The sequence below is a fragment of the Homarus americanus genome, unplaced genomic scaffold (genome assembly GCF_018991925.1).
Source record: "Homarus americanus isolate GMGI-L3 unplaced genomic scaffold, GMGI_Hamer_2.0 scaffold16430, whole genome shotgun sequence".
Classification (NCBI taxonomy): Eukaryota; Metazoa; Arthropoda; class Malacostraca; order Decapoda; family Nephropidae; genus Homarus; species Homarus americanus.
Genome location: NW_024729259.1, coordinates 4,825,586 through 4,969,764, shown reverse-complemented (window position 1 = coordinate 4,969,764; position 144,179 = coordinate 4,825,586). Strand labels below are relative to the sequence as shown.

General features: G+C 40.5%; 3 protein-coding genes across 8 annotated transcripts; 1 reads left to right on the top strand and 2 right to left on the bottom strand.

Moving 5' to 3' along the window:
• Positions 1-24,374: 24,374 nt before the first annotated feature.
• LOC121866450 (monocarboxylate transporter 12-B-like) lies at positions 24,375-33,015 on the bottom strand. 2 transcript variants are annotated; one of them, XM_042366124.1, is made up of 7 exons: positions 32,727-33,009; positions 30,848-30,911; positions 30,185-30,511; positions 29,654-29,924; positions 26,642-27,250; positions 25,483-25,674; positions 24,375-24,942 (listed from the first exon to the last, which is right to left on the bottom strand). In XM_042366124.1, the coding sequence occupies exons 3-7, from the start codon at positions 30,461-30,463 to the stop codon at positions 24,788-24,790; spliced, it is 1,506 nt and encodes a 501-aa protein (XP_042222058.1). In that variant the 5' UTR covers positions 30,464-30,511; positions 30,848-30,911; positions 32,727-33,009; the 3' UTR covers positions 24,375-24,787. The 2 variants fall into 2 exon arrangements, with proteins under 2 accessions (XP_042222058.1, XP_042222059.1); XM_042366125.1 differs by lacking the exon at positions 24,375-24,942 and having other exon boundaries at positions 25,587-26,465; positions 32,727-33,015.
• A 2,127-nt stretch (positions 33,016-35,142) lies between these two features.
• On the bottom strand, positions 35,143-67,452 carry LOC121866449 (protein O-mannosyltransferase 1-like). Of its 2 annotated transcripts, XM_042366122.1 has the most exons (15): positions 67,184-67,452; positions 56,949-56,990; positions 46,679-46,950; positions 45,746-45,870; positions 44,579-44,755; positions 43,832-44,006; positions 43,439-43,688; positions 41,982-42,202; positions 40,857-40,989; positions 40,465-40,575; positions 39,841-39,994; positions 39,152-39,369; positions 37,758-37,916; positions 36,942-37,037; positions 35,143-36,353 (listed from the first exon to the last, which is right to left on the bottom strand). In XM_042366122.1, exons 1-15 carry the CDS (start codon positions 67,349-67,351, stop codon positions 36,120-36,122), a joined length of 2,535 nt encoding a protein of 844 aa, XP_042222056.1. In that variant the 5' UTR covers positions 67,352-67,452; the 3' UTR covers positions 35,143-36,119. The 2 variants fall into 2 exon arrangements, with proteins under 2 accessions (XP_042222056.1, XP_042222057.1); XM_042366123.1 differs by lacking the exon at positions 56,949-56,990.
• Positions 67,453-69,948: 2,496 nt separating this feature from the next.
• LOC121866448 (serine/threonine-protein kinase Nek7-like) lies at positions 69,949-106,989 on the top strand. Of its 4 annotated transcripts, XM_042366119.1 has the most exons (7): positions 69,949-70,109; positions 88,140-88,174; positions 98,334-98,592; positions 98,847-99,066; positions 100,920-101,122; positions 102,042-102,155; positions 102,833-106,989. In XM_042366119.1, exons 3-7 carry the CDS (start codon positions 98,365-98,367, stop codon positions 103,043-103,045), a joined length of 978 nt encoding a protein of 325 aa, XP_042222053.1. In that variant the 5' UTR covers positions 69,949-70,109; positions 88,140-88,174; positions 98,334-98,364; the 3' UTR covers positions 103,046-106,989. The 4 variants fall into 4 exon arrangements, with proteins under 4 accessions (XP_042222053.1, XP_042222054.1, XP_042222055.1 ...); XM_042366120.1 differs by lacking the exon at positions 88,140-88,174; XM_042366121.1 differs by lacking the exons at positions 69,949-70,109; positions 88,140-88,174 and adding an exon at positions 93,998-94,077.
• The last annotated feature ends 37,190 nt before the right edge of the window (positions 106,990-144,179 follow it).

Genomic DNA, 144,179 nt, shown 5'->3' with positions numbered 1-144,179 from the left:
GCTGTGTTGATACCGAGTCCAGGCTCAGTGGTAAAGTGTACTTGGTTATGCTAAAGTTTACAGTGTGTGTGTGAGTGTGTGTGTGTGTGTGTGTGTGTGTGTGTGAATAGGCTAAAAAGAATTCGCTTCCTTGACCTCACTTTTTTTTTACAGCATTACATGAATTACAGCTATCAATTAACAATACTTTCAGGGAATAAATAATCAAGTCATAATAGAGTTGGTGTAGCGTTTCACTGTTTGTAAAGGAATTTCTCTGGAAGGATAGAAAGATAGACAGAAATGGACGGAATGATGGAGCCACGAGTCGGGGTCAACCAACTGAAATAAATGCATTTTGATAATTAAGTTGACCGCCTTCACCCCCCTGGCATCACCCCCTCCTGGCAACCCCCTCCTGGCAACACCCCCTGGCCACCCCCCCCTGGCATCCCCCGGCACCCTCTCCTTACAGCACCTGATACCTGAGGAGCTAGAGGTCGATGTAACTTGCTCCTGAAGAGATTTATAGCCCCGTCACCGTCCCCGGAAACTGCTCAAGCCTTCCTCTCCTCCCATCATCTGGAGTGTGTGTGTGTGGGGGAGAGGAGAGTAAGGAGGAGATGGAGGAGAATAAGGGAATAATCCAAGGAAATGATGAGAGAGACGGGAGAAGGGATAGAGGTTAAAGAAGAGGGAGTGACGGGACGCAGGAAAAGATGAACAATATGAGAGTAATGTTAGGAATGATGGTAATAGATGTGGTGGGTGAACTGGGTTTGTTTTGATGCAGGTGAGGTGTCTGTACCACTCACCTGGGCATTGATTTAATAACTATTATTAAACCATTATACAACAAGTTTTAACTGGCATCAATATAATGTACCTTTACCCCCCTTTGACAGGTGAAACAGCAAATAAAAAGGATATTTCTTCTTAAAATTTCGTCAAATACCTTTATCCTATAGTGAAGTTCTGGGTAGACGGAAAAGTTTGGGCTCGGAAATAGAGGAGTGTTGTGATTACCATACTTACATTTACTTGTGTACTTATATAAGATTGTCACTATTATCATTTCATATGTGGTTTTGGTGCTAATTCTCAAAAAACAAACTCATTAACTATTATAAGTGATTAATTAATGTCTAACTTTATTTGTTTTTATTAAATTATGACCTGTATCTAGGTATTAACACCATTATTATTATTATTATTATTATTATTATTATTGTAGTGTATGTAAGTAAGTATTTTAAGCATAATAAAAAATTTCGCTGGTTTACCTACCATCTACCATAATTTAATGGCTCACTATAATCAACTACCATTAACCTGGTCACACGATACCCTGTTGTGAATCTTCTAGTTAACATCTTACTTAATTATCAATTAAACATAAACATAGTGTTATAGAGACTAACCATATTGTTAACTAGAGGTTTTAATTACCCATAGCAAGAACATGAGAATCTTCCTAACGTAAAACTAAAAAAAATGACGATAGTGTCGACCCTCGCTGGCTACCACACTCCGTTGCTCCCTCCGCCAGGGGAATGATCACCAGAAGGAGATCATCAGTCTTACCCAGGGAACATTAGTGGGATTAACTTATCACTGATACTCCAACTTAGTTATTTATTTATTTTTAATAATTTCTGACATTTATTAAACCTCGAATACGTGATTATAAAACTTTTGTTCTCGAAGCTTATTAATACATTATAACATCAGTTTTTTCTCCTTCTTCTGTCTCCTCTCTCATCTCTACCCTCCACTGCCTCTTCTCTCATGCCTTCCCTCTCCTACAACATTCATCTTCATCCTCTTCCCTGTGTACTTCCTCTCCTCCTAGCAATATGACTAACTTCCTTGCTGCTATTCAGTTTTTAAATGATAGACAAAGGGAAAGATGAAAATGGATGAATACTTACCACTTTGTTTAATTATGTATAATAAAAGTACCATTGAGATGTTCTCACTAAATCCAAATTCGTCTATATGAAAAAGGAATATAATTACAATTTTCCTTGGAGAGCAAGACAGCCCTTGGGAGGGACAAGCCAGATCTTAGGGGGGCGAGTGCCATCCCTCCCCCCCAAATGACGCCCCTGCCACACAGCCAAGGAGCGGTGAGTCGCTGCCTATTTCCAGAATCACGTTTCTTACTTTAAGACGCCTGGTGGTGTCTGCAGCGCGGAGATATCACACACATATTACCATAAAATATTTGCCTGTTAACGGTCTTTATGGCTGGTCAATGAACTGTAGTGTAAGTTTAATAATGTCAAGCAATTATAAACAAGAAAAGCCATTGTGCCTCAAAAGGTCTTGTCCATTAAGGGTTGTTGTATCCACGATCTGATGATATAAGAGTCAAAAATCTTCCAATTAGTTTCATCTCCTGAAATCTAGGTTGAAGTGAAGGAACGTCACCTATGAGACGTCTTCGTGTACAGATTCCTAACTCTAAAGCTGGGAATATATTTGACAGCATAACAACTACTCAACCGAGGCAGGTGTTGTTGCTGACGGGACTATAGAAACAAGCCAACGGGATCACGGTTAGTTATATAGCGTCATTTCTGGGAAATTCCAACAAATTGGGTGTATCTAGGCCAGTGGTTCTGAGGTAGGAGGTGACAGGACTGGAACAATAAGCTTCCCTAACGATTGGACCAAGCATTGTCATCTTAATCTGACAGTCATGCGGTATTACACAAGTTATGTTTGGGTGAATTATTATTATCATTATTATCATTATTATTATTATTATTATTATTATTATTATCATTATTATTACGGCGCTTCATAGCTTGACGTAGTTCTGGAAGTTTCAGTTTAAAGCCTCTCCATCTCCCCCTTCCTTCTAAAGCCAGACGTCCATATCTAGCTTCACGTGTCCCAGGAGAGACCTGACCTGCCCCGCACTCATCTCTTTCCTAAACGAATTTCTTAGTGGATTTATTCGTGAAAATATATAGATTAGTTTTTTTTTATTATTATGGACTTATGGTAGTGAGTTGATTAGTCAGGTGTATGTGGCTCCTAATTTCATCTTATCACCTGCATCCAGAGTTCCTGTTTCACACCTAAATGTCATGACGTCTCGACTCAATAATTTCGCATCGTCACTTTGTTTCAGGTTAATACGGTTCCTTCTCAATATATTTTTTTTTATAATGCGGATATTATTTTCATTTCCCTCTATTACTCTGTGGTTCACTTCATCACTCATCTTTGGTGACACATCCACACCCAGCTATCTGTAAACACTCCTCCACCTCATTCAATTCTTTTCACTATTCTAATATGTCTTTCTTCCTAGCTCTTGTATATTATTATTTAGTTTTGTTTATATTCACACTCAACTTTTTTCCAAACTCGTTCTCTAACAATCCCAACTTTGATTCTGATTCGCCCAACACCTTCTGACTCGCCCCATAATACTTGAAGACGGAGACGTACAGTGATGTCTGTCTGAAGGTGAGGCCACACGAACGTATACATACATTCTGTCGCCAACATGTGATCAACAAGAAGAAACGACTGTCTAGTGTTACGCGGTCTAACCCGACCAGTATCTGAACCCTGTGTCTCATTTCGTCCTGGTGATCACACGTTGGCGACAAAAAATGTATATACGCTCGTGTGGCCCTCACCTTTAATGGAACCCTTCTGGAAATCACTACGCTGGGTCCCTGGTAGAAGCCTCGACTCCCAAGTAGTGGTATACGACCCGAGTATCACAGAGGCAGGCATCAGTTACAACGAGATAAGAATTACTGATAATTTGCTTTCTGGATCCAGGAGGCTAGACTTTATGTGCGTTCTTCAATTTTTTCTTTCCCCAGCACCCGTCTCAGGTCATATGAATAAATTTACATTCATATCGCTGCCGCACATATTCTAGTCCACACAGCTGCACATATAACCTACACACCCACCCACCCACACCACCCACCCACATCACCCACACCACCCACCCACACCCACCACCACACCACCACCCACCACACACACACCCACCCACCCACACCACCCACCCACACATCGAACTACTCATTCCTACAAATCCATTTTTTTTCGGCTAATCCAAAGGAGTCACCAATACCATTGTACACCCACGCTATCATCTCAGATCCTTTCATTTTTGTGGTTCAATCAATCAGCTCTCGTGCGTCCCCTGCCTTTGATTCCGTCCATCCCCCTCCCTTCTGCAGCCCGAAGGCTGAAAATATACATTGGGCATAAATGACTTATTACATACATTGGTGGTTTAACAAAAGCCTTCATTAGAGAAAGGTAAAGGAACATACAGTGAACATACAGATTAATGTAGGTGTTGAACAGCAAAAACGTAGTGTAGTAACTCCCTCCCAGATGGTGTTGGGAGGGACCTCACGTGGTGTAGTGGTTCCCTCACAGATGGTGTTATGGGGGCCTCACGTGGTGTAGTAATTCCCTCACAGATGGTGTTATGAGGGGCCTCACGTGGTGTAGTAATTCCCTCACAGATGGTGTTATGGGGGGGCCTCACGTGTGTAGTTCCCTCACAGATGGTGTTATGAGGGGCCTCACGTGGTGTAGTAATTCCCTCACAGATGGTGTTATGAGGGGCCTCACGTGGTGTAGTAATTCCCTCACAGATGGTGTTATGAGGGGCCTCACGTGGTGTAGTAATTCCCTCACAGATGGTGTTATGAGGGGCCTCACGTGGTGTAGTAATTCCCTCACAGATGGTGTTATGAGGGGCCTCACGTGGTGTAGTAACTCCTTCACATATGGTGTTATGAGGGGCCTCACGTGGTGTAGTAATTCCCTCACAGATGGTGTTATATGAGTGAGGTGTGGTTCCAGGCCTTCCTATCGTAGACGGATTAACACATCGCTGGTAGTTGGGTCTCACGGGCCGTTATCACTGGGTACCTGGGACCTCACTGTGTGAAAGGTCAACTTGGGTACCACTGTTACTGTTGAGTTGTTCTCACTGACTTAAGCACTGTGTGTGTGTGTGTGTGCGTGCGTGCGTGCGTGTGTGTGTGTGTGTGTGTGTGTGTGTGTGTGTGTGTGTGCGTGCGTGATGAGAAATTTGTACCGAGTGACGTAAATGATTGTTCAAGATCCTCACTACACGTTAAAGGGTGATGTGTCCTGAGAAGTGTTTCCTGAGTGTCCTGAGAAGTGTTTCCTGAGTGTCCTGAGAAGTGTTTCCTGAGTGTCCTGAGAAGTGTTTCCTGGGTGTCCTGAGAAGTGTTTCCTGGGTGTCCTGAGAAGTGTTTCCTGGGTGTCCTGAGAAGTGTTTCCTGAGTGTCCTGAGAAGTGTTTCCTGGGTGTCCTGAGGTGTGTTGATGTAAACAAGAGAGGCCGTTATTCACATTCACGAGTCCTTTAATTTCTCATGAAAAAGGAGAAGTTTCTTGATTTTTAAAGGATGTTGTGTAGCGTAAAAATTGATGCCTCTACGTAAATTTATTAAAACCTGGTCGCTATTGCACGTAAATAACTAAAACCTGGTCGCTATAGCACGTAATTACACTAAAACAACAGCTTCCACTTTCTTATGTAAACAGTGCAAATAATCCTGGTTTTTGAAAGCTTCTAGATTTACCAGTAGACTTACCCTCACAAACAACGTAAACAACCATGGGAACCAAACAAACAAACAAACACGTAATCGTAAGCAACATGATCCTAGGCTCTCTATTAGTTTAAAGATCAAATCGTAACAAAAAATTTAAATGGCGAGGAATTTATATACAGCCTGGCGAGGGGTTGATAACGAGTGTGTGGCAAGGCATCGATAACAAGTGAGTGGGGGCGAGGCGTCGATAACGAGTGTGTGGCTAGGAGTTGATAACGAGTGTGTGGCAAGGCATCGATAACAAGTGAGTGAGGCGAGGCGTCGATAACGAGTGTGTGGCTAGGAGTTGATAACGAGTGTGTGGCAAGGCATCGATAACAAGTGAGTGAGGCGAGGCGTCGATAACGAGTGTGTGGCTAGGAGTTGATAACGAGTGTGTGGCAAGGCATCGATAACAAGTGAGTGAGGCGAGGCGTCGATAACGAGTGTGTGGCTAGGGTTGATAACGAGTGTGTGGCAAGGCGTCGATAACAAGTGAGTGAGGCGAGGCGTCGATAACGAGTGTGTGGCTAGAGTTGATAACGGAGTGTGTGGCAAGGCATCGATAACAAGTGAGTGAGGCGAGGCGTCGATAACGAGTGTGGCTAGGAGTTGATAACGAGTGTGTGTGGCGTCGATAACAAGTGAGTGGGGGCGAGGCGTCGATAACGAGTGTGTGGCTAGGGTTGATAACGAGTGTGTGGCAAGGCGTCGATAACAAGTGAGTGGGGCGAGTCGATAACGGTGTGCGGCAAGGCGTCGATAACAAGTGAGTGGGGCGAGTCGATGAGTGTGTGGCAAGGCGTCGATAACGAGTGTGTGGCAAGGCGTCGATAACAAGTGAGTGGGGCGAGTCGATAACGAGTGTGTGGCAAGGCGTCGATAACAAGTGAGTGGGGTGAGAGTCGATGTCGAGTGTGGGCAAAGGCGTCGATAACGAGTGTGTGGCAAAGGCGTCGATAACAAGTGAGTGGGGCGAGGAGTCGATAACGAGTGTGTGGCAAGGCGTCGATAACGTCGATAACGTGTGTGGCTAGGAGTTGATAACGAGTGTGTGGCGGCGTCGATAACAAGTGAGTGGGGCGAGCGATAACGTGTGTGGCAAGGCGTCGATAACGGTGTGTGGCAAGGCGTCGATAACGAGTGTGTGGCAAGGCGTCGATAACAAGTGAGTGGGGCGAGGAGTCGATAACGAGTGTGTGGCAAGGCGTCGATAACAAGTGAGTGGGGCGAGGAGTCGATATCGAGTGTGTGGCAAGGCGTCGATAACGAGTGTGTGGCAAGGCGTCGATAACGAGTGTGTGGCAAGGCGTCGATAACAAGTGAGTGGGGCGAGGAGTCGATAACGAGTGTGTGGCTAGGAGTTGACAAAGAGTGTGTGTGGGAAGGACACCAGGCAGGTAAAAATCCTGACAGAATCGTCTTCGCACAGGTCCTAGAGGTCGTGTCTTGAGGCCGTCCTCTGGTGTCAAGGCTGAGGTGAGGTTTCCTGGATTTCAAGGAACAACCCTTCAGTAATCTTAAGACATCCTCCTCACTGTTGGTGGATGAAGGTCACATGTCAGCCTCAGGTATTCCATGACCAACACAATGCTCACAATACCGTCAATAGATTCTTTAACGTTACTGTCTCGGACTGGTCAGTTTAAATCCTTCCTCAGTTAACCAATTCAACTCACTTCCCCCCCATCGTGGAGGTAACAAGGTGAAGTAAGTATAGTTTTCGCTGTTGGATCAGTTTCTTACCTCCAATGTATAACGAAGGATGAATGATACTTTGTAGCTGTATAATGTATAGTTGACTTCTATGTTTCTGTATATACAAATGACAAGGTTAACAAAATCAACCCGGAAAATTTTGGAGTCCTGTGGAATATGAGTAAACGCTTTCAAGCTTCCGACATTTCGTGTTCAAAGAGCCAGCCTTCAAAGGTTGGTACATATTGCCTCTCCTGCCTTTTCATATTGCTCTGGAAGGATTTCATTGAGTTTAACTGTAGCTCCTATGGCATTTTTTTAGACGCCTAGCATATATGTTGAAATAAATAAAAAAATTACAAAAAATAAAAAAAAAATGATTTTTTCAGTTTCAAACACACACTCATCGATGTGTGTGTGTGTGTACATCGATAGCACAGTCTATCAGCAGAAACAGTGGAAGAAAGATCAGTGTTGAACATTGAAATAGCGCTGCACAAGATTATCCAGAACACAGTATACGAGGATCCTACACAGACCATCGACTTCCTCCCTAACGTAGTCTCATTAGTGGTGCTGGAGGTCGTGACATGATTAGGCAGATCCTTGACTCTTCTCTTTTCTTCCTCAACTTTATCTTCATCATCTTCATCTAGAGTTTTGTATAACCTTACAAAATATGATCGTCTTTTCTAAGTACACTTCAATAATTTCGTTTATTAAAATACCGTAGTTTTCCTCCTCCGGGTTCTGAGTAAGTTTTCGGCACTTGAGACGTTTGAAGAGCTTACTCAAGTTAGTTTCCTGTAACTGAGGAGGTGATGCCCCTGATGTATAATATATTAACACAGATATAATCACTACGTCAGAAACTACTATCAACAACCTCTTGGGAAGCGATACAAATCAGTGTTCACAAACTATGTAAGTGAACATGTTATGAACACTTATCCGATGCAAAATTTATTATGAAGAAATACTGGACTAAACTTATCTTCATCACTCCACCGAGAACACATTGCACAAGCTATACCCACACACCTACCAGCCACCACTGTGTGTTAATGGGAAAATAAATATAAATGGCGTTTCATCTGGTTTCAGGAATTTCAAGCCGGATATTAAATTCCAACGTGACTGGCCTTACTTATACGAGTGTCTTCCATCACCACCAGCTGTGTAATGGAACCAAACACTAGTGACAGACAGGTACAACTCAAACTGTTTCTGATGACAGGAGGACAATAATTCTCATCTGGGTGGGACGGTCATCATCATCATCATCATCATCATCATCATCATCATCATCATCATCGGGTGAAATAATTAATGGAAGGTTGACTTAAATTCTCTTACATAATGACTCGCCAGCTGTCGTAAGAGTCACTAGCGTTCTCCCGAGTCACCTACCGACCACCTACCTGTGAATAGGAACATCATCCCAGCCTTACTCTCGAACACGTGACCCTTGTGTTCAGCGAATAAGATATTGCGTTTCAGGAAGTTGAACAACGAATAAAACGTCAAAGTTGTATCCGGAATACACGGAAATAGTGATGATATCCAAGTGACGGGGAAAAAATTGACAAATAATGATATTTTATTATACGCGTGATGATCCTTCTTAGAACTTGGTGTGAGTGAGTTGTTGGCTTCGTGGAATATCATTAATGTTTAGTTTGAGAGATACTGCCACAGTGCAGGACGTGTGTGTGTGTGTGTGTGTGTGTGTGTGTGTCTGTGTGTGTGTGTGTGTGTGTGTGTGTGTCTGTGTGTGTGTGTGTGTGTGTGTGTGTGTGTGTGTGTGTGTGTGTGTGTCTGTGTCTGTGTGTGTGTGTGTGTGTGTGTGTGTGTGTCTGTGTGTGTGTGTGTGTGTGTGTGTGTGTCTGTGTGTGTGTGTTACGCTAAATAAGAGATAATTGCGAAATAACATAACTTCCGTGTATATTTTTTCTGATGCCATAGACGGTCATGTATATAGCCAGAATACTGTACGTATAAACGAATAGTGTCATCATAACCTAACAACCTAACGTAGCCTTAAACAACTTAGTTACGGTATAACCTGGCTATCGTATGATGGTAAACGAGGTATTAAGTGAAGCAGAACAAAGTCTTCAATATACGAATTAATTTTCATTAAGTTGTAGCAATAAAAAAAACCAGTTATCCCTATTTGGCAAAAACATCAGCTACTTTTTAAAACTCAATTGGCAATTATCCACATTTAACGTTCATCGACCTGCAGAACTACAAGTGTGGTTATCATTGTAGTAATAACACTAACATAAATACTTTTTAACTTCTCGAGACAAACAGGTCAATGAGCACACCACCATTTAGCGTCATCCACCACAGTGACCTTGACGCAACCACCACCCCATAAAGCAGGACTCGTGACCTCCCGCCCCAGCAACACGGAGCTTCACATAGCAGAGTCTCTGTGTGGTGTAGACTCAAGCCTCACCTCTGTCTTAACGAGGAGTCTGCACGTACTACTTATGTGTTTCTAATATAAACAAATGTATGTCTGTTTGTTTAAGTCTACTATTTTACGCCTATATTTCTATTATGTCTATTGACCAACACAGTGCATTTTCCACCTACTCTTTCTGAAATACGTCACCAGGTAACATTCCCCAAAAACTGTCACAAAGAAACCATCACGTATTGGTAGTCCTTTCATTACATACCTCCGCTTCCATTTAAGATATAGTCATCCATATTCAACTACTACAGTACACCGTTTAGCTATTTACTGAGGCAAAGGGCTGGTACTGATCTGACGGGGGATTGTAACAAGTCCACTAAGTTAAATTCCCACGTTGATGGTAAATACAAAAGACGGTGATGATAAAGCCTCGTCTGATGGCTTTTGTATGATCGGGTTATTGTAGCATAAAGTCGGGTTACTGTATCAAAAAGTCGGGTTACTGTATCAAAAAGTCGGGTTACTGTATCAAAAAGTCAGGTTACTGTATCAAAAAGTCGGGTTACTGTATCAAAAAGTCGGGTTACTGTTTCAAAAAGTCGGGTTACTGTATCAAAAAGTCAGGTTACTGTATCAAAAAGTCGGGTTACTGTATCAAAAAGTCAGGTTACTGTATCAAAAAGTCGGGTTACTGTTTCAAAAAGTCGAGTTACTGTATCAAAAAGTCAGGTTACTGTATCAAAAAGTCGGGTTACTGTTTCAAAAAGTCGGGTTACTGTATCAAAAAGTCGGGTTACTGTTTCAAAAAGTCGAGTTACTGTATCAAAAAGTCGGGTTACTGGTCTGTATCAAAAGTCAGGTTACTGTATCAAAAGTCAGTTTACTGTATCAAAAAGTCGGGTGACTGTATCAAAAATCGGGTTACTGTATCAAAAAGTCAGGTTACTGTTTCAAAAAGTCGGGTTACTGTATCAAAAAAGTCGGGTTACTGTTTCAAAAAGTCAGGTTACTGTATCAAAAAGTCAGGTTACTGTATCAAAAGTCAGGTTACTGTATCAAAAAAGTCGGGTTACTGTATCAAAATCGGGTTACTGTTTCAAAAGTCGGGTTACTGTATCAAAAAGTCGGGTTACTGTTTCAAAAGTCGAGTTACTGTATCAAAAAGTCGGGTTACTGTATCAAAAAGTCAGGTTACTGTATCAAAAAGTCAGGTTACTGTATCAAAAAGTCGGGTTACTGTATCAAAAAGTCGGGTGACTGTATCAAAAAGTCGGGTTACTGTATCATAAAATCAAGATACAAGAACATTATAGGGAGGGATTCTGACTCTCGAGCGGCGTGCCTCAGGGCTCTTGTCTCTCACCAACCCTTTACACGCTGTACACGGCTGACCTACCACCCCCAATCGTCGGCAGTGAGTACGTCATGTATGCCGACGATGTAACACAGATCGTCACCTGCCCAGGAAGGTCCACGGCAAGGATGGCGCGACTCACTGCTCGGGCAATAGAGGAGATCTCGGAGTATGAAAAGAAATGCAAACAAAACGAAATTCGAGGTCATACCCAAAGCCAAATTCAAGCTGGCGCCATTGATGATCGACGACGAAGAGAGTGACCTGTACAAGGCGCTGGTGAGGCCCGTGTTGGAGTACCCACAACGTACCACTCATCACACTCGGGAAGACCAGACTACAACAACTACAGAGCTTCCAAAACAAGTGTCTGAGGTCACCACCCTACCAGGAGACAGTGGAGACCATCCACCTGAGAAATATAACAGAGGCCCTCAACGTCAGGTTCCATCGCTTAGGGAAGAAGGTTTGGGACAAGCTCCTGGACGACCCTCACAGCCCAGACCACCTACGCGGGGAAGACATCAACGGAGGGAGACCCCACGCCTGGTGGCCCCGGAGTCTGCCCGCACTACAACCCAACCCACGACCCATCTACGTCCGCCACAACGATCCACCTTAGATTAAAACTCAGATGATATAAGATCACATTTAACTAGTCACAATCTAGTGCAGTGTTTTTCAAACGTTTTTTACTGCGACCCACAGCCAGAACAACAATTTGGATTGCGACCCATTAAACCTAAGTGTAATGATATGAAATGAGTAAATCAAAGACAAACACTGTTCACAATTTTCCTTTATTTAGGAAATGCTCCCTTTGCAGTCGCTTCCTAGACTGTGGAGTGTACATTACAATAACCAAGCCTAAATTATGGTGCATTTATTTTTTTTTCTTATTTTTTTTCGCAACCCATTTTATTTTGCGACCCAATTTATTCATTTCGCGACCCACTGAAGGGTCGGGACCCATAGTTTGAAAACCCCTGATCTAGTGAGTCCATAACGTAATACAGTATAAGATTTTAATAAACATGTAATAGTAAAATCAAACTAGTCATTGCCAACCAAAGTAACCATTGTGCAACCTCATCCTAGGTTAACTTAGTTAGCCAACAAACTCTGTAATATGTAAAACAAGGGGTGTCGTCCCCCTCTGTTTAACTCATTAAACTTCTTTTCCAACCTTTCCCCCACGACTACATGTTGTGACTTCTCCATCCCTCATGTCTGGCTGTGCCTTAAGCCCCAGCACGCCTTCCATCCTTCCCCCACCTTAACCTAAAAAAAATCACGAAGTCGGGTTACATAATGGGATAAATAAGAATAGCTGATATGAAACCTATCTCACACAGGGACCTCAAGTAAAACTCGTAAAACAAAGCACTGACTAAAGACGCTGCCTTCCACTGTTAGATTTATGAACCAGGAGGCAACAAATTACACTGCCTTTATCATCTAAGCTTCTCTTACACCTATAATGATGATTTAAGATGATAGATAAAGTTGAGACAAAATCTGTATAACCATTATGTAAGGGTATGGTAATGACAACCTTATATCCGCTATGAGTTACTGATTTCTATGAGATCCCTTACGACGTAATTCGGGAACCAGACGGCCGTTCACTTTCTCTTTGACTGAAAATTGGGATTAAATTACCACTGCTGAGGGCCTCTGATCACCCACCGGCTCAAACTTACCCCTGGATATATATTCTCTCCATCACTCTGAAACGAAGCTGACAGTCTCTGGAATTAGTTTTCGTGTGTGTGTGTGTGTGTATCAGCCTCCCACCTCATATCGGTCTAGGACGTTTATTTCTCAGTTTCTGTTGAGACACATCTACCCGCTGTGCTCTTTATGACACCGGAAATTTCCTTTGATATTTTCTTCTTTCATTTAACATTGATTTTGTTCCTTCATCTCTTCAGCCTCTTCTATCAGTCATTGAAGTGCCAAAGGAATGTGTTAACCAGTCTGTATGATGCCAGTCAGAGAGATTCAGTCAATCAATCTGTCAGTCAAAGTCAGTTAATCTTTCAGCCAGTGTCAGTTAGTCAATAGTTTGGTCAGAGTCAGTCAGTATGGAAAAACAATATACACGACTTTACTCCCTGTGTTACAATACCTGAGACAGAGGAGCCTTCACCAGTGTTCGGAGACTATACATACACACACACACACACACACACACACACACACACACACACACACACGAGAGGCGAGACACTACACTATCTACCGATGTTTCTCTTGCCTCACTGATTCTTACAATTATATTAATGTCTCAGTCAACAAACCAAATCTTCCCACTTGAAGCAAACTGTCATCGGAACAGAGTGCACTAAGGCGAGACCCCGTGTCCCCCTGGCGGCCCTCGGTGAACCATTACTGTAATTATGTTGACCTCCAGGTAACGTATAGCCGGGGACGAATCGTGATATTAACCAAAGAAACGTCCTTATTGATCCTAATTAAACTGAATCGTGGCATTAATTCATCCTCGTGTTGCTTTAATAATACACCTTGTTTTGTACCTTATGTCTGTGAAATATATATGACTGATCGGGTTTCGTAAATCTCTGTGAATATAATCTCGAAATATATGGCATAATAAACACGTATTCTTATTAGTGAAATATTATGTTAGGTTATTCTCTCCCTCACCCCTCCTTCTCTCCCATCACCTCCCTCACCCACCATCCCCTCCCATCACCTCCCTCACCCACCATCCCCTCCCATCACCTCCCTCACCCACCATCCCATCCCTCCCTCACCATCACCTCCCCATCCACCATCCCCTCCCAACGTCTTTCATACTCCCTCATCCCCTATCACTCCCTCACCCACCATCCCATCCCATCACCTCCCCATCCACCATCTCAGAACGTCTTTCATACATCCCTAAGCTTTCATAAATAGCTTTGAACGTGGACAAATCTGCTTTAGTTCCTCGAGATGAAAAATATATTCACTGGTAAATTTTAATGATGTGTCTAATGTTAAAACAGCTTTCATCTTAAGACCTTCACTGTAGCCCGGTTCCCATCATCATCAACCTTGTTAAACTCTTAAAAAATTCAGTTGTTGATACTCAGTAATGACTTCACACTAATTCTGTGATTTTTTTCTTCATAAATAATCGGATTTCTCAGAAGCTATTTTTTCTTCACCTATCAACGCAAACTGTCACCCACTACTGAATGTACTCGTCCACCCCCTGTTGGCATTCAGCATTCTAATCCCTTCCAATTTTCACTACGTAATACAACTTGGACGGTGTATACAATGTCTCGGAGCATCACCACACGAGATCTTAGTCACACTTCCACGGCTGTAAAGTTAGGTACTCAATCACATCTGGGTGAACTAGGGGCACTCCGAGGGTGAGCCAGAGAGCTATCCAAAAACTTCCAGAGACTTTGTCTACCAAGAAATTTCTTTAATGCAAACATCCCTGGAGCGATAACTATAATTTTCCACCAACAAGTTTACATATTTTTCTGCTCATAGACAGAAAATAGAATCAACAGATTCAAGAGGATACAGCCATGTGCTTCCAAATTCCAGTAAAAAAAATCAACTTTTGTTTTCGTCTTTGGTTGTGACCCTGAAACAGAGGAGCCCTTTTGGTGAACAAGACAACGTTGGGGAACAACTCGTGCTTGCCAGGGAGCACCATATTTTACCATGATATATTTTATTTGAAAAACAAAACACAACATTCAAGTAAGAAATTGTGTTTCCTTCAAATAACTACCAGCGAGCGGATGAGAGAGGAAGACCATAACAAACTGAAGGGATGTCTTAAAGGAAGAACCAGATAACTAAGAGACGTCCTCCTCGTTCCGGGAAGAACCACCAAGACCTGACTGAATCCAGATGAAAAATTACTTTTGCATATAGTGATACACTCTGGACCTGATATCTGGCAATCGCAAGAAAAACTGGATCATGTAATAATACAAAGTACCGGAAATTGATAGAGTTAATGATATACGCAAGTCACTATCTAGAAAATCACTGGAATAAAAAAAAATCAGAGTGACTTTATACACCAAACGTGATCCCGATCTTCAACACGGGAGGTAACGGCGACTGACTCAGTTAGCGGAGACACAAGACTCCCGAGCAGGTACAAAAACAATGGTAATTGATATATAAGACTAACTTGGACATACCTGTAGTGTGATGTGTTGTGGTGTGTTGCGGTCCCTCGAAGAGCTGTTAACTTTCACCTACCTGGCAAAAAAAATAAGATTAACTTTCCATCCCACGAACTTTTGACCCGGACTGTACAGGTGAGACACTAAGATGGCTCAGGTTCTCACTTGACTCGGAATATTGTTCTTATTGTCCATAATGTATCTGTATTTTCAGGGCTAAGTAGACCGTTTCAATATCAATATCAATACTTTACCCTTGTTGACCACCACTTACCTCTTGATATTATATTCCTCACCAACGAAGCCACTTTACAACACTTCAATGTAACACGTCTTAACACAACAACAGCAAAAACTAAACTGACCGTCGCGGTTCATGACAATGATTCATAAAACATCTCAAAGCAGGTGTTGGAGCTTCGTGGAACTGAATGAACCCGTCTCATTACTGTGAGAACGCTTTGCTTGTATCCCTCTCTGAATTTATGAAATATCTGATTCGTTGATCTAGAATCCATGTGGTTGACTGAGATGAGGGAAGGTCAGGTCACTTATGTGACCCACTGAGATGTAGCACGGTTACTTATGGGGCCCACAAACTAACTAGGCTGCCTACCATTGCTTTACATAATCTGGAAACTTGCGTGATAACGTTTCTATACTCTGTTATTCGGAACTTTGAAGGTTCTTTCCTTACAGCTCTAAGTATCTCGGAAAGGGTGATAAAGTTTGCCATTAAACTCTTCAATATAAATTTCTTGCAGATGTTTTCCACACTGCTACCATCTCTTGTGTACAGCTATACTGACCGTGAAGTTACAGACTGCTTCCTAACCTGAGGACGCTTGAATTTTTCAGGGAGGAAGGGGTAAAGGATTGAACATACTTACCTTCATATAGTGCCAGAGATGTTATCCTATTCAGGGTCCTCACTGAGGATAATATGACAAATGTCGGCGATAAAGAAGTTGCTAAAAAGAAACCAAATGAAAAATGGAAGAGATGCAAAATAATACCAGTGTTTGAACGTGTATCAGAGCTGCAGCTCTATACTAGACTGAGTTGGGACAGCGTTACCGTAGCCTAGGAGGTTCCTTATTTATTTTAAGAACTTGAATAACTAAAGATATATTATAAATGGTGATTGATAAGTCCAACCCACGTTTGTTTATTTGGATCTAGACAACAAGGCGCGGTAAAACTGGAACTTGGAAAAATATGGATTCTTATCGGCTCTTTGGGAATGAAGTTTGATCATTAGAGGACAACGCGCCTCCACGAACGTTAACGGCCATATTATTAAACAACATCTACTCCTTCCAACGAAGAATCTTTTCGAAGGTATTGTTCCATCAAGCGGTATTTTTAAATGCTCGAACCTCTTCCACTTCGTACGGGATGATTTTTTTAGGTCTGGTAATACTGTCTCCTTCGCTGATGCATTATGGGTCCTGTGTGTGTTTGTTTACCTTCGTTGGCGCCAAATTTAGTATTGTAGCAGCTCTCGTCATGGATATGTTTTCCTCCAAAGTCTCCCGGCAAGTCCCATATATCACAGAGAGGCGGGATTTCTTAGTTTATTTGATTGGAGAGGAAGAGTATTGCAAAATAAAAGTATTTGGGAAGCTTGTTACACTAAAAGAAACAAGCATGGTTACGCATTGCAAAATTTTCAATGCTGAGGTTATGGACCTCGCGATCAGAAGAACAACTGAAGAAGATTTGGGAACACATGAAAATAAAGTAAAAAAAAAAATATATATATATATATATATATATATATATATATATATATATATATATATATATATATATATATATATATATATATATATATATATATATATATATATATATATATATATATTGTAGCTAGTAGGTTAGATTAAAGAGGTGCAGATGACTATAATCTTGAGACATAACTTAATTCAGTTATATTTTCAAGATAGAAACTCATTATAAAACTGCTAAACAGTTGCATTAAGTAACTTAAATGGACTTACTTTATTAATATATGCAACAAAGTTTTGAGATGATTTTCTCCCAGTGAAATTTGCCTCTATCCATTGGAATATTTCTAGGCAAGAACGTCACTAGTTTATATTTTCCTGACAGAAACTCACTTATAAACCTGCTAAAAGTTTAATAAATTACCGTAAATGCTTACCAGATTAATACTAGCGTTAGTAAGAGTGGGATGACTCACCAGCTTGCCTTTGGCAATAACAAATTGACAGGCAGCACAGCTACGAAAGTCGTAATATGACAGGAACAGCTTTACACTGTCATAACATGGGCAAACCAATAATGAAAACATTTGTAAAATTACCAATACGTGTTTCTTTGTACGTTAATCGTATTGACAATAAATATTTAATAAAACTAACAAAATAATTATGAAGAGGGTGAGAAAAGCAGCTCATAGCCACCTCTTCAAAGTTTGGTGCAATTAGTTCGTTTTCATGCCACCACACTCTCGTGCGCTGCACTTAAAGGTTCTTCGTATTAAAAATATGGCTTTCGATATGAAGATATTCTTCAAGGGAAGATGTTGTTTAATATGGCCGTAAGAACCACTGTTGTAGACGGATAAACCGTACACTTTACCGTTAATGGTAGAGTGTTCGAGGTTTTGTTTTATTAATTTAATGCTGTTGTTTTTTCGTTTTCTCTTTCGTCGTTGAATAAATTATAACATTCAGTGTCATTAAAATATTTCAAGTTTTCCTCCGTCATACGAACAGTGGTAATAACATCGATCTCTACATAAGTCTCGTGTGTCAGGAGATGAAAGGCCACGCGACCCGTAGTTCATTAATAACAGCTGCTGACGAGATGTTATACCTGGCAACACTGATGGCCGTCTGTGTCAATGGAGATGGGAACGTTAGAGAGACAATAATATTCACTACCAGGAGCTCAGAGAACTTAATCAGTTTTTATATTCATGGACGAGGACACCACAACAATAAGATACTTTTGATAATTATTTAGTGTCTGTCAACATCCCACCAGCTGCAATAACCTGATAGATTTTATTATATTTTGCAGCAGTTTAGTATCGTTTATTTAATCTTTACACTCGAAATCTTCCTCAACATTTCTCTCTTTTTCTGTCTATAAACTCTCTATCACCCTTTATCCTTATATCTCTCTTCTCACTTTACCTTATTCCTCGCATTTCCACTTCCTCGTTCTCTTTACGTAAGCCGTGTGTTGTCTATTGTGTTGGTAAAGGGAAGAAAATACACCTCAGAAAAACAAATCATTGGGGATTTCTTGGCTTTTACTGTTGTTTATCCCGTTGTGCGTCGCGCCGTATTTTCTTCTCTCGACTCAGACAGTTGTGGGTGACACAAGCCTTTGTTTACAAGTTGGTGCTGACAGTCTCACTACAAAACTTTTTTTTTAAGTGTCAAGTTGTTTGTAAACATGAAAGAGGTAGGTGAGGTAAGTTCTATTTCTATAATGACTACTATGGTGAATGAATCTTAAAATGATCTGCTAGGAGGGAAATTTTTGCCATTTTGGAACATACGAGCACAAAAGAGCCAATTAATTTACGTTTCTATAATGGCGAAGAATATGACCACAATTTACACTGGCAGAGTTTACAGTACCTATTTCTTCAGAAATAAAGATTGATCTCAGTTTGTGTCACTTCCTGCCTGGAAGAGTGTAGTTATAACACCAAAATCCCGCTGTAGTAGAAACCAAAACACAGATAAATATGAGCACTGTATAATTAGACTACAGCCTACAGTCAAAATACATGATGTAGTGCTCTTGTTTCTATGTTTTATTGCCTCCTACATTGAGATTTCAACGTTAAGATACAGTATATGTGGTATTACATATTATATTCTTCTTTTATATATATATATATATATATATATATATATATATATATATATATATATATATATATCTATGGATAACTGTCGATTAACGAGAATTATATATATATATATATATATATATATATATATATATATATATATATATATATATATATATATATATATATATGTGTGTGTGTGTGTGTGTGTGTGTAAGTGGTGATAATCTATACCGGTGTACACGAATAGTAATCCGAACATCCGTACATTTCCAAGACCGAAGCCTCATCTGAACTCGTCAGTAGGGGACTCACGACTGCGGCTCGCCCTTGGTTCTTTGATCTGCAGAACGTGTGCTGGTGCTGCGCTGCTTTGATGAATTAATTGGCTGCAGGGACCCTCTCAGCCCCCGAGATTCAGAACAGGAAATGAGATGGGAAGACTCGTGTCGAAAAACTGATCAAGTCCGTCAGCACAACACGCCAGCCACACTATGTAAGTACTGCACCGAGTCTACTGCGAGGTAAACATCATCTAAGCTTCATTCTTGTGCCATATATTACTGCCGTCGAGATGGAAATTATTAAAATATTTTACACACACCCACACACCCACACATACACACCTGTATAGCTTCGAGTCATTTCTTTATAATTTAATAAACTAATCCCATCCACGAACGAACTTTTAATCACGAGTACAATATAGTTAGTTCTCTTCACTGAACGAAGAGAACTCACAATTCTTCATTTTTATCCTTCCGTGTTGTAAATATCATTCTCTGGTCTATAAAAGTGACAGTAAATATATATATATATATATATATATATATATATATATATATATATATATATATATATATATATATATATATATATATATATATGCTTTAACATTATTCCAAAGTGCTGTGTGAATATAGTGTAATAAATAGTGAACTAATCTTTTGTTCCAATACTCCCAAACATCATCCTGACGACTCTGGCGCCAAACGTGCCCCTAAGCTCATGAATATTGATATAACCAATACTCCCATTCTCACAGTGTTGCCAGGTAGAACATAATCCTTATATCTCACTTTTATTTTTCACATTTTCCCTGTATAGTTTCTTCTTTGTGTCTTTTTCTTGTTTGTAAGAATCATCAAAAAGTTCCACGGTCTGGTCAACATTAATAATGTTGTAGTATCATTTTGAAATCTTTATTACAGAAAAGACGTCTAGACTTTATAAATGAAAAAAAAATAGCATATAAATATTGCCTCATAAGCCGTGTCTACCCATCATACCTTTTCTTTTTTACGGGGATTAGCTCACCCTGGCACAGGTCACTGACCTAACTCGGGGCATGGGGGCAAAAATTAATAATAATAATAATAATAATAATAATAATAATAATAATAATAATAATAATAAATTAGTTCAAAGTATATAAAATTTATAAAAAAAATGCAAAATTAAAAATAAAATAAGAATAAAATTAATAACAACACTGATAATAATAATAATAATAATAATAATAATAATAATAATAATAATAATAATAATAATAATAATAATAAGGAACCATAAATAAGTAAAACAAAGAAAACAAGGAGCAATAGTGAGAAACAATATATGTATATTGTGTTGTCAAAGAAAGAGAAACAATTGAGACCCTGCAATTGTGTGTAAATGAGGCAGAAAGTCAGATGAGCAACCTGGGATTTGGTCACAATTTTCGTGATGCCATATGGCAGCAGGGTCTACTATTAGACAATGCATTATCTTCCAGTATCTTCCCAGGCGGTAGTACCTCTGTTTGGTAGCTGCCTATTACCTACGCTTAAAGGGAATAAATTGCTTATAATCGTTTGTACTCGAGAATTAAATTGAATTATAGAAAGGGTTCAAATTATACAAGAAACATAACAAAATAACAGACGACAATAACTATACTACCCTCCCTTCAGTAAGCTTCTCTATGAGCACATCCCTCCCAGGCAACGCTACACACACACACACGGATAATCTGACTCCCTGACACTAAACAGTTCCTCGAGCCAAGTTATTTTTTTCCTGCCAAGAGATTATTGTCTGATGCTTTATTAAATACCTTCAGGTTAGGAGGGGTTGACTCCTATTAAGCTCTCCCCCCCAGAGCGTGACCTCCTTGTATTCCTTCCTCCTTTGTCTTCCTCACAACCCGCGTCTCACACAGTACGTTTGCCCGTCAACTCCACGTCTCCTGGAGTATTACTCTTGAGTCTGCATTTGTTTTCATTTATCTATTCCAATTCTCCAGTGAAGACACAAACAGGTACCAAGTATCGAGCATGAAGGTCAGGGTCACAATTTCAGATCAAGGTTAGACTTATCATCACGGGAAGACCCACTGGTTTTATTGACCTTATTTGTGTCTTTCATCTTATCGTGAACGTGACCCATACTGCACACGGGAATCTCTCATAAACGTCCTCAACATGTAAATGCATCTTTGTAAGTCATATTGTGTTCACTGCTGTTAGTAGGTGTGCTAGTCATGGTTGTGAATCAATAGCAACTAGACTATCCATCAATCGTGTTGGACAGTTGTATTTAATAATTAAACTTAACCAACGATATTTGTTTACAAAGAGTTATATATTAAATTAATTTTCATATACTGTTTTCAATCCCAGAAATAATGATATAATAAAGTTTTTTGAGTCATGGTAATAAAAATATATATCAAATTACTCTTGTTACCATTCGACACCGGAACAGTATATTTTGAATCCCACGCCATTGTTTCCGCTATTAATGATTGTTCACACACACACGCACACACATTTGTATTTGTATTTATTATATCAAACCCATTATGTCTCTTTCATCCATAGAAAACAATAATTACTGCTTCTATGATGTAAGTTAACGACATAGTTACCATCCAATGTTATTACTTAGTAAGAATAAAACGTTAAATGTTCGTCTCTTACAATAGGAGCTGTAATCTCAACATATAGTCACGGAGCACTGCAGTACTTCTCGGTGGGTCATATAAAATGCTTAAAATGTCGAGGTGTTCGCTGGCTCCACTCTTGGTGGTGGCTTCCTCCGTGAGTGTTCATGACCACAAGACGGATGACGCAGTCGAGGATTCCGACATATTTTCTGTCCTATTAAAACTTAATTATGAACGATGAAGACATAAACAGAGAGTGTGGAATAAAAGTAGATATGAAACAAATTTCTAAATGAACTCAAGATAAATGAACTGACAAGGAATGGAATAAATTAAACTCACCTAAAAGAAATAGCAGAAAAGTTTTCGCTGCAGAATACGTTATTATATACTGTACATAGGAATAATCAAAGACAGAGCTTCGCATGTAGGGTATCATACAAATAAATTTTAAGATGGAAAAAAGTTCGTTGAAAAGGGTTCTCCTTGAATTCTTGTTAGATACGGCCAAGACATAAATTCAACCGAGCTGTCTGGAGCAGAACTGCGGTAAATATTTCTTAACCTTGACTGCAGCCTCGGGCCGTCCCTGGTAGGAACAGTAAAAATGTAGCTTTATTTCGTATGAATATGCGATAATTTATGTTTGTATATATTGTGTATCTTTTATGCGTGGCATTTTATGAGAAATTAACATATTCATATTGCCTACAGAACAACAATAGAGGTGCAGGCTGGCAGACTACCGGCTATTCCTGAAAACCTTGAGTAAGGATGGCTGTAGATGGTAAAATGTACGATAATGTTACCATAAAGATGAGTCCGATGCCAGGGTAGAGTGTTAATGAGCCTGAACACATTAACAGACCTGTACAAGTGACTGATACATACGTGATTCCTCAACCCTTAATAATACCGCAACACGTTCATGTATATCCGCTAGTAAGTTGTGACGATGTATTGCGGCCATGACCAAAACGTAATCACTGCACTATGAATATTTACCATTTTAGATTATAATGACAGATACTGTGGGGTACGAGTTATTTGGCAAGGTCAGGGTCATGACCAGGAGCATTATCCATGAGGAGAAGAACCTTTAAAGGGAGTTTATTGGTGGTTAGGTAGCTCTTGACAGATGGGCAAAACACATCAACAGCCCATTCATTAAAGAGCTGTCTTGTCACCAATGCCTTACGGTTGGACTTCCAATAAACTCCAAGCTTTGTTCTTACCACTTTCTGTTGCTTGAACACCCTGGGGTTTTCAGAGTGGTAGACAAGCATAGGCTTCAGTCGGAAATCCCCTGAAGCATTGGCACCAAGCAATAGAGTGAGACGGTCTTTCATGGGTTTATGCCCAGGTAAAGAGGCTTCATCTCTGGTGATGAATGTTCTTTTGAGCATCTTTTTCCAGAACAGCCCAGTTTCGTCCACATTGAACACTTGCTGTGGAAGATAATTTTCTTCTTCCATAAGTTTTTTAAATTCATCTAAAAACTTTGCTGCCCCTTCCTTATCAGCACTAGCAGCTTCACCATGCCTAACAACACTGAAAATGTCACTTCTTTTCTTAAATTTTTCGAACCAGCCTTTGCTGGCCCGAAAATCTTCAAATTCTGTGCCTGAAGAACCAGGTTGATCTGTCTTTAAATGTTCGTAAATCTCCCTGGCTCTTTCACAAATGAATTCAGTAGAAACTGATTCACCTTTCATCTGTTTTTCCCTAATCCAGATGATAAGTAACCTCTCAGTTTCGGCAATTAGGGATCTACTTTTAAACACTCTTGTAGATTTGTCTCTCACTTTCACTTCTTTAAATTTGTCTTTCTGTGCAAGAATTGTCGACACAGTTGATGTCGACATGCCATATTCTTTGCATAGCGCATTTGTTCTAATGCCTTGTTCATGTTTTTTATGATTTCCTGCTTGGTTTGGATTGAAATCGCTTTTCTTGATCTCTTAGGCCCCATGCTGGATTCAAACAATGTCAACACGTGCTTTTCAAAGTTAAACTTGTTGTAAATAAAGAATATTTTCTTTAAAATAACACTGCACTGAGCTATATATTGTCAATATATAAAATAAATTTCAAAATGGCCAATAATTTGCTTGGAAACACAGAAAAAAAGCGTTTAGTTGAAGAGAGACTAACGCCTGTTTGCTGTGTTAAGAGGCTGGATGCCGCCCATTAAACTAATCACTTTACCTTCAATTATGTTCAATAATTGTTAAAATTACTAAAAAATCTAATATTAAACTTTAAACATTTTTTAATAGTATAAACTTCTTGATATATACTAAAATAGTAAGGAATTTAAGCCCTAGAACCGATTAATGTATTGGCAGACTAATACTACAGCTGGTTGACCGCCCAGTGTAAGCCAAAACTTGTTGAGGTCGGCTCGTAAGAAACTTGTTAACCGAGGGGTTGCTCGTTAACCGAATTTAAGAATCTTATGGGAGGTAACTCATTAACCGAAATCTTGTTAACCGAGACGCTCGTTAGCCGAGGGACCACTGTATAATCTGTGAGCTAAACAAGTACCAGACAACTTTTGTTATATAAATGAATTATTTTTATCCTGTAGAGTACTAAATCAATAAATCAAGAAAAGGAAATTAACTCTTAAAATTTCCCTCTCTGAGCTCATCCTGCACATGTAATGAGTATCACTCTTACTTGTAACAGTTTGCGTGCAGCCATGACACTCAAATTTAAACTTAAATTTAGAATACTTTAAGTTATGATAGGTAGTTTGGTGGTGAGACATCAAGGCTGCCTGGAGAGAGAAGTGTTGTGGGATTTGTTAAGGTCGTGACGGACGGCGACCGGCATGAATACCCAGAGCACGAAGCCGCCAGCGGCCAGCCCAGCCAACACCCACATGGTGACGACGTAACTCCCACTGACGTCCCGGATCAAACCTAGGGAGATACACCTCAAAGTACACAAACTTGGCGAAGGGTGACGGTACCGTGGACCCTTTTGTCTTATCATCTATATATTGTACTACTGTGTGGTGGGAATGTAATATAGAAAGATTAATCGATTTTAACATGTTCTTGAAACTACCAAGAGTTAGATATACATTTCTTATTTGGAGAATGTAAATGCTGCAAGATTATATATTAATTATATGAACACTACTGGAATATGAACAATTGGCTCATTTTCTTAGGAAATAAGCCTATAATTTACAGTGACTACATACCAAACCAATATAGTGAAGAAGTCAGCAAGGCACGAGAAGCTAACATATGAGAGTCGCCTCAAAATGTTGACGAGAAAAATATTATAAAGTATCTGGCCAACATTAGCGTTAACTCGTCAAGCCCTCAGAGAGAGAGAGAGAGAACCAAACTTACCTGTAGCTGGGGTCTTGTTCCTGGGTATAATGCACCTAACAGTGGCAGCAGGAAAGCTCTACACCAACTTGTCCTCCTCATAATATATCCCAAACTTACCGATGGTTGGTCCGATGATGATGGCGCCGAAGCCAATCAGCAGTTGTGTGGTGCCCATGGTGGAAGCCATGTTGTCAAGTCCCATATAATGGGCGAAAGTTAGGTTGAAGATTCCCATGACACCGCCCACGCCACACCCCCACAAGCCCATAAATACCGTCTGCCACCAGACGTCTTCCACCAAACTGAAAGCTACGAGTAATAATGTAAAAAATGAAGGTACATGATCGTTGCCATTATATTTCTTTTTAAAAGTAATTAATATTTATGAGACTCAAATGTAGTTTTGTCTTTAACTTAACATTAGCTTTATAATTAAGACCGTTGTGAGGCCAGTGGACTGCAACAGGACTTTAGGTTATTTCACTTATCCTTGGACAACTCGTCTGGACTTATGGACGAACATGTGGATAATCACAATTCTTTACAAACAATAAATTAAATTCATCATCTCTGACCTAATTTAACCTTACGTTATAATTTGGTTATGACAGTAAACAACACCTTAAATAAACAAACGTTCATCCAATATGATCTAGTATCTACCATTCATTAAGTTACAGCGACAGAGCCAAAATTTACCCCATAATTTATCCATAATTAACCAATAACCTTTCAAACTAATGATAACAAGTACCAGAAGGCATATATAGTATAAAATATTCTGAATTACAATCATAACAACAACAAAAATTATATTTCGTCATGCATATATTGTTATAAAAAATACTCTCCTACTGTGTTAATTTACAAACTACTGTAGATCTGGTACTGTGGTGATCAACTATATATTAGGGGTAGGCTTCCAAGGCAGCGTAATGAGGAGAGCAATAACAGGTCAAAGTACTCGAGGATTAAAGGTTTAACATTATGAATCTTTCACTTACTGAAAATTTACCTCTTGATGTGCATTTAATTGTTGCCAGAAGATCCTTTTTACCCGTTTAAGAAAAGAGACGTACGCTTTAATATAACCCAAGTACCTGTAAATGTTAACAAATGTCTAAAGTTTGGATTTGTATTAGATGTCATAAGGTTAAGGCTCACTTCTTGAGAACAATATGTACGTACATCTGGTTTTCTAAAAGAATTTAAATAAACGTTTCAAGTAAATGTCCCAAACGTTGTGTCTTAAAAACTAATTGTTTAATATACTAACCTACAGTGGAGATAACGATGGTGGTGGTGCTGGCCATCTGACAGACCCGTATGCTGAACCAGGGCCAGTCTGTTAGCGTGGACACTGCACACCGAGTTACCATGCTGGCTACGGCCGACACCGTCACACACAGGCTCGCTGCCCTGAGGGAGTGACCAGCTGCCTGTATTGCAAAGGGAATCAAGGATATGAAGCTCAGGTGACTGTTAACCGTAAACATCCCTCCCACAGCGAGGATGGCAGCTCGGGAGGACTTCAGGATAGTCAAGTTGGCCACACTGCTGCGAAAGACTCGAAGGAATGCATTGCCAGAGATATGACACCTCTTTTTGTTTACTTTGTCAGCACCTGCTTCTGGACCGTTTTCATGACGCTGGACTGGGCTCAATAAAAAGGTACCAACAAAGCAGTGAAGAGTGGCAGCACCCAGGATGACTGTGGCGCCAAAGAACGCAAACTCCTCCTGCAGGAACCCTATAATAATCGACCCTGCTATTTGTCCCGTGCCAACACCAGACATCGCACATGCATTAGCCACACCCTTCCGTCGCGTGAAGTAGTGAGGGATGATGAGAAAGCAGAGGGCGTTCAGGAGGCCTCCGCTTATTCCTTCGGGTTAAAGAAAATGTAAAACCTTTTTGTTCATCATATTCCTATATTCACTTATTCATTATTAGAAATTCGTAAGTAATTTATTATTATATAACATTCAAAGTAGCAACAATTGCTCAAGGTATTGGATATTTGGACCCATATTCTGGAACGGGGTGGTAATATCGACAATATTTACCTAGATTTTGTCAAGGCTTTCGACAGTGTACCCCACGAAAGGCTGAAAATCAAACTGGAAGGGTATGGAATTCGGGGAAATGTCCTAGCGTGGATAGAAGACTTTCTACATGACCGCAAGCAGTGTGTGGTGATTAATGGCACAAAATCGTCATCTGTACCTGTAACAAGTGGGGTACCACAGGGCAGTGTATTGGGCCCGCTGTTGTTTGTTTGTTTCATAAATGACATGCCTGACGTTGTACACTCCTCCATACAAATGTTTGCCGATGATGGCAAGTTATTTTGGGAAATTAAGAACCAAGCGGACTGTGAAGAGCTGCAGAAGGACCTCTGTGGGCTCCAGGAATGGTCGAAGAAATGGCTGCTGAGATTCAATGTCACGAAGTGTAAGAGGATGCACCTGGGGCGTACCAACGGTAAGGAGGCGTATCATATGTCCCAACGGGATGAAAAAAATGCACTAGTTGAGACTGTGTGTGAGAAGGACCTAGGTGTGTATGTTGACAATGAGCTGAAGTTCTCGGGCCATTGTGAGAAGAAGGTAAATCAGGCAAATAAATCATTGGGTCTTATAAGAAGGTCGTTCAGATATCTAGACGGTCCGTCCCTCGTGACGATCTTCAGGAGTGAAGTGCTTCCCCATCTGGAGTACTGTCACCCCATCTGGTCCCTAAGATATACTAGGGACTGTCAGTTGGTTGAAAATGTTCAAAGGAGGGCCACCAGACTGGTGCCTGCACTTCAGCACCTCAGCTACCCAGAGAGATTGGAGCGCCTGAACTTGCCTAGCTTATACTACAGACGGGCAAGGGGGGACCTAGTTGAGGTGTATAACCATCTCAGGGGGCACTACTCAGTTGAGTGTCCTTACTTGGAGCTGGCGGACGCTCGCCCCACAAGGGGTCACAGCTCAAGATTGAAGAAGCCGCAAGTCCAGAAAACCATGAGGGCAAACTTTTTCGGAGTGAGGGTTGTAAACTCTTGGAACAATCTACCGGAGAGTGTTGTGACGGCACCGAGTGTGAGCTCTTTCAAGAGAAGACTTGACCAACACTGGAGCGGGTTCAGGTACATTCAGGAGCCGGTGCATGCCCAGTATTTGCCAACAGTGCGTGACAGAGACGTGACCGATCGCCCGGGTGGCTAGCGAGCCGATCTTTTGGTGAAGAATATAAATGAAAAGAGACGTGACCGATCACCCAAGCGGCTAGCGAGCCGATCGGTGGCGAAGGGGATAAAAGTAAAAGTAACACTAATTCTGAGTAATGAATCCTAGCCAAGTTCACTGTTGTAAAAGTTTTAACAATTTAAGAAGTAAGTTTCCCCCACATCCACATGTTATCATAGTCATCATGTATGAATGATCAGTACAGTATAATAAACTTAAACCTTAATGTCACATCAGCTTCACTTATGTTTTCACCTGTCATGTCTCACCATCATTTTGCACTGGAGGATTGTTTTAGACAAAAGGATGATTCGTTAATGCGTCCACACATACAAGGGGTTACGTTCCTGAAAAATCTGGAAATCCTCTGTGCCACTGATCGACCTGCTAGCCACTTTGTCGGTCGGTTACTTCTCTGTTACTCACTGTTGACAAGTACTGGCCCCAGGGTGTATCTGTTGGTCAAGTTTGGTCCTGAATGACCTCAAGCTCAGTGCCGTCACAACACTTTCTGGCATATTATTCCAAGAGTTCACAACTCTCACCCCGGATAGTTTGCCCTGACAATTTTCTAAACTTGTGGGTTTTTTATCCGAGGCTGTGACCTCTAGTGGGGCAGCCATCCTATAGCTCCAGGTACGAGCATTCGACTTGGTAATGTCATCTGGGATGCTTATATACTTCTATTAAGTATGTCACCCCTCGCCTATCTTACAGTCTGTCTCACTTCAAAAAGATGGTTTTCCGACATCTTCGTGGTGTAGATTAACATATTATTTTTATTCTCTATTTTTTTTCTTTCTACTCTTATTTTTTAGCCCCCTAGATCCCGTTGTGAGTCGATGACCTGTGCTCAGGTGGACTATTCCCCATAAAAAAACACAGTCATTTTAACCTCTTTGGGTAACTGAGGTGTCGGAGCTTTAGACTACGGCCAACCCCTCAACAGATCAACTAGATGCATACTAATAGGATGGGTTTCATTAGACATTATCTATTCCTGAATATTATGTGTTCTATACATCATGATATCACCATGTAGTACGTCTTACCTCCCATGATGGAGAACGAGAATATAAGGAACCAGGCTGAGGTGGCAAAGGCAGAGAGGACGATGGAACAGGAGTACACGAAGGAAAACACCAGGGCTATCTTCATCCACCCGAACTCCTCCACCAGGGGACCAAGAAATAAACCACTGGTAAACCACAACAGTAACAGGGAGTTGAAGATCCAGGCGACCGTAGTGGAGGATGTTCCCAGACTTAGGAGGAAGGGAGAAAAGATGATACCGAAGCAGAGACCCACCATGTTGGTCATCGTCTGGCGGGAAGAAAAAGTAAAGGTATCAATCACCATGTGTGTGTCATCACTTTTTCAATCATCTTACACACAGAAATACTTGTAGCCGTCAAGAAGAATGGCTGGAATAATGAGATTAAAACATTCAAGACGGAAATACAGTACAGACTAAGGAATGTTATTTTGCAATTAATATTTTCAGTTGAGAATCCTGTGCATGTCTATTTCCAACCTAATATTAAACACATCTTCCATTAACTTGGCCGCCACCCGTCACTCACCAAGATGATGAATACCCCCAGCGCGACTGTCCACTTCTCACCATCGGCTACTGCTACACCACTGCCTCTGAGACATGACCTCCCAGTGTCTCTTTGGCCGTCTTCATCTGTACTTACATTTTTCCTGTCATTCAGTAATTCAGTATCTTCTAAACCATCTCCTTTTGTGGTGTGTTCATTGAGGGAAGCGTGACCAGGGATGCTGTGACCTCCTTCATCTTTTAGTGACACTGTTGTCTCTTGGTGATTGGCCATAGTTTCTCCCAGGGCTGAGGTCATATGACACTGCACTTCTGATATTCTTATCTCTGCTCACACTGCATCAACCTGAAAACCAAAATATGGATATCAATATTACACGTAAATTTGGACAGTGGTGTAATGTTAATTTTATTCTGTGGAGGAAAATGAAGCAAAATTCTGAAACACACACAAAATTGTTCTTATAATTGATAATAAAAAATGACATATCTTAGAAAAATCACATGTCATGAATCTAGAAGTACTAGACTAGTCATAACTTGACAGTATGACCAAAAACACTATAGTTCAGAAGGACAAAAACCTAAGGTGTATTGTGGATTGTCTCGAATAACAAAAAACATCACAGTAACACCTTCACCCCAATCCTATTTCCTGTTCCAAGCAATACGTCATACTCACCGCCTTAAATATCTGCAGGGATCTATTTTTCGGCCACCTTGTGACTGAGGGTAATAGGCAGATGCTGGAAGAGAGAGAGAAGTGAATTTTGTTCCCTGGTCAGATCATATAATACTGTTCCTGGCATTTGACCAAAGTTTTAAGCAACTTCACTGACGTAGTACAGCACACGGGTGCAGCCTCTGGATACCTAATGGAACAGTAGCACATAGTATGATCCTAAAAATTTATTTCCATGCCTACCTTTTGAGAGGTCCTACACATTGTTATTACCTTACTGAATAGCTCATCAACAACTGTAGTGGGATAAACTTTATTACTTGATTTGGCTTTCCAGTCACTCAGCATTCATGGTACATCTTACAGTAGTACTTAGTCACGTCCCTTGTCATCCCTGGCCAGTAGACATGTGGCAATAATCTTCTGGTGCTTTCTCCACTCTTAAGTGTCTTCCTAGTTCCACCTCCATTACCGGTGTGAGATGGAACCTCTCCTCCACCATACTCATCAAACAGTGTAAACACCTCCCAAGTATTGTAGATTGCATGGTCATTGTCATATTGAATACGCAGGGAGTGTGTCACACGACTATTGCTCTTGACTATACATTATGCCTAACCTTATCAGGAAGGACAGATAAAGGCCGGAATTTCATTATCACACAGGCAAGCTTGTACCTTCATCCTTATCTACAGTTTTACAAATTATTTCTACTAACTGAAGTTCTATGTCCTGGTCCCATATCAACTTCTCCCACGTGATAGATATTTGTTTAATAACAATGTCATCACTCAATGACCCAGAGTCATGACCTGTAGAAGATGATTCAACTTTGACATTACTTCCCTCATCCTTACCCGATATTCTCTCATCAGTGTGCTGCTATAAGAAGCGCTTGTAAGGACGGGCCAGCCAGTATCTCGTGTAAAGTCTTCCGCCATTGTGAGCTGGTCTTCCTCAACAAGCCAAACGACCCAAGCACTTGTCACACCTTGAGCTCGCCCCCCTCCCATGCCTGTGTTTAGCCCCAATCAGGTAAACTGGCTGGTAAAACAGCATGCAAGAAATATCTAATATTCCTTGGACCAAACACAATATTCACTCATTGGTACCTCCCAAAAGATAAGTATTTAATTTCAGTTTTTAATAATAATCAGTAGCAATCGCCCAAGTGATAAACAAGCTATACATTTCGAACAAATGTGAAAACATTAGGGCACGTTTCATTAGTACAGGTAGTACCAACCACTTGCCTATGTCCAGGTCGGCAGCCCTGTTATGATTGAAGCCCGAAGCAATCCCGAACTATACATTTATCAGAAGGTAAAATAACACTGTCGAACTTAAACTTATCTTTGGGATCTTTCCAAACAAATTATTACTGCCGTTTTATGCGAAAGCAAGTGGCAATGCAGAATTTGGGCGTAAAACACTACACTGCAACGCCTGACGGGTCCCAACTACTGTATGAAGCTATTTGATGAGCTCTCACACAGTACTGGCGATTATCTAAGTACTGCTGTTCCATGGATATGACATTTAACTTTGTGTAAGATTTCACTATCTGTTCTTTTAGTGTAGTAGTGTTCATGCCAAAATGAACTATTTCATTTCTGTAAAAATAAATATTGTATTATAACATTGGTAAACCCCAGAAGGGGATGGCAAAGGTGAGGGTGGGAGTCGTATACTACCCTGTCCTTTTGATGTAATAGTTTTATGGTCAATAAAGTATTTCAATTTTTAAGTACAGCTGTGGTTTTAAAATACAACTGGCTCATTAAGAACAGTTGCGTCTTACCAACAGTTGTCTTAAGAACAGTTGCAGCTTGGGAACATCTGGGTCTGTAGTTGAAGAGAAGCCGTTTAACTTATTTACCTAATGGCCACCCACTAGATGTGGCCATGCAGAGGGAAGGAGGCCAGTGGCCTGAGTAGGATCCCTCCGTTGTTCTTGGTTATTGGGTCAAGGGCTATTCTGAAGCCCAGGACTGTTCTCGACTCTGCAGCTTGGGCTGGTAGACTGTTCCATAGCTCTACCAGCCTCTGTGAAACAGTATTTCCTTATATTCATTCTGCCTGATAACTCGGTGATAAACGGCAGCATTTAAAGAACAGCATTGTCTTAAGACCAGCTGTACTGTATCTGAAATGCAGACATTCTTAAAAAAACACTTCAAAACAGCTTTCTTAATAACTGGTACTCATAAAACACTCACTTCTTTACAACAGCGGTCTTAAAAACACCAGCACCTGACGACTGCTAAAAGAATAAAACTCCAAAGTTCATAGTACACTGTACTTATACTCTACCTGTGAGACCCAAGGAGAAACTTAGCAGTACAAGAGTGATCAATGTCAAGCCTCCTCTTGAGACCATACGCTTAAATTTTGCTATAAATGTAGCCTGTGCTCTACTACGCTGCACTACAGGACTGTTTTAACTCACACAATGTTATCTGTGTTGATAAAACAAGAGATCATCATCAGCTGCCACAGCAGCTGTGACGTGGCCACACTTTCACACGTTGTCAAGGACTCGTGTCCTTGGTATTGTTTATCAGTGCATTCTCGATGTCCTTTTGTCCGTCATCTGTAGATTAAGTCAAGTTCAGTGAACTCTTTTGGGGACTTGTATATCATGCAGAGAAAGAAATTCACGCACCAATCTCTTACATATCCAACAGCGGATTTATTTAACAAACTTGGGAAACTACAGTATAGTAATGGAGGTAACCAGTTTCTTCTTCTAGTCGGCCATTTAATACGGTCACATCCGACCCAAGTGAGAATTGAACCTCAGTCGTTAGGAGTGAGAGAGGGGGGCTGTACTCCTGCACCATCTGCTCATAATCTAAGTAAACTTCTCCCTCATAGACCCAACCTAAGCTAACCTAACTATTAAGAACTATCAGACCTAGAGCGTGATTTGTAAAATAAGAAGTGGTGGAACTTTAGCGAGTCCGAGACAGATGCTGTGAAGGAGCCGACAGAGCCTGTGGAACTGGGAAAGCACTTATTGCCAGAGCTTGTGAGGTCACATTGTGAAGAAATTATATACATTGCATTGAAAAGTTAAGGATACAAGATTATATTTACAATCTACTCAAGTAAATCTTAAAGTGCTAGAACGCCATTTTAGTATTTTCTGGCACAAATTAAGCGCTGGTCACACCTGGCATTAACAGCGACACCCACTAAGGGCTTCGGTCCACAATGACCTATGGTAAATAAACAGATAAAAACATAACTTACTGTAACTGAAGACCATGTAAATAATACTTAATTTAGCAATTAATGAAGATATTTTATGGTGAATGTTGTAGATCAATAAATTTGGGTTGACGAGTATAAGATCGTGTACACATTAAATAATTAATTTAGTAATAAAAGTCACCACTGTGGTATGTTAATGGCCATTACAAACAACCACACTGATCATAACTCCACACCTTGTTTCTGAGCTCCTCCCACTCATGACATCATATACAAGGCCTCCTCAAGAAACCGCTACGATTCATTTAATTTTATAAACAATATCCCCGAATCAGAAGTCATGGAGCTGCGAATCCAGTTTTTTTCAGAATCTTTAATTACATAATCAAACAAGAATATATTGTATTAATCTGTGTAAACACAATTAAGAGGGTTATTATCTTGCTAATGATCTACACGTTGTGAAAAAATAAATAAAAATCCTTGACCCAAATATGTTTCAAATGGAAGTGCTTCAGTTTATTTTGTGTGAGCGAGTAAGCGAGGTGTCTCGGAGCTTCAGTAAACTTCAGAATTAGGGAGGCGTGGTCCCGCTCACTACACATCTGATCACTTTCCTGGCTGAACGTCCTCGCTCCTACTGACTGTTTGTTGCAGCTAAGTGCTGGGGAAGTGATTGTGGTGGTGGGACTAGGAAAGTGATTGTGGTAGCAGCATTGGGGAAGTGATTGTGGTGGCAGCACTGGGGAAGTGATTGTGGTGGCGGCGCTGGGGAAGTGATTGTGGAAGTGGTGGCGATGCTGCTGCTGAAGTGATTGTGTCGTGATGCTGAGGATGGGTGGTGGTGAGAAAGTGACGGTGGTAGTGCTTGGAAGAGGACTATTATCGTGGTGACTCAAGGCAGCGGCACACTGCAAGGTCACTCGCCTCCTAAACATGTTATGCATCACACTGGGATGTTTCGTCGACGTGTCTGCCCAACTCAACGAAAACAACAACAATGTGTCTGGACGAAGTTCATGCATTTCATTACAGCAATAAATCCTTATCTATGATAAAAGTAGTATTAAAACTCGTCATCACTGTATTTTCTTTTATATATCAAAGTAACAAATATACAAAAATAGCAATAAGTATTTTGAGTAACATTTATATCACCATCACCAAGATTATATGGTAATAAAACTATTTAGTATCTGTACCAACTTCGAGTATCATGCCATCATAAATAACTTAATTACACCGATGATTTATTATTTATCCATTGTCAAATATTACATTCACATCTTTCAGTTTTATAACTAACAAGAATTCACTTAACTAAAATTAATATCTTTATACATAGACGTACAAGTATATTGGTATGTACTATACAGGAAGAACTACTTGGAAGTACTGTTTATAAAATGGCTACCACAAACTCAGATCACCTGTAGGAATTTTTACATCACATGCAAATACTGTACACAAATACTTTACAAGTAGCTAGTATTTAGTGTATATTACAGAATATAAAACTGATTCACACAAGATAATAAATGGGACTGGACAAAGTTGCTGAAGGTAACACAAGGTGGTATATTTTTATTTATGACTAAACACATTCATTGATTATAAATGAACACTTGGTAGGAAAGATTTTGAATTTTTAGACCAGGAAAATCAGTTCAATCACTGTACAGTAAATGTGAAAAAGATTAAACAAATTTTAAGTTCAAACCTTACTACTCAAAAAAGAGAAAATGTAATTATAGGCTGTTACTTTGTATTAAGTTCAATGCAAATAACTTAAATAAATTAAATAAATTTTTGTAAGATTTGCTTTCAATAACAATCATATTACTGTATTTGTAAAGTATGCACATAAATAATTTCAACCTGTATGCAACAGTACCTGGCCGACTGTTACAACACTGAACTGTGACATGTCCCTCAATCCTCATAAAAAATAAAAATAAAAAATTATTCGACTGGCTCTCCATGAACCCTGTTATAACATTACAAAAATATTCATGTTTTATTTCTTAAAAAAAAAAATCTTAGGATACTCTACTGGTTACTGCTTATGAATAATGAGATCCCAGGTTTCCCTCCAAGCCATTTTCATTACTTGATCAGCTGTGAGGTCGGTTGCACCATATGTAACGGGTGCAAAGAACCAAAATACATAGAGGATTGCCACCATCCAAACTCCCACGGCTCCCACATATACTTTGGCTACACGAGGGGACTTGAAATATTGACAGACGAGGTAATGCCCATGTTCTATCATGGCTGCCAACATACATAACTGGAAACAAGATATTATTTTATCTTTTAACAAATGAACAATAATAATAATAAAAGCATAATAATAAAAGCATTAATAAAACCAACATCCACAGTTACTAATTAAAATACATAAAATAGCCTATACAGTCATTAGTTATTTAGATATAAGAATATACTTAAATCGGTGCTTTCTCATTACTGGTGTCTAGTACTAAATAGACTACGGTGCCAAAACCCCAAAGAAGCAATAAAGACATAATTAAAAGTGGTGAACCAAAAAAAATTGCAGCCAAAAGATTTCAAGTAATTGTAAAAATAATCTTATTTAAATGGAGATGAAGTAAGGTAAATTCTGCACCATACCTCTGTAGTTATTTGTAACTTGCTTAATTGTTGTGACAATACTGTACCCACTTATTAACACATGGCTAAGTCTTTTGACTTAGTTAAAAAGCCTTGACCACCCAAAAGTTCTTGACATGCTTTGTCTGTAAGGGTATGTCCTTAACCTTTTCCTGACAACTACCCAACATGTACTATCGCTGTCATACAGTACATGGCACAAATTACAAGGATCAACACCTTATTAAAAAAATAGTAATCTTACTTTGAATATGTAGGCTGGCATATAGTGGTGAAGGAACAATGTCCGGTCAACAAGGAAGTAAGGGAAGTAGTGCACTGCATATCCAATTCCAAGAACCTGTAAAAATATTTTGTCAAGTAACCATCTAATACATACTACTACTAATAATAATAATAAACTGACAAGTGAGAAAATACTTCATGAATTTATACAATATTCATATTCAATATATTAACTGTTCAAAACTTCTGCACACTATTCCCAGTCTATATTAAACTCCTTATTTCATCACAAAGAATGAGCCCCACGTGTAACTGGAACGTTGAATACTGTACTCGACTTTATACAGTATAATAATAAAACATTAAGAATATTGAAGTTCGCAATATTAAAATAAATTATAAGTCTTCTAAATTCAGATTACTGTACAAGAAAAACAAATATACATTAAAACATCAACATAAGAAAATTTTTTACAACCGCATATTTATTTCAGAAATACAAATACGTACTGGCACCAACCACTCTTGGTCAGTACAGTATTTTGAGATTATAAAGACAATTTTTTTTTTTGGAGGGGGTGAGGGGGAAGTACCATAACCTTATGTCAAAATTCACTTCACTACAAACAGGAGAGCTAATAACTAAAATATGGCTTTTTTTCTCCATTTCTTCACCAGTACTGATAAATGTAAAAAACAGTGGTGATTAAAGTCTATACTGGCAGGACCACAGCCACAGGTGTAAGATAAGGCCCTCCAACTTCACTTCCTTTCACTTGAACGTCATAATTACAACAATGAATTCTCACGGAAAGTTTAGTACCAGTCCACTCACCTCCCCTATGCTGCAAAATTTGTTCCAGGCATCCTCAGGAAGATCATAACAAGCCCTCTGTCGCCTTAGTAAGTACACCAGGAAGAGACTGGCATACACTACCAAACTCAATGTGCCAGACAACCAAGTAACAATGTTTCCTATGAAGTGAACCTGAGCCTGAAAAACAAAACAATAAAACATAGTACAGGTACTGTACTGTAATGGTTAAAGACTAAACTGGGTAACTGCCACACTTCATCTGAAATATTAGTGTACATGATACAAATTAAATTGGATACATTATATATCTGGCAAGGAAATTTTGGGAATTAAAGACGGTCATGTTTAGCTTATGGTGATGTTAATCTTTGCCCTTTTGGTCTTAAGATCAATAGGCACAATATGATTGTTGTACTAATAGGTTTTGTGATATTAAATATAATAAAGCTATATATTACAAAGACAACAATACAGTGATCCCTCGGTTAACGAGCGCCTCGGTTAACGAGATTTCGGTTAACGATTTACCTTCCATAAGATTCTTAACTTCGGTTAACGAGCAATCCCTCGATTAACGAGTTTTTTACGAGCCAACTTCAACATGTTTACGCTTGCATTTGGCGGTCCACCAGCTGTAGTATTAGTCCACCAATACAGTAATCAGTTTTAGGGTTTAAATTCCTTACTATTTTAGTAAATATCAAGAAGTTTAAACTATTCAATAATTTTTAAAGTTTAATATAAAATTTTTTAGTCATTTTAACAATTATTGAACATAATTGAAGGTAAAGAAACTAGTTTTTGGCATGCCATCCAGCCTGTTAACACACCAGACAGGCGTTAGTCTCTCTCTGTTTACAGTGGAGGGAGCATCTTGCTTGAGACTCTTCAACTAAACGCTTTTTTTGTGTGTTTCCAAGCAAATTATTGGTCATTTTGAAATTTATTTTACAAATTGACAATATATAATGCAGTGCAGTGTGTTGATTTAAAGAAAATAATCTTGAATTACACCAAGAGAACTAAAATTTTATGGGTGAAATGGCGCCATGGGGTGACTTCTCTTACACCCCATTGCCTTCTCTTCTCCCTCCTCCTCCACCCCCATTCTAATTCCCATCATCATCATCATCATCATCATCCAGGAGCCTTCTACATACACACCTCAAAGTAAGTGTACTTTTCTACCTTTTTTGTTGAATTTAGGCAATTTTCGGTGAGCTGAAACCAATTACCCAAAAACCCATTGAAACAATGGTTTCGGTTAATGAGTTTTTCGGTTAACGAGCAACCTGCTGGAAAGGATTGTGCTCGTTAACCGAGGGACCACTGTATGATGGAATAACAAAGGTACGGTAAAATTATAATGCCCATTGGCTTTTGTTAGTGGGACATAAGAGAAGTGCACTTACATTGCTGTTTGCAGAGATCCAGTAAGCAACACCTCGCTTAAGAGAGAGCCAGTCTAAGGGTTCTGAAGCATACATATGACCAGCAACATTTTCTTGGTTGTTAAACAACATCTTGTACTGGAGTTCAAACAGTTTATTCCAGAAAGTTAAATTCTTGCGTTCCATGGGAATCATTTCTGATCGAAGCAAGTCTTTCTCTCGTTCTTTCTTGTCCTCGGCTATAAAGAGAAATAAGAAATTTTATTTTCATGTGACTGTCACTATAGTAATCTCTAGTAGCACATCTACAAAATCCCAACTAAAAGATTCACCAATGACAAAGTAAATTCATGTCTTCACTCGAAGATAATAACACCCTGGTGTGGTTCTTTCCTTTTTACCGCCTAAATACAAACAGATACAGTCTTTCAATCTTTTTCCATTTACCATCAATATAACATACTGTACTTATATTTGGCCAAGTATAATTAAGCCAAAGCCCTATCAACATATTTTTTTATATGAATAAATTCTAAATACAGCAGCAAAAATTTGCAGAAAAAACATTTTTCTTCACAAGACAAGTCGAAAATTTGCACGAGTCGAAACACATGCTATGTGCATACCATACTTACAGGACAAGGTTTAAAACCCCATTATATCATAGCCAAACTCCTTACATACATTCATACAAAAAGGTCACAACATACTTCGTGTATAGCGATGTTCTTCAACATTCCAGATCGTATCCTCCTGATCAAGCACTTTATCAGTGACAACTTCATGTTGTCTGAAACCCCAGTCTGGGAGCTGACGTCCAGAAAACTTGAGTGCTTGACTCGAATTCAAGTGAATTAAACGAATCTGAAAGAGGAGAGATAATTGGGTCACATTCTAAGTGAATAATTAGCACATTATATTTGGCAGATCATTCATAGTTTCCTAACAGTACAGAAATCCCTCAATCAATGCAATAGTTAGGTTCCTGGATTACACTGTACAAAGTAAATCCATGTTTGAAAAGAAAAGAAAAACTTGGGCCTATGGGAAATAGAGGCCAAGGCTCCAGGCTCTCATTAGTCCCCTATATCCACCTACAGGAAAGTAGATTTTATCATCAGCTGGCCAGTAGAGATGTGTCCCACTGTATAACAATGTATCAATCATTCCAGTTATCCTATAAAAACACTTCCAGAAATCACTTCACCCAACAAATAAATCAGGAGATGCCTACTGTACATTCAAAAATTCTATTAAATTACTTCGAAGTATAAATCCATCAGATAGACATTAACAAGACCGTACTGTACATCATTACAACTGAAGACTCTTACCTGACTCTCCACAGCATGCCAGTATCCATCACTCACTTCACCGTTAAGAATCTCTACGCGCCACAATGACTGAGCTGGCATAGACACATTGTAGTCTATGTATGCAGCAACCTAAGAAAAGAAGAAAAGTAAAAAGTTAATATGGGCACAGTATTACAAGCAACACATGGGTAATATGCTCACAGATGACCCTCACACTTGACTTTTAAATTCCCAATTCAATCCACTTTGTGTGTATCTCAAATTGCAACCCTTCACACACACTTTACGAACCATTACACACACTGTATGAGGCTATAAACTATAATACACACTGTATGAGCCATCACACAAACACACACACTCTACATAAATTCTAAAAAATAACATGCAAGATACATTTAGAAGCTCACCTCTTGGTTGTGTGGCGACATGGCGGCTGCAACATCATGGGAGTTGAGGGCTCGAGAAGTTAAGCCGTGAACTATTTGGATGATGTCACCATTTTTAATAGGCTCTTGAGGCTCTGTCACAACCAACTCCTCTCTGGAAAAAGAAAATGATATCGATGCTGAATTTAAAACTTTTGAACCATATTTATGATTACCAGTATGCAGTACATGTATACAGTACAATGAAAAATCTAATTAACAGACTATATGGAGAGGAAAGTCCATTATATCTAGGGTTCATTAGATGTAAACCCTCCATTTGAAGAATAACGTAAATATGAACGTCCACTACATTGAGGATCCACTAGATGTGAAACCCCCCATCTAATGTATTAATTGCAGAGAGGATTCCGTTACATGGAAGTTTCACTGTACTGTATCAAGAAAACTCATCTTACAAGTCTTCCATATCCCAGGTTACAGGTAACACTAAAATTCGACAATCCTTTTTAACAATAAGCATTTCTTTAATACCAGGTTAATGCAAGTGTTCAAAATACCTTACACAATTTTGAATAATGCTATAAAAAAAATAAATAAATCCTCGGATTATTAAATGCAATGTTACAGCCCACAACTTCACAGAATAAGAGGTACTAGTTATATTGTTATTATAAACCTGGTAGGAATTTCAGTATTTGTTATTTTTAAAATTAAGGGCAGTTCATAAACACGGTGACAGCAATATCTAACAAGACTATTCTGTAGTGCACTGTAGTGGTTTCCTAAGGGCAAAAATATTGCTTTTAAGGCTTGGCAAAATATGCATACAAGGAAATGCTGATCAATGGCAGCAAAAGCTATTTTTCCACCCAAGTGCTAGACTGTAGTCGTCCACCTGTTCACTTTTTATCTTTTTAAATCTTTATGTCTTAAGTTACAACATTTGGATCACTTATCACTTGCTATGGAAGGAACAAGGAACAAATGACTCGCATTGACAGATCAAAAGCAAATAATCCATAAATAATGGAATCTATGTGCAGTATTGTACTTAAATAGTGTATGGTACAATTTTTCAATTTAGCGATTTTGTAGAAAAAAGTTAAAAGCAAAATTTAAACTGATGCACTATTACCAACTTACATCTCTGGTTTCTTTACAATCCACCAGTTGTTAACATCCTTGTAGCTGTAACACGTGACCTGCTGCTGGTGCGAAGACCCACGCCCGTCTGGGTACTTGACGGGATAAACTGTATCGTGAGAGTGAAGCCAACACGTACGACCATGAGTGTGGCGAAGCGTTATTTGAGATCCATGAAGTACCTTTACTGGCTGATTGGCAACGATTGCTGCTAAGCCACCCTGTAAAATATCAAGTGTGTCAACATCAGGCACATCAGTTGGAATAGCCCCCCCCCCCCCTTGTATACAGTAGTGGTTGATAATAGATTGAGAGAGGAGATGGCAAGAAATGAATGTTACCGTGAATGAAAATAGTTAAGATAGCTGGGAGTGTCCTTATACAGTATAACTATGAAGGTTGTACAAACTAAAATTGCATAAAATGAACAACTCTTTAGGAATAAAATAATAAAGTACTGTACAGGTATTCCACAATCCATATTTTACTGCCCCAGACCCACTACTACCATTGTTTCATGGTATCCAAACAATGATCACCTTTAGTAAAATAAAATAAATTACAGTACTTAAAAAAAAAAAGCTTAATTACTGTACACATTCACAAAAGGAGACCTGCTGGCTAATGAGCATATTTCATGTTCTCTTGCTATCATTCCCTCCTGCAAGTTTATTAAAAGAAAATATATTGTATGATCATTATTATTCAAACCAAACTCCAAAATATGAAGATGAAATCAAATAAAATTATATACACTATCAATAATCCGAGTGTTTTGTCTGTCTTAAACATGTAGTATATAGCCACTAATATTTCCTCCAGCTCATTTTATATAAAATATATTACTGTAATATACTTTACCAATTACAATATGCTTCATTAAATATAATTTTCAATATAACCCACCAGATACAATTACAGTAGTAAGAAAATTAAAATTTTGTTAAGTCTATGGAATAGAGTAAAGGCAGTCCCTTATCTCTTGATTTTGGTCCAGTTTCAATTTAGTACATAGGAAAATGTTTGTTATTTTTTTTTTTCAAGCATCAGAAGATGCTGAGGTGCTTACTCAGACAGCTCTGGGCTTCCCATACTGAACCTGGTCAGTTTATAAAGACAAACTAAGAACAACATACAGTATTGTACTGCATCGACAGTAGTTAACTTAAATAACAATAAAACTCGTGTTATGCTTGATGAAACAGCGGCAAGATGTTGACAAGGTATTTTGATACAAATACTGACGTGTTTAGTATCTTTAAGTTTGATCTGATGTCAGGAGAAAGAGTACCTTAATCTTGTGCAACAAGTTCAAACCATGAGATACTGTACTTTGAACTGAACGAGCAGAAACAAAACTTTGATCTGAAAATTCTTTAAACCACCAATAATATATTAATACACAGTACAGTACTGTACAGTATAAAATAATAAAAATACTGTAATATAAAACTCACCTCAAGACTGGCTTGGAATGCTGAAGTCATTATATTATCATTGGGTCCAGCCTTATACAGCAGTGAGAGATGTAAATAAAAACTGCCAATATAAAGTGAAACTGGAATGGTTATAAAAATAACTGCTCGTGTGAGGAAGTGTCCCAATAACTGGCGTTCAGATATCAAGCGATCGCCAACCATCATCCAAAAGTCACGAGCCAAGATGCCAAATCCCAGAAGGAACGTGAATATACCAAAGTATCGAACACTGCGAACATATAAATCAAAATCAGTTTTCAGGAAATCCTACAACAGAACTGTATATCAGTATTCATTTGTTAAATCTTGACTATAACATACCAGTATATTTATATTATGTTTAAACCATGATCAAAAAGGGGTTTTTCTTACCATACACAAGCACCCAAGGACGCAGCCCCAACAGTTAGACAGGTAAACCAGGGAATACTGTATGGCTGATGGTAAAAACGACGAAATTTCAAAATGCAGAGAAGACCAAATATACCGAAGAACATAAGAATTCCCTCCATGAGAATGAAGCGGGACTGGGCTAATAGGGCATTATCTGCAAAGGCCAAAACAACAACATTTAAATTCATGATACCCAATTTTACTTCACTACAATGCCAAAAAAAAAATGGCCAAGCTTAGAATTTGCAGTTACCATCCAAAAATCACTATAATGGATATGTGCATTTACATAAAGAAATAAACTGCTCAGCAAGCTCAATGGCAACTTTGTGATTAATACTATTATAGGGACCAAGGAGCAGTGATATACAAAACATTTTTTTAATTCCATATTATTGAAACCAAACAGTAAGGGCAATCACATCACCACTCTATGGCAATTTTCCATGCCCGTATAGGTTAGCTGTGATTATCTAATGGCAGCTCTTCATCCATGCTGAACAGGCTTTTGCAGCTTCTCTTTCCTTCACACTTGGACTCTTGCACCCTTTGGGGTCCTCCATTCTGTCCAAAGGCTCAACCCATCTCAGCCCAGCTACCTCTAAACAAAACCTCACAAATGCTCTCAAATACTGTACTAAGCAAAGTTTCCTTTATCAAATTTTTCAGTTGTTAGTCTTTACCAGCGAGTTATTTTAATACAACCATTACAAGAAGGATACTTACCAAATATCATGAGAAATGCAGCAAGGGCTCCTGCATAGTGCGAGAGTCCCAACTCCACCAATACATTATAGACAGTGGGCATTAATAAGGATCCAAAAAATGCTGGAACCACACGCATGGCTGACACAGGCACAATGGGATCATAAGGGGTACCAATGCGATCAAATTTGAATGCACCTGCAAGAAAAATGAAGGGTTGATCTTGAAATCCCACAATATGACAGCTTACACTACCTTCATCATAATCATGCGCTTGTGCTATGTAACTCACATCATAGCACAACAGTATTAATACAGTACCAGCACACTAATACCAAGGGCTCTGATCCCATGGACTTGGAACTACATATAAGGCGCTGCAGATGTTAATGATGACCGCGACTTAAGACGCACCCAATATAAAACCCTTCAAATGCATTTAATCTTCCCAATACAGTATGTACTGGCATCTTGGGATGCTGTTCACTATCTTCTACAGACTCTGGAGATAAATATTACCCCAGTAAACGAATTTTCATATACGGTATACATGTCGAGGTCATCACTAACATCCACAACACCTCATATTATAGAAGTGACCTACAAAGGACATCAAATCACATTATCTTAATTCATAGAAAAAGATATAAAAATTATATCTTGACACCAGTAACAAAGTTGATAGTTGCACAAGATCTTAATATTTTAACACTTAATTCATCATTCCACTACAATACTGTGTCTGAACTTTAACTATGTTTCTTATCCCCAACACAAGGATAGTTATACTGTTTATAAGAAAAGAGTTACGATATGTACTGGTCATTACTGAGAATAAGAATGCTAATATTTCTGTAAACTACAAGCCAATAATGTGCAGTGCACTGAATAGTACTTAAAATTGTAATATGTGTTTTTGTTAACAGGTGGGCATGCAGTATATTGTTATAAAAATATAACAAGTACAGTGTAAAGAAAATATTTATACATTATTGTACTGTATAGGGTATTGAGAAAACTGCCTTAAATGTGATATCACAATCAGTAACAGACATATAATCAACACTATACAGTACAGTACAGTACAGTACTCAAAATACTAATATGAAAAATGACATAATTTTGTTTTTAATATACAAGTGAAGAAATCAGACCTCTTGTAAAGTACAATAAACTTCATGAACTAACCATCAAAACCTGCCAGGTAGGCGGCAAGAGCTATCAACTGTTTGCCAAGGGGCGGCTGAGAATCAAAGAAGAAGGTGTTCTGCATGTACAATCCTGCGTACTTCCCATAGTGCAGTTCATCAAACCTGTGAAAAGTGGATACTGTACAGTATTGCTTACCACAAGTTAAGAAGTCAAATGCAATACATTTACAGTACAGTACAGTATACAGGGGGTCCCCAACAATCTGCAAAAATGGAATGCAAGAAACATTGAACTTTACAAATGATGGCTGCCACCCCTACAGCTAACTTACAAAGACGATAGCTACCGTCCCGACTGCTAAGTTACAAAGACGATGGCTACCGTCCCTACAGCTAACTTACATAAACGATGGCTGCCGTCCCTACAGCTAACTTACATAGACGATGGCGGCAGTCCCTTCAGATATGGTTGCCGTCCCCTTTGCAATGTTGCCATCCCTATAACTAGTTTACAAAGACGACGGCTGCTATCCACACAGCTAACTTACAGATGACTGCCATCCCTACAACTAATTTAAAAGGACAATGGCTACCGTCCCTATAACTAATTTACAAAGATGATGGCTGCTTTCCCTACAGCTAACTTTCATCTATAATAGCTGCCATGTAAGAGCTGAAAGTGATAAAAAATAAAATTATCCATTAAAGAATTTCAGCCATATTCATAGTTGTTCAGGAGCTAGCAACCCCCCCCCCCCACACGAATGGGTTTCGTAAACATGTTTCCGAGGCTTCTCACACCGGAAGTACGCATGAATGATGCGTACGACTGGTTTGAGAGGCCTTGGAAAGGCATTCAAGGAACCCATTCACGTGTAGGGAGCTAGCTCCCGAAGGTGTTCGCCTAGCTCCGGAACGACTAAGAAAACGGCTGCTGGCGTTTCCATTAGAAAAACATTGCTGCACTTACACAATTCCTCTGGGAGTCTCCAATTTCCAAATGCGTGTAACAAAGGACAATATAAAGAGGGTGACAGACATGCCGTCCAAGTTGAAACTAAGTTCCAGGGGAGGAGGAGCAGCAGCCGAGGCAATTTTCTTTGATTTATTACGGCTGGAAGACTTTTGAGTCGGGGAAGGTTTAGTAATGGTCTCCGATTCAGTGGTGACGGCAGGCGTGCCGCCATCATCATCTGGAGCCGTCTCTGGCGGTGGCGTGTCAGGGGCAGACTCTCCATCACCCTGGGGAAAAATATAAAGTATGACTACTGTACAGTACTTGATGCAGAAATCCATCAGTATTTTTAAGAGGGAAACAAGTAAGATTTTCCAACACAATTCAATTTTAACACGGATGCCACTTTTAAAATAAAACAGCAGCCTAAAAATGTTAGAAGTGTTCTGTCTTAAACTATTAACATCACCTGAATCCATTGCTGTGATGAATGTAAATTAATTTCACAAAATTAGTAAATTTCTAAATGACCATCAACTGTTAAGATGAAGACAACTTATACTCTAATAAATGTATAACCATTGACAGTTACAACAGACGCCATATCATACTGTCAACCTGTTATAACAAGTCAAGTATTAAGACAACTGAAATAATCACCAACCATACCATTAAATTAGAATGATCATCAATCTTCTTATATTATACAAGAATCATCACTATAAACGCCATATTATATCAAAATGATCTTCAATCTTACTATCATATTAGAATGATCAACCTTATATTTTATTATAATATAAATTTAAAGGCAGTATTAAATAAGAATAATAATCAATTTAAAGACCATATAATATCAGATTGACGACCATTTTTAAGGCAATTATTATATGGCTCGTGTATATTATAAGAACGTTTAAATGGAAGTTGGCGACCCATACAGGTATCAATGATTCACCTAAATTGAGAGGTACAAGCAAACAAACAAACAAACTTGCAGCAGGTTAATACTAACGAAACAACATATCGATTCATTATTATTGGGCCATATGTACATCACCTATGTGGCTCAATATTATTGCGCAAAAATCTGTCAGTACGGCACCCACTTTCTTATAGTCAACATGGCAGACACAGGTACGGCATGTACTGTATAACCATTGCATTAGCTTTTGGTGTTGAAAAAAAAAGCGTTGGTGAATGAAGCGATGGTACAGTGTACATGAAAATAAATCATTATAGCCATGAAAGTCTGTTAAAGGATACAAGTCAGCGAGCCAAAAGATTACAGAAACTTCTTGTGTATGGATGGTGCAGCGTTTGACGAGTCCGTAAAGATGGTAACCCCCATTGATTAAAAACAGTCATAGGAGATAGATCACAGCAAGTCAGAGGTTATCAGTAACATAGCTCTACTTGGCCACCGGCAACACATTTGAAGATACAGCATTAAATTTAGTTAGTAGCACAATATCTCCCCAGGCAAGTATTTGTATCGTTATGGAGACATATGCTGGTATAGACTACCTTAAAGTTTGTATACAGGTAAGAAAATTTTGCTTTCAAGTTTGAAACATTCTAATTTAAAATAAAGAGATTTACACAAATAATGTATTGATATGTAAAGGAGACAATGGTTGTACATGTGTCCCGTACTAATGTTACAGTCGAGAAGATCATTAAAAGGTTATCACCTTGAAGTGTGATACTTTTTAATATGAAATGAAGCACTGCGCAAAAAAAAATCAAACCGACTTTTATTAAAACTATTGCGATATTCATCAATATTTACCCTAATCTAAACGATCACTAATATTGACAGTGTAGGGGCCTCTTAAAACACACACACACACACACACACACACACACACACACACTTTAAGAAGAAACAACAGAATCAAATCATAGGTTTACTAATTAGGTAGAATTTACTTACAACAAAATGTACAAGGACACGACACACGGGTGAGGTAGAACCTGTTCTGTTAAGGTGAAGAAAGTCCCGCTCATCGCCACTCGCTAGATTAAGGTTACCACCGATATCGCTTGACAAATTTATGGTGCCCACTTTTAAACATTATAAATACACTGATACGTGGGCAGTAAGGCCAGCGGCTTTTATCATAAAAAATCCTACTTTCTGATACTACTTTTAGTAAACTTGATGTGAACATTTAACTACTTCAAGCCTCTCAAAAATTGAAAATCCTAAGTCACTGACGTTAAACTAGGAACTACTGATGTCAGCATTTTCACAAAGAAAAAACTAAATATCATAATTAACCTAAAATAAGAAACCCGAGTCCTAATAAACAATATTCGAGTTTTGGAAAGTAGATTTTAAAATAGTAAAAATACAGTATATAAGACCCAGCATTTCCCTGCCCTGGGTTATTCTTCAAGAAACACTCAACCATACAGACATTCTTGCCTTTGGTGTAACATGTTAACGTGAGAACAACGCAATAGTGAAGATGACTAATGAACCCCCCCCCTCTACCTTCCACCATAACCCCATCATCATCTCACCTGAGGCTACACTGTCGGTAGGTAAACATGCTTCACCTGTACACTGACGAGGGGTTCTACCTTTACACACATGGAAACAGACACACAGACGGACATACTAAAACTACAGTCACAAATATACATAAACATACAGGTACACTACAAACAGTCACAAGTATACACACACACGAACAATAATTGAGCACGTACACACACACACACGTACGTACATTACTTTCACTTTGTGTTGTTGTTGATGTCGTCTTCTCAACCTCTTCCACTTGCCCCCATCCACCCCCTACCACTCTTACCTAACTCTACACGAGACCCCAAGCACCGAGACTCCCCCCTACACGAGACCCCGAACAGAGACTCACCCTACACGAGACCCCAAGCACCGAGACTCCCCCTACACGAGACCCCAAGCACCGAGACCCCCTACACGAGACCCTGAGCCACACGCTACACAAGTTTGTATAAATCCGACGTACTACTTTGGTTACCACGTTTCCAAGAGTAACTGTGAAAGGAGAGGAGTACACACACCTCGTCCCTGATCAATTCACATTTTACTATCAATCAAGTGTCTTGGGTTGAGCTCCGGCATCAATCACCGGAACTAATGGAAAATAAAGATCCATTTTTGGCAATAATTCCAGTCATAGTTGCTGCTCATGCTTACTAATCTGCATAAGAAAACTGGATTCTTCATGAGTGCCAACTCGTGGAGATTTGTGGCTACATGTACCACTTCTACAGGCTGGTGCTGGGGAAGGGGTGCTGGGGAAGGGGTGCTGGGAGGGATGCTAGGGGGCGTGCTGGCTGTTTGTTTTTGTTTTTTTGTTTTTTTAACGGGGATTAGCCCACCCGGACACAGGTCACTGACCCACATCGGGGCCTGGGGGGCGAAAATGTAATAATAATAATAATAATAATAATAATAATAATAATAATAATAATAATAATAATAATAATAATAATAATAATAATAAATAATAGTCATAATAATTCATAATAAATAAAATTTATGATAAAACAAACAAAATAAAATAATAAAATAATGATAATACAGTAACTGTAATAATAATAATAATATTAATAATAAAGAACTATAAATACAAAAATGAAAAAAAAGATCAAAAGTGAGTAACGATATATGTATGTTGTGTTGTCAATGGTAAGAGAAACAATTGAGACCCTGCAACTGCGTGTAAATGAAGCAGAAAGTCATATCAGCAACCTGGGACTTGGTCACAATTTTCGTGATGCCATATGGCAGCAGGGTCTACCATTAGACAACACCCTCCCCAACACAGTAACTCCTAGTGTTACATAAACCAAACGTGTTAAAAATTGGTTTATATACATGCCGTTCTAAAACATTAAAAAAATATCTACCTGGCGTGGGGTTAAGGGAACTTACGCTTAATAAGAGAGTAGTACATCAAAAAACCCTAAAACCTCTCAAGAAATCAGAAAGTCGTTATCATTAGTTATGTGCGAGTCACTATGCACACTCGCCCCACAACTTTCACCAGCAACACCTACCAGAACCCTCCTCCCTCCCGCTAGAAAACCTCATAAGAAATCCTAACTCCGGGGGTAGAAATTCGCACACAGGGCACCGACCGTATAAACAACATGTATGAAACAAAAGCCAAAATATATAACGTCTCATCATGCTTTCCTTTGAGAAAATAAATAGGAAAACGAAGAATGTTTTTGTTCTTCACCACCGGATGCTCCGTCAACCAAGACTGTATCACTGTGAAAGTTTCCAACACAAACACATCAAGTCATCGTCAGCTGGTAGCATTACTCCACCCACCCCCACGTTCCCTATATATTTTGTTAACCGTTTTATTGTCTTCCTGCTTCTTAACTGTAATCATCTAGACAGGGGGGAGGAGGCGCAAAGACTAGGCAGGGGGGGGACGCACACACGAGGCAGGGGGGACGCATCTACGAGACAGGAGGACGCACAGACGAGGCAGGGGAAGACGCACAGACGAGACAGGAGGGAGGGACACGGACACACACACACGCTAGGCAGAGAGGGGACACACAAACACAACGAGGCAGGGGGGACGCAGACAGGCAGGGGACGAGACGAGGCAGGGGGGACGCACAGACGAGGCAGGGGACACGCGCGCACGCACACGCGCACACAAGAGGGGGACACACAGAGGCAGGGGGGACACACACACGGACGAGGCAGGGGGACGCACGACGAGGCAGGGGGGACGCACAGACGAGGCAGGGGGACGCACAGACGAGGCAGGGGCACAGACGAGAGGGGGACGCGCAGGCGAGGCAGGGGGGGACGCAGCTACCTACACCTCACACATCGCGTCCACTTGCACTCTGTTCCTTCCCGGACATAACAGAGGGAGGCTAGAGGGGGATTTCCTGAATCCCAATTCCCAGAGATTTAAATATTGTTTTCTTATTGTTTAGTAAATAATAATAACAGTTACCGGTAGTTAGTTATAGCCTAAACCACTCCCGTTTATTTCAACATTACGAAACGTTTCAATTATTTTTTTTTTCAATTTTATTATTCAGCTTCGTTTCATTTATCGGTTATTGTTTTTTTTATGGTTTCTGGAATATTTTATGTATTCATGTTGCTCCCGGCTAAACAAAAACAAGATGCTTGTGTACGTAATTCCTTATATGATGCACCCACTGCCCTCACTCCTTCCCCTCACCTGACCTCGCACTGTCCAGCAAGGAAACAACGAAACATACACTGTTACACATGTCATTCCAAGGATACCGATTCTAGGAAACTAATTCAAGGTTATATGATGGACAATGAGGCGAGGGAGGGAGACACTAGGTAACGCAGCTCTCTCTCTCTATATATACTGTAGTGTATATATACCCTCGGTATATATTTTCTTTTACTTTCGCCTCTTCCTCAGTGTTGTTTTAGTTTTTTTTAAGTTTGACAATAATAATAACTTGTGTTAAGTGACGGGTCCTGCACAAACTTGAAACTCTTTACAATTCAATAATAATCTTGCGAAAACATCCTGTAGTTTCAACCTAACCCGACATTCAATTTTCCCTATGTTAATGCATGTTACCTTAACGGCATAAAATGACGAATTCCGTTCGTAAGATGATGTTAAAACTACACTTAAGAGGATCACTTGAACGCAAAGCTACTGTCCAGAATAATATAAAAATTACCTGAATTAGAAACGTTCACTTTGAGGATGTTGAGATGCAGACAGACCAGATATAAACAGAATAAATAACACGTGTAGGCAACCAACAAATACCAGGAAATAAATATGTACAGGCAAATCAAACCAGAATGCACAAACAAATCATTCAGGCATACAACAGAAGCTTACAAACAAAAAGAAGCACATACAGAAACAATAGCCATGATTAAAAAAGATCCAAACAAGTAAACACAAGCACATGTAGCCAAACAATATTCATAACCGATTGAAAAAATATATACAAGCAAATCTCAGGAAACCAACAAGCGCTCAAGGCAACGAACGATTACCGTGTCCGAGAGATCGACTTCTCTAGTAACAATGAGTGTGTGAAAAAACAGCAAAAACGTAATTTGAGCCAAGACCATGTGAAAGTAACCAATGATTTGACAGTACGTTCGTTGGAAGAGTTTTCTTTTTCCCTTCCATATAACACTTCTTTTTCTGTAGTGTTACGATGTATAAGACGGATTCGGACGACGCCTCGCTTGTTTTTGTTCTTTTTTAACTTTTGCTCTTTACCGAACGATATATTTTGTACAGTTAATATATTTGTACGTTAGGGAATATATTTTTTTTTCCTCCGTTGTTTTTGTAAATATAATGAGATGTGGTGTCCCTGGTGGGTTGCCAGTATCATGATAATTTTCATAATGTTACACCGCGTCGAGGTCTTTTTTTCACAGTTGCCTGCTGGAGTTTTTAAAGAGACCAAACTCACCACCGCGTGAAGGTTACGCTATGAAGTTGTCTCATACAGTTTCATCACAATATACACTCCAGTACACATACACAATATACCACACCACACCACTCCTACTCACACACCTCACCATACCACAGTTCGCACCACACACCTTCCAACATGCAGTCACGCAGCACCACACCCTAAAACGGTACAAATACAATACGAATAAAAAACGGCCTGTCTGTCTGTCTGTCTGTGTGTGTTGTGTTTAAGTTTGGGGGATATAGTCAGGTTAGGTTTGGGTGTTTAATCTTCAGGTGAAATTCCAGAGGTGGAACTGATATTTAAGGGAAAGGAAGAAGAGAAATTAAAGAATATCACTATCAGAAAAGAGGATGTTCTTAAGATAAATAAAGAAAGAAAACAAAATTCCCAGGGCCGGATGAAATTTTCCCTCGAGTCTTGAAAGAGTGTAGGGAACAGATTAGCGGACCCCTCGTCAACTTATTTACAAAATCATTAGACACTGGAGTTGTGCCAGACTTGTGGAAACAGGCAAATGTAGTACCCATATTCAAAAAGGGAGACAGAGCATCAGCGTCAAATTACCGGCCGATCAGCTTGACGTCAGTAGTGAGGAAATTTCTTGAATCAATTATAGCAGATAGCATCCGATCGCATCTAGAGAAAGCAAATTAATCTACGACTCTCAACATGGGTTTACAAAGGGAAAATCTTGTCTAACAAATCTGCTAACGTTTTGTAGGAGTCTTCGAGGTAGTGGATAATGACGAAAATTACGATGTTATTTACTTAGACTTTAGCAAAGCATTTGACAGAGTAACGCATCAGAGGCTTCTGAGAAAAATTAAGGCTAATGGTATCGAGGGGAAAGTTTTAAATTGGATAAAATCATGGCTCACCGATAGAACGCAGAGGGTCAGCGTAGATGGTGTTAAATCTGAGTGGGGCCGTGTAACCAGTGGGGTTCCCCAGGGGTCAGTACTAGGCCCACTCTTGTTCATAATCTACATAAACAATCTAGATACTGGGATCAGCAGTGACATAAGCAAGTTTGCGGATGACACCAAAATAGGGCGGCAGATTAATTCAGGGCAGGATGCAAATGCATTACAGGAGGATCTAAATAAACTGCAGGGGTGGTCTGAAAAATGGCAAATGAAATTCAACACCAGCAAGTGCAGCGTACTTAATATTGGAAGAACAAATACTGTAATGTATGCAGCCTTAACAACATCAACCTAGAGAAGTCGACTTGTGAAAGAGACCTAGGGGTACTTGTAAGCCCGGACCTACGGCCTAGAAAACAGTGCGTTAATGTTCGAAATAAGGCAAACAGAGTATTGGGTTTTATATCTAGAAGTGTAAGTAACAAGAGTGCAGAGGTCTTATTGCAACTGTATCTTGCGCTAGTCAGGCCGCACCTCGATTATGCGGTCCAGTTCTGGTGCCCCTGTTATAGAATGGATATAAATTCACTAGAGTCGGTGCAGCGAAGAATGACAAAAATGATTCCGGGACTTAGAAACCTTCCATATCAGGATAGGTTAAAGAAACTTAACTTGCATTCCCTAGAAAGACGAAGAGTGCGGGGAGATATGATAGAAGTATTTAAGTGCGTGAAAGGAATCAATAAAGGGGATATAGATAAAGTTCTTATAATATCCGAGCAGGATAGGACTTAGAGCAACGGATTCAAGTTGGATAAGTTTAGGTTTAGGAGGGAGATAGGAAGGAACTGGTTCACAAATAGGGTGGTGGACGAGTGGAACAAGCTTAGCAACTTTGTAGTAAGTGCGGGAACTCTAGAAAGTTTCAAAGGGAGGCTAGATAGATTCATGGATGATAGAGAGTGGTAGTAACTCTCGACAGGAGCTGCCATGCACAGGCCAACCGGCCTATTGCAGACTCCTTATTTTCTTATGTTCTTAATTCAATGTAACGAACGACCTGGTGAACCGGCGCCAGAGTGGAGCCTAGTGTCAACAACTGCGGGATCACGACCACAGTGTGACTCCTGGCGACCGCTGGAGCCACCTTGAGACGACCCCCACCACACAGGTCAACAAGATCATGCTAACACCACCTAACACTCCTTCAACCCGTTATAGGGATCTCTGAACTGAATAATATTTAGTAAAATTATCCTCATTACCTCCCCTACCATCAATTAATAAGAATCAATATCTATACATTTGCCCATTAATTAATTATCAATGCTCACTGTCAGGATCGTCGACTACAAATTTACCAACGATAGACAACTCGACTGGAGGTAAGGGAGAATTTATAGTGTGTTGATCACGGTTCAGAACACGATGAGGTGAAACTCCAACACGGACGTCCATCACCGTCAAGGAGAGAGAGAGAAGGTTTCATGTGATGGTAGAGGAGAATAAAGTGTTATCGCCCGTGTAGTTTGTGTTAAAAAAAAGTTCCAATGATGTTTGACCATACAGTATAGGTGAAACTCTTTTAAAAAGGAAATTGCTTTTTTTTGTACTCTCGTCTTGTCTGTATATATATTTCATCGAACGCTGCTCTTTCTTATGATGTAGCTCTACTATAACCATCGCGTGTTGAAATCCCAGAGTACTGTTTGCAACTTCCGCTACAATGTCCTCATATGGCTGGGGAGGTCACACACGTTCTCAGATACCAACTTCACACGATAAAACTTCTACAAAACTCCCCAAACTGTAGCTACGGACATGAAAATAGAAAAAAAAACTCGTTACATATCCTTAACAAGTACAAGTAAGCGGCTACAAGATTACACTACATTTTGTATAACTAACCAGCAGGGAGGGGAAGTTGTGACCAAGTGTGTACAGTACTCGCTAGTTTAACCCCACGATAGCCTACAGTACCTCTGACTCTGTTCTAGTTTCCCTAAGACGCACCCACCTATCCACGCAACCAGCCGTAAACAGTCACTATTACCTCACAACTTTCCCGTCATGACACACGTACACAGGCAACTCTCTCTCTCTACACACCGGGCCAACCATAATATTGTGTAATCCTAGTCTCCTCTACACCTGGCGTCTCTAGCACCACCTAACCTAACGTGTTATATCCTGAAATGTCGTGAGTTATGTGTGTACTTTCCGCCTCTGCAACTCCTATTCCATATATTGTCAGAATTGTTTTTAAAATCAATACATTTATTGTTCAGTGAATCGGTAAATATTCAACGCTCTCGTTCATTTTTTCTTACAATAAAGCCGGAATGATGTTTTTCATAACACTGATATAGTACCAACATGTAACCAGTTATTTATATAAAAAATACTGTAGAGAGCATTCTGTTTTAAGCTTCCTTTACTTCAGGCAGGCAGTGATGTGTAACCTTGATCCCCCCTGAGGCAGCATCACTCACACCATTATCTTAAATGCAAAATCAAACTGGCCAGCGCTGGTGGGTTAGTGTAGAGGCCAGCGCTGGTGGGTTAGTGTAGAGGCCAGCGCTGGTGGGTTAGTGTAGAGGCCAGCGCTGGTGGGTTAGTGTAGAGGCCAGCGCTGGTGGGTTAGTGTACTAGCCAGCACTGGTGGGTTAGTGTACTAGCCAACACTGGTGGGTTAGTGTACTAGCCAGCACTGGTGGGTTAGTGTACTAGCCAGCACTGGTGGGTTAGTGTACTAGCCAGCACTGGTGGGTTAGTGTACTAGCCAGCACTGGTGGGTTAGTGTACTAGTCAGCACTGGTGGGTTAGTGTACTAGCCAGCACTGGTGGGTTAGTGTACTAGCCAGCACTGGTGGGTTAAAACAGTCATCCAGTGGTGCGAACTCTTCTAGGCTCCAGTCACTATGTACAGAGGTGAGACTTGCCTTGCCGTCCCTTGACGATGCGCGGCTCTCCCAACCACACACCTGCAACAATCCTACGAGTTATAACAGACACATATCACACACACCTGCATATGATGTCCCTCGTTATCATCCTAACTTACACCTGGACAGCCCTTTATGATATATACAGAATATCTCCCAGACAAAGAGAATGCTTCAGAAAATGATTAAGGTGCAGATATAGGGTTTCGTCCAACGCGGGTTTACGGTCTTTTAATAATATACAGTTAGGGTTAAATCCGTGTTGGAAGAGACCCTACTGTATGTGCACTGAATAATATATACAAAATAGTAATGGTAATATAGATGTATGCATATTATAGAGAGAAGGGATATGGTGTAATAAATGGTCATGCATGTGGTTCTTCTGTTGATGTAAGGTGCTGGTGTTGGAGAGGAGGAGGAGAGGATGGTGGAGAAGAACTGGTGGTGGTGGTGATGTTGCTCTTGGTATTGTTGAGGTTACTTTTTGGTGATGTTACTGTTGTTACTGAGGATGATGCTGCTGCTACTGTAGATGATGGTAATGGTTGGGGATGGTGGTGAGGATGGGGTGGGGTGATGGTGGTGAGGATGGGACTGGGGTGATGGTGAGGATGGGGTGGGGCTGGTGGTGGGGGGATGAGAGGTGGTGGGGGGGGGGTGGAGTAGTCGTGGTTCAGTCACCCAGCACCAGAGGAGAAAGTTGCCGAGAATCCAAGACTCATCCAGGTACCAGCCGTCCACCTCCCCTCGCGGCTACACCACCACCACCTCACTAGCTTCTGCATCATCACTGACGGTGCGAAATCCACTCCCACGAGCCGCCGTGGATCTGACACCAATGATGAAGCGCAGGAGGAAGCGGCCATTACACCACCGTAATACGACACACACACACATCGTTATAATCTTGTTACAACGGTCCAAGACAAAACTGACCACGAACACCAACATCTGGGAGCCTCACACAGGATGTTTCAGTTACAACGGTGTGTGCGTGTGTCGTGTTAGACGGACCTCACACCGGTATATAAACTGAATGTGACAGCTTAAAACTTCCAATGATAATATACCAAGTGTTTTAACTATACCGAAAAGAAGTAATCCAGCTGCTAAACACTTGAGAACCCCGACAATATTTATCTAAATAAGTAATGTTTACGGGTCATGTCCACAGCTATACGAACTATTTCCTGGTGTGTATGACTGGCGGAGTGTGGTCTATTTTACGCAAGATTTATGCCTGAATGCCTGTCCCCTAACACACTACTAGTCTGCTGACCTGCCTGCTTGACCGACAGCTACAAGGAGTGACTGTCTCATCTGAACGTAAAGCCCTAACCAATATGCTTACCTAACTTCCCTCCCCGCGGTGAGGAACGTTATATTCTACATGACGTAATGATAATAGTCGTAATGATACTACCAATGTACCATTATAATACTCAACAGCACGTCCTTAATTAACCTTAGTGGACCAGGTGTATAGGAACAATATACGGGCGTCACCTGAACTCACCCACTCACGCCTGCTGCTGCCTCCCTCCCTCTACCACTCGCCCAGTCAGCGTCGATTAAGCAACTTGCTACTGCAGATGTAACATGCACTTCGTCATGCCAAAAACTACACCAACCATGATAATACTGGGATAGGAAAAAATTCTGCATGTCACTATGTTATGAAAAAGATGAAGACAGAATAATGACTAAAAAAAATTAATATAGACAATCACTAGAAATATTATATTACCACTAAACATTGTGGCTTTTTTCTTCAGTTTAAACCCAATATAAAAATTTATAACAAAACATAACTATTCAATTAAAAAAATACAAATCATTAGATATTTCAAAACGTTGATTTGTTTATTATAAGAATTCTAGGAAGACGTTCGCCGTACATTCTCCAGTTAATAAATCCAAAATAGATTTTTCCTACTTTAGACCAAGAGGAAATTAATTACCAGGTAAGTCAAGAGGTGGATGGGGTGAGGTAGAGGAGGGGGGGTGTGGGGTGGGGACGAGGGGTAGGGGGGATGTGGGTTGGGGGTTAAACACGATCTGCCAATCACTGACCTGGTTCTGCACGACGGGAGAGAGGAGGGGGTGTAGTTTATTATTAGTAGTAGTTTCAACGGCCGGAATCATTGAAACATCAAACACAAGTCTTAAAACAACCTACAGCACCAGAGCAGCACCAAATACACTACAATTATCCAGCACAAACACGAGATGAAATAATTGAATACCAGTTATGTTAGGTCAGCTCAGGTTAGTGTATATGGTGGTGGTGTGACACGAGGGCAGTACAGAATAGGGTTCAACAAGGCGTCACTGGTATAGTCGGCTATCTCCCCTTACATAGGCCACACATGGGTCATAAAAAAATCGATATCTGCAAATAATTTTTTTTATTGTCCGTTAATAATTGAAAAGAAATAATGAAGAGTGAAAGTCTTGAGGTGGAAAAGACTTCTCTTCATACGTGCTGACTGACTGACTGACACACTACCTCTCTCGTCCACTGTACCGCCGCCGCTGCTCTGAACAGTACGTCTACATTCGTCTCGGGTACAATATAGTGTTGTAATTAATGCCGCTCACTCCTTTATTCTGACTGACACAAGACAACACTGATTCACCTCCATCATTCGCCACTGAAATACTGAAACAAGTTGATATTTAAGACATTTTAAACTACCCTTCCCACTAAAATATATTCCGGAATTAAACTCAATGACAGACGGAGTGACGGAACGGGCTACTATATCCCTCCCATTTCATGAGCGAGGGATAACTAATAATGTAGACCAACACCCATGTACAGTACACAGCAGGATTCCTCCCTTACACTTTTTTTACACACGTTTGTGAAAATGGTGTGAATGTTTCTGACAACATCAATATTCTCCTCATTTGTTGATGTGTGGGATCTGCCACAAGTGAGGACGATGCTGTTGTAATACAACCATTCACGCCAAGAAAATATGTAAGGCAGTGTGCATACATTCTTGAGACCCTGTATACAGTACCGTGTGTGTGTGTCCGACCCACAGGTTGACTCACCAAACGCTGTAACCTTAAGCTTCACACAGCCACACAACAGAGGAGAAAGTTATGACATTCTGAGGTAAACACTGTACAAGGCATGATAGAGACAGCGACTCACCGTGAAGTAGAGAAACGACAAGAGACCAACCAACAAGAACAGACAACAAACAAAGACACGAGTAACATCTCACCAAGGGACACAGCTGTACAGTACACAACACAGGTGAAGGCCACCATCACTATCCTCCCGCCGCCAGGCCACACTGGTGGTTCAGGAAGGTGACCCACCCTCGGGTGAGGAAAGGTGCAGGCTGGCTTGGTGGGTTTCCCCCCCAGGATCCCGCGGCCATCCACAGGTAGTGAGGTGGTGCGGCTTTGCTTGGAAACACCTGCCTTTTTTTTTGTGTGTGTGTGTGTGTGTGTGTGTGTGTGTGAGGATGGATGTTTGCATGTGTGTGCACGTAAGGATGAGTGAGGTGGTGTGTGCAAGTAAGGATGTGCGCGCGTGAGGCTACTACTGTATAAGGTGGAACGAGAACTGGAAATATTTCTCCAAGTTCTGTTTCTCACTGGTCTCAAGTCTTATTCTTGCTGTCAGTTGTCACACAAAGGCAAGAATATTACTGTACCTTGGGCTAGTCTCCCCCCACGACACATCATCGATACACAGGACATAATGATCTTCCTGCTGGCGCTCTACCACGAGGAGGAAAACTGGGTGTTTATTGGTAGTCTCCGGTCTCGGCAGGTGCCCAAAGCGGCCATGCCACCGTGGCGGGGCGGGGCGGCGACTGGTACACACTAACGGTACACCTTCCTCTTACTAACAACTGCATCTCGGCCACATCATTAACCTCACTGTATTTCCGCTATCAAGACAATGTACCTCGTTGATGTAACCCCTGAACTTAAAGATATGTATCTAAATCTACGTAAATCACAAAACACTTTAAGGTCGTAAGGTGTGTCGAGAGTATCTCTTTCATTGTATCCTGGGTTCAATCCCCACCCCGGGACAAGTGTGTGTGAGAGAGGGTTTTCTCTGGGTACTCTGGTTTCCTCTTGTACCAACACCGGACTAGGACAGGCCGTAACAACAGAGTAACAAAGAGACAAAACTATCCGAACTGCTGAGAGGTGATGTCTGATGCCCTCACCTCACAAATACTAATGTGTGTGTGTGTGTGTCTGTGTAATACGACCTCATAACACTTGATATGGGCTGTGGTGACGCGGAACACACACACACACACACACACAGTCCTCTCCTCCTTTCACCAAAGTCTTAAGAGCGTAGGAGTCACAAAAACTCAAGACACAGGTTGGCGGAGGGACGCAGTGTAACAGATTTTCCTGCTAGACCGAAGACGACGCACCATGACTGATAAATAATGTTCGTCACTTTATTGCAAGATGCGAGACGTACTTAACACATTTATCTCGACCTACGGCTTGATTCCCCACGACACAAACCTCTCCCCAAGTCACGTTCAGGAAGAGGAGACACTTACAATTCGAGTGGGGAGGGAGAGGGGAGGAAGAGGGATGAGAGGGGTAGGAGGAGAGGGTAGAGAGCAATAGGGACGTCGGGTTATTCCTGACCATCACTTTCTCAATCTAAAATATGAAGTAAAAGTCTTATTATGATGCCACACGTAAAATTCATCCTCCTCCTCATGTGACCTAATACCAAAGGAAAAATAATCAATACCGGCCCATGAGTCGAGGTTTCTACGTGGTTTTATACGAGCAATGACGAAGGGAGAACAGGTTTAACATACAGTGGTGACGACCCCTCCGCTCCCTTCACTAGTATCGAGAGCCTATCCGATTACTACAAGTCTGTCCGGTTATGAGCGTCCGGTCAAGCAACTGAGGAAGGAGCTCGTCTGGCCCCTCATAGCAATAAAATCAAGTTTTTTTTCCCCGTCTTTTATCTTTCACATCTTCCTTATCTTTCGCTTAACCATTCAAGATGGCCGCCTCGGATGACACAAGCAAACTCTAGAATCATTTTTTTTTGGTTGAATTAAAAAGTGTTTAATCTATTACACGGATGTTAATTTATTAAGCAAAATTAAACTCACGTCAACTTGTGTACACCAGAGATCTATTCCCCTTTCAATGTAATTAGTGAGAGGTAATAGTTTGTTAGCACCGTCTTGTTCAGTTGATAAACCTATTACCGATATATTAACCTCTACTAACAAACAAATACATTAGTTTCGCCCGACTTATCATAAATCAATCAAGGATTCTATTGGCCAAAATCTGAAAACCTCAATGAATTCATCCCAGATATAACAGCTTCATGGAGAGGTCAGTTGTAAGCTATTTCCGGATCTTCTATTAAACAAAAAACAATGAACTTACTACACAGCTATCAACATTATATAGTTCTTATTGCAACAGCAGGATATGTCATAACCCCCCTCTCTCTCACCGTCCCCATCTTAAGTTCTTGAATACAGATGAACTCGAAGTCTCTCCACCGCTCACCAAGACACTGACACCAATAATTGGATAAAATCATGGCTCACCGATAGAACGCAGAGGGTCAGCGTAGATAGTGTTAAATCTGAGTGGGGCCGTGTAACCAATGGGGTTCCCCAGGGGTCAGTACTAGGCCCACTCTTGTTCATAATCTACATAAACGATCTAGATACTGGGATCAGCAGTGACATAAGCAAGCTTGCGGATGACACCAAAATAGGGCGGCAGATTAATTCAGGGCAGAATGCAAATGCATTACAGGAGGATCTAAATAAACTGCAGGGGTGGTCTGAAAAATGGCAAATGAAATTCAACACCAGCAAGTGCAGCGTACTTAATATTGGAAGAACAAATACTGTCAATGTATACAGCCATAACAACATCAACCTAGAGAAGTCGACTTGTGAAAGAGACCTAGGGGTACTTGTAAGCCCGGACCTACGGCCTAGAAAACAGTGCGTTAATGTTCGAAATAAGGCAAAAAAGTATTGGGTTTTATATCTAGAAGGGTAAGTAATAAGAGTGCAGAGGTCTTATTGCAACTATATCTAGCGCTAGTCAGGCCGCACCTCGATTATGCGGTTCAGTTCTGGTGCCCCTATTATAGAATGGATATCAATTCACTAGAGTCGGTGCAGCGAAGAATGACGAAAATGATTCCGGGACTTAGAAACCTTCCATATCAGGATAGGTTAAAGAAACTAAACTTGCATTCCCTAGAAAGACGAAGAGTGCGGGGAGATATGATACAAGTATTTAAGTGGGTGAAAGGAATTAATAAAGGGGATAGAGATAAAGTTCTTATAATATCCGAGCAGGATAGGACTCGGAGCAACGGATTTAAGTTGGATAAGTTTAGGTTTAGGAGGGAGATAGGAAGGAACTGGTTCACAAATAGGGTGGTGGACGAGTGGAACAAGCTTAGCAACTTTGTAGTAAGTGCTGGAACTCTGGAAAGTTTCAAAAGGAGACTGGATAGATTCATGGATGATAGAGTGGTAGTAACTCTTGACAGAAGCTGCCATGCACAGGGCAACCGGCCTATTGCAGACTCCTTATTTTCTTATGTTTGTTAATAATCATCAACCTAATGAACAATGATGTCAACGGATAAAACTTCATAGGTCAACTGGTACAGTGCACCCCCTCTCTCTGGTTCTCCTTTATTACTCATTCCACAATGTTTAGAACTACTGTTAAAACTCACGTCGACTATGTGTTCCTGTCTAGTATATACTGTCTTGGTCATCCCCTTCACTTAGGCGGAAAATCATGCAACCTACTCCTAAAACACTCCATTCTCTTCTACTCTTTAAGGTCACATGAACTCAATTATCTCCTATGAAGAATAGTCGAGAAAAAATGATCATCAACATCTCCCCCACTGAGGATATGTTTACCCCCAGATAGGTGGTGAATGGAGAGGTAGGTAATATAATGGTCAGCTGACTCGCCTTCGTAGATGAATGTACACACTAGATAATGGTTATTTGTGTAGGTACATTAGTTTATTTCAGCCACGCAATATCTGCAGCATTGGCCAGAAGTGTGTGGGGGAGCGAGGAGAGTGGGAGAGGCTAATGTGGTAGGGAAGAAGGGAGGGTAAATAACGTGGCAGGGAAGGAGGAAGGGAAGCTAACGTGGCAGGGAAGGAGGAAGGGAAGCTAACGTGACAGAGGAAGAAAGGGAAGCTAACGTGGCAGAGGAAAGAAGGGAGGCTAACGTGGCAGGAAGAAGATGGGTAAATAACGTGGCAGGAAGGGTCGAGGCAATCACCACCATACTCAGCTGACGTGGTGGTGCCCCGGGCCAAATTGCCACACCTACAGTACCCGTAGCCTACCTCACCTCACCTAAACCGTCCCAAAACCCACACCCACACCGGACCAAATCCTACCAACAGCCTAGCGTGTGGGTAAAAGAAGCGTTATTTAATCATCACATAATACAGTAGATTTGTCATGTTTCACTTTCAAAATCATACTCTGTAAAATTATGTATTATGTAACTTTTCACGGCTATATGGTGAGCAGCGACTGCCATGCACAAGCAGAGATTTAGGAGATACAAACTGCAAAGTCAGAATATTTCTCAAATTATAGCGCTCAAGGACTCGTCATGGGCGGCTGCAACTACCGGTATCCCACATGTAGGACTAGCTGTTGTGAAAGCTCTGTTGCAAGGCTTTCTCGTGGGGCTGGCGACACTCCTCAGTAGGCAGTCAGGCAGGGAAACCAGGCTACTCAGCATTATTTCTCCACAAAAGTTGTCTGAAGATGTGCGTACGTGGTCATGATGGAGTGAGGAACCTTCATTTAATAGTATCATACTAACTTCACAATAGATTTGTTATAAGTTCCCGAGTCCTCTCCTCACTTACGAGGGGAAGGTGGAGGGGGGTTCAAGTTCTTGCTTCTTAACCTCGCTAGTCGATACAGGGAATTAATCTAAAAGTAGTATTTACATGAAAAAAGTTTCAGCATCTGCCTCTGCTACAACAAAATGATGAGGTAGGTAGATGGGTGGGGTCAAATACACGAATCAGTTGACATGAAGCTATTAGCCTGGGCTCGGGAAGCTGGGAAAGGCTGTGAAATACCACAATTAATAACACAGGTAAAAATGTTAGTTCCGGTCATCCCGACAATTAAATATCCAAACTAACCTAACCAAACTTATTGTAACCTACCCGACTCTCCGGATCACCGAAACTAAAACACCCAAATATATTCTGCCACGTCAGCCCTAGATTGTATTACTTACCCAAGATAAAGATAGACGCTATTGGGCACTAAAGCCAGGAGTAAAGCCCGTTAAGCAGTTTAAAAACAAGTTCAGCAGATCATATTAAGCCAAAGAACTTGGTAAGACAACTTTCCAGGGTGGGACGTTTTAATGAAGTGTCCCGTTGCCTACAGCCAGTAAAGGTGTAGTTTAGAGAGAACACCAGTAGTTTGTAGAAATCGTTGACATTTTTCTACACGCTAATAAACAAATGGAAACTACAATACATATAACGTAATAGAACCTGACCTAACATATCCATACGTTGGGTATGTCAGGTCAGGTTCTATTACAGTAGGTTCTACGCATTATCGTGTTAATTTATGAGTTAAACAACTTACCTTAATATTGAGGTTGATATACAGTACATCAGCAACGGCGAGGAGGAATTCGTGGAAGCGTTCACCATCATTTATAGGAAACGTCTCTTGAAGAGGGATTCAGCGAGGTAAACAACAACAATGGCGCCGGGAGGAAAATTGTGAAGCGGGATAAGCGTAATTAAAAAAAATACTTAAAATTATACTAGAAAGTCGTTCCTTTTAATACACTTAAAATCACCAAAACAATAAATATACCAAATATAAAGAAAATCAACAAACTGCTTCTGGTGTTAGCCCTAAACTTCACATTTACCCGTAATATAGGCCAAGTAAAGGGCTGGTCTACTCATAGAACATAAGAATGGAGGAAACTGCAGCGGGCCTATTGGCCCATACTGGGCAGTCCCGTTTACACCCAACCCCTATTGCTCATATGAGCATCCAACCTATGTTTGAAGCTATTCAGCGTATTCGAGTTAATGATGATATTTGGTAACTTGTTCCATTCATCCACTACTCTGTTTCCAAACCAGTGTTTACCTATTTCACGCCTAAATCTAAATTTGTCGAACTTAAAACCATTGTTACGAGTTCGCTCCTGGTTGGATAGTTTGAGTACCTTTGTAATGTCCCCTTTGTTTAACCCTGACTTCCATTTATACACCTCAATCAGGTCGCCCCTCGCTCTACGTCTCTCGAGGGAGTGCAAATTAAGATGCTTTAACCTGTCTCTATACTCAAGGTTCCTAATGCCCGGGATTAGTCTTGTCATTCTCCTCTGAATTCTTTCCAATGATTCTATATCCATTCTGTAATACGGTGACCAGAACTGAACTGCGTAATCCAGGTGTGGTCTCCAAACAACTCTGGTAATAACAATCCACACAACATACAACCATCACTGGCCCACCTGACCACAACCACACACACACCTGCCTCAAGGCTTAATAGGTCCACAAGCCAGACATTTATGAAGTAAAATCACCATACATGTTTACAGTGGTTCAACACGTAGCCTACACGGTCCACGACACACTGGTACACACAAGTTTAACCCAACTCACAATAAATCTATTTGTTCGTTGTTTTTCTTCTATTAAGTGACAATGCGTATTAACCATTTTGCCATCAGAAATAGTTTAAGGAATCCAGGTAAGCATAATCACATTTCCCCATATACAGCGCTACTTGAAATATCTTATTTTAATATTATTTAAATAGTAGTTTGGGCGGTTGTTAGCAGTTCCTGTTAAAACTACCAATACCCCGCCCCCACTCCTGCCAACACCTCTACACCACACGGATACCAAGTTCTACATGACACGAGTTTGAAATTAAAATATCAGGGAAATATTATAACGATACATTTTCTTCTAACATAAGACCAATATAATTAATGCAGATTTAAAACACCTGAACACTCCGGTTCGTTTTAAAGAGGTCCGGTTCGGGCAGCCTACCGCCGGCTCGACCCGTGTGTTATGTAGGTTACGGTGAAAACCTGGTCCATCTCCTCCCTGCGCAGGTGTTTAGGAGGAACCTGGTAACACACACGAAGATATACACACTAACAGTACTTACCGAATCCCTGTTAATGGGTTCAGTCAGGTGCTTCAGCTTTTCAATGCTTTCCTTAAGACTATCTTGATTGTTAATCACAGATGCTGTTATTTCTTGTATCTTGTTTTTCCCATTTTTATCTGCTTTGGGTGAAGATTTGTTCTTCCTATTTCGTACCCCAGTATCCATGATGGTTTACTTGGGTAATACAGTTATCACAGAACAAGAAAACAAGCCGCACACCTGCCACCCCCGGCTGCCCACCACTGAATGACAGGTAACAACACTCACTTCACAAGGTAATGGAGGACGCTGGACGCCGCTGCTCCCATCTGTCGGCCACCAAACTTACTAATCCGCTTCCAACTATTCTAATATTTATCATTTTTCCGTTCCTCGACACTCTTCCACTTAAAAGTATAAATGAATAATTTTATATAAGACAGTTTCTTGTCTATTGAAAAGCAAATAAATGAAGTGAACAAAATGTACCTTAAAAAAGACCTTGCATTATGGCTATTTGGTAACTCAGAGTGACGTACATACCGAGCTATAAATTGAAACGTACTTTTAGCTTTTTACTTTTTTTTCTTTTATCCTTCTCATCATTAATCGGTTCGTTAACCGCTTGGGCGATCGGTCACGTCTATGTTACACACTGTTGGCAAGTACTGGGCATGCACTGGCTCCTGAATGTACCTGAACCGCATACTCAAAAAGAAAGTTTCATGTCATGGTGGTCACATTGTAGTGGATTTCTCCCCTACAAACGCTGTTTGTCGCTGAGTAGCCGACCCCGCGAATTCCCCAGTGTACTGTATGCCTCGTGGTCTAGGTCAACCAGCGCCGCCTTACATGACGGAGGTCAACTACTAAGCCTCCGCTATTTAAGACCTGACCTCTTCTAGCTACAGCCGCAGCCAGCTCCACCACCTCCTCCGCCGCTGCCTGGCGGCCCTCGCTCCCGCTGTCCTCCTCTGAGCATCCTCACCAACCAGCTCTCTCTACATCACGCTTGTAACCACGCTGCCACTTCCCAGCACCAAGCTGCATTGTACATCCAATACAACATGTATACAGAGAGCACATTGTGAGTTTCCTTTCTCCATATCCTGAGAGGGAACAAAACAACTCGTACCCCACAACATCTTGGCCACGAAATACGAATCAATGACATCACAGTGGACGACATAGACTACCTCACGGTCTGGCGACCAATCCCAACACAGTTAACAACTCCTGGGGGCGGCTGCACAGACAATAACAACACTATCCTATCAGTGGCATGGTCACAGTAATACCTATATTCTATTAACACCCACACTCATTCATATTACGTTCCTTTGTCCACAAAACAGCCTGTTTTAGTGAGTCATCCGAGAGCACGTCCCTCCAAGACAAATCAGAGAAAACGAAGATGACGTCATAGTTCGTGTTAGACTTAAGTTATTGAATGTTAAGAGAACAACACTGAATTATTCAAAAACCTGTTTACGTTCCATCAAGATGTATACGCCAGCAGATAACTGAAGTATTCAAGACTATGTGAGTATATGTTGAACGCTTTCAATTATCTGGGTGCCGTAGAGGAAACGGATCGGGGGCAGTAAAGGAAACATTCCCCTGAACTGTTCAACGCTCCCCAAGGCGTGAAGGATCATCACTACTATTCAAAATCATTTCAGAATATGTAGTCAGTGGAATTAGTAGGTTGGCCAAATCCTCAGGCTCACCAAATATTAGCGTCTTAAAGGTCATTAGACAGACTCTGAACTGTACCCAGCTTTAATTGGAAGCCAGTATGGGAGTCATCGCTGGGAGAGCTACAGAGAGGGCGGACACCCTCGAGGAGCGACTAATAGAGTTAACTGGGCGATATAATATTGTAAATACTTTCGAGTATCCGACCCCAGGTTCATTGTCCCCCTTTACCTGTTATATTTAAAGAAAAACAGAAATTGCATATACTTTAACTACATTTCTCGTATGGACCTTGAAGATGTTAAAACCACGCTTGTTTGGTTATGAACTAGTTCAGTGTCGTAACAGCAGGGTCATTGACAGAAGCTTCGAATCTCATGAATATTTTTTGTTAATAATTATCAATTTAATTTAGGTACCGATGGCTAGATGTAATTTTAGATAATAAATGAGACGACAGATGACGGCCAATCGTTTATGATGTTATGTTCTTTCTGCCATCCAGTCGGTAAATAGATACATAAGTTCGGTAAAGCGAACCAATGGATTCAGGAATCGAAGCACCTTAAGGGTTTGACCAAGGCCTTAATACTATAGTACAGTATTAGAATCTTTGATACAACTTGCCTCACTCAGCATTCTGTATACCTCGCTGCGCATGACCATAATCACATGACAATATTTTCTTAGGATGGACTTTGTCGGTAAAGTTTACTATGGAACGTAAGATTAATTTCATCAGGTCAAAACACATATTTTATACAGTGTGATATACAAACTGTTAAATTTACTCAAGGTGTGTATGACGCAAATATAACGGCAACTGTTTTATATCGATACTTTGACCAGTCACGTCACGCAAGGGATTACTAGGTTACCTGTCATGCGTCAACAGTAAGTATAATTTTATTTTGTTAATTATTTTACATTTTTCATTTAAATAAACAACAATAAGAAGATAAATGTATATTTTACCTATGAGTATATGAGATTATATTTCGTTAATTAATTTGTCACAAAAATCTAGATAATATATAGTAGTTGAGAACTGTGGGAGTCGGAATGTTGACAGTGGTTGCCCGGGGAAGCGCGCGGTGTGATGGTCGATGTACTGGACCATCACAACAGATCAGACTATAGCAGGTGGCACTGTACCCTTGTGTAACGCTTACTGTGATGTTCTAATCAGCAATATATTTTGTTGATAACATCTTCGAGCGCTATGTTGAGGTCATCATGATATAAGGTAAGTAACTACAGAAAGATCCGTATTGGGTTTTTTTTCTCAGATATTAGGAATGAAATGTCGCGAGTCGCGCTTATTGACAATTATTTCACATAATCACAGTACCCAAGAAATACTTTGTACGTAACACTAAGTAGAAGTATCTCCTGCGTGTGAACTAAAGAGGTATACATTTACACCTTGAGCTATAGGAGAGGTTAGAAAAGTTATATAATTATGTTGGGTATAAGAATCAGAGTCGTTTATCAAGTAATGGCCGCCGAGTGCCACGTTAAGGAGTGTCACTGGCACTCTCTCAACCAACAGACTAGATTATAACCAAACTGATGTGAACGGAGAATGTAAAGTTGGGGAAATTATAATAAAAATATCAATGAAAATCAAATACAAAAAAATATCCCCAGGTGTTATGTATTAATAACAATAAATATTATCACACCTCAACTACCTGGACATGATATTAATTAAGAAAACAGATCACACGCGTTATAGGAGTGTCGACAGGTATTGAAGTTTATCTCGTTAATATATTTTCATGATTTTACCTAAATTTAATACTGTGGGTGGTCATGCATAGGTGAGGAAGGCCTATGATCTGTACGGGTTCTCCTCGTTGTTCGCGACAGTCGTGTGATATTTTTATAACATTTTAACACACACACTACATTAGTCTTGGGATAACCAGAAGAGCAATTTTGTTTATATCAGTGCAAAATATAACGTATCACCTGAAGATTAGCCTCTCTAACTTATTTCAACCTAAGTTTACCTACCTTAATTTTAACCTACCTTAATAATACCTAAATTAACACAATCTAACGTAGCCTAACCTAATCTAACATAATATCGCGTAATGTAACATGACCTAACCTACCCTACTTCCCGAGCCCAGGTAGCCTCACTCACCCTGCCAACTGTACTGTCTCCCTCACCCTCCCTACTGTACTGTCTCCCTCACCCTGCCTACTGTACTGTCTCCCTCACCCTGCCTACTGTACTGTCTCCCTCACCCTCCCTACTGTACTGTCTCCCTCACCCTGCCTACTGTACTGTCTCCCTCACCCTGCCTACTGTCTCTCTCCCCTCACCCTCACCAACTGTGCTGTCTCCCTCACCCCTGCCTACTGTACTGTCTCCCCTCACCTGCCTACTGTGCTGTCTCCCTCCTCTGCCTGCTGTACTGTCTCCCTCACCCCTGCCTACTGCTGTCTCCCTCACCACCTACTGCTCACTGTCTCCCTCACCCTGCCCACCTGTCCTGTCTCCCTCACCCTGCCCTACTGTACTGTCTCCCTCTGCCCTGCCCTCCATGCCTGTCTCCCCTCACCCCTGCCCTGCCTGTCTCCCTCACCCTGCCTACTGTCTCTCTCCCTCCTGCCCTGCCAACTTCTTTTGTCTCCCCTCACACTGCCTGCTGTGCTGTCTCCCTCACCCTGCCTACTGTGCTGTCTCCCTCACCCTGCCTACTGTGCTGTCTCCCTCCACCCTGCCCTACTGTGCTGTCTCCCTCTCACCCCTGCCTACTGTACTGTCTCCCTCACCCCTGCCTGCTGTACTGTCTCCTCCACCCTGCCTACTGTACTGTCTCCCTCACCCTGCCCTGTGCTGTCTCCCTCACCCTGCCTGTGCTGTCTCCCTCTGCCCTGCCTACTGTACTGTCTCCCTCACCCCTCCCTACTGTACTGTCTCCCTCACCCTGCCTACTGTGCTGTCTCCCTCCTTCCTCCCTACTGTGCCTGTCTCCCTCACCCTGCCCCTACTGTGCACTGTCTCCCCTCACCCCTGCCCTCTTTCATGCTGTCTCCCTCCACCCTCCCTACTGTACTGTCTCCCTCACCCCTCCCCTACCCAGCCTGTCTCCCTCACCCCTGCCTGCCCTTCCCTCCCCTCACCCTGCCCTACTGTACTGTCTCCCCTCACCTGCCTACTGTACTGTCTCCTCACCCTGCCTACTGTACTGTCTCCCTCACCCTCCCTACTGTACTGTCTCCCTCACCCTGCCTACTGTACTGTCTCCCTCACCCTCCCTACTGTACTGTCTCCCTCACCCTGCCTACTGTACTGTCTCCCTCACCCTGTTTCTCACCAAAATAATAGTTGTAATTATTGTAAATGTAAAAAAAATGTATATACGTTTAGAAACTTTAAAGATATAAATTATGAAACAAAAATATCAACAAAATACAACCACAAATTGCCTGTGGTTTAAGGTGTTGCTTGAACAGGTGTGTGTTATTACTGCACCTGTTACTCTGAGGCCGAGTTGTTATACAGCTTCTGCATCAGTCAGGAGAATTTATATGTACATTATATTACCCAATATTTAATATGTCCTGAGCTGTCTCTATAAAACTGTTGAGAGTTAGGTGTATACGTGGGTTAATGACGTAATAATTATTGTACTAAATTATTCTGAGAGAGAGAGAGAGAGAGAGAGAGAGAGAGAGAGAGAGAGTCCCTGCACACCTACAATAATTACCGATATAGTTGTCCCTGTTATACCTTCGTTGTTATACCTACATCAATTATCGGTAATGGTATTCACTTCCAACATATTACTGTTAGTAGAAAACTTTAAATAGCTATATCTTAAATTATTACAGACAAGTTGTGTAAGGGTAACTATCAAATTGTGTACCATATATAATGTAACTGAGTATATACAGTATATATATCTTAGTGAAAGGACAAGTTACTTAAGTATTTACAGTTTAGTGGTTGTGACGTTTAGGTGCGTATATGTTGCAACGACAATACTCTCATATTTTGGTAAGAGGAAGTGTGCTGGCGGGAGGGGAGGGGAGGGGGGGGCACACACATTCCTGGCCAGGTATTGATTCACAGGGACATGCTACACCTATGACTCATTCCCCAGTGTTCCAAGGACGAGGCAATACTCATTAGAGATACTTCATGACTCCTTGCTGGTGACGTGATGTACAGACGTGTTGAACAAGACCAAGGAACTGAGTGTGGTGTTTATTTTTGGGGGGTGACTCTGGGTGACTTAATCGGGTGACTCAAGGTGGGTTAATTTCGCATTTGGATGACACTGGATGAGTTAATATCTCGTTTGGGTGATACGGGTGACTTTATACCTCATTTTGGTTGACATAAGGGTGAGTTAATCTCATTAGGGTGACACAAGGGTGAGAATCTCGTTAGGGTGACAAAATGTGGGTTAATAACTCATTAGGGTGACACTATAATTAATATCTCATTTTGGTGACAGGTAAAAATCGAAGGAAAGTAATCAGTGAATTAAAGCGCTTAGTTTAATCACATATCAATATACAGTTCATAACATATAAACTAAATCCGGAGTGTAATAAATAATAGGAAATCTCTCTGTGTCTGTCCCCAATATACTTCAATGTCAAACTTAAAAAACTAAGTCTATTTTATGTGTTAAATATCAAAGCATGTTATTTCCTTTGTAATTTGGAGATTAAATGTAAAGTTCAGCGAGGCTATTTTATTTGAGTTTTCAGTTGTCAACAAGCAAATACGCTCCAGCAAACACCATAACACGAATGGGAGAAAGAATAGTCACCACACTCTTGGACAACACACTCATTAAGTCAATAAATTTTTGTTAGTGGGCTGTAAAATGTAATTAAGTCTTGATATTATTTACCCGAATTTACTCCTAATACAACGAACGAATTAATAAATGTTTTACAATATTATATGCTTAAAGACAATGTATACTGTATATTGAGTGTATATTGCTTTAGATAAATAGTGTAGCCATAATTATTCGTTGCATATTCAGCATATACACTCTATGTACATGCTGAATAAATGTAATCTTGTATGACGATTTTACTGAATAATTTGTATATATAAACCTACGTGTCATAGATACATATTTAATAGTTCTCCATTAAAACACTGGTAATAGCGTTTTCTCTGAATGCATGCTTGATGAAATCCAATTTAACGTATAACTATTGTTTATGACTTACCCGCCATACCAAGGAGCAAGAAGACACAGGAAAACATCTTGTGTTAACTCCAAACCAACTCAATCATCATAGATATAAAAATAACCCATGAAAAAATAATATTTATATGAGAAAAGGACATACAGCTGAACCATCGAGATTAACTTAAGCCTTGGTGAGCTGTGGGCGTGAATTTGGCCTCGCCTGTCCACCACACACACACACACACACACACACAAAGCCTGACAAATGTTGCAGTCATGTGAGGTCACGAAGAGGATTATAAGACACAACAGGCACACGGCAGGTCAGTTAGGTATAATCTTTCCAGCTAACACGAAAGACCATATTGGTGTTATCTTGTTTGGATGATCTGAAGTAAATAATAATGGTCATAATAACAGTGTGCCAAATACGACTGCTTAGTTTTGGTGATATCTTGTTCCCCTTTTAAGGTCTAATGGCCAGTCTAACCAGTTCCTCACTTATTGGTTATTAAAGTTATTATATACTGTGTAGAGACTCGCTATAGGGGAAAACACACCACTGCAATAAATTATCAAATATTTCACCATCAATTCCTAACCTAACCTTCGTATACATGAACATCTATCTATCTATATCTATCTATAGCGGATAGATGGATATATATTTAAAAATAGACATAAATAGATAAACAGATGGATAGATATAAAAAAAATAAAATACTAAAAAATAATAAGCAATGAGAAATATGATTCGCAAGAAAGCCAATGATAACACGCACGCACATACGACTGGTAGTCAGGGGTATACGTGACGTGATTAATTAAAACATACATACATACATACATACAGACATACATACTGTGCAACCAATCAAGCATAGTATACTCAGGTGAGATTAGATACCCAGGTAGATAAAGACACAGGTAAATGAAGATAAACTCGGGTATTTAAGGTGAATTGAGGTAGATACGAGTAGGAAAAAAAATGGTTTGATACATATAAGTAGATAGATTTAGGTAGATGTAAGTAGAATGGTAGAAACAAATAGACTAGATGAAGTAGATTGAGGGGAACTTAAGGGGTGGTAATGGTACTAACAATTTACACCGTGAACAATGTACAGTGAGTCCCCTTCACTAGTGAGTTTACAGGGGCTCGTCAGGTTTTGTGCAGTGTGGCAGCCTTGTGTTTGTTTACATTCGACAGAAGGAAACTCGCAATAGTAAACAATACTATGGAATCAAAGTAAAACAATATTAAAACAAATATCTCAATGTAATGATTTGTGGAATATTTATATGACGAGCACCTGTAAACGCACTAGTGAAGGGGACTGTATACCACCCCCCCCACCCATTCCCCATGTCATGAATAATGGGGGAGGGAGAGGGTGTATGGAGCGGTGTACAAGCGGGTTACGTCAGTACAGCATGTCGACATTGTGAAGAAATGTCGAGTCGAGGTCAGTGAACACCTCTCAGTGAAATGAAGGACTGTAATCTTTGCGTGTGCATGTGTGTGTGTGTGTGTGTGTGTGTGTGTGTGTGTGTGTGTGTGTGTGTGTGTGTGTGTGTGTGTGTGTGTGAACAAAATAAAAGAAACTAATACACGTAGCTGTATGCAATTGCAGGGTTATAGTCATTGCAATGTTGAAAATTCAGCTCCCATCATCATTGGCACCTTCCCGTCATACAGGCGGCCACCACACCATAACATGTAAGGTATTCATTCTTATGGTCACCACAGGAAGGTCACACGAGGGTTATTGACCATTCAGACACCCATCCGTTGATATCAGTCGGTACGAAGCGTCAGGATTACCCCCCAAAACGCAGGATTAAGTGCAGACCATCACGAGAACCCTGAGTTACAACTAAAGGCTCTGAGGACAAGAACTAATGCTTCACACACATGGTAAAAATAGACGAAACTTAGAATTTAAATTGCTAGGAGGAATTATTATATTACGGTGATTATATGATACGGTGATGATGGTTGTGACGAGGGAGTTACCGTATAGTACCAGCCGCTTCCTGAGTTGTGACGCGTTACTTCATATTATTACGGTGGTGACTGTCATGTTGACGTCACAATCACACACCATACACACCATCATGACAGTCACCACAGTCACACGTCATGTACTGAGGCCACTCCGCCGTATCGTGTATCTTAGTATGTAATGGGAGAACATTGATTATCATAACCCCATCACTTATGGACGCGGCACAGTACACGACCCATGACCAGACGAGAGACATACAGTACACGACCCACGACCAGACGAGAGACATACAGTACACGACCCACGACCAGACGAGACATACAGTACACGACCCATGACCAGACGAGAGACATACAGTACACGACCCATGACCAGACGAGAGACATACAGTACACGACCATGACCAGACGAGAGACACCGTACACGACCCATGACCAGACGAGAGACATACAGTACACGACCCGACCAGACGAGAGACATACAGTACACGACCCACGACCAGACGAGACATACAGTACACGACCATGACCAGACGAGACATACAGTACACGACCCGACCAGACGAGACATACAGTACACGACCCACGACCAGACGAGAGACACACAGTACACGACCCACGACCAGACGAGAGACATACAGTACACGACCCACGACCAGACGAGAGACATACAGTACACGACCCATGACCAGACGAGAGACATACAGTACGACCCATGACCAACGAGAGCATACAGTACACGACCCATGACCAGACGAGACATACAGTACACGACCCCGACAGACGAGACATACAAGTAGTGGTGCTGAAGGTAAAGTTTTCGATGTCTAAACTTTAGTGAAAATATTTTGTAAGAAAATCTTTGACAAGCGAAGAGGTATAGAGAACAGGACACACACACACACACACACACACACACACACACACACACACACACACACACACACACACACACACACACACACCTGACCATCAACATCACAGTATATTATCATAAGCAAGAATGATGATGATCACTCACCCTGACCCAACCCGACCCCTTGCCCCGCCCCTGACCCGTCCCCGTGTTCCGCCCCTCAAAGATCAATGTTTGTCTGCCACCGTCACGACACACAGAAATAAGAAGGAAATAAGAAAGATAATTTAGCCTGATTTGGTTACGTCATAAGTCTGGCGGTAAAATAATTAGGGTTATAATTGGTTCAGCATGTATATAGACAATGCATGTATACAGTTTATCATGTATATAGACAATGTGATGTATACAGCTCATCATCTTTCATCCACCATAACAACCTCTGACGTCACAAGTTCATAGGTCAAGGTCACCGCATCAGCTGACGTGACATATTATTGTTTTGAATAGACCAAACAAAAAAAATCGATCGTTTTATTCACAGTATAAACAAGACTCCAAAATAACACACAAATCTTATACTGGGATTAAAAATAGTAGTTTGTTTTATATTGATGGAACAATTTAATTCAGGCAAACGAGGTTCTCACACACACACACACACACACACACACACACACACACACACACACACACACACACACACACACACACACACACCCTCCACTCTCTCACTCACTCACTCCTCACTCACTCACTCACCTCTCCACAAACACACTCACCTCCCCTCACGCCAGACACGGTACTGCATTCCTGGCGTGTGTGGGACAGAGTGGCAGCTTGTTACGACTTCTACCTGACCTAGTTATGCCGTTCTTACCTGAGCTACTGACACACTTAACAAGGTTCTTAGCCAACAGGTGTGTATGTCCTCAGTATGTCCAGGTAATGCAGAAGGACAGGGGTGTAAGATATGTCTACAGGTTGATCTCTAGGTAGGTAGATGTGTGTGTGTGTGTGTGTGTGTGTGTGTGTGTGTGTGTGTGTTATAATTACAGTATATGTATAAGTTATGAATGATGACACAAATGTATACATACAAGCAGGCTATACTAACAATGTAATGCTATATATATAACTTTAATTATACATAGTGATAACATAACGATATACACGAATAATGTATAATGATATCTAGAGGGGGGGGGAATCATTCATCATTGTCAGTATACACTTTTGGTCTCATTCATTATTCACTTTTGACTTGACTTAACGCTTCTTGTCGTCTCGTTATGTTTATCTTCACTTGACTGTTTTAGTTAACTTTACTATATTTTATTTTTAACTCTACGTTTTACTGTTCCTTAACCAAGTCAGTTTTTATTCATATCTAATGTTTGAACCGTGTTTTTGTTGTTGTTGTTGTTATTGTTGTTATTATTGTTGTTTTGTTGTTATTGTTGTTGTTGTTATTGTTGTTATTGTATTTATTGTTATTGTTGTTATTGTTGTTATTGTTATTGTTGTTATTGTTGTTATTGTTGTTATTATCATTATCATCATTATATCCGAACGCGCCACCAACACATTCACTCACTGGACATATTGCACAAACACGTCCTCCATACACGGTCAATATAATGTGGACATACTTTTTAACATAGCATTATACTGCACGTGAGGCGAGGGTGTGACGTGTGACCGATCTCCCCTTCCCCTTCCAGGCTCGGGTGTGGGTCAGAGAAATTATTTATTATTTTAACCATTATAAGCTGTCGAGGAATCACTGAAGGATATAATATGAAATGAATCTTCAATGATAAACTTTGGAAACCTTGTCATGGGGTGGGTGGGTTAAGGTAGGTAAGGTAGGTAGGCCTTTAAAAATGATTAGTTTTTCCCAGTGCCCAAATTAAAAAAATCCCTGTCATGATTAGCCAGTCTGAGGAAGCGATTGGGAGGGTTACTCACACACTGATGCAGAACAAGTTGTATGAGCTCTCTACGATCGATCATTGACACTAAACATGAATAGACTCGGTTTAAGCGGGGAGTGGAGAGGGGAGGAGGAGGGTAGGAGGAGGGAGTGTGGGAGAAGGAGGGGTAGGAGGAGGAGAAGGTGTAGGAGGAGTGATTAAGAAGGACGGTGAGATGGCACTGTGGTCCTGGTGTTGGGGGAATTCCTCCTGACTCGTGCTCTCTCAGACTGGTGTAGCTAGGAAGGAGTAAAACACACACACACACACACACACACACACACACACACACACACACACACACACACACACACACCAACACACACACCAACACAATAGACTATCCCTCCATTTAAGACTGTCAAGATAATGGTGACTGCGGCGTGTGAGTTATTCCTCTTGGTAGTGTATGAGTCTACCTGTGTGTGTTGTGTTACCTGTTATTTTCCTATGTGTTGTGTTACCTGTAGGAGTTGTGTTACTTAAGGTTTGTGTTACCTGTGTGTTGTGTTACCTGTGTGTTGTGTTACTTGTGTGTGTTGTGTTACCTGTGGGTTGTGTTACTTGTGTGTTGTGTTACCTGTGTGTTGTGTTACCTGTGTGTTGTGTTACTGTGGGTTGTGTTACCTGTGTGTTGTGTTACCTGTGTTGTGTTACCTGTGTGTTGTGTTACTTGTGTGTTGTGTTACCTGTGTGTTGTGTTACCTGTGTGTTTGTGTGTTACCTGTGTGTTGTGTTACATTTGTGTTGTGTTACTTGTGTGTTGTGTGTTACCTGTGTGTTGTGTTACCTGTGTGTTGTGTTACTTGTGTGTTGTGTTACCTGTGTGTTGTGTTACCTTGTGTGTTTGTTGTGTTACTTGTGTGTTGTTACCTGTGTGTTGTGTTACTTGTGTGTTGTGTTACCTGTGTGTTGTGTTACCTGTGTGTTGTGTTACCTGTGTGTTGTGTTACCTGTGTGTTGTGTGTTACCTGTGTGTTGTGTTACCTGTGTGTTGTGTTACTGTGTGTGTTGTTACCTGTGTGTTGTGTTACCTGTGTGTTGTGTTTTTCCTTGTGTTGTGTTACCTGTGTGTTGTGTTACCTGTGTGTTTGTGTTTACTTGTGTGTTGTGTTACCTGTGTGTTGTGTTACCTGTGTGTTGTTACCTGTGTGTTGTGTTACCTGTGTGTGTTGTGTTACTGTGTTGTGTGTGTTGTGCCGTGTGTTGTGTTACCTGTGTGTTGTGTTACTTGTGTGTTGTGTTACCTGTGTGTTGTGTTACCTGTGTGTTGTGTGTTACCTGTGTGTTGTGTTACCTGTGTGTTGTGTTACTTGTGTTGTGTTACCTGTGTGTTGTGTTACATTTGTGTTGTGTTACTTGTGTGTTGTGTTACTGTATGTTGTGTTACCTGTGTTGTGTTACCTGTGTGTGTGTTACATTTTGTGTTGTGTTTACCTGTGTGTTTGTGTTACCTGTGTGTTGTTGTGTTACCTGTGTGTTGTATTTACCTGTGTGTTTGTGTTACTGTGTGTTGTGTTACTGTGTGTTTGTGTTACATTTGTGTTTGTGTTACTTGTGTGTTTGTGTTACCTGTGTGTTGTGTTACCTGTGTGTTGTGTTACTTGTGTGTTGTATTTACCTGTGTTGTGTTACCTGTGTGTTGTGTTACCTGTGTGTTGTGTTTACCTGTGTGTTGTGTTACCTGTGTGTTGTGTTACTGTGTTGTGTTACTTGTGTGTTGGTTACCTGTGTGTTGTGTTACTTGTGTGTTGTGTTCACTGTGTGTTGTGTTACTGTGTGTTGTGTTACCTGTGTGTTGTGTTACCTGTGTGTTGTGTTACTTGTGTGTTGTGTTACCTGTGTGTTGTGTTACATTTGTGTTGTGTTACTTGTGTGTTGTGTTACCTGTATGTTGTGTGTTACCTGTGTGTTGTGTGTTACTGTGTGTTGTGTTACCTGTGTTGTGTTACCTGTGTGTTGTGTTACATTTGTGTTGTGTTACTTGTGTGTTGTGTTACCTGTGTGTTGTATTACCTGTGTGTTGTGTTACCTGTGTGTTGTGTTACCTGTGTGTTGTGTTACCTGTGTGTTGTGTGTTACATTTGTGTTGTGTTACTTGTGTGTTGTGTTTACCTGTGTGTTGTGTTACCTGTGTGTGTTACTTGTGTGTTGTGTTATGTGTGTTGTGTTACTTGTGTGTTGTTACCTGTGTGTTGTGTTACCTGTGTGTTGTGTTACCTGTGTGTTGTGTTACCTGTGTGTTGTGTTACCTGTGTGTTGTGTTACTGTGTGTTGTGTTACTTGTGTGTTGTGTTACCTGTGTGTTGTGTTACCTGTGTGTTGTGTTACTGTGTGTTGTGTTACCTGTGTGTTGTGTTACTTGTGTTGTGTTACCTGTGTGTTGTGTTACCTGTGTGTTGTGTTTACCTGTGTGTTGTGTTACTTGTGTGTTGTGTTACTTGTGTGTTGTGTTACTGTGTGTTGTGTTACCTGTGTGTTCTATGCTGTGTTGGCTGTTCACCAGTCTTCACAGCCAAAATTCACACATACACACACACACACACACACACACACACACACACACACACACACCTGGTACCATAAAACAATATCGTGAACCTCTTTGAACCTCCTGACCTGAACACCTATTAATATCAATTGACACACCTGTTGGGGGGCTTCAGGTCACCAACTTTACCATAATCGATACGTGAACAGTACAGCCTTAAGAGTGTGTTGTGAAAATGTCAACAGGAACATCAATGAAACCTTTATCCAACACCGAGTCGATCAATTATACCGACACGTTAATTTACCTGTTAAATTTCTTCCCGAGAGTAAAGTAACCGCGACTAAGCTAACCTAACCTAACCAAAACCTAACCTAACCTAACCTAGCCAAACCTAACCTAACCAAAAGCTAACTTAACCTAACCTAATCTAACCTAACCAAACCTAACCTAACCAAAACCTAACTTAACCTAACCTAATCTAACCTAGCCTAGCCTAACCTAACCTAACCTAACCAAACCTAACCCATCCTCTCTGTATAATTATCACACCTGTAATAATTTAAACCATTACCTAGATTTATTATATATAAAACACCTATATTAAGAAGTAATTAATTAAACTCATATATGATTAATAGGTGTGAGTATATATATAGGTAAAGGTAAATTGTGTATTTAGGTCAGGTATAATTAACACTAATGACGTATGTTGACCAGGTAAGATAAAAATTAGGTTCAGGTGTTATTAATAGTCTTATAATGGGGTTATATTGAAGTAAGGTATTATTGACTCTTAAGTCTCATTAATCACTTTGGATCACATCAAGATTATGAACCTCTGCTTATTTTACCTGGTGATTAAATATCCTAATCCTAATCTTACCAAACCAAACCTAACCTAACCTAACCTAACCAAACCTAACCTAACCTAACCTAACCTAACCTAACCTAACCTAACCTAACCTAACCTAACCTAACCTAACCTAACCTAACCTAACCTAACCTAACCCTAATCTTACCAAACCTAACCTAACCAATTCTAATTTAGCTGTACCTAATCTTATCTTAGTTTACCTAACCTAACCTAAGCTAACTCCGACCCAGCCCCAGGTAGCGTTTGGGTGTTTAATCAAAAGGTGAAATACCTGTAAACTTCATGAAATTCGTCTCAATAATAATATTCCTTTTGTGTGGTTATGGCCGGGTGAGGGAGGGGGCTATGTGGGGGGGCTGTGGGGGGCTGTGGGGGGGGGGCTGTATGGGAGGGGGCTGTGAGGGGGCTGTGAGGGGGGGCTGTGAGGGGGGGCTGTGAGGGGGGGGGCTGTGAGGGGGCTGTGGGGGGGGCGAGGGTATATAAAAATAAGCTCCATCATTACGCCCGCCAAGGGAGATATCAGAGCTCTGCCAGTATACTTGACCCCAAACTGTCATACAGCTCGGGGTTAGGTAAGGGTTAAAATGTACCCTGACAATTGTTAGTGGCAGTAATAGAGTTTATATTATCCCTAGAGGTTAATTAAACTCAGGTGTGATGGATAGTCCAGGTAGGCAAGGTTAATTATTTACCTGCTCTTACTCGCGCTGTTGACCTTCTGTGACGTCATTCCTTGTTTACTCTGTTACTGTGTGTTAACTTTGAGTGTTTGTTTGAACCTTTTGTGTGTTTTAAGTTGATGTGTTTTGTTTTCTTTTCTGAATGCACATAAAAATGACTCACGCGAAAACGAAAAAAAAACGGAAAAAAAACAAAAACATAAACAAAAAACAAAAAACAAAAAAAAACACAAAAACACAAACAGTAAAAAAAAACATGAAAAAAAAAACAGAAATCCAATATAAAGTAAAAAGTCGTCCACATAATAAAAAATCTCCTTTACTGTAACTAGTCACTGGCCTTCCCTGACACAACCGGATGACTGTGTGTGTGTGTGTGTGTGTGTGTGTGTGTCCAGCTACCTACCTGTCTCTACCTGTTAATCAGTCCTCATACAGCTTTAACATTCTATACTTTGTCTTATTTTCTCCCTCTCACACCCCTCTCGCTTCTCTCCCTCTCACACCCTCACCCCTCTCACACCTCTCCTTAGTGTCCTAGAGTTATGAAGTGGGTCATTGATCGTCCAAATATATACACCAGTACACCCCTCCCCTCCCCACCCCTCCCCCCTCCCACTCCCTCCTGCCATGCCTCCCCCTCCCTCCTGCCATCCCCTCCCCCCACTCCCTCCTGCCAATACCCCTCCCCTCCCTCCCTGCCATACCCCTCCCCCACTCCCTCCTGCCAATACCCCTCTTCCCCCACTCACTCCTGCCAATACCCCTCCCCTCCCCTCCTGCCAATACCCTCCCCCACTCCCTCCTGCTTAATACCCCTTCCCCCCACCTCCTGCCACTACCCCTCCCCCACCCCCCTCCTGCCCTACCCCCTACCCCCCTACACAATCAACATTACTCTCCACATCAAATCTTTATTGACCAACTTGTTCCTTTGCCCGACAGACATTCACCTACTGACGCTGCCTCCAGAACACCTACATACTAATACTTACACCTTTAATTAGCACCTGTGTTTGGTATACCTGAGTTCGTATCACCTTAATTTATATATAATATGTATGGTTGTTTATAGACATCTGGTGACATTGTTTGGGTTGTCCCTGATTGAGCTGACTTGCTGTTTACCCTTGTTTGTATACCTGTATTGTCTGCTTATATTGTTTGTATGTCGCTGTCTCAGATGATGTGAGTGAGTGAGGTGATTAAAAGAGTGAGTACTGGAGAGGTGAGTGAGATGAGTGAGGGAGAGATGAGGGAGAGAGAAGTGAGGGAGAGAAAGAGGTGAGGGAGAGAAAGAGGTGAGGGAGAGATGAGTGAGGGAGAGAAAGAGGTGAGGGAGAGATGAGATGAGGGAGAGATGAGATGAGGGAGAGATGAGTGAGAGAGAAGTGAGGGATAGAAAGAGGTGAGGGAGAGATGAGGGAGAGTGTAGTAAGGGGTAGGGTGAGGGAGAGTCTAAAGGTTCCAGGTTGTATTATTTATATACGGGTTCATAAGCTTGACCCTGACTTTTATCTCAAACCAATAATGTATCGACTCTCTCTCTCTCTCTCTCTCTCTCTCTCTCTCTCTCTCTCTCTCGTCTTATTTTTTACTATATTTAATGTATGTGTATGTATGTATATATGTGTATGTGTGTGTGTGTGTGTGTGTGTGTGTGTGTGTGTGTATGTATGTATGTATATGTGTGAGTGTGTGTGTGTCGTGGGGTGGTCACAATCTCATAATTAAACTTTTTTCCTCAACATACCAAACAAAATCTGGAGGGAAAAAAAAATATCGTATTATCTAAGAAACTTCTGTCTTTTTTTTTTTCATCTGACAGTAAGTCGTCTATTGTTACGTCATTTATTCTGACGTCACCTTCTCTGATGTCAAGTAGCAGTGGGATTAATAATGATGTTTACGTAACACGACAAAGAGTTCAATACCCGCGTCTGTCTGCCTGGTAGCCCTGAGTCGGTACTTTTTATTGTTGTGGTGTAGTCAATCATAATGGTAGTCTCCTGGTAGTGTGGTTGTGGTGTAGTCAATCATAATGGTAGTCTCCTGGTAGTGTGGTTGTGGTGTAGTCAATCATAATGAGCCAGTCTCCTGGTAGTGTGGTTGTGGTGTAGTCAATCATAATGGTAGTCTCCTGTTAGTGGTTGTGGTGTAGTCCAATCACTGTGGTGATCTCCTGGTAATTATTAGTTTGTGGTGTAGTCAATCATAATGGTAGTCTCCTGTTAGTGTGGTGTGTTGCCAAGTCAATCTCTCAATGGCAGTCTCCTGGTAATTGTAGTCGTGGTGTGATCAATCATAATGGTAGTCTCTGTTGGTGTGGTTGTGGTGTAGTCAATCATAATTGTAGTCTCCTGGTAGTGTGGTTGTGGTGTAGTCAATCATAATGGTAGTCTCCTGGTAGTGTGGTTGTGGTGTAGTCAATCATAATGGTAGTCTCCTGGTAGTGTGGTTGTGGTGTAGTCAATCATAATTGTAGTCTCCTGGTAGTGTGGTTGTGGTGTAGTCAATCATAATGGTAGTCTCCTGGTAGTGTGGTTGTGGTGTAGTCAATCATAATGGTAGTCTCCTGGTAGTGTGGTTGTGGTGTAGTCAATCATAATGGTAGTCTCCTGGTAGTGTGGTTGTGGTGTAGTCAATCATAATGGTAGTCTCCTGGTAGTGTGGTTGTGGTGTAGTCAATCATAATGGTAGTCTCCTGGTAGTGTGGTTGTGGTGTAGTCAATCATAATGGTAGTCTCCTCGCCACCATCTTGACCATTATAAAACAAAAGAGCCTCAGGTTAGGTTAGGTTAGGTTAGGTTGTATAGTGTATCGATCCATTACCTCTTCTTCCTCCTTCTCTTCTTCTTGCCTCTCCTTCTACTCTCCCTCCATCTCCCGCTTTTCCTTCCTACCGTCACTCTTCCTTTTCCACCTCCTCCCCCCTTTCCACCTCCTCTTCCTTCTCTTTCTCTCCTCCTCTTCTTTCTCCCTCCCCTCGTCCTCCCCTTCCCTTCCCCTTCTCCTCCCTCACCAGAACCTTCCAACAACGACGCCAGACATTGACATTTCCCAATAGTATCACTGAGTAAATATATCAATAATTCTGGACGTGAAATCGACCAGTCCGTCTCGTCAGCTCAACAGGTATCCAACCAACTTAGCTTATTGACATTTTTTTTTATATGAATATCAACTTGAGTTACTTATATGTCATTCACCATCACTCACGTATGTAAATTTAACCTAACCTAACCTAACCTAACCTAACCTAACCTAACCTCCTCGTCTGTGTGGTTAATGTCGTCTTCCTCCCCCACCCCCACCAACAACCTTTTAAGAATAAATTAACATTATCGGTGAATATTATTGAACTAATCTCTAACCAACCACTTTATTTACACACCTAAATACGGGACCCCGCGTTGCACCGGCTCTGCAATACTGTATGCAATAACACCTTCATCGGCTCTGCAACATGCAACAAATCTCTAGATTATATACATAAATATTTTCTAGGTTGCATCAGATTAACATGCAACCAAACCATCACCTGTCCTCTCCTCCCTGACAGGTGATGAATTATAGACGAACGTGTGTGTGTGTGTGTGTGTGTGTGTGTGTGTGTGTGTGTGTGTGTGTGTGCGTGGTAATAAATAAGCTGGTAGCAGGTTGAAGGGTGGTGCTCCAGTGGGTATTGAGTGATGGTGATACTAAGTGGTTTCAGGTGTGTAGTTTCAGGTGTGTATGAAGTTTAGGACCAGGTGTAAGTAGTGGTGGTAGGTGTAGGTAGTTGTAGTAGATGTAGGTAGTAGTTTAGGTCCTGGTATACCTGGTAACAGATGTATAGGTTTAATAAGGAAGAGCTATACCCATGAAACACCTCAGGTAATCAATGCAAGTGACCATGAAAACTGTATCAGGTGTTTCCGACAGGTAAGAGTAATAATTAATCACTAATGAGGGTAGAACACCTTGACTCACCTTCGTACCAATACCTGTATACCATCCTATATCTACCATGACCTTGCTGATCTTGACGAGAACGCAGGTCAAAGGTTAAGGTTTTAAAATAAATCACAACTGTTCACTGTATGGGGGTGACCTTTACGGACTGACGGACGGACGGACGGACGGAAGCGACATACTACACAGCGCAACAGCCTTAGCTATTAACGATATGCTAGCTGATTAATTGGTAGCTATTATGACTTAACTCTCGAGGCCGGCCTTTGATGTTAAGAACACGAGGCCAATAATATGATGGTGGTAGTGATGATTAGTGATGGTGGTAGTAGTGATTGTGGTGGTGGTAGTAGTGATTGTGGTGGTGGTAGTAGTGATTGTGGTGGTGGTAGTAGTGATTGTGGTGATGGGAGTGGTGGTGGTGGTGGTAGTAGTGATTGTGGTGGTAGTAGCGGTGGTAGTGGTGGTGGTGGTAGTAGTGATTGTGGTGGTGATGGTGGTAGTAGCGGTGGTAGTGGTGGTGGTGGTAGTAGTGATTGTGGTGGTGATGGTGGTAGTAGTAGTGGTGGTGGTGGTGGTGGTAGTAGTGATTGTGGTGGTAGTAGTGATTGTGGTGGTAGTGACGTTTTGATAAAGCAGTAGACTTATTATGAAACTTCTCAATACAGTGCAGAACATTCTTTCTATAGATGTGAGACTACTATGTCTGTCTGTCTGTCTGTCTGGATTTACCTGTCTATTTCTGATGGTGTATCATTCCAACAAGCTTTTTGTCCGTCCGTCCGTCTGTCTGCCTGTCTCTCAGTGCGTGTTCCTGTCTGTCAGTGTGTCTGTGTGTCACCTTCTCTGTCAGTGAGTGCATGTCTGCCTGCCTGTCTGTCTGTCTATGTCTGTCTGCCTGTCTGTGTATACGCCTGTATATCGTTGTAGGCCATCATTAAAGAGCTTCCTTGACACACATACAGACATCTCGTGTTAGGACCACCTCACCGTCACGCCAATTACCTCATAATCATTACATCTCTATCACCAGAACACAATTAATATTACACTTTAATTAAACATAATGTCGTTGTTAATAATAGAAATCACTTTAGTTGCCAATGTTAATTTTTTTTTGTAAATATATAATAAATGTTAGTTCTAAATTCTATCTTTCTTCTTCATCATTATTATTATTATTATTATTATTATCACATATATATTTATTGTTTGTGTATCACTTTTTTGAAGACTAAACAACTTCCTCTCCACAGGTTCCAACACTACACCATCTCGGAGCTCCAGTGTGGTAAAATATAATACCATTAGGTTTATGTTTATATACCATCTGGCTGGTTTATGTCTTGATAATTGTTGTTATTTTTCGCTCTAAATGTTGATGTACAGTATTTAGTTGATAAGCTAGTTAAACAAAATAAGTTGTCTTTGTTCTTCTTAAGCGTTTCCTAGTTGGTCAAGTCAGTAGCCAAAGAGATTCAGTACAGTAGATGCAGTTTCTGTGTCGGTCTGTACCTATGTTGTATGAGAAGCTTAATTTTGGGCCATTATTTGAATTTTAAACATGAATTATTACATACTAACAGCCCAAATTAAAAAAAAAATAAACGTTTCAGAGAGTACTTGTGGCACTGGTGTGTGTGTGTTAAATATTCCATCACCAATTATAGCCAATCATCATTTACCAGCTGGTTAGTGTTAGTTAAGTGGCGTTTCCCCCTATTATACACTCACCTACCACCCTACCTCACACGTTATCAATGATCTAATCACTATCATCTATCACCCGTGAGAGGATACCTTACCATAACGTTCAGATATATACAGTGGAACCTCTATTTAATATACTATATGGATAGAAAAGTCCCATTATGTCGAAAAGTCCGTTAGATGTGAACCGACCCCCTCCCCAGCTAACGGATTATACGGATAGACAATTCCGTTATATGGAGGTTTAACTGTAAAAACAAAAAAATAATAATAATCAAACTCTGTAAATGTGTCGTTTTGTCTTCATGATATTCACTCATGCAGCCACAGCCTAAGTGGTCCCCTGCATCAGCTACCGTCCACCGCTCGAGCCAGCAGATAACACGTCGACGACTGAATAAACATCTCCCCCCATCTCACTCTTGACAACAACCACAGTTTTCTCAGATGACCTTTAAGACAAAGACGAGGAGCCATGGAGAACCCAACCTCGCGGACCACCTCATCTATATTGTGTGGCTATTGGGAGTTACATCACCACGTTCTAACACAAGTGACCACCATCGATAACCAGATTACCGACCGCCCGCTGTTAGGAGGAAAACCTTTTTCGTGGTGACCTTCAGACGGACTATCTCATATATTATGGCTGTAAGATGTCGTAGAGAAGGTCACACTTACACACACACACACCAACTCAGGTCTTGGTTCCTCGTGCGGCAGGAGTGTGAGGCTCATCGAGAAGGACTTTTGGGGTCGGCCAGGGATTTATTTTATGTCAGAGGAGCTGGCGGCGGAGGAATTTCATCGCATATTCTTCCTCGCGTGAGAATATCTTGGTGGTTTAGACTGACAATCTTTATAATCTAGTCTAAAATCCCTTCGTTGGGGTGTGGTGGCGTTTAGATATCTTTATGAAGTACATGGCAGGTTGTGGTTATCTACGACATCCAGTATTTCACACTCATCCCTGTGCCGTACTAGCTCTTTACTGTGTTATGTTAGTTCACGCTTATCCTGTATGGTGGTGCTGTGGACCTGGGGTAATACTTGGTTGTCTGGTTAAGTTAGGTTAGGTTATGGTAGGTTAGGCTAGCATAGATTTGGATAGTTTAGGTTTGGTTAGGTTAAAGAAAGTTAGCGTTAGTGGTGGTGAAATAATTTGGGTGGGGGGGGGTGCTAATTTTCAGGTGATCCATTTAACTTCCCAGAGATTAGAATAACAATGTTGTCGAGTCAGAATATTGTGCCTTGACCTTTATTAATTATATAGATTTGTAAGTATTAGCAATTGGTCCTGATTCAGTTTATTAATAATGCCATGATTGGTTTTCGCTCAAGAGATTACAAGACGCGGCTCAGTTTCTTGGAAAAAATATATACATACTAGGTTACAGATTCTCGTGGAGGTCGCGTGATTGTCTGTATTTCAAGAACAACATTTTTTTTCACTTATGGGAGAACTCGCAATATTGATGTAATACAGACATTCACGCCATCACCCACGGAAATCTGTAGGTTAGGTTAGGTTAGGTACTGTGTATACATTTTTTTAGGGGGACAACCTGATATATTTACTTTCAATTTCCGTCTGAGGAAGAAATTGAGGCTGGGAATGTGTACGAACATTTTATTTATATTTAATTTCCTATTTTTTAAACTGTTTATTTTATTGACTTTCTTTCTCGGTTACTTGATGTGTGTGTGTGTGTGTGTAATAATAATAATAATAATAATTAACGGTTTATTGAAAGAGCTTGGCAACCAGAAGGCTGAAAATATACTGTTACATATTTGGGGAATGGGTTTCGGATTACAAATAATATACAAGTAACATAAGTGATACAAATAAGATATATAATAACTAGATGGGGAAAAGCTCAAACTACTGTACATTTCAACATTAATGACTGCAAGAAGTAGTATTTACTGGGAGTGAATACACTGGTTTGTGTGTGTGTGTGTGTGTGTGTGTGTGTGTGCACGTGCTATTCCTGACCTTCCCGCCCCTCGCGTGCACGCACACACAACACGCACGCACTCTCAGCCCTCCGTATCGACCACATGGGAGTGGGCCCCTCCTCCTTCCCGACACACCTCTCTAGTCTACCCTCCTCTCACCCTCGCTTCCCCATTTCTCTCCCCCATTCTTTATCTTCTTTCCAACTTCCTAACCTACCTCTTACCCCCCCCCCCTTCTATCTTTCTCTCAATTTCTCAACACGTGTTCCACCACACCTGTACCCCCACACCTGTTACCACCACACCTGTTCCAGCACCCATACATCTTCTACCACGTGTCATCAGCTCACCCGAATTAAACAAAAAAAAACCAGACAAACATAACAGGAATAATTGAATGTGTTACCTGTGTCGTGTCATGCTGCTGTAAATTACTTCTGCATTGTTATCATTCACCTGTTTCTGAGTCCACCGATTTTTCGTGATTACAACCCAGGTAATTAATTCTGAAGTTCAGGGGTCACTATACACACTTACTGTAATTAACAACGATACGTGTAATTAAAGATGTATATGAAACCAAGAACTTATATACGTATTATATGAGGGAATTGCAGTTAATGGTGACTTATATTTAATCTACTGGAATACAATGAAACATGAACTAAAAATAACAATACCATGAGAATTGTATTGCGTGATTAATTAAGTTTATGTATTTTTGTAGCCTGAGTCATAGAGTATAATGGTGTATGTAAAGCATAAGGGAACCTGTAGAGTATAAGGGAACCTGTAGAGTATAAGGGAACCTGTATTCGGGTACCTGTAGAGTATAAGACTATAAGGGGACCTGTATAAGGGTACCTGTAGAGTATAAGGTGTACCTGTATATGAACCCAATGAACTATCGCTACTGAGAACCGCCCTCCCGATAGACAGACATAGGTTAGAGATACAACTGTTATGTGTCTCACTGTGGAATCTGTCCTTGAAGTGTTATAGAACGACAATACCCCCCTCACCTTCTCCCTCCCGTTCTCCCCTTTCCTCCCTCCCTCCCCTTCTCCCTCCCGTTCTCCCCTTTCCTCCCTCCCTCACCTTCTCCCCTCCCGTTCTCCCCTTTCCTCCTTCCCTCAGCTTCTCCCTCCCGTTCTCCCCTTTCCTCCCTCCCTCCCGTTCTCCCCTTTCCTCCCTCCCTCCCCTTCTCCCTCCCGTTCTCCCCTTTCCTCCCTCCCTCCCCTTCCCTTCCCCCTCCTTTACCTTATTTCAGGGTATACGCACACATCTGTTACTGAAATTTCAAAGAGAGAGAGAGAGAAAGAAAAGAGAAAATAGAGAGTAAAAAATGAATTTGAAAGAAAATGAGAAAAAATATAACACTTAACTCTACGATGTTACCCTACCGTGTTTAACTTACTGCTTCTCTAACCAGTATTAATAAGTGTCGTACAAGATATTAGTTATGTTGAAAGCTACGAAGGTATTCAATAATTGTACTAAAAACTATATTATTTTTTTTTCTCTTACACGTCATTTAAAGATTGTTTATATCATACGTGCATATTAATTCATTCAAGATTAAAAGTGTACATGGCATTTATAAACATCGTGTGTGTATGTGTGTGTGTGTGTGTGTGTGTGTGTGTGTGCGTGCGTGTGCGTGTGTGCGTGTATATAGGAGTATAATGTATATGAACTAACACTATCATTTTAATTCACTCGTGTCTGGCTGTCATACACTATAATCATTAATACCTTGTACACTGTGGACAGAAGCTCAGGAATGCTGTCTACAAATATTCCACCAAAAAGACTCAATTAGTGGCGTTATGTTGACAGAAAACAGCTCACGGAATTGGATAACGAATTCTAAAAATACTTTCAAATAAACTCTACCGGAAGCTAGCATTTGATGGCATTATTGGTTCAATTGTTGTACTGTTTACTACTTGTACACCCAAACTGCCTTAATAACATTGTTCGAATACCTACAGTGTGTGTACTATATACCTGCATTGACTATATATACTTCCATGACCACTAATGTTGACCCTGCATGACCACAATTAATAACCTCTCATGACCATTAGCTTTGACCATCACCCATGTCACTCTCCTCCCTCATGACCCCTAACAGCGAATGACCTTTTATGACCAACATGCAGGGGATGAGCCATTGGACCACGGCACACTGCACAGCAAAAAATTCTTCTTAACTGTTTTGAGCAAGAAATATTTTGAGACTGAACAGAGATCACACACACACACACACACACACACACACACACACACACACACACACACACACACACACACACACACACACACACACACACACACACACACACACACACACACACACACACACCAAGAAAGAAATTGGAGGAAGGTTAGGTTAGGTTAGATTCGTTTAGGTTAGGTTTAAGTTAAGTTAGGTTAGGTTTAAGTTAACATAAGTTAAGTTAAGTTAGGTTAGGGTGTTTAATCATCAGGTGATATAATTTGGATTTCCTAAACGTCAAGTCACCTTACTGTAAATTATGTTGAAAACTATGAAAAATATTCTTATGGCCTCGAGCTGACCCAAGTGAGTGTGTTATTATACAAGGTTACCATTACACGCGTTCCTGTTATTATACCCCCCCCCCCACCCCACCCCACGCTGGACGAGGCATCATAATGAAAGTGCAGTGCTGGGGAGGTGGGATAGGAGGAGGGGGTGACTGCATTACCCGGGACCACCACCATGCAGGTCTTTCACCACTGTTTACCTGTACGACACACACACTACACACTACACCCTCATATGTCATCATAAACAATATAATGCATGTTGTTTAGGAAGTTTTTATGGCCACTGTTACAGAATACTTAAGTGGTGTTTATTTAATAATTGGACGAGTTGTTCCGCTAGGCTGCCCACGTTACATATATATTGATTTATTCATTATGGTACATTATCCTAATTATAGTTATACTCTGGTAACATATAAAACACCAAGATGACACATTCATGGTGGTGGTGGTGAGGAGGGTGTGTAGTAGTAGTGGTGGTGGTGGTGGAGGAGGTGTGTAGTAGTAGTGGTGGTGGTGGAGAGGAGGGTGTGTAGTAGTAGTGTGGTGGTGGTGGAGGAGGGTGTGTGGTGGTGGTGGGAGGAGGGTGTGTAGTGGTGATGGTGGTGGAGTGTAGTGGTGGTGGGTGGAGAGGAGGGTGTGTGGTGGTGGTGGTGGTGGTGGTGTGGTGGTGGTGGTGGGGAGGGTGTGTGGTGGTGGTGGTGTTGGTGGAGAGGAGGGTGTGTGGTGGTGGTGGTGGTGGAGGGTGTGTGTGGTGGTGGTGGTGGTGGAGAGGTGTGTAGTGGTGGTGGTGGTGGAGAGGAGGGTGTGTAGTAGTGGTGGTGGAGAGGAGGGTGTGTGGTGGTGGTGGTGTTGGCGGCGGCATTGCCAGACGTGTATCAGTCGTCGCTAGGGTGAGGCTACAGAGAGTCAGGTCGTGGCCGCTCGTCGCTCAGTCTTGGAGGGCAGGCGAGTATTGTTGAGTCTGTCTCTTACATACAGACACATATACAGTTCATTAATATTCGAACACGTATGTTCATGCACACATACATATGCACATGCACACATTCCCTTACAATACGCAACTATACACCGACACATCTCCACACGAACGAGGAATCATCGGGAAGTAACAACAAAGGTTTTCTAGTCATCATCACCACATTTATCGCATGGCGAGTTTTGTTTTATGAGTCACCGTAGAAACCCCAGCCATTATCGTTACCAACAGTGTCAGTATCACGGCAGCGTCAGGTGAGGTGTTTCCTTACTGGTCACACCTGATGGTAATTACAGGGCGCCGAGGTCACCAGTGATGGAGAACTGGCCCGTCTGGACTCTATAGACTGTAGTGTGGCGCACATTATGGTATCAGGTAACAAGATGACAGTCCTGGTCAAGTGTACAGGGTGTGACCTACTGCTACAGCTTTTAACTATTCATGGCATCGTCTCCGTAAACCTCCATAACCGGGGAATAAACGTCGCCTGGCACAATAATAAACTCCCGCACATGGTCGTCTCCAAGTGTGTGTCACCATTTTCACTTGGTAACGAGTACATCCCACAAACACCAGCGTCACGGCTGCCACCCCTCAAGTGGCAAATTAATCTATAATGGTTTATTGGTGACTGAACAATGTGTAAAACTGCAGCTCATGTCTGGTTACTTTCCTGTCACCCCTATATAGTTTCACCCTTATGGCTGCCATGATTTTCTTCTCAATAAATCGTCAATTATTATTTTTTATTATTACACACACCGTGCGAATATAAACACAAACATATACATAACATATATATAACCTGGCACTTTAAACGAAATTACTGCCATTTTTCTGTTTGCTCAAAGGCAACAAAAGGGGCGATTTTCATACAATTTTCGCCATTACCACAACGGCCTTCAAAGTTTGAGTTTTTAATACACTTAACTCACTTCATAACTTGACCACAACTTAAAAACGTATACATCAGGAAGGAGGTGTGGCACGATCAGTCTCAGAAGCATCTAACTGATGTAAGCAAAATGTGTCGTGAACACTATTTATCAGTAATAAAGTTTAAGTGTTATATAACTCATAACACTTCAGGCTTTTCGTCTTATTATTATTATTATTATTATTATTATTATTATTATTATTATTATTATTATTATTATTATACTTTCCTACACGAATTTATGCCTCCGACCTGTTGTTGCGTTATTGCAGGTAAATCTAAAATATTAAAACAAGAAATATAGTAAAAAAAAATATCGAACTTACATTCTAAAAGTGCTATTCAACCTGGGTGGACGGGAATTTTGTTTGGGGTGGACGACAGTCTTGGGGTGGGTGGAGGGGTGGACGAGATTTGTAAGGATGGCGTCACGCGTGATGTGTGTCGTCGCCTGCATTGTTTCTATAGACACATGACGTGGATTCAGTTTAAAATTTCAAACTCAGTGCCCAGTTGACTGTCGTGGAGAGAGTAGGTAAAGTCGAGTTTCCCTCTGTTGCTCACGGCTTGTGTTATACCATGGAGCTGAGCGAAACAATAAATGTGGAAGGGGAAGAGCAGTGATTTTTTTTTCTCTTTTTACGGCAGCAGGGTCTACCATTAGACAACACATTATGCTTCCAATGTTTTCCCAGGCAGTAGTAACTCCTCTCCAGATTAGTCTAAGACCATAATTGAACACTATTTGTGCTGCCTCCAATTGGGGGTTGTAACAACAGAGGGGAACATTTTCCAGAAACTGAAATAATTTATGATTGAAAAGGGCATTGACTGGTCGAAATGCAATCCGTCACTACAGACGGTGAGAAGGCAATCATAGGTGTTGCGGCGAAAATCCATGCCGTATCACCTGTGTTTCAATTCAATATGATTCACACATATGTTTAAGTGGGAATACACAGTACATGTTAGGGTAATTATTTATGACACCCGTCGCCAATTTTTCATATAAAATTATTTTTAAAACGCCGCCATTCGAGAGGAATATCCAATATATTCCTTGCCTACATTGTGTATATTGACCTGTGTAGTCGCATAGTTTATATACACGCCTTTTCCATTTGTAAACCTATATAATAATTTTACTGAATAAATAAATATTATTATTATTTCCCTTGTTTTTCATGTTGGGCTAGCAGAGGTATTTACAATATTTATATATTTTTCAAACACTCGTCCATACCTAAGCAATCTACTGAAATATTTATTTGGTACACATTTAGTATTGATTACTGTATGTCTAAACCGAGATATGAGATTAAATTTATTGTTACTTATTTACAAGGAACTATATTGTTCTAGCTAATAACATGACGATTTGAATATGTAAACAAAAATGACAATGTGTCAAAGTGAAGCACCAAGTCCTTACAGGTAACTTAAATACGTAGATAGATAGATTGACATGTTTAATTATATGAAGTTAGGTAAGGTTAAGTAGGTTTGGTTGAGGTTCTTTGCATTATTGTTTCCATTTTCTTGTTTAGTATCTTACAAATAACGTCAGTGAGTAATAGTATATGCTCGTTAGTAGTGGCAACTTTAGGAAAAAATCAATAGAAGAAAACTTGTTTCTTATCTTATAAATATTCAAAATAGTAAACATGCTTGCAGGTGAACATGAGTGAAGATTTCCCAGTGAACTTTCCATAGAAACCTAACAAAATAAGGTATTATTATCGTTTCAGTCATCCAGTGAATGTTAGGATATTAAATTTAGGTTAGGTTAGGCTGAAATTATGTATTTCAGATGGGTTTTTTTTGTGTTTTGTTGAACAACTTCCAAATAGGTGTATTACCAAAACGATAATTTTACCCAAAATAACACCTTAATTTATCTCCCTAACCAATCCTAACATAAAACGAATTAATATTAATGAGATACCCGCCACCACATTATTTGTTTTAATGTTTCATTTCCTACTATATTGTCATCAGTGAGTTCTGATATGATATCTATTTCTTGGGCAAATGCTTCATTTGGTAGATAATAAGCCCCCTAGCCTCGCATTAGTGGCATTACTTCATCTTGCGCAGTAATAAATTGGTACTCCTATGCTCAATGCACGTTTATGAGGTGGCTTCCCTCACATCCACAAAAAAACGTAAATTTACACTTTAAATCATAGTAATTTTTTTGTTTAATATGCCGGGGAATCCGAAGGGGGGAGGGGGGGAGGGCAGATCCCCACAGCTAGGAAGATAGGTAAGGTTATATTGGTTTCTTTGGATAGGTTGGCACAGCCTTTTAACAATGCTTCAGCTGCTTGTTTTTTTATCAACTAAGGTTAGGTTAGGTTTAAAATTTAGAAATAACCACCTTTATCACATTTGCCCAAACTACAACAGTGTCCACTACAAAAAATTGGTGACGGGTGTCATAAATAATTACCCTAAAATGTAATGTGTATTCCCACTTAAACTTATGTGTCTCCATGTGTATATAGTGATAAGAAATAGTTCAACTACTGTATAAGGTAGTTGTTTGCCTTTAGTGACACTCCCAGTACATTATAAGATATTAGGCTTAAAATAAAACAATACGAATGTGTCCAGCAAGAAGGTGAAAAAAATTTGACGGAGTCGGATGGATTATTTTTTCACATCAAATTATTTTATTCAACAACTTTGTGACTATGGGTCCAGATAAGTTGATATCCATGTACTGTACTGTACCATTTTCACCAAGATCTAAGGATGTAGTAATTAAAAACAATGAACTTTATATTAAGATAAAAACGTGTACAAAATATCAGATGTAATTGTTAGGGTTGGCAACAATTTTTCTAAGTAGGGTCAGGTTAGTGGAAACAAATCTTTTTATTTGGTTTGCCTTATTAGTATCATGCGAGGGCGGATCCAAGGGGGGTCCTGGGGGTCTGGACCCCTCCTTTTCTTTAATGCAGTACAGTATTGTACTCGGGCATTTTTGTATCGTAAAAAGTATTTACTATTATTGACTTAAAAAAATATCTAATATCAAGTGCACATGGCTTCAAAATGGCCTCAAAATGCCCCCAAATCCCCCAGCTGGGTGAGCTTGCTGTGCTCGCCATGTTCTCTCACCCACAGCTTTTTGGACACCCCCTTTTGATATTCCTGGATCTGCCCCTGTCATGGGGATTAAACTGTGCAGTATGAAAGAGGTTTTGGATGGAGTATTAGTGAAGATAACCTATCACTTACACTGTCTTAATTATTAAGTAATAATTTTCCTTTTTTCAGAAATGCTAATGTGTCTCGGCAGCCACACAAGATGGATGCGGCATCAGAGCTGATCAAACTTTCTTCGAGTGATTCCATTTATGGAACACTGTCCAATTTTGATATAGAGAAAAAAATTGGTAAAGGTCAATTCAGTGTTGTATACAGAGCAAGATGCAAGATCGATCATGCTGTAGCGGCCTTAAAAAAGGTCCAAATCTTCGAGATGATGGACTCAAAAGCCAGATTAGACTGCATGAAGGAAATAAATTTACTTCAAGTATGTATGGAAATGGCTTTGTTTGGGGTATAATCAAGTGGTGTTACATCACCACAAAATGAACACGCCTCCCATAATAGTGCTGCAGTGGATGACTTAAACCAGCTTACTAATTTTCTAATGTATTTACTATAAGTTATACTATACTGATAAACTATTGTCATAAAAAATCACTAAAAGAAATATGATATCCTGTGAATTACACTATTTTACAGAATCACGTACGAGTGATACCCAATTTATTTTTGTTACAGAAACTAAATCATCCAAACATCATTCAATATCTGGCATCTTTCATTGAGGACAATGAGCTTAACATTGTCCTGGAGCTGGCAGACGCAGGGGATCTCTCTCGAATGATTAGACATTTTCGAAAGCAGCAGCGCCTTATTCCAGAAAAAACGATATGGAAGTACTTTGTGCAGCTCTGCTCTGCATTAGACCACATGCATTCAAAGAGAATCATGCATAGAGGTGAGATAGAGGAATCTGTACAGTTAGACTGAGTGTAGTGTATACAGTACTATATATGCATAAGTGACATATCTTTTACCTACCATTAAAAAGAAATTCACTGTTTTGTAAGCCATGATGAGAACAAATCAAAAGAATAGATAGATACAGTATGCAAAGAACATGCATATACAAGAAGAAAATTAAAACATTAATAAAGACATACACCATAGACTGAGTTATCTTGGTGGCTGATTCACCTGTTTTGATTCTGTCCAAATTACAGTTTAAAGGAGTTGGTGATCCTGAAATCATACTTAATAACTGCTCCTGGATTGTGTAACTCACTTTCCCTCTCCTACTGAGATAAGCTGGTACTCTACAGTATTGAGGGGTTGACCCATGATGTGACGTTTTATGTGTTAGTGTGTTGGTGAAGACTCTTAGGCCTGAATTCAGACTGGTGGTTTGATACTGGGATTTGAGCTCGGCTCAAGCGTGTGAATTGGGATTCCTCGATCCAAGATTTCCTGCAGTGGATTACCCATATTCAGAACATCTACTTGAACCCCGGATCGGGTAATCTGTTGCATGTTCTTCGATTCCGAGCAAGGATTCGAACACAAATTCCAGCCAATCACTTTTCATTCACTCCATTACGGCAGTCAATCACTATTGAGAGTAATGTTTACAAGATTATGGCGGCAACTATGACTCGACAAGTTTTTATGGAGGTGGAGAAATCTCTCCTTGCACATCATAAGTTACTTTTGTTACTATAATTACAATCAGATTATAATGATTTATGGTACTGTTACAACGTGGCTGTGTTGTAATATGATAAAGAAATTCATAGAGGAAGAACAATTACATACGAATTGTCAATATAATCCAGGACAGGTGTCAATATTCATAACCAGAGCAAGATAAATCAATGCAGGGCATGGTAACCTGGCTAGGTTTGGTTAGGTTACGTTTCTTTTATTAATACATTAAAATCAAAATGCACTCGGCATTATTCAATTCAATTAAAAATACATCAAAATAGTTTTCCTACAGGAAACCTCAAAATAAAGAAGTGTCAGCATTCTTTACATTTACCAACTTGATCTTCATGAACCCTAAATACGAAAGTGTTTAACACATTATCATAACTCATTCAGAAACCAGAATATTTCTTACCAGGAAACTATTCATTGTGAAGAAATTCAAAGCAATCATCCGGTGATGAATGGGAAGTAGAGGTGAACCATAGCCAACAGGTCTGTCAAATAGATGCTCCATATCACGGAAAATATCAAGGAAATCTCCCTTGCTAAACCTATATCATTGTCTGAACTGCCCGTCACAATAAAACTTGAGAGGATTCTGCCTATCTACCATTAGTCTTCTCTCTACAAAATTTCAAATCTGACGACATCGCTGAAAAGTGCACTCTGTCAAAATTCATGTTGACTTGCTATCTTAAATGATGGATTGACCACTAAACCTTCCTCCAGGCTGGATTAACACGAGGATCGACAAATCTGATCTCAAACCCAGTTTGAATCTTTGTGTTGGCTCAAGCCAGCATTTTGAATACCTGTACCAGCAATCTTCAATCTTCGTTCGATCCTTGGTTTAAACCTTCATGCAGTTTCAAACCAGCATTCTGAATACGGGCCTTAGTCTTAAGTACCTATAATAACCTTTGCCTCCCACATCTTTTTATTAAAGAATATGGTTACGAAGGAAATAATAGGTCTAAAACTCTTTTCCACTCAAGTGTCAGGGTTCTGAAAACCTGGGATTTCAGGTTCAAACCTTCATTTTCTTGTAAATAATTTGGAAAGTACAGTACCTGCATAATTAGTTATTTTTTATTTTTAATACAGACATAAAGCCAGCCAATGTCTTCATCACTGCCCAAGGTGTGGTCAAGTTGGGAGACCTGGGTCTGGGGAGGTTCTTTAGTTCCAAAACAACAGCTGCACACTCACTAGTGGGCACACCTTACTACATGAGCCCTGAGAGAATCCATGAACATGGATATAACTTCAAAAGTGACATCTGGTCCCTAGGATGTTTATTATATGAGGTACAGTATTTATGTTTATTATATGAGGTACAGTATTATTAAATGTTTCCAACAATAATATGGTCGAGTACAATTCATAAATGAAAGGGGTTAAGTTTGGGGTAAATAGAGTGCTGTAAGAAATCTGTCAGTTCAGAAGTCTCACTCTTCCGCCAAGTGCACTACCTATTTCTTTTTTTTTAAATTACAGTATGTTATTTTAGATATATATAAGAACTTAGGCTATGATATAGTGGGACTTTAAACATTGTTCTGTAAGTATGGTATGCACATAGTGTATGTGTTTTGACTTAAGAACATCCGCAAGGAACTCGTATATAACCCAGGGACTGTCTGTATTCTTAACAGTTATATATGGATTTATTTGTGGTATACTGTACTGTAGTATACATGTTTTTGATGTCTGTTTGTGAAACTGTTATGTATGACCTGTGACCTGCTAGAGCATCCAGTAAGTGTTTAATGAAAGTGTACATTATTTAGGGTATGGTTGTTGAATGTCATTATTTTCAGGTTTTACTGTATGTTTTCAAGACATTGTAATTACATTGGATATTTCGAATTTGTTTATTTGTAGTTATATCTGAAGGATATTTTGTAACTTTAGTGGGATGTCATGTTGATGGTAATTCTCTTATAAAAATATTGCACTTCCAGACAATTAGAGTCCGGATGTGGCAAATGTCCGGATGAACTGGGGGATGAAGGCGCGTTACTGATAATCATAATATTGTGCATGAACTTTGTTGATATGGGTAATAACAATAATAAAATAAAATTAATAATAATAGAGAGGGAGACCGGATAGGAATTTGCCACATCCAGACCAACTGAAATCTGGATCCAAGAGGTCCTGAAGTGTGAGGGTTTACTGTAATTGATCCAAAGCCCAAACATGATAAAAGTCTTGTGTTCACAGATGGCAGCTTTGCAGAGTCCATTTTATGGTGATAAGATGAATCTTTATTCCCTGTGCAAGAAGATTGAGACCTGTGACTACCCTCCACTCCCATCTGACCATTACTCCTCCCAGGTTTGTCCAAACTTTTGTAAACTGTACAGGATTTGTATATATAATTTTAGTTTCAAAGATGTTCTGTTGTCTTACTACTGGTCTATGTTGATATTTAAACAAATTAGAACGTTTGCAATTTAAAAGGAAAATAAATTGATTTTGTGGAAGTTCAGGTACTGTAATTGGAAGCAGGCTTTGGGAGTGATCAGGACAGACATTTATTAGTTTACAACTGCAGGATTATGTAAATTAGTTTCTCAGGAAGACTGCCTGGAAAAAAATATATATACTAACAGTGTTTGGAGATGCATCTTTTTGTTTATTTTCTCTGTATGTAAATAAGTTCTCCTTGAGTACCTTAGCTCTTAAAATACCGGGTGGACCAAAAATAATGTGACACATTTACAAGGCTGTGGAGACTCACCTGCACTGTACTGTATTTGTCAGTTATTTCTCATCCACCTTGTATACTACACCCAGGTTATCATAATTACTGCTGATGTCAAATAAAATAAAGCTTCATAGTTAAAGCTGTTATTTATTTTTAAAAGAAGAAAGAATCCCCCCAAAATTGGGCAATTTTATACTTTATTTTTTTATAAGTTTATCAACATGACTGAATATAATAATTATTTAAGGGTAATATGTCAGAGGTTTGTTTCATGTTATAACACATTCTGTTAATTATGTTGCAGCTCAGAACCTTGGTAGATAACTGCATAAACCCAGAGCCAGATAACCGACCAGATATTATTCACGTGTACGGCGTTGGGCGAGATATGCACAGCCAGACACAGTCACCCAGCTCTTGTAGTTCGGCCATGTCTGCTGCCCGCATATCAAATGCCGAAGAAAAGAGCATGGATGAAAATAGACGTAGTTTAGAACAGATCAGACTACGGGACTAGCAACGCGCTAACTGGCGTAAGTATACACGGTGTGAAGATAAAAATGAAAGAAACACTCCAGCTGTAAATAGTGCTTGGAATGACCAGCCTGCACCCATAGGTGCTACTGAGGCAGACAAGAGTGGGAATATGGAAACTGCAATGCCAGGACCTGCCTCTGGAGCAAGTACCTCAGGTGATGCATGGTCTCGTACCCAAAGCTCCGCCCATCAGACTCATACGAGAGCACTGGAAGCAACCGTAGCCGGAGTCTTAGACGCAGCTCGGGCTCCAATGGTAAGACAGAGAAAACGGGTCAGCAGCGTCCTCCCATGCGTCATCGCCTTCCCGGGAATTCAAGACCTCTCGCTTGTTTCCATCTCAAATGGGAGTGACATGAGGAATTCATCGCCCCGTGATATGATAACTACACCACCTCATGGGGCAGGGATGTATCCTCCCAGGAACCGTTATAATGTGAGGCTCCCACCACTCGGTAAAAAGCAATATTAAACTCACTATATACACTGGAGTGTTTAAAGAATTTTTCATTTCCATGACTTTTGTATCTAATGCCAAATTTTAATTCACTTTAGTATCAGCCATTAGCAAGACTTGGCAGAAATCATCACAAAGAGTAGCTCAATTTTGGCCAAGGTTTTATTCACATTAAACTGCCACCAGAAAAATTTGGGCACTTTAAACTGTTGCAGTAAAGAAATACTGTATACTGAATTTAAGCCAATATTTTCCAAATTATGTTTAATCAGAAATATGGTGATTAGACCATCACCGTGCATACATATGCCAGTTAGAAACTTAATTATTGTGTGAATGGAACTATATGGAGGTATTTTTAAGTGATATTTGTCAGTAATTAGGGATAGTACTAAGCAAGAACAGTGTTCATCTCAGGGTTGGTGATTTTTTTTTTATTAATTCGATTTTTTATTTATATATTTTGTCATTATTGATTTTTTTCAGTACAGTATACTGAACACTGTTCATGTCCTATCTGTCCACTGTTGGTTCACAGAATGAGTTGCCAGTGTTCCTAAAGATAGCATATTCCAAAGCTTAATATATTACACAGAAAAATCATAATAAACTGTTATTATTATGACATGACTTTAAATCTCAGCACAAAGTTATACAAGAATTTTATTTTATAAATCTTCAAATTTCTTTTTTGTTAACTTTTTGATGAAAAAAAAATCATGATTTTTTTGATTGATTTAATCAAGTGATTAAATCCAATTGATTTAATCAATGCCAACCCTGTTTCATCTTGCCTAGCACAAAATAAAAAATTCATATGGAGGATGTTAGTTCATTGTGGTGTGGATGATAGTTAGATTAATAGAAGTTTTATACTGAGACAACCATCCACACACTGTACTTAATGTATATACTGTGGAATGCCTATTATACTTAACCATCCATTATTCTGTGATAAGATGTTGAGACTCTTCATGTAAACTTAGTTTGATGGCCAATCTGAGTCTCTGCATTTTATATTAATTATATTTTTGTTTATGTAAGGGGAAGAGAGTAATATTAACAAATCTGAGAATAAAATCTTAATAGTATATAGGATTGACAGCCACTGCACACTTTCAACATTAACTAATGAATTCTCACTCAAGTAGACACTTACTTCATCACTTGGATATGTTGTTGGGTCACCATTGTGCTTCATTAGTAAGCAGGTGTCACTGATCACCATTCATCAAGTGGTAAATGAACTATCCAAGTGCTCAAGAATTCTTCTTCCAAAACTCACTTTACATGTAACTCTGATTTAGCAGTCACTGTAAATCTTTTGTAAGAGAACTCCCCTCACTACTTCTGAACAAGGCAGTTCAGAAAGAATATATCGATGCTATTTTGTTACTTTCATGTGACAAGGTGATTGGCAAATTAAATGTTCAATATCAATGTATAACTTTGAGAAACCATATCATGTACAGTTATGAAATAGTTGAAAAATAATGAAGTAAAGGTATATTCCAGGATCAGATATCACCTGAGACTCACGTTAGTACTGTTTAAGTCAAACGGATACGTAGTTGTATATAAAGGTGTGGGTAACAAGTAATACCTGTACTGTATACTGTAAATATGTCATACAAAAATGGACTAAGAATTTACTAATGCATGCATTATACATGATGTTTACAGAATACAAGGTGTATCAAACGTTGTGTTTATTGTAGGTCGGGTGAAATAGGCCCGATCCTAATAAGCTTCAACCTAACTTAACCAATACAATTGTGGCTAAATCCTAATGGGCTAGAGTCCCAATGGTGAGGTTAAGTTTGGGTTATTTAAGATTGTCACTTACTGTATTTGACCTGTAACCTTTATTGTATACTGCTGACTACTGTTTTGTGTGAGAGTAATGCTTTATTTGCTAAGACAGAATGTAAGTTCTCCTTGAGTACCTTAGCTCTTAAAATACAGGGTGGACCAAAAAACTTGACACATTTACATGGCTGTGGAGACTCACTGCACTGTAGTGTATGTGTCAGTTATTTCTCATCCACCTTGTATAATATACCCAGGTTATCATAATTACTGCTGATGTCAAATAAAATGGAGCTTCATAGTTAAATCTGTTATTTATTTTTACAAGAAGAAAGAATCCAAAAAAATTAATGATGAAACTTGAATAACAGTTAGAAATAAGGCTAATGTTGGGGTTTTACCAAGTGACTCTTTGAAGTAAAATAGACTACAATAAATCTTTGAGTTAACATGCCCTTAACAGAGTCTTGGCTTTCATTCTAGTATGTTATGAATTGATCTACATTATTAGTTACTTTACTAGAGAAGAAGTTTGAACTCAACTCTTATGAGGACAAGTTAATTGACCAGCAATGGCTTGTGAAAGTTTGCGGTTTCTTTCAATTTTAGAATTCTTTTGACTAAATCCGGAAACTAAATTTAATTCATGCTGTGGCTTACTATGTTTGTTACATATACTACATAATACTTTCATCTTAATTGCCTTTCCTTTCATTAGGTTGCAATAGTTGGCATAAAGGAAGCTGTTCTAAGGAGTCACACACACACACACACACACACGGACGATTTGAGAAAAAAACAAAGTTTGGGTTAGGCATTGTGTTTAGGTTAAATTGATTACTCATCCTTTTGGACCACATGAAGACTAATCAACCAACCCAACTTATTTCACCTGATAAACATCCTCATGCGAACCAAACATAAACCTAATCAAACCTTTTGGATCATGTGAAGATTAGTCACCTACAGCTTATTTCACTACGATAAAACACACTCATTCTAACCTAACCTAATCTACATAACCCAAACCCTCAGGTGGTTTAAGAGTGTTGTTTAATCATCAGGTGAAATAAACTTGTGTAACTAATCTTCTTGCAATCTATACGTTTAATCATTTCAGTACCATTCATAAAAAAGATATCATTTTGTATGAAGTTATGGGGTAAAGAAGGTAGAGGTCTAATCTTCTCTGTTTTCACCCAACAAAAATAATTTCAACTGCACAAACTTAATGAAGGAAAAAATCTTATAAAACAAAGTCTTATTGATATTTTTGTACATATTTTCTTGTATAGTACCTGGCCTCTTTTATGTGTAATACTAGTCCTATGGAAACTATACCAATGGAAACCCAACCTTAAATAAATAATACTGTATATATAAATAATATGTGCAATCCATGATGTATTTCAGATAATACTGTACTGTACTTAAATTTTGTCAGTAATATTCAGTAGTATTTAATATTTATGACTTTTTGTGATGTTCGTATCATCACAAAGTACAGAGACTAGTTACGTACTGTACTCTTATTTTGTGATAGTGTCGTATATATATATATATATGTTTTTCAGTCATTATCACAGTAGTAAATGTTCATAATTATTTACTATTACACTGATAAAGTTTCTACCAAAAAATTAAAAATAATTATTCTTTATGATGTTTCTTTTAAACTGTTTAACCTCTATATTTTGTAAACGTAAATCTAAATCAAATTCTGCCACTTTGGACTCATATCTGTGATTTATTTAACCCTAAAATGGCAGCTATCATCTCTGAATGTTCCTTGCATTCCATTTTTGTGTGTATGAGGGATGGGGGGCGAGTAGGGAATCTTTAGCTGCTGATCGAGGGTTAAGTTGTGTTCTATAACTAACCTCAACACTGTCCTCTCCCAGTACAGTACATCACCTCATCTTCCTTGTCCGAATGATTTAAATTACTGTACTGTTACAAGTGTTGTATATAATAATTTGACATTTATGATATATAATATCTACTCTGTATTGTCATTAGAAACTGTTCATTTATAAAAGAACCATGTGTGTGTGTGTGTGTGTGTTACAATAGATCGTAATTGAGAAGCAGAACCAAAACTTTTATTCACGTCTTGAAAGGTAAAATGAAGCTCACTTTTGTTGCCAAGTCCCCGGAGATACAGTACTGTGAACATGTGGAAGTCTACTAAGATAAGGAAAAAACTCATGAATTGTTCCTCAACTACTGTATAATAAAACAAATGTGTTGTCTGTAAATTACAATGTTTTTAAGGTTGTTGATTTTTAAAATGGGTTATAAAGTAATTTATGGACACTATATTAAGGAGTTTTATCTTCAAATGCCTGTACTGTACTGTACTACCTGTACAATACTCTAGGAACATTTACAAGTACATTAAATAAGTCAGTTTAAGTATAATAAAAAATATTAAATAGACATAATAGACAAATATTGAGGTAACATGAATTTGTTTAATAATGGCAAAAGATTCCTTCAAACATACTAATGGTGTAATGCTGAAAATTTATCCCCAAGTACTCGATGATTACAAATGATCTTCCCGATTTTAATATTTATTATGGAAAAAGTAAAAAAAGCTACAGCAAAAAGTATGATGTACTGTATACTAATAAAAAAAAAGTAAAATATTTCAACCTATACATGTTCAATATGAACTCCTTTTGTGGCTCTGCAGATATTAAAGCTGTACTATATTGTGTTTCCCTCTAGCCTATACATTGCTCTGAATTTAGGCCTCTGGGGGCCCTGTGAAGTTCAGATGTGTGGGGGCCCTGAGCACCACATCACGTAATTTAGTAACTCGCCCACAAGCCGTTGTTATATACTATATTAAAAATTGCTCTAAAAAACTTGATTACCCTATGCCTGAGTAAACAACAGCATACAGGTATCTTTATACCCCCAAGGTTGCCAATTACTACAACAAAGGAAAAACTAACTAGCCACTAACACAACAATAAAAATAAACCGAAAGAGGATAACTTATATTTTCTCCTCTGCATTGAAAGTTGGATACCCTAAAAATGTGGAGGGTGGCCTGTTTGGCAGTGCACACTGAGCACCCCTAAATCTGGTACTGCCTATACATTTTGTCATATCATACTGGACTATTCTAACCTTTCCTTCCAAAGATCACCTGTACAGTACACGGGTACAGTTCCGTAATCACCAGATATCTTAAATCATAAAGTTTTAGGGATCAAAATATGAAAGTAGACCTATTTGTTTGCCTTGTCTATATTTTGTCCATGATGTTAATAAAATTATATCCATTGTAGCCCATTACCTGTGTATGAATCCTATTTATGGGAACTCATATGGTGAAGGATGAAGTCTTAAGGTTTTATTTCGGCTGTACAGGACTTACTTGAAAACATATGAAAATTATGTTTAGTACAATGAACTGTTAAGTGTTGACTAACATAATAAGAACTCATACTTGGATTACTGTACTGTACATTATTTAATAGTTTATAACACTATGTTGATGTCCTGTCTGGATAGCCACTGTGATGCTGCAACACCAGGAGTGTTGTGACTGCACCAAGTGTGAGCTCATTCAACACCAGACTTGACCAACACTGACGCAGGTACAGATACATTCTAGTAACGTACATGCCCAGTACTGTACTTGCTAACAGGGCCGGGTTAAGACTTTCGTAGGCCTTAGTCACCTCCAAGATATGGGGCCCCATTTGACAGCATATTCACAAATAACACAAGCTAGTACCTAATTATAAAATGTGATGTCGAAAGAATAAGATTCAGTGATGTTTGCCATGAATTGAGTAAAAGAAAATGGGTTAGATCAGCTGTTCTTGTACAGTACAGAAATAGTTTTGTTTACAAGAAGCACAGCTAGCTGGTGGACACTAATAGGATTAAGTAATAAATAAATGGAAAAAAAGTACCTCAGTATCAATTTAATAATAACCTGTAGAAAAAGGGGAAGAAAAGTTCTCGTTTTATTTTTCGTAGGCCCCCAATATCTCGTAGGCCCTAGGCACTGTGCCTAATGGATAATCCGGGCCTGCTTAGCAACAGTGTGTAACAGAGACGTGACCAACCACCCAAGTAACTAACAGGCCGATCAGTGAATAAGAATATTGACTTGTAAACTTACTTTTAAATTAAGTTAGGGTATAGACATACATATGAAGAAAATTAAATATGATAATGTTTATCCTGTACAGGTATTGTATTTTATATTAAATTTTTTATTTATTTTTGTATTTAATTATTATTATTGTATTGTGTGGTATTACGTGTGTGTTTGCTGGGCTTTCCATAAAAAAAAATCTGTATGATTGTTTTAAATATCCGTACAGTATATTTATCTTGTATATATATATATATAATCCACAAAATAAAATCTGTTGTGTTTTATATGAGTGTTTTTCGTTATTGAATTTCCGGTAATTATAAACGGTCCAGATTCTATTCTTCATTTATGAGACTTGATCATCTCATCCCTCCTTCCTTGTTTGATAGCACGGCAAATTTTTCAATGACACTCGTTTTGGTGTTTCGATTCCATTCAACTATTGGTGAAATTCCATTTTGATTTCAAGATCTTGGGGATGACAATAATTGACTTTCGTGGTTCAAAGCCTTAATGAAAGTACCGGCTGTATTTTGGGCATGGCTATATACAGTACAAGGCTTCATGCAAGCTTTCATTGATTTAGTATGAATACAGACAATGCTAGTACCGGTATACAATATACAGACACACTGCAGGTATACAAGGTATACTTCAAGTAAGCCTATACAAACAGTGTACATGACAGTGCAGTAAAATACAACAGTCAACAGTGAGTCGACTCGACCAAGGATGGACAACAAAGCCACCAGATGCTTATTCCCAGGAAGGGGCATTTACTTAGGCTGGAGAATTGGAATAATCAGGACTGTAGTAGTAAAGCAACTAAAATAAACCTGAAAATTTATGGCTGAATATAAGACTCTCCGAGACTGTTAAATGAAGAAGGCCCAGTTCCCAACAGCAACAACGTTAATTTGGACGTTAGTGTGTGAGAGAGGTGCTGGCGAGGAGAGGGAAGGCGACCTCACACCTGGGGATAAATGAAGCTAATCAAGCTCAGCAGTCAATACTTCCGCCTCCACTTTCTCCACCGCCACCTGCCCTGTGACGTCATGCAAGGGGAGGAGAGGAGGGAGAGACCCACAATACCTCCCTAACAACAACAATGATAGTCACATGTATTCATTATTACCGATACTGAAGAAAACGTATATATGGAATATTTATATTAGTCAGGAAAAGATACGATACTGACCAAACGTATCTTATTTACAGTGGGGAAATTGGATATCCTTGTAAAGTATATTGTCAATCTTATCAAATATGTCGATAATTTCAAAATACAATTATTTGATGAGATTTTTTTGTTTATAGACTAAAATTAGCCGATAAATAATATAAAAGAACGTCGTAACTGGACCAAACTTAAGATTGAATTTATTGATACTCGAGTAATATATAGCGTTTTTATAACTTCATTTACGGGAAAAATGTCTTACGAATCTTTGAAAATCAGGTCAAAGTCAGGTCATTTCAGGTACATTGGGTAGCTGTCGAGTAAACGTCAGGCCAAACCAGGTCGTGTGGCGCCCCAGCTGCTGTGAACACCTGCCAGGTATTGATTGATAAAATACTTCTTAGACTGTATGAGTCCAAAGGCGGATCCAATATTTTATGAAGGGGGGGGTTCGGATCCTGACCAACTGTCTCAACGGTCAGAAGGGGTCAAGTGCGAAATTAGGTCACGTTAAATGTGTTTGGAGGCCGAGTTACCTCCATTACCACACCTGCCAGCACTCACCAGACGTCTCTTCGTTTTTTACACCCGTGTTCGCGGCAGGTGTTGTGTGGTAATAAACTCAAGGACGCATATACGGCAGTCAATATTGGAGGGCCAGGTGAACTCCCAATAAAATAGGTGTTAAAATCATGAAAAAAGAGAGAGAGAGAGAGAGAGAGAGAGAGAGAGAGAGAGAGAGAGAGAGAGAGAGAGAGAGAGAGAGAGAGAGAGAGAGAGAGAGAGAGAGAGAGAGAGAGAGAGAGAGAGAGAGAGAGAGAGAGGTGATTTGGGAAAGAATAGAGAGCCAGAACAGCACATAGAGAGTATTACAAAGCTTGATATAGAATATGCTTGAGGACCCGACTGGTACCTGACCATCGACCCGTGTTTGGCTGCTGCACGACCACTGCTCAACCCCCGTTACTCGATCTCCCGACTCGATGTTCCGGATCTCGAGTCATGGATACATTGGATGGCTCATAGCTCAGGCTTATGGTTAGGGTCTCCGGAGCTCCGTGTCTGTGTTGTTCAGATCTCGAGCGGAGTTGTAATGAGGCGATGGTGTTATTAAGGAACATGTTACGCTTTGCTACCATCATCATTGTCGTCGTCATCACCATCATCAAAATCATCATCAACAGCAGTAGTAAAATAACAGTACCATCATCATCATCAATAACACTAAAATCATCACACATCCAAGGCTACAACTTTCAAGGTCAACCTCATCCTCCAGCTGAGTCACCAACACACCATGAAGCGAGTGTCTGTAGTCTGTCTGTTTCTCTGGTGCAGTGATCTGTGTCGACAATATAACACGATCGGGGAACACTGACCACTGTGTGTTTGTACAGCTGTTAGGTGAAGGTCGTGTCTGTTCTAATCAAATTTAATCGTAAAATTTTATCAGAAAAGGGGGGGGGGGGAAGATGCTGAATTGTGGGTTTGGTTAGGTTAGGTGTGGTGGGGTGTAGTTAGTTAGTTAGTTTGTTTGTGTTTGGTTGGGTTGGGTTTCTTAGGTTTGGTTTGGTTTGCTCTGGTTTGGTTAGGTTAGACAAGATTAGGTCATTCATTTACTGCACATGCCTATGATAACCTAACCAAACTTAACTAAACTATCCTAATTAAACCATAAAATCAAACCACCAAGGGAAAAAATAAACCAAATTATAATTAAATACACATTAAATAACTCCAACAATGACGGTAGAACTATATAATGTAACTATAATAACCAATTAAGTACTAAAATCCAACTAATTCCCTGAGATGCGACAGAATACACAGGGATTTCAGTTTACTTGAGGCTCCCCTGTTTATTTTACGAGGTATTAGAGAAAACAGACCTTCAAGCGTTTCCCTTTCTATTTCAAACATAAGTAACTTCTATCTCAATTTTCACCCTTATATCAAAATCCTAAGAGCGATTTTGAAATGTTAATAAATTCCTTAGTTTATTTACTGTATTTTGATGTATTAGGAATTTAATATATATATATATACTGTTTATATATATATATATATATATATATATATATATATATATATATATATATATATATATATATATATATATATATATATATATATATATATATATATATATATAAGGGATAAAATTGTATTAAACGAATCACTTTTCTGAGGCGGATTTCACGCATAAAATTCCAGCATTAACTTAACATTTTGCAGCATTACGTATAACTTGCCAAAATTCATGTATACTGTAATTATGTATCCCTATAAAATACACATGTATATTTAAATCTACATATTATATACATAAACTTGATGCTGTAACCGTGTGGAAATTACTGCACCGCTGTAATTAAAATACTGTTTTGTATTTAGAGTCTATGTGAAAACTTTAGTGTTTGTTTTACAGAGCCACAATTTCGACTCTGTATACGCGCTACTCTGCATAGATGTACTCAATATGTGTGTGGATGAGTGGAACAAGTTACCAAACATTATCATTAACTCGTATATGCTGGGTGACTTCAAACATAGGTTGGATGGATATATGAGCGATAGGGGTTGGGTGTAAACGGGACTGCCTAGTATGGGTCAATAGGCCCGCTGCAGTTTCCTCCATTCTTATGTTCTTATGCCAGCTTTTTTTTTTTTTTGGCGGGAAAGACAAGCCTTAGACCCACGTAGTCAATATTTACAAACAATTGGCAGCTTTTGGGGGGCAGGAAAAATAGACCCTCAGAGCTAAATAATACTGACTCACTGTTCGTACTTACACCATGTGTATATTTGTGTATGACTGTGTATGACTCGTAGCTCTAAAGTAGTGTTATTTTGTTTATGTTGTGACGTTTTAAAATGTTGGTGGTGAGAGATTGTGTATAGTCCATGGAGTGTTTTAGTGTGTTTGTGACGGTATTTTGAATATTTTTAGTGATACTGACACACACGCACACATTCATGCACATACATACATACATACATACATACACACACACATTCATACACACACACACACACACACACACACACACACACACAGAGGATACTGAAGAAAACAGCAACAAGAAGACCAAGTACAGGAGAGAGATTATACACAAACGCGAATATGTATGATAAAAAAAAATGCCTAGATTCATATGGTTTATATATATTACACTCACTCATGTAAACCCACTCATGTAAACCCACTCATGTATACCCACTTATGTAAACCCACTCATGTATACCCACTCATGTATACCCACTCATGTATACCCACTCATGTATACCCACTCATGTATACCCACTCTATATGGCCATTACACCTGTTACTCCCACCTCCCACTCATTACCGTGGGAGGTGGACAGGATAATGACTCATTACTGAAGCGAGGTGTTAGTTAGTATGCCTGACACGCCCAGTATGGAAGGAATCGCAGCTAATGGCGGAGGGGGTCTTGAGTACGTGTTCATTTATTGTGTTATAATTATAGGTCTTAGACAGAGGGATGTATGTTATTACGTACAGTGTGTGTGTGTGTGTGTGTGTGTGTGTGTGTGTGTGTGTGTGTGTGTGTGTGAAGGGGGTCGTCTCTTTCTTCATTTTTCTCGATCGCTTTTATTTATAACTTCTCTTTCGTCTGTCTTCTCACACACACACTTATGATCAACTGCGTTTATTCCAATTCCCTCGTTTATTCATTATTCCGTTTGGCTTTACTCAAAATTATCCTTCTTCCTTAATTAACAATAAATAAGCATCATAAAGCCTCCCCCCCAAAAAAACAAAATCGACTTCTCTTTCAATATTATAACATTTATTACTTGCACTGTTTATATAATTTTCCTGTTTTTTTTGTGTATGTGTTTTTGTTCAATAATTAATATTCATGTTTCCGACTACAGGTCAGAGTCGGGTTATTTTTTCTTAGTTACCCATTAATTTACACCGTTTTTTCTCTCTCTCTCCAATGTTTAATATATATTCAGTAAAATCGTCCACTGTTTATATTTCTACAGCATATACATAGACAGTCTAGATATATAAACAAAATATATAAACAGTGTAGATATATAAACAATGGTAAATAATAATAATCCAATTTACCTCAAGAGAAACGCAAATTATTTTCATTTCTTGTTTACATACATATGATATCCTGTCCTTGTGTCTCTTCATTTATCCTCTGTTTTCTCTTTTCCTATTTTCTTGTTTAAGTTATTTTTTCATTAATTCATTTTATCTTTGTTATCCCTTCAATTTAATTTTTAACTGCTGTTGTGTAGTGTATGTGATCGAAGAACTTTATTATATTCTCTATTCCTTCATTTATCTTGTGTTTTGCTTCCTCCCTTGCCCTTGTTCACATGTACAGCCCTGCTATTTACTTTCAGTTTTTCAATTCCCTCATCCCTTCACTTATCATGTGTTTTTTCTTCTACCCTGTTATTATTTCTAAGTTGTTTCATCATCTATCTGTTTTGCCTCCTTCTCAGTTCCTACATTTACCGTATCATTGCTCCTTGCTCTCCTGAGTTTGATCCCAGTTCCTCTATTCCCTTATTCATTCTATGTTTTTTGTCTCTCCCTTGTAATAAACATTACCTTTAAACGTACATTACTCAACATTTCTTTCTCAATTCCTTCGTTTATCGTATGCTTGGCTCCTCACCCTGTATTTAGTAACACATAGAGCACCCCCACTGCTTAATATTCTGGGTGCGTGCGTGTTCCGTGCTGTTGGTTGGTGTTATCGCGCTACGGCATCTCAGCAGGAGACGTATATATTGGCCACGCGCACCATACGTCAACGCTAAACAAACCCGGACGCCAACACATCACCCCCATGTCTTCACCGCCTCCTCTCTCCCAAACCCCGCACCATATATCTCCTTTATCCCGCCGTGATACACCATGGGTAGGGAGGGTATAGAGGGTGGTGGAGTTATCTTGAAAACGTAGAGGATGGGAGAGATATTTAGCGATAAATTAAAAGGGCAAGCGGAGATGAAAATCAGTGAAGCGCACCCGAGACTCTGAGAGCTGTTGCATACACATGACCCCCAGTGATGAACGGGACGCTATGTTGAAAATTATACTGTATAACTAAGTCACGGGGTTATTTACGACTGGTCTTAGTGATTCTACACACGCAAGCTGGTGCTGCGTTAAGAGAAAATTCTTAATTGATTCTATTCAGTATTGTCTTGAGTGAAAAAAAAAATATATATAATAAAAATAAAATAATATTTGTTGGAAGTTGAACAAATCTGAATCGCAGGAGCCATAATTTTCATAATTCAATCGCACGGATATTTTCTTATGGTCATGGAAAATACACATTTTCTGTTTTAAGGAAAGTTAAAAAAAAACAAGAGGTGAGAGACAATGAATAATCTATTGGCCATGGGAAACTGGGAGGGAGGGGATGGATGCTGGGACGGAAAGGGAGGGAAGGAGGGAGAGGTGGGAGGGAGGAGGCCAAGGGTTGGGTAGTACCGTCGTGAACACTTCTGAAGGGAGGCCGAAATGTATGATGCTTCAGGGAACTTCACGCTGTGTAATATATATTGTTGTATACATGATGGTGATGAGCAGAGGGCGACTCACACACAATATATATATATATATATATATATATATATATATATATATATATATATATATATATATATATATATATATATATATATATATATATATATATATATATATATATATATATATATATATATATATATATATATATATATATATTAGTAAAAATGTCTGATTCCTTAAACACACACAGTAATCAAGTAAACAAACATCTGGATCATAACCTTTAGTAAAATTTACGAAAACTATAAAAACTACATAATTATGATCACTGCCCCACCACTGCCCCCTCAATGGACCATCACTGGACCATCGATGAAGGAAATTCATCACCAAAAGCATTTGTATGTATAATCACACACACACACACACTCTTATGATCATATTTGTGTGTGTGTGTGTGTGTGTCGAAGGTTGACAAACAGTGTTACCCTCGACCTCCTCTTCCTCTTTCCCACACTGTGTCTATTTTATTCTTATTTATTGGCGTCTTCCCTTCACGGTGTCGAGTTGCCTCCCCTCCTTCACACATTACAGGGTCTACTTGCCACTGGAGGGAGGGAGGGAAGGGTGTGGAGGGAAGGGGTGTGGAGAGAAGGGGTAAGGGAGGAAGGGGAGGTAGGGAAGTTAAAGTGGGGTGAATAAGGAATAAAGAAAAGGGAAATGAAAAGGAATGGGGGAGGGAGTGAGGGAAGTGATGAAGGAGCGAAGGGGTGAAAGGAAAAGGAAAGAGAAAGTAGGAGGGAACGAAGGAGGGATATAGCGGGACTAAGAGAAGGGACGGAAGGAGGGAAGATGGGGAATGAAAGGAAGGAAAAGAGGAAGTGGGGATATTAAGATAAGAGGACTATTTACAGGGGAAAGAGGAAAAGAGGGTGAGGAAGAGGGAGAAGGAGAAGGAGGAAGAGGGAGAAGGGGAAGGAGGAAGAGGAGGAGGAAGTAAAATGTGAAGTGGGGAAGATAAAAGGGGAAAATGAAGATGGAGGAAGAAGATCCAGAAATAAGAGAAAGAGGAGGAGGAAGAAGGTGGAAGAGGAGGAAAAAGAGTGAGAAGGGAGTCACGCCCTGACACATCCATCACCATTGACTCACGGTAGTCACGGGTCGTCCTCGTCACAAACACCTCCACCAACACCACTACCTCCACCTCTAACACCACTAACTCCATTACCACCACCAACACCACCACCACTACCAACACCTCCAACACCACCAACAACACCACCACCATCGCTACCTCCACCACTAGCTCCAACACCACCTCCATTACCACCACCACTACCTCCACTACCACCTCCACCACTACCTCCACCACTACCTCCACCATTACCTCCAACACCACCCTCACCACCACCACATCACCACCATCTCCACCATCACCACCACTACCACCACCACCACCTCCACCACTCCCTCCACCATTACCTCCACCACTCCCTCCACCACCATTGCGAGGCAGCTTCTTCACTACAACTCCCTAAATAGACGGGGCGGAGTCCAGGGACGGATTTATGTCTTTAAGAAATGACTAATGTGTCGGCCCTCTGTCTAGGCCCCCCCTGTCTCGGCCCTCTGTCTCAGCCCTCTGTCTCAGCCATCTGTCTCGGCCTTCTGTCTCGGCCATCTCTCTCGGCTCTCTGTTTCGGCCCTCTGTTTCGGCCCTCTGCCTCTACCGTCTGCCTTCAACCGTCTAGCCTGAACCGTCTACCCTTAGCCCTCTACCCTCAACCGTCTACCCTCTGTCCTATCACGTTAAGGAATGTTCGTCGTGTTCTGGTGGTGATGGTCGGCCCGGGGTAAAACTAGTCACATGTGGAGTTCAGGTGTGTAAATGATGGGGTAAGATTACTGTCACATGTGGAGTTCAGGTGTGTAAATGACGGAGTAAAACTACAGTCACATGTGGAGTTCAGGTGTGTAGACGGCATAGCTTAAGTGTGTGAAGGGGGGTGCCAACATAAACTAAGAAATCACAAGGTTATTTTACCGTCGTTAGATGTTAATTTATGGTAATTTTACACCGACAATAAAGGTGATTCAGGTATACAAAACTCAAGAAGGTTTCAGGGTAGATAGATAGATAGATAGATAGATAGATAGATAGATAGATACAGTAAAATCGTCATAAAAGTTCACATTGATTCAGAATGTTAATGTACAGAGCAATTATATAATAAATGATGTACAGGTGTTAATATCTAATCAACCACAGGTGTTAATATCTAATCAACCACAGGTGTTAATATCTAATCAACTACAGGTGTTAATATCGAATCAACTACAGGTGTTAATATCGAATCAACTACAGGTGTTAATATCGAATCAACTACAGGTGTTAATATCTAATCAACTACAGGTGTTAATAATTACTCATATCCAACATTCATTGAGTGCTTTTTTGTATACACTGTGAATCAAGAAAGTTTTCAATCTTCGTTCTGTTTCTTTAAGTTACGAGACAAGAGGAAGATTGTGAAAATAACGAGTATAAAAAACAACACTACTGAGAATAACTTTGCATAACTCGTTTCTCTCAGGTTGTTATGAAGTTGGGCTCTCCACACCAACCCTCCACCCTCCCTTCTTCTCTCCCTCCCTCCCTTCATTCCTACCTGCCTACTTACCTTCCTCTCCCTTCCTTCATCCCTTACTACCTCCCCCCCTCCCTTCCTTCCTCTGTCCATCCCTTCCTCCCTCCACCCCTTCCACCCTCCATTCCACCCCTTCCTCCCTCCATTCCACCCCTTCCTCCCCCCCCATCCCTTCCCGCCTCCATCCTTCTCTCCCACACGTATAAATCACAAGTATGTATATAACTGTTTTGCTTTAAGTAATACGTCTTAAAGGTGCTGGTTAATGCTTTTTTTCTTAATATCAGTTAATGGGGAGAAAAATAAACACAAAATTCGTGGAATCAAAATTTAACTGCATACAATAAATTCAAGATATTGGATAAAATCACCTAAAAATTACATGAAAGTTTGACCGCTGTAGTATTTTCCTTTTGTGTGTTTTTAATTTTAGTGGGGAAAAAAATCACCTCATAATCTTTGAAAATCTGAATACGGGAGCTTATTAATATCCGCCCTAGATGCTACCTGATGCGTCCTGTGCCAAGGCTTATGACACTCCCGGTAAGACCTCTTTTGTATAGTGATGGTCTTGGGATCACCTGAGGCTGTGTTGGTGCATGAGAAGGACCCAGTAGTGATGGTCTTGGGATCACCTGAGGCTGTGTTGGTGCATGAGAAGGACCCAGTAGTGATGGTCTTGGGATCACCTGAGGCTGTGTTGGTGCATGAGAAGGACCCAGTAGTGATGGTCTTGGGATCACCTGAGGCTGTGTTGGTGCATGAGAAGGACCCAGTAGTGATGGTCTTGGGATCACCTGAGGCTGTGTTGGTGCATGAGAAGGACCCAGTAGTGATGGTCTTGGGATCACCTGAGGCTGTGTTGGTGCATGAGAAGGACCCAGTAGTGATGGTCTTGGGATCACCTGAGGCTGTATGGTGCATGAGAAGGACTTAGGGGTAATAAGTGTTTCCCGGTAGAGTTGGAGTGTGTGTGTGTTGAGGAGGCTATGGCTGTCGACTTCAAGAATAAAGGTTGTGTAAGGTGTTTTAAGGTTTGACAGAGAGGTTAGTATGGAACATAATCATCTACTCATTACATAAACAGAATACTGTATTGAACAAACTTGCGAAGATCTTGTTTCTTACTTAACTTATAACTGACAACATCACTTCGACCAAGGCGGGAAACAGCAAGACGTGGTTTGCATATTGAATTAGAATGTAATTTGTACACGTCTAAACTAATTTACACTTTCACTGCTTGTGTCAAGAAAGCTTCCATTTGTGAACGAGATTAGATAGAACTATAGTCTGATTATTTCAAGTCTACGATGTTTTTCTTGGTATAGTAAACAACGATATACACACGATTGTTTTACATATTTACAGAACTACACCCCAAAAAATAACATAATCTTCGTTTCAATATTATACAACTTATAATACCAGCAGAGCGTAAAGAAAATTATAGAATATGTGTCGAGAAAAAAGAAAAAAAAAGATCGCTTATATTCCACGACACAAGTAAACAAACGCTCTGGTGTTATGACGTCACCACCCCACCCCCACCACCCACATTACCAGCTTCTTCTGCTTGTGGGGAAACTTTACGAGACAAGGGAAACACAACGAGCCATACATCGTGAGAGTCTCGGTATTTATCATGTCTTCACGGCGATGGTGCGGGGAGAGGGGAAAAAAGTCAGAGGATATTGTTTGTGTCGGGGTAGAGCGTATATACCTGGCGGCCATTGTGAGAAACTGTCTGTGTTGTTAGCGATGTATGTATGTATGTATGTATGTATGTATGTATGTATGTATGTATGCATGTATGTATGTATGTATGTATGTATTTATGTATGTATGTATGTATGTATGTATGTGTGGCGTATGTATTTATGTATGTATGTATGTATCGTTAATCAGCATGTTGAGGAGTACTTATATATTGAGATTTTAAACACCACACACCTACCAGCTGCCATCACCTAATCATCTCACCTTAAGGTTTGGTTATGGGTTAGGTTAGGTTTGGTTAGTTGAAGAAGAAGGGGTTAGGGTTAGGTTAGGTTAGGTTAGGTTAGGTTTGGTTTGGTTTGGTTTGGTTTGGTTTGGTTTGGTTTGGTTTGGTTTGGTTTGGTTTGGTTTGGTTAGGTTAGGTTAGGTTAGGTTAGGTTGGGCAAAAGTAAGCTAGTCTAACAAGATATATTCGGTACAAGAGGAGCTGAAGAAATTGAGATGTTTTGAGATACCGATCTGTAGGCGTGGCAGGGAGACACTAGTGGGCGTGGCAGGGAGACACTAATGGGCGTGGCAGAGACACGAGTGGGAGTGGCAGAACACTAGTGGAGGGAACAATTCACTTGACGGGGAGAGAGAGAGAGAGAGAGAGAGAGAGAGAGAGAGAGAGAGAGAGAGAGAGAGAGAGAGAGAGAGAGAGAGAGAGTCAATGTTCCTCCATAGGTCACGTATCCTCCTCCACCACCTCCTTCTCCACCACTTCTTCCTCAACTATCTTCTTCTCCTCCTTCTCCTCCTCCTCCTCCTCCTCCTCCTCCAGGTCGAGTGAGGTGCGGGGCATAAATCCGTGATCGGCGGGGCGGGGCGATATATTAGCGGGGTCCCGGGGCAAGGGAAGGGGGGGTTGGGGATGACAGGGGGCAGCTCCAGGGCCGCTCAGATCAGCAGATAACACAATATTTACGGCCTTACTGAAATTGAGCCGGTAATTACTTGTTGCTTGTTATGAGGGTCGTTATGAGGGTAGGTAGTTCCTCTCATCCAGTCTGGCCCTCACTCCTCATACACCTGGTATGTTATGAGGGTTGTTGAGGGTCGTTATGAGGGGTCGTTATGAGGGGTCGTTAGTTCCTCACAGTTCAAGCTTTATTATGAGGCTATATGTCTCCACCCTCATGAACGTGGAGCAATTATATGTAAAGAATGATGGGGTCTCTGGTTCGGTCTCGGGGCACTCCCAGTCCACCCAGCTGTGAATGGGTAACCTAACTTTACAATTGGTGAAGTGAAGGTGATTGTGTGCAGTACCTGTCGCTGTACCTGTACCTGTAACTGTACCTGTGACTGTACCTGTACCTGGATCTGTAATGCTTTTGACCGATTGATTGATTGGTGATTTAAAAATGAAATGAAAAACGTTATTCCTTTTACGAAACTATAAATCACGGACGACTCTCTCTCTCTCTCTCTCTCTCTCTCTCTCTCTCTCTCTCTGTATATCTTTGTATCTACTTGTTTTATCATTCACTTTTTCATTATCCTGTTTATCGAATCACCCTTCCTTCTCTATCTACTTATTATCTAACTAACCGTTTGCCTATCTACAAATTTTTCCTTCCACACACACACACACACGCACACACACACACACACACACACACACACACACACACCTTTCCCTAGAGGTTATCTAGTTAAGATCACCTGGTCTGTTATCTTAACATCAGTATCCCATCCCATCCCATCTTCTATCCCACCCCGCGCGCTACCCCTCTTCCATCTTATCCTTCCTCTTGTACCATATTCCTTTCCTCCTTCCCTCCCTCCCTCCTTCCTTCCCAGTCTCATTATTCTCTTCCATATTTGATCGTTTCTTATACCCTTCCCACTAAACACCTTTCCCATCTATCTCCCATTAGACTTCTCTTATTCCCCTCCCATTACACCTTCAATGTTTCTCTTCTTGGTTCATAAATATTTATCTATGAATTATATAATATAAGAAGAGCAAAAAATACACCCATGATGTCATTATCTCCACAAGACCACCATCACACACACACACACACACACACACACACACACACACACACACACACACACACACACACACACACACTTCCTCGATGACAATGAAAGAGGGTGGTGGGAGGAAGAGGTGTGGCAGAAGAAGGGGGTGGGAGGTGTGGGGAAGAGTGAGGTGTGGGTAGAGGAATTGATGGGGGTGGAGAGGAGAAGTGGATGGTTGATTGCTCTGGGTGGGGGAAGAGGAGGGGGAGGAGGGGGATGACACTGAAGGTTTGGGGAGGGGGAAGAGGAAGGGGGAGGGGATGGGTATTACACTGAGAGGAGGAAGAAGAGGGAGGGAGGGGGGAGGCGTTAGTTATATTATGAATTTTCTTGTTTATCATTTCGTAGTTTTCATTTTGCCACAACTTTATCAATAAACTTGTGGTTAGGTTAGGTTAGGTTAGGTTAGGTTAGCATTAGGGTGGGTAATCTTAAATCGGGGTGTGTAATCTTCAGGTGGCACGATATTTTCTCAAAGTATTATTCGTCAACTTAAAATAAAATCAGAAAAAGAATTGGACTCTAAAATATATCTCGATTCTTGTATGAGCCAATGGTGACTGAACGCAACATACCATCACTAAACGATACTGGGAGAAACCTCGATTTTCAGTGAATTATTTGTCCGATATTGGCTACAAATTTACGGGTTCTTGGCTGTCAACAAACCAGATCAGCTGTGGAAAAAAAATCCTTACAGTTCGGTTTACAGCTGTGGTCATGCAGAGACACACAGCGGCAAAGGTAGACACAACGAAATAGTCGATTCAACTTTTATGGAAAACTAACTCCGTACACAGTCCCTCACAGTCTCCCAATACACACATACAGCTAAAATGAAATAATAAAGTGCGGGCAGTTTCTACAGGGCGACAGAAACACACAAGGATGACGCTAGTGCTGTATATCTTCCCTCCATGACCGCCCAGATTTGACCCGGAGATAAAAGGTCTGTCCGAAGCGGTGTTTTGGCACGCAAGAACAAGAGGTTGGGCGGGGTGAGGCGGGGCGAGGCGGGGCCGAACCTCCCTCTTAGGCCGCCCCCGCAACACACGCTAATTTATGTCCTGATCAACCGATATTCTTATTTGTTCTTCAGGGTATTTGTTATTCTGTAGAAATAAAGACGCCAGTTCTCCTTGTTTCTTAAGATCTCGTTGTAATTTATTTATTTACGGTTAAAGTGTACAGCAACGACAAATATTAATGCTACTTTGTTTTTTATTTTAGTTTGCGAGACATTTTTGTTTGAATTATTTTCCTTTGCTTCATCGTATATTTGCGTTTCAATTTTTTCTCATTCCGCATTACTTTTCACCATTGTTTGGGGGACATTTAATAGATAATTGCAATTATTTCTGCTACTACAATGTATTAAGCGTAGGGAGAGTTACCGATAGTATCAACTCTATTTATCACTGCCCCGAGGAGGAGCTCAATAGAGATGTTCCCTCCAACCTCTCTAGTCATTACTGTGAGGAGATAGAGATAACCTGAGGCCAAGGAGGGTCGTTAACCTCGTATTAATTGTTATTTAAAGATGCAACATACTTGTTAGTGAGCGAAAGAGAGAGAGAGAGAGAGAGAAGCGAGAGAAAGATGTACCGTGGGAGGGAGGGTGATGGATGTGTGGGTCGCTAGCCATGTTAGTGTTGTGGTCACGGCTCAAATGTTCGCTGTAAATTTCTGTCTGACTACACGACATATGTATTGGGGGCTACAGTGATTCATTTCTTATGTATATTACACTACACTGATGTATTTGTTATGTATATTAGTCTACAGCGATGGATATATTCTGTGTAGTGGACAAGAGGTAGTGTATCTGTCCTATCAGGCTACAGAAATTTATGTAGCTCGGGTGTGGGACAACAGTGGTAGATGTATTAAAGCCGTCAGACAACAGCGATTTATCTACTGTATATGTGTGTGATGGTAAAAATGGTGTGTATGTTAAATTATAAGTTACAAGAATATTAAGATACAGTGAAACCCCCCATATAACGAACTTTTCTCTCCACACAATCCGTTATATGGAGGGTTTCACATCTATTGATCCCTCGATATAACGGACTTCCATCTCAATATAGTTCGCTAGATGGAGTTTTTCACATCTAATGGACATTTCGATTTAACGGAATTTTATCACTACTATAGTTCGCTAGTTGGAGGTTCTCACATCCAAGAAACCCTGATATAACGGAATTTTGTCTCTAAATAGCCCGTTAAATAGAGGTTTTACTGTACTTGTTTCTTCTTTGTTGACCTATTGAACGACTTATGAACTCGCTCAGATCTGCATCGTCAACAACTTAGCCTACAGCTTGATCACGATCCCAGGTATACAAACCTAACCTAACCTAACCTAACTCCAACATAATCTAACCTAACCTAACGCCAATTTGACCTCACCCAACGCCAACGTAACCAACCTATAACGCATCTCTAACTCCAACCTAACCTAAACTAACGCCAACCTAACCTAAATTAACGCTAACCTAACCAAACCTAACGCCAACCTAACCTAATGCCAACCCAACCAAACCTAACGCCAACCAAACCTAACGCCAACCTAACCAAATGCCAACCCAACCAAACCTAATGCCAACCCAACCAAACCTAACGCCAACCCAACCAAACCTAACGCCAACCCAACCAAACCTAACCAAGCACAAACGAGAAATTCATCCTTATATCTTTTCTTATCAACAGACACAAATATGATAGTCAGTTGTACACCTTGGCTCGAAAAGTACAATAGGTCAGCCGAACCAAAATAACTTAATCCCGTATCTAATTTAACTAATGGCCTTTTTGATAATAATTAATCAGCTTATAAAAATACATAGAAAATTGTGATAGATATAAAAAAATAAAAATCATAGTTGAATGTTAGTGAGATTACTGGATATATTAAGTCGTATATTGAGTATAAGTACAAATTATAATGATGATAACGGTGAAAATACTTATTAGGCCTTGATAATGTTCTCTCTCTCTCTCTAAAAATGGTTCGCCAGTCCACAATAGTATCCTAATGTAATTCTAATAGTGAAGATAGTACCAACACGACCCTAATCATCCATAATGCAAAGAAAGGTGAAAATATTCCTCAGGTAACCTTAGTGTGTGTGTGTGTGTGTGTGTGTGTGTGTGTGTGTGTGTGTGTGTGTGTGTGTGTGTGTGTGTGTGTGTGTGGGTGTGTGTGTGTGTGTGTGTGTGTGTGTGTGTGTGTGTGTGTGTGTGTGTGTGTGTGTGTGTGTGTGTGTGTGTGTGTGTAGATTAATGAACAGAAAAACACTGGATAGATGGATGGATAAGCACATCAATGACAGACAGACTTATCCACCACAACCGGCAACCACCACAACCACCACCACAGTAGCTGAACTCGTGAGCCACCAGCCTCCAAGAATTTCTCCTGGAATCTCGCCACTTCTCGTCTTATCTCGCATCGACATTCCCCTCATCCCAAGAACGAGAAAATCACACGAATTATTCCTCTTAAGGGATGGTTCCAGTTGCCATTAAAAAACACACACACACACACACACACACACCTATCAGTGCTTTGGTCTCCAGCTGCCACTGCCAGCCAAGTACAAAGACCTTAAATCAAGACCTACAGGCCGATTACTGACTCTGCAGTGCGTCTCTTCGGGCAGTGGATAGTTCACCATCCCTGGACTGAAGTACTTAGTGTGGATGACGTGGACACCAAATGGAAAAATTGTTCCAACACCACCACGGAAGCTCACCACCACTTCTTCCCCGAGAAGTCCGTCAGATCTCACCCAGCTGACTTGCCCTGGATCACACCTCGGATCAAAAGACTTATGCAACAGAGAGGCAGAGCCTTTCATCTCAATGACCACAACCGCTTCAGATCCCTTCACAACCATTGTACAAATTACCAATAACTTGTATCAACCAGTGTGTTCACTCCCAGTCAGTCTTACCTTCTTGCACTGTCACTATGTTGAAATGCCCTGTAGTTTGAGCTTCTCCCCACCTAGTTATTATATATCATATTTGTATCACTTATGTCACTTGCATATTATTTGTAAATCAAGAAACCCATTCCCCAATTATGTAACTGTATATTTTCAGCCTTCCGGCTGCCATGCTCTTTCAATAAACCGTTAATTATTATTATTAAACACACACACACCTTGACCTAACTTAATGAGGTTTAAGGTGAATAGTGACATCTGGCAACTCTCTCGGAGGTAAATATAAGATGACTGACGTTAGGTTAGGTGAGGTTAGGTTGTTAGGTTATTTAAGGGCAACAAAAAAAGTCATACATAATACTCAAAATCGCACTGCGGTTTATACGTCATCGTAAGTCGATAATTATCTGTACGTCAAAAACCTGCACGTCGAATACCTGCACGTCGAATACCTGTACGTGGATTACTTGTACGTCGAATACTTGCAAGTCGAATACTTGCACGTCGAATACCTGTACAGTACATCAAATACCTGTATATTAATAGCGAGAAAGGTTTAAAATATCTACTCACACAATGACGTCACTCAGGTGAGAACTTCGTCGGGAGGTGAGGAGTCGAAACCTGGAAGAGGAGAATAAGAAAGAGGTAAGATAACAACGCGAGAAGTGAAGAAGTAGATAACAAAAGATGAGAGAAGAGTTTCAGAAAAGAAGAGGGAAGGGGGGTGGGGGGGGGAAGAGGGAGAAAGGAGGAGGAAGGAGAATGAGAAAGAATATGGAAGAAAGAGGAGAGGAGAGAGTGAGAAGAGTGAGGAGAGACTCACTTCTTACACGATGGTGAGGAAACTGTGTGTGTGTGTGTGTGTGTGTGTGTGTGTGTGTGTGTGTGTATTAGAACTTAATATATATATATATATATATATATATATATATATATATATATATATATATATATATATACTGTATATATATATATATATGACCCCGAATTAAATGAATTAGTGAGAGACAATTACGATAGTTATTACACGAGTTCGTAAAACAACCAAAGGGCCTCGTTAACCATGTGAATATCTTCACTATTACGTCGATGAGGGAGAGTGAGGGAGTACCCCGACGCCCAGAGCACCCCAGACCTTATCCAGCCCTCCTTCTAGTAGCCCCCACCTCCTCAGCCCTTCCTAAGTCCTCCATCAACCCTTCCTACCACTCTTTCACCCCCTAGCTCTCCACCCCACCCCCAGCCCTCCATCAAACAGCCCTCAACCCTCAGTCGTCCACCCCCCAGCCCTCTACCCCCCAGCCCGCCACCCTCCAGCCCTCCTCCAGTACCCCAGCCAAAGATTACCATCTACCATAACCAACATCATAAATTAGAACCCGTAGTTAAATCCTTCGACAAGTCTCTCGGTGGTGGAGCTTAAAGGCCGGATACCACTAGCAGTACACCGGCCACACCATCTACCACACTATAGCAGTACACCAACCACACCACCTACCACAATAGCAGTACACCAACCACATCATTAACCACAACAGCAATACACCAACCACACCAAGTACCACACCAGCTACACTAATACCAAGAGGAAATACAAAACAAAACGATAATAACATAAAAAGAAAATAACAGAGAATAAACTACTGATTACCTCCGGGTGAAGACAAAAAAAATCAACACCCAAACTCTCAAACATACGGAGTAGTAATTTCCATTTCATTGTCGATTCCCTTTCCACTATTATTGCCCCAGAAACCAGGTTCATTAAGGCGAGAGAATGGTTGTGTGGTTGTCGTTAACACTTCCTCCATACCAGCCTCACGTACCATCTGTTATACTACAACTATTACTACTACCACTACTACCGTCATCTGTATAAGGGTTGTGTTTACCTTGCCATATACACGCTGGACCACACACGGGCGTATCGGAAGCAAAATTGTTATCCCTGATTCTTGGTAATTACTTGTGTTTTTGGTGGGTTATCTACAAAACTATCAGCTCTGTAGATACTCCTAATTGGTGATAATTTGCATATTGCGCACTACAGTAAAACATGCAAAACTCTAGCTAATAAATGACGTGTTAAATTGTGGCAAAAAGAGATGGTGGTGGCGGTGGTGGAGGGAGGTGTTGGCTGCGGAACGACACATAAACATTGGTTGACTGGTTTCTCATTTCACTTTCTGCTTTTTGTTTCTCAAATTTATCTTCTTCTTTTTTTTTATTTCAATATTTTTAACAGGTTTATTATATTTATTAAGATTCCATGCCTGGTATCTCTCTCTCTCTCTCTCTCTCTCTCTCTAATACACAGGTAGTTAAGTAAACTTTCTGAAACACTTCTCTATATTTTTCTAACTCTAAAAATTCAAAATATTTTTATCTACGGTATTTTGAAATTTGTAGGAGTATTTCAAGTGTTCCTAGGAATTGTTGCTATATTACAAGGTTTTGTTTTTATTCTGTAAGAGTTCTTAGGTATTTGTAACTCATAAATACAGTCTTTATTTCTCTAGTCGTTTCTGAAGTATCCAAATATTTTGTATCAATATTTTATTTACTTATTGAAATCATTACATAATATGAAGGGAGTCTTAAACCTCGTGGTTATTAGGAACCTCGGTTTATTTCACATGATGATGAAACACCCTAACCTAATCTAACCTAACCTAACCTAATCTAACCTAACCCCCATGACAGCATTAGTGTGTTTAATCACCAGGGTAGAATATGATGGGGTGGTTAATCTTCAGGTGATCTCATTTCTTTTTTTATTAATCTATAATTATATAGTATTAATGAAAGTCTGTGTAAATTAGTTAAAGATAGTGATCTTTTTCATTCTAATAAAATATTATGAAAATAGTAAGGTAATATTTGGGTACTTTGTTTTATTTAATATTTTTCTTCTAAAAAAGTAAAGAAAATAATAGATATATTTATAGTTTAATTTCTCTTAATTAAATTTTAAATAAACGTTTTAATGATTTTCTATTTAAATATAAGAATTAGTGATTTCGTGTAATAAAACTCTCTACTAAAAACCTAAACTAAAAGAAATGACGATTGTAAATTCAATATTTCTTTAATAAAACCAGAAGAAAAAATAATTACTGGTCTTTCTTTAATCTTTCTTTGTTAAAAATCTAATAAAGGAATATGAGACTTTTTATTTAACATTATTGCTAAAAATAAATTAAAAGAGTTTTATTAACCTGTTATCTCTTTATTATTGTTATTTCTACATTAATTGGCTTTTTAATTTGTATTTCGGGTTTTTTCTCTCTCCTCTTCTCCATTTACCTGCCTTTGTTTTTTTCATCAGTTTACGGCATCATATCTCTTTTGTTATTGTTTCTTGTTGTTATTTATGGCGGATTTTTCTTGTCATGTTTCTTTTTCTTTGTTATTTTGTTCGTCTTATATTTTTTTATTAGTAAATATCTAAATTTTTTATCAATTTAGATATTTAAATATGCTGTTGATTTTTTTTCCTTTTTTATTAAATTATTTTTTTATTGGTCAACATTTGTTTTACACCATCATAAAATTTTAATTCTAAGTGTTATTTTGTCCAATAATAATAATAATAATAATAATAATAATAATAATAATAATAATTATTATTATTATTATATTTTTATACATATTAATCTATTAATTTCTGGGCCATTTGAAGATTAAAATTTTAACTACATATATACTCGTTCAATTCAATATTAAAATTATTTCATTAACATTATATTAACCTATATTCTTTGATTTAGTTATATATTTCGGTTTTCCAATTAATTAATTACATTCGGCTTTACTTTTTTTCAAATAATATATATATATATATATATATATATATATATATATATATATATATATATATATATATATATATATATATATATAATAACTTAATATTCTTTCTACTTTTTTTTATTTCTGTAATTTATTCTCCCAAAAAATATACATAAATTTAGTTTTATTTAAATGTTTTCTTTTTATCCAATTAAATATTCAAAATTTACTTTATGAATTAAAAAAATTCTCATCAAAATTCGTTTTTTTTTAATTAAATATTTTCTTTAGGCAACAAAATATTACCATTTCTTTAATTATTTGTTAATATTGTTTGTATCAACGCCTTCAATAATCTTGGCTTTATGTATTAAAATATACAGCTGATATTACAGTATATTATTCATTATTTACCTCATGACATTTTGTAATTTTTCATAATTTTTTCCTGATATATTTGTAACGATTTTAGTAAAAGACGAGAAATTTATGGCGTTAAATTTTCGAAGTATTTATGAACATTTTTAAAGCATTTGTGAACGTTCCTGAAGCCTGGTGAACATTTGCTAACTTTTATAAATAACATATAATTTGTATACTATATTATATATATCGTCTTATATCAGCATTCAATATACAAAAGGAAAACTATTATTAAATATCTTAGTTGCTGAAGCGTAGTAATATATTAGCATATATTAACAAAACCTACAGACGTTACACTATTAACAAAAGCCTATACAGTAACTTACCATACCAATATGTTAAAAAAAAATATCACCCATGTTACCAACCAAACATAATTGACATAATATCGGGCGATATTTATTTTTAGCTAAACAGTAATCAGACTATTTACTAATTGGGAGATTTTCCTCTACAATCTAGTTAGTAACGTTATAATTGGCGAGCTTTGGTACCTGCTAATCGAAACATAACTTAATTTGGTATACGCTCACTGTAAACCTAACCTAACCTAACCTAACTGGCTGTACAGTACGTCCTAATGTGCCGCAGTCCTAATGGGCCGCAGTCCTAATGGGCCGCAGTCCTAATGGGCCCTAGTCCTAATGGGCCCTAACATATCCCAATATACAACGATTAATACTAGGGCCAATTAAGACAGCAGTCCATTAGAGCTGGTGCCTAATATAACCGAGGCCTATTACAAGGAGATAGATCCCCATAGATTTATAGCGAAAGAAGCCCTGACTTCTGACACACACACACACACACACACACACACACAGCACACACACACACACACACACACACACACACACACACACACACACACACACACCTCTCAACTCCTGCATGTGCTCGTTGCCATGAACCCGTCACCATGGCAACACTCATACTGACCAATAATAATCATGTAAATTACTTCATACATATTACAACTGTAGGTCTTAACACACGACAAGTTCTGCTCTCAGTGGTGAACCATAAACGAGTGCCCGTGAACCTTGTAGACAAACTGATGCTTAACCTAACCTAACCTAATCTTATTTGACCTGACCTGACCTAGCCTTATTTAACCTAGTCTAGCCTAACTAAACCTTATTTAACCTAGCCTAACCTAATCTTATTTGACCTGACCTGACCTGACCTGACCTGACCTTATTTAACCTAACCTATTTTACCAAACCTAATTTAACCAAATTTATTTTATCTCAGACCTAACCTAACTTAACTTAACCTAAACCAAACCAAACCAAGATCCAACCAAGTCTAATGTAAACCCAACCAAACATAACCTAACCCTAACCAAACATAACCTAACCCCAACCAAACCACCAAGACGAAGCAATACCCATAATTACACTTGACAGGACTTGTTATTATGTGAAATAAAACTCACTTCTGAACACTTGAGTTTGACACACACAAAAACACATTCTTGTTTGATCGTAAATTTTGCACGAAGGAAAGGCCTGTGTGTAGGTGTGGTGTGTGTGTGTGTGTGTGTGTGATTCTTCTAAAGTGAATATTTTTGTCTTCATTTTGTTTCTCACCTGGTGATGGGGCAGGAGGAGGGTCGTCACACACACACACACACACACACACACACACACACACACACACACACACACACACACACACACACACACACACACACGGACAATATTTCCTTTTTATTATTTTTTGTCCATAGACTTTGAATCTTTTTTTTGTACCGATTTTTTGGGGGTACCTCATTGACTTTATTGAGTAACGGGGAACTGAGGAGTGGCCGCCGTCACTCAAAAGTATTGTCATTTGTACATAAAAGCCAAGTATGAAGAGGTGGGTATTGTAGTACATTAATATGGCCAATTTAGTACAATAATATATATACATAGTTTATTTAGTACATTAGGTACAGTGTGCGGCAGATGTACGCCATTTTGGAATCCATCTTCGTGTTGAACTTTAATTTGAGGCAGTTAGTAGTTCACACACACACACACACACACACACACACACACACACACACACACACACACACACACACACACACACACACACACACACACACACACACACACACACACACACACACACACACACACACACACACACACACACACACACACACACACACACACACACACACACACACACACACACACACACACACACACACACACACACACACACACACACACACACACACACACACACACACACACACACACACACACACACACACACACACACACACACACACACACACACACACACACACACACACACACACACACACACACACACACACACACACACACACACACACACACACACACACACACACACACACACACACACACACACACACACACACACACACACACACACACACACACACACACACACACACACACACACACACACACACACACACACACACACACACACACCGGTGCGTCACCTGAGGTCGACTGTGCCCAGGTGCTGAAATACACATAATGGCGAGAAAACTGTGAACTACATGCCTCTGTAAGGACACACACACACAGAGGCGTACACTGATTCTCCCTCCGGCCACACAAAGAACCTCCCTCACCTGGTAGGAGAAGCCTCACTGAGACAATATAGATGGTGAGGAGAGAAGGGGGAGATAAGAAGAGAGAGAGAGAGGAGATGCAGGGGAGAGAGAGAGAAAGGGGGGTTAAGTTGGAAGGAAGAGAGGGGAGAGAGAAAGAGAATGAGGACATGAGATAAATAGAGGAGAAGGAGATGAAAGGAAGGAAAATGAGAGAAAGAGAGAACAGACACAGAGGAAGGAAGGAAGGAGCCGCCACCGCTTGTGTCTCAGGAAAGAAAGGTAAATACCGTACAATCAATCATTGTTCCTACACGCGCGGTTGTCCCTCCAGAGTCAATGGAAAGTTGGTAAAAAGAAAAAATCCCCTGTAACAGCCTTGGGTTATAGGGTCTCTTCACCTTCCCAGTCCCACGTAGGATGACGGTAGGAGGTGGTGAGGGAGGAGGTGGGGAGCCGCCCCAAACTTCCTGGGAAAATGCAAAACAGCTGAACGTCTACTTTTTTCTTTCTTTTTTTGTAGATTTAATAATGTCTTCGAGTAATTGTTTTGTTGTGTATTATTATTATTATTATTATTATTATTATTATTATTATTATTATTATTATTATTGTTGTTGTTATCCAGGTAGTTATAATTGGCTGATGCTTCTCTGTTACGACCAGATAGTAGGCACCATAGTTTATTTCACCTGAGAGAGAGAGAGAGAGAGAGAGAGAGAGAGAGAGAGAAGGAAATACCACCTTGCTAAATAACTTCTTTGATCGCTCGATAATCAGATAATGTCGACCTGCCACTCAGCACTCTCCTGATTACCATCTTTACAGATAGCCACCAGAATACAAAGAGTCCTCCCAAATACCGATCTATTACCAATACACTCAGAACACACCTACTGTAACATTCCCCGCGACCATCAGAATTATAACCATCAGGCTACTACAAGAAAGACCTCCTACTCTAACCATCACCAGACCACTCAGATCACACCTACCAATCACCATCAGAATGGTTCTCGCAGCCGACCACCACCAGTAGAGCACCCCACTGCAGCATTCCTCCACAAGCCGCCACTCAGATCAGGAGATAATCAGGGATTACACCCCCTGAAGGCCATCATGGTGTAATGTACCTGAGTGTTAGAGCATGAAGTGTGGTGGCAGGCTGCGGTAGTGGTGGTGGTAGTGGTGTTAGGTGGTGATAGTGGTAGGTGGTGGTGGTGGTGGTGGTGGTGGTGGTAGGTGGTGGTAGGTGGTGGTGGTGGTGGTGGTGGTAGGTGGGGTAGGTGGTGGTGGTGGTAGGTGGTGGTGGTGGGTGGTGGGTGTGGGTGGTAGGCGGTGTGGTGGTGGTGGTGGTAGTGTTAGTATAGGTAGGTGGTGATGGTGGTGATAGTGGTGGTATGGTGGTAGGTGGTGGTGGTGGTAGTGGTAGGTGGTGATAGTGGTAGTAATAGTAGTAGTAATGTTCTACAGTAACATATAAACGTTCAAATTAAGCTCAGTTATTACATATATATACCAGGTACTACACAGGTAAGTTCACAAGGTCCTTTAGTCAATCTCTTTACATATATTTTGCCTTTACTTGTACCCGTGTGGCCGGATACCTGTGTCTCCAAACACCACTTTAGGACACATATCAGTTGAGTGTGTCAGCGTCTTAGGGGCACTGATCCATGTCTGTGAACTCTCGTGACTGTGGCTCCCTCTAGGGGCAGTGTGAGGCCGACCACCCTACCTGTGCTGACCACACCTGCCCACCCTCCACCACACCCTCCACATCCCTCCACCGCCACAGTCCCTCTTGAATCACCAGCTCTCATCACCATGCCAACCAGAGACCTCCCGGACCAGTTTGTGGTAGGACCTCCCGGACCAGTCTGTGGTAGGACCTTCTGGATCAGCCTGTGGTAGGACCTCCTGGACCAGTCTGTGGTAGGACCTTCTGGACCAGTCTGTGGTAGGACCTTCTGGACCAGACTGTGGTAGGACCTTCTGGACCAGTCTGTGGTAGGACCTCCTGGACCATTCTGTGGTAGGACCTCCTGGATCGACCTTTGCCAGGATCCCTCAAGCCATCCTGCGGCAGGGCCCCCCTGAACCTGACTGTGACAGGGCTACCCCCAGAGACTCTCAAGGGCGCCACTGGCAAGAGCAGAGCACAAATATTTCCCCCTCTCCTTCACCACCTCCCTCCATCTCGTCGTCCTCCTCCTCCCCCCTCTCCTCTCCCCTCCTCCTCTCCTCCTTCTACCACCTCCTCCTCCTTCTCTACCTCCTCTCCTCCTCCTCCTCCTCCTCCTCCTCCCTCCTCCTCCTCTCCCTCCTCCTCCTCCTCCTCCTACCTTCTCCTCCTCCTCCTCTACCTCCTCCTCCTCTACCTCCTCTTCCTCTACCTCCTCCTCCTCTACCTCCTCCTCTTTTTTCTCCTCCCTCCTCCTTTATCCTCCTCCTCCTCTCTTCCTCCTCTACCTCCCCCTCCCTACCTCCTCCTCCTCCTCCTCCTCTCCTCCTCCTCCTCCTCCCTCCTCCTCCCCCTTAGTGCTAAAAATAAATCACTTGATATTTTGGCATTCACTAAAACAAGCTTCGTGAACCATAATAAAGCTTCGTGAACCATAATAAACTTCGTGAACCATAATAAAGCTTCGTGAACCATAATAAAGCTTCGTGAACCACAATAAAGCTTCGTGAACCATAATAAAGCTTCGTGAACCATAATAAAGCTTCGTGAACCATAATAAGCTTCGTGAACAATAAAGCTTCGTGAACCATAGGTTTAAAGCTCCGGGAACCATAATAAAGCTTCGTGAGCCAACTATCATCTTCAAAGAGAGCAAATCAATGTCAAGCCCCAGAAACTGTCACTGGGGCAAAAATTACAACAAGTCCTCACGAGTCACTCTGGGTCCTTACAGGTCACTTACAGGTCATTCACGGTCATTCACGGTCACTTACAGGTCACTCTGGAGTCACTTACAGGTCACTCCACAGGTCATTCACGGTCATTCACAGGTCACTTAGGTCACTCTGGGTCACTTACAGGTCATTCACAGGTCATTGGGTCATTCACAGGTCATTCTCAGTCCTTACAGGTCACTCACAGGTCACTTGGGTCACTCACAGGTCATTCACAGGTCATTCACAGAAGCCAAGGGCCATGCCTATGGGCTTAAGTTCCATCAGAGAAACTCCTAAACGACCCTACGACCACCACGACCCTACGACCACCACGAACCTACGATCACCACGACCCTACGACCACCACGACCTACGACCACCACGACCCTACGACCACCACGACCCTACGACCACCACGAACCTAAGACCACCACGACCCTACGACCACCACGAACCTCCGACCACCACGAACCTACGATCACCACGACCCTACGACCACCACGACCCTACGACCACCACGAACCTCCGACCACCACGAACCTACGACCACCACGACCTGCCGACCACACGACCACCCACGAACCCTACGATCACCACGACCCTACGACCACCACAGACCCGACCTGCAGACCTACGATCACCACGACCCTACGACCACCATGAACCTACGACCACCACGAACCTACGACCCTACTATCAGGACCAGAAAACCTACCGTGACAGTGACCGCACACCGCCACACCTCCTGCTGACCGCGGTTTCCGGGTGGGTTCGGGGTGGGGTGCGGTATAGGTGTGGGGGGGTGGGGTGGGGGCGCGGTAGTGTGGCTTCTGGGTGTCGGGAGGTGGTGTGAGAGAAAAGATTATGGTGTTTAAGAATAGAGGGTGGAATAAATGGATGGAGAAAGGGGGAAATGGGTGTGGGGGAGGTAATAGATGTTGGGATGGGAGATGGGAAAGGGGAGAAGGGGTGTATGTAGGTATAGGGAGTGGGGAGACAGGGTGGAAAAATTAGGGTGGTTGAGGGAAAGGGAAGGAAGGATGGGGTGTGGGAAGGGGAGATGACAATGACGATAATAATGACGATAATGATGGTGATGAAGACGACTGGTTACTGCAAAAATCGTAGTAATAAAAAATAATAAAAGAAAAACAGTACAAAATAATAGTTATCCCGACTATAAGATAATGGAAATAAAATACCAAATTAAAATAAAAATATTCTCACATTACATAAAAAAACCCACTAGTAAAATATTAAATAAAAGATGAAAAAAAACTTTACTGGGATTACTTATAAGTTAAAAGATCCTACAGGAAATTAAGTAATGGCCTTTGTTGTTTATTCTTTGTCAAATTTATTATATTGTTTACCTGTGTTTGTTAACTTGTGCTGTCTTATCCCGTGTGTGTGTGTGTGTGTGTGTGAGGGGGTGGCTTATCCCGTATGTGTATGTGTGTGGACAAATGTAAAGTACGTGTAGGAGATGTATACAGAGACACCAGATATCAGATGAACAACGATGTTATAGAGAAATCCGACTGAGAAAGATTTAGGAGTAATGATAAGAAGGAATGTGAAACCAAGTAAACAATGTGTATTTGCTCGAAACAAGGATAATAAAGTACTTGGGTTCATACAAAGGAGTGTCAGTTACAAGACTAGAGAGGTCATCCTAAAACTATATCTTGCGCTTGTGAAACCTCATTTGGATCACGCAGTTCAGTTCTGGTCACCGTATTACAGAATGGATATAGAATCCCTAGAAAGAAATCAGAGGATGATAAGACTAATCCTGGGTATTAGGAACCTTGAGTACAGGTTAAAACATCTTAATTTGCACTCCCTCGAGACGAAAGAGCGAGGGCGACCTGATAGAGGTGTATAAATGGAAGTCAGGGTTAAACAAAGGTGACAAATGTTACTCAAACTATCCAACCAGGAGCGAACTCGCAACAATGGTTTTAAATTAGACAAACTTAGATTTAGGTGCGAGATAGGTAAACACTGGTATGGAAATAGAGTAGTGGATGAGTGGAACAAGTTACCAAACATCAGCATTAACTCGAATACGCTGGGTAGCTTCAAACATAGGTTGGTGGATATATGAGCGATTGGGGTTGGGGTAAACGGGACTGCCTAGTAAGGGTCAATAGGTCCGCTGCAGTTTCCTCCATTATTGTGTGTGTGTGTGTGTGTGTGTGTGTGTGTGTGTGTGTCGGGGGGCTTATTCCGTGTGTGGCTTAACAAACACCTTCCTCCGGCCAGCCCGTGTAGTGTGGTGGAGCAGTTTATGACGCCGAGGACACTGGACATCGCTCCCACGCTCCTCTGCTGGGGACACGCCGCCCACAGACACCCACACTCCCTCACGCCCACACCTACACACCCTAAGTAACCAACATTCCTCCACGCCCACACCTATAAAGTCACTATACACACACACCCACGGACACCTACACACCCTCACGCCTACACCCGCGGGCACCCACACACCCTCATGCCCACACCCGCTGACACCTATCATGGAAAACCCTCTTCTTTCTCCTTCTCTTCCACATCCTTCTTCACCTCCTTCACCTCCTTCCCCTCCTCCTCCTCCTCCAGCTCCCCACTGAGAATACATAACCTTAGTGTCTTCGGACAATATATTTAGGTGTAAAATTGTCTTCTAGTCTTCAGATTATTTAGAAGAAAAATTCTTGGTTTTCTCCCTATAACCCCCTCCCCCAAAAAAAAATCTTCCTTCTAGTCTATTGTAAATCTGTCTTTGTTCTTCAGTCTATTTTGTTTTCTTCAGCCTATTAAAAAAATTTCTTGTTGTCTTGTCTATAAAAAAATGTCTTTTCAGTCAGTCTATTGGGGAAACAAAATGACAGGTCGAGTCTCGGTAATTAAAGGCAGCCATTTTCTTGTCTGTTACCATCAAATCCTCAGTTATAGGTCCGGCAGGGGAAAAGTCCTGGGGGAAGGGGGTTGGTTAAATCATTTTCCTCAAAGGGTTAAATCATCGTCCTCAAAGGGTTAAATCATCGTCTTCAAAGGGTTAAATCATCGTCCTCAAAGGGTTAGATCATCGTCCTCAAAGGGTTAAATCATCGTCCTCAAAGGGGTTAAATCATCGTCCTCAAAGGGTTAAATCATTGTCCTCAAAGGGTTAAATCATCGTCCTCAAAGGGTTAAATCATCGTCCTCAAAGGGGTTAAATCATCGTCCTCAAAGGGTTAAATCATCGTCCTCAAGGGTTAAATCATCGTCCTCAAAGGGTTAAATCATCGTCCTCAAAGGGTTAAATCATCGTCCTCAAAGGGTTAAATCATCGTTCTCAAAGGGTTAAATCATCGTCCTCAAAGGGTTAAATATCACTTGGAGACTATCCCTCAGCTTATTCCACCTGATGATTAAACACTCTAACTCTACCTGGCGGATTATGTTATCAGGTTAGGTTAGGTTAAGTTAGGTTAGTTAATATTAAGGTTAAATAAGCTAGAACATCTTATCCTCAGGTGAACCAATTTAAACAATATCTCGGGTGGTCAGCCTTGAGCACAATACAGTGAGGTGTGTAGAGGTGAGAAGCGACTCATTTAAGCAGGTAATAAACCTGAGTGGCGTCACCACCTCAGGTACCTGTCATCAGTGAACCCGTATACAGTAGGAGGGTTTTTTCTTTAAGATAGATAGATAGATAGATAGATAAGGAGGGAGAGGAGGATGATGATGATGATGATGATGATGACGATGATGATGAAAGAAGAGAGATGTAAAAAAAAATATATATATTACCTGATAAATCTGGAAATGGATGGAGGTAAGGGAAGAAGAGGCAGGTAAGTATATACAGGTAAAGTAATAATTGACGCGGTGTTCTCAGGTAAGTCGTGGGCTGCAGGAGTAACACACACACACACACACACAGGTAACACACACACAGGTAAAACACACACACAGGTAACACACACAGGTATATAATAATGTACAGCGACCCACACCGGCTGCCTTTGAGACCCATTACCAAACCTTTATAATCCTCGTTCTGTGTTTTGGTGGTAAAATATGCAAATTCCAGTGACTCATACGGTGATTAAGTATTGACAACGTGAGACTTGGCTTCACTCATAGCAGACAGGTGGGTGGGTGGGTAGGTGGGTGGGTGACTGAGTGGGTGGGTGGGTGACTGAGTGGGTGGGTGGGTGACGCAAATGAATAATTCAACGCGATGCTTTTAGTCTATTTCAAGAGTCTTTCCGGTGAGGATGCGTGTCGTGTTGAGATCACCTGAAGATTAGACACCCCTCCCCCAGCTTATTTCTATCTGATGATTAAATACCCAAACGTCTATCTGGAGGGATTAGGTTGAGTTGGATTAGCGTTAGGTTAGATTAACTTTAGATTAGATTACATCAGATCAAGTTAGGTTAGAGTTAGATTATATTAAGTTAGGATTAGGGTGTTTAATTTTCAGGTGAAATCTCAGGGTGTGGTTGTTGTGTTGGCGACAGCTTCTACACCTTAAACAACTTCCCGCCTAGATGGCCCTTGGACCGGCCATCCTTGTTACACGAAGGACAACCATTATTATAGGTCAAGTGATGAGGATTATTGAGTCAGATGTCCTGCGTCAGGTGAGGAAGGTGAAGACGATGACGATGACGATGACGATGATGGTGACGATGATGGTGACGATGAAGGTGACGATGATGGTGACGATGACGATGATGGTGACGATAACGATGATGGTGATGATGACAATGATGGTGAAGTTGATGATGTTGGTGACGGTGATGATGTTGGCGATAATGAGACAGACAGACAGACAGACAGACAGACAGACAGACAGACAGACACAGACAGACAGACAGACACACGACAATGTTGACTTATAGTATGTCATATGATGCTTTTGGAGAGAGAGATATCACTGGAAAAAGAGATGGAATGATGCCAAAGGAAGGGAAGGAAGGAAGGAAGGAAGGAAGGAAGGAAGGAAGGAGGAAGGAAGGAAGGAAGGAAGGAAGGAAGGAAGGAAGGAAGGAAGGAAGGGATGGGGGAAGGAGGAGGGAGGGAAGGAAGGAAGGAGGGAGGAAGGGGAGGGTAGGGAAGGGAGGAAGGAGGGAGGGAAGGAGGGAGGGAAGGGAGGTACAATACTTTGGCGAGAAGAAAGGAGGGAAAGGGTCGAGGTTATAACACCTTGTGGAGGGAAGTGGAGGGTCGGGTGCTTGGTGGAGGGAGGTGAGGGAGGGACCACGTTCCCACGGGGTCCTCAACACATGCACCAAGAGGTTCTCACGCCTTTACTTACCTGCGTCTCGGCTTCTTGGTCGTCCGGCTGTAAACACTGACCACTTTATAACTCACAGCACCCGTTCACTACCCTGCCGGAACCCACACCCACAGCACCCCACCCCGCCCCGCCCCGCCCCGCCCTCACCAAGACCACCCACAGCTTCTTCCCCCATCACTGGACCCACCCACTTCTCTCCCCGCCCAGTCTACCCACAGCTCCCCCCCGCCCCCCTTACCAGCCAACAAGGGGATACACCCTCACTGTTACCTACCGCCAGTGGCCGCCACCAACTACCTGCCGAAGGCGAAGATGGTGGTGGTGAGTGGTTGGAGTTATCGCGAGGGCCACCCACCACGACTACCAGGGTCATCATTATCACTTTTTGTTAAGAGTATTTTATGCCTTACTATCAGTAACAGCAGTTTAACTACCACTAGTATCACCATCACTACCGTTCAATGCCACCACTACCATAGATACCAATAGTACGTATAGTACCATGGCTACTGTAAGTACCACGATACCTAGCAGTAATTACGATTGCATTACCAACCAGCGTTCTAGTATATCGTGTTCCCCGGAATCAATGTTGCGACAATACCATACTACGAAATTTTGTCCCATGTGAAGATTAGCCTTCACAGTTTAGTTCACAGGTGGTTAAACACCCTAATGTTACCCTGAGGTTGGTTAGTTTAATGTGGGGGATTATTTCGTATACTTCCACCCAGAATCAGTAACTTGTCCGTCAACAGGAGCTGTGTCGCGTGTTCGTATGGACGGATAGTTGACTTCTGTAATAATTAATTCATAGCTGAATATGTTTATCGTCAGGGATAAGTCATGGATCTATCTATAGTATTTACATAGACCATGAATCATTTGTAATTATTAATGGTGGCGGATTATTACCATTATTTGTCTGATGAACGAATATGAACATGGGATTTGTTCACCGGGTTAAAACGACCTAAATAATACTCTTAATTTACTTTCAACTCTGGTGAATTAATTTGTGTAAAAAATTGATTAAGACTTAAAATTATATTATAATGAATATTTTTATAACAAAGCACTAGGTCTATCACAATAAGAAATAAACTGATAAATTTGAATGACATACGTTACGTCATTACTAGTTGCTCGGGCTTTTTGGTGGAGAGAGATGCATTCAACCGTTTGCTCCATCCAGTTGACACTCGACAATCAGATCAAGACAGACTACCGTGGAGAGCAGACCTGTTTTTGAGAAGACCGGCTCATTGCTACTGATATACATTACTAAAATAATCTTCATAGTAACTGCACTCAACACTGGCAGGGCCTCGACGTAACAAGATAACCGATTCATAATTCATTCCTGCTAAGAATTTCAGCTAAGTATCAGACAATTACTGGTAGAAGGCAGGTTGATTTCAGGCAGGAGATGGAGGTAAACCTTTGTACTGAACACAATTTCGGTTTGTTTCAAATCTTGACATATATTATAGCTGTTTACGACTAGGTTAGTTTAGAAAAGGTTTCATTATGTTAAATTTGGGGTAGGTTAGTTTAGCTTAGCTTAGATTAGGTCAAGTTAGGTTTGATTTAGTTAGGTCACAGCATCCCTCCCTAAAGCACTACAGCACCCTACCCCTCCCTAAAGCACCTGCGACACAGCACCCTACCCCTCCCTCAAGCATTACAGCACCCTACCCCTCCCTAAAGCACCAGCGACACAGCACCCTACCCCTCCCTCACCCTTCCCTAAAGCACCCAGCGACAGCACCCTACCCTCCCCTGCACCAGCGACACAGCACCTCACCCCACCCCTACCCTCTACAGCACCCTACCCCCTCCCTAAAGCACCAAAGGACACAGCACCCTACCTCCTCAAGCATTACAGCATCCTACCCTCCCCAAAGCACCAGCGACACAGCACCCCTACCCTCCTCAAGCACACTACAGCACCCCACCCCACCCTCCTCCCTTAAGCACTACAGCACCCCCTTCCCTAAAGCACCAGCGACACAGCACCCTACCCCTCCCTCAAGCACTACAGCACCCTACCCCACCCTCAAGCACTACAGCACCCTACCCTCCCTAAAGCACTAGCGACACAGCACCCTACCTCCCTCCTCAAGCACTACAGCACTTACCCCACCTCAAGCACTACAGCACCCTACCCTCCCTAAAGCACTAGCGACACAGCACCCCACCCTCCCTCAAGCACCACAGCACCCCACCCCACCCTCAAGCACTACAGCACCCTACCCTCCCTCAAGCATTACAGCACCCTACCCTCCCTAAAGCACCAGCGACACAGCACCCTACCCTCCCTCACACTACAGCACCCTACCCCCTCCCTAAAGCACTACAGCACCCTACTCCCTCCCTAAAGCACCAGCGACACAGCACCCTACCCTCCCCAAGCACTACAGTACCCCACCCCCTCAAGCATTACAGCACCTACCCCTCCCTAAAGCACTACAGCACCCTACCCCTCCTAAAGCACTAGCGACACAGCACCCTACTCCCTCCTCAAGCACTACAGCACCCTACTCCCTCCCTCAAGCATTACAGCACCCTACCCCCTCCTCAAGCATTACAGCACCCTACC

What these genes read in the sequence shown, in the direction of transcription:
- LOC121866449 (XM_042366122.1), bottom strand. Translation starts at nt 67,351, where the DNA reads ATGGATACTGGGGTACGAAATAGGAAGAACAAATCTTCACCCAAAGCA. An exon ending in TGCATTTCTCATGATATTTG is followed by an intron (nt 44,007 to 44,578) that starts GTAAGTATCCTT and finishes TGGCCTTTGCAG; the next exon opens with ATAATGCCCTATTAGCCCAG. An exon ending in AGAACATCGCTATACACGAA is followed by an intron (nt 39,370 to 39,840) that starts GTATGTTGTGAC and finishes TTCTCTTTATAG; the next exon opens with CCGAGGACAAGAAAGAACGA.
- LOC121866448 (XM_042366117.1), top strand. Translation starts at nt 96,445, where the DNA reads ATGACAATGTGTCAAAGTGAAGCACCAAGTCCTTACAG. An exon ending in GAAGCACCAAGTCCTTACAG is followed by an intron (nt 96,483 to 98,333) that starts GTAACTTAAATA and finishes TCCTTTTTTCAG; the next exon opens with AAATGCTAATGTGTCTCGGC. An exon ending in AAAGAGAATCATGCATAGAG is followed by an intron (nt 99,067 to 100,919) that starts GTGAGATAGAGG and finishes TTTTTAATACAG; the next exon opens with ACATAAAGCCAGCCAATGTC.
- LOC121866450 (XM_042366124.1), bottom strand. Translation starts at nt 30,463, where the DNA reads ATGACCTCAGCCCTGGGAGAAACTATGGCCAATCACCAAGAGACAACA. An exon ending in TGGGGGTATTCATCATCTTG is followed by an intron (nt 29,925 to 30,184) that starts GTGAGTGACGGG and finishes TCTTCCCGCCAG; the next exon opens with ACGATGACCAACATGGTGGG. An exon ending in CATCGTTATCTCCACTGTAG is followed by an intron (nt 25,675 to 26,641) that starts GTTAGTATATTA and finishes TATTACTCGTAG; the next exon opens with CTTTCAGTTTGGTGGAAGAC.